At 38.0% G+C, this 121,896-nt stretch overlaps 1 protein-coding gene across 1 annotated transcript; it reads right to left on the reverse strand.

Annotated features, from left to right (window-relative positions):
* Positions 1-56,251: 56,251 nt before the first annotated feature.
* ARSB (arylsulfatase B) lies at positions 56,252-119,313 on the reverse strand (the record flags this gene model as incomplete). Its single annotated transcript, XM_079548152.1, has 8 exons — positions 56,252-56,517; positions 57,011-57,139; positions 76,968-77,038; positions 86,987-87,230; positions 111,301-111,508; positions 112,449-112,639; positions 115,101-115,287; positions 119,065-119,313. 8 exons carry the CDS (start codon positions 119,311-119,313, stop codon positions 56,252-56,254), a joined length of 1,545 nt encoding a protein of 514 aa, XP_079404278.1.
* Between the last annotated feature and the right edge of the window lie 2,583 nt (positions 119,314-121,896).

A 121,896-nucleotide genomic window follows, 5' to 3' on the forward strand; every position in this document is an offset into this window, starting at 1 on the left:
AGTTTCACACATTTAATGTGGTATTTACCTGCTGGACTTTACATAAGCCAGTATACCACTTGCTGACATTCTTCTGGAGAGTAGTTCACCAGCATGTCATATCATCCAAACACAGATTTTAAATCCACATGAACCCAAATGGAAGCCTGCTGTCCACCAGCAAACTCCCTCTGGCAATGTGCTTTGGTGAAGCTTCAGTGATTTGTTTAAAAAAATAAATAAATACAAAAACAAGGGAAAAGAGTTCTCCAGCCTAGGAGGTTCAGACAGTATTTGAGATACCCTTATATTTCTGCTTTCTTTTGCGTTAGAGAAGACCAGTGAAAAGATAGTAAAATTTCTAAAAAGTAAAACAAACAAACTTTCTGAAAACTAAAAGGAAACAACAAGGAAAAAAACAAAGTTCCCACTGCAGCACCTCATGCACATCATTTGTGGTTTCTAGGCCACAAACTCACCAGCAGCCCTCATGGCACACCATGTACCTAGCCGCTCTGACTGCTGGTCTGCCATCCCTCACAGTGAGCTTGGCCAGCTGGCAGAGACTGCAAGCTCCAGTTCACCTTGTACCAGGGGATTGTTCAGACAGAAGAGCCACAGTTTTCATCACAAGTACCAGCACACTTACCAGCTCATACCTGCTGTGCATGCTGGAAGGCGCAGCATAACACCTCAGTGAACACCTCTATTCCAGCTGGTAAATGGAGGGGACCTTCAAACAAAGTTGACTGGAAAGGCCACTTCCTACAGATGTTCTTCTCGCCAATAGCCACAGACAGATGTAGGCAAAGAAAAGAGATACCTGCAGTCACTGAACCAGTAGCTCAGTCACCAAATGCATCTCTGCAAGACACCAAATACTCTGGTGGGCTTCAGGATTAGCTGTGCTTTGCTTCTGTGCTATCACCCATCCCTTGCAGCAGATAACAGTGTCTATTATTTTTCTAGGGTGTAGCCTTGTCCCTGGAAAGGCTCACCTTCACACAGTCATCACCACATCAAGTTACTCCTCAGGGTACTGTACACACAGCGGCTACAGCACTGCGGTGCTCCTTTTTGCACAAAACACTACTTCAGATTTCCAAGAACAGACCAGTGCCTTTTCCCCTTTCCAAAACTAATATTACTGCTACAGTAATCCTGGAAAAAGTGATTCCCAGGGGAGAATCAAATGGTAATGGCAGAAGTTGTGAAAACAAAATGGCTTCCTTCCATCTGCAAAGCATAACCGCTGGGGACGGCAAAGGGGGAATGCTTTGAAGAGAAATCTCTGCATTAAGAATTTATTTGGAAGTGTCAGACAGACAGTATCCTGCTGTGCTTGTCCCCAATTATCTGGAAGAAGAAATAAGATGGGGAGCAGATTGCAAAGCTTTGATCTGAAGTGGAACAAGGATGGTTTCACGATTTCAGTTATGTCGTGGCTATTAAGAGGCAGCCAAGACTGAGATCTGTTCCTAAAGCATCTCATACATCTTACAGTCTCCCATGTCCACTGACCTCCTTTGATCAGAGTGATGAGCAGCCCCTTTTGCGCCCAAAAGGAAAGCATCTGGTAGAAGAGGGCTGGCTTGCAAATAGCCACTGTGCTGTAGTTTCAGGAGCAGCCAAATCAGTTTTGAGGGTCCCTGCTATCCCAAAGCCTCCCTCCCCTCTGCAAAGCCTCCCCTTTCCCCTTCTCTCCCACACCTGGCCACTAAGCCTAATCTCTTCCCCTCCCTAACACCAGCACTCTCTCCATGTGAGTCTTGGGGATCAGGATATGAGGCTGATCTCAGAACTGTTCAGTTCAAGTACCATTGGAAAAGGTTGTTTTATCTACAGGATTTTAAAACACTTCTAACTTGCCTTTATAGTTTTTGCATAATTTGATAGGAATCAAGCACATGCACTGATTTTTTTTATTTTTTCGGATGACTCCTGATATTTTTGCTTCCTATCAAGACTGCAGTAGTGAACAAATACATGTTTTTTGGTAATGTTTCATGCTAAGGCTTTCTTCAGTCATAGCAGAACAGAAACAGAAACTCCTCTGGTAGGAGACTTACCTAAAAATGTTATGAAGTTGCTTGTTTCTTTTAAACTACTGAAGAATACAGCAGCTGAGCATAAACAAAACCAGTCACTCCTTCTTACTGAGTAACACAAATACAATTTTGTTTGTAGCACAGTATTTCATTAAAATAAAACAAATGCAAGCTAAAGCGATAAGGATATCTTAGCACCGCATGTCCCAAATACTTTTCCATAGACACATTCACAGTATGTTGTGTGGTAACCAGCAAATGAATATATTACATGTGTACATAAAATTATCCCATTTCAGGGGCAAATGCATGTTTCACAGTTTTGTTGGAAAACATGGCACTTTCACATAACCCTATACTAATGGCTGCCACTTACCTTCTTTCATTTGAGAAAATAAGTTGAAAGAGTATGGTAATAACAGCTAGTGATTTACCATCCAATTTGTTCTGGAATATGCAAAGCTGCATCCCTCATTTCCACTGTGCAAGCACACAGGATCTCCTAGAATACCATGTGTATTTTAAATAGCAGTTTAGAATTAAAAGCTTAACTAAAGAACAGGAATTTAAATAGCCTAAAACTTATCTACTAGATAACTAATTTGCTTAATCAGATCTGAACCCATATTAGATTACTTGAAATATGCCTACATATATCAAAATTACTTGATATATGTAAGTGATAAAGTACTTCTGTAGTGAAAAGCAGTGTAAATTTTAAATCTGGAGGAGGGGAAAGAAAAAAAAAAAGCAACAACAACAAAAAAGAAAACAAAAAACATTCCACTTACCAGTGTCCCAAAGATTTGCAGATACTGTTCAATAGTAAAATGATCCCTTAATATTACCTGCCTCATACTATCTGAATACTCCTTAAAGGAGACTGTCAAAACAATGTTACGCTAAGCTTAATGCAGAAGCTTCAGAACTGGAAAGGGTATCTTCTTAAGCTACATTCTCGCCTGATAAGAAAAATCAACAGCTGTCCGTTCTGGAAAACAGACCTTTATCCTACTAGCATGATCACAAGTTAAACTATGACACTGGAGGAACCTCTGGTCCCAAACTAGATAAAGAAATTTTTCTTCAGATAAGGTCTCATTTGCATTCTTCTTTGCAAACAAAAGAACTGGCAAGCCCTTCTTTTGAGAGGGTAGAAACCTTATTAACAGCAACCAAAAAAGATAACCAAACAACCTTTTATAACAAACTACCAAGTACTCAAGCAAAGCACCTAGTTATCAGAAATTTACCATAAATTGGTAATATAAATAATTCTTGTTGCAAATGAAACAATGACACAAAGATTCCAGAATTCTAGGAGCAGTAAAAATGTATTAGGTCATACTGCAGAGAAAAACAGGCATGCAACAAAACAGGAAAAGTAGGATCATATCATTCAGTCTAGAAGCACCAACATACCACAAGAGCTCACTAACAAGCAGCTGACTGGCACTCTATCACTTCAAAAATAGGTTTGCCAAAATGTGCCTGCACTGAATCCCACTGGAACCTGAGGTATGCTCTAGTTCACAGCATCACAGGCTGTTCTTCAGTCAAGTTTATTCAAGATGATTGTGCCATATAAAAGGGAAAAACAATCAAGAAAAGGCCATCCTTTGTGTCTTTAGTAGCTCCACTGCTTTGCCCCTAGTCAACCACTGCAGGACCTACCTTCCTAGCAATGTTTCGCTTTTTCTTTTTTGAAGAAAGTACCAGTCCTTTTCTCACAGAAGAGAAAATACTTCTTTTCCCTATAAGATGACACATAAATATAATCCTTTTCTTTCTAGCTCTCCACCATATCAATCTCATATTGCAGTTGTTGCAGAAAAGATCTGACTGGACTTGTAATTATGCCTCACATGACTAGTACACTACTTGCACACTAAATACAGTGAAACTCAGTTCTCATTTAATGCAGGACAAATCCAAACAGCTTCAAAGATGGTCCAGATTTTGAACATGTCCACAGCATGTGCGCTCCATACTTGTGCCTGGGAATATCATGGAACACAAGCTAGCAATGCGCACCTACAGCCTGAGAGGCCAACAGTACCGTGGGCTCCAACAAAAGAGGAGTGGCCAGAAGAAAGCAGGAAGCGATTGTCCTCCTCTGCTCTGCCCGCGTGAAGCCCTGTCTATAGTACCACATCCAGGTCTGGAGCCCCCAACACAAACAGACACTGAGCTGTTGGAGTAGATCCAGGAGAGGCCATTAAGATGATCAGAGCGCTGAAGCACCTCTCCTACAATGAAAGACTGAGGGAGTTGGGATTGTTCGTCTGCAGAAGAGAAGAGGCTGCAGGGAGACATTATCATAGCCTTCTCTTTCTTTAAACAGAGTTACAAACAGCATTTTACACAGGTAAATAGTGACAGAAGAAGGAGAAATGGTTTTAAACTAAAAGAAAGAGGGTGTAGATTAGATGTTACTGGCAAATTTTTTGCTCACAAGGTCCTGGCACAGGTTGCGCAGGGAAATTACAGATGCCCCATCCCTGGAAGTGTTCGAGACTGGGTTGGATAGGACTCAGTGCAGCCTGACATGGTGATGGCAGCCCTGCCCACAGCAGGGGGTTGTAACTGAATGGTCTTTGAGGTCTCTTCCAACCCATGCCACTCTATGATTCTGTGAACTCAGACATTAAATGTTAGCCCGTTACAGCAAATGTAATCTTTAAACAGTCAAGCTCTAACAACTCCCAGTACACACTCCAGAGGGTCAGATAAAAACTATTGCCTCTTAACTGGCAAAATATTTAATCAGTCTGAATAATCACTTAAAGAAATGTAGATCTCTTGGTTCCATGTGTTTAAACATTAACATTTTCAGTTCGGAGAAAGAATAAGCCAGTTAAATATATACACATATACACACACACACTTAAGACTACCTGAAGTCCATTTTCTTTGATGTGGAAAAACACACAGTAGACACCAACAAATGGAAATATTTACATATGATGAAACTTTCTTAAGCCTACTTAATTATCAACTAAGAACCTGATGGTCTGAATGCTGTTTCCGATTTTATGATCCAAGCCAACTTACTCAATTAAAGCCTTTACGACTTGTAGAACAACAAAAAATCTCTGGAAAATGTACCAAGTTATACAGTTTAACTCAATTGCTGATAAACCTCCCCATCTCAAACAGCTAAGATTGCAGTCTTTTCTCATATTTCTTTAGGAGAGAATTAGGAATTTTAGAGAACAAAGCTGACTTTTAAAAACCCATTTATGAAAATCCATTTGAAAACACTAACATATATTAGCATATCCCAAGTGAACACTCTTAAATAAGCACTAAAAGCATAAGACATTCTACAGATTATACAGATTTTAGCTCTAATCCTAGTATGTTTAAGAAAACCAAAATTACTTCCCTTTGATCTATGATAAAAACCAGTCAGGGATAGTGAGCAGCACATCTTCCACTGTCTGCCCTCTGTACACTACTTTTACTGGAGCCAGTGATTTTCAGCTCCTTAGAAAATAACCAAGTCTTAAATACTCAGAAATGATCTACAGTGAGAAACAAAAGATACATCATATCACATACTTCCAGAACATATTAACAAATACAGCATTACTCCTTTTTTTCCCCCCCCCCCCCCCCCCCAGTTTTCTGGTGTATTGTAAGTGAAATTTTCAGCCACAGCTGGTAATTACGAATATCAAGATAACATTACATTGCTTATATTGACACTTCATAGAATGAATCATAGAATGGCCTGGATTGAAAAGGACCGCAGAGATCACCTAGTTTCAACTTTCCTGCTATGCGCAGGGTTGCCAACCACCAGGCTGCCCAGAGCCACATCCAACCTGGCCATGAATGCCCCCAGGGATGGGGCATCCACAACCTCCTTGGGCAACTTGTTCCAGTGCATCACCACCCTGTGTGAATAACTTCCTCCTAATATCTAACCTGAACCTCTCCTGACTTAGTTTAAAACTACTCCCCCTTCTCATATCACTATCCACCCTCGTAAATAGACATACCCCCTCCTGTTTATAAGCTCCTTTCAAATATTAAATGAGGTCTCCCCAGAGCCTTCTCTTTTCTAAGCCCAGTTCCCTCAATCTTTCTTCGTCGAAGTGCTCCAGCCCTCTGATCATCTAAGTGACAAAAATACCAAATACAAGTCTAACAAGACAATGCATCTCTCTGCATCACCACACAGATATGTCATGAATCAGTTTCTTACGGGGCTTTAAAGTTTGTGCCACTAAGGTGAACACAGGGCCATCCTGCACCTGCAGAACTGCACCAAAACCCAACACCTGCCTCTACTACTAACAGCAGATACTAATTCATAATGTCACTTCAATCATGAGATGGAATGTGGTACTTTATGTTCCCCAGGAACATGCAAGCTCCCCAGCTAGCTGCCAAAAGCTAGCTGACAGCACCATCTCTTCAACTGCAACAGCTGATGGACTGCAGTGCATCCAGCATCAGTTCTCCTCCAGAGAGGATCTTACATGGATAGCAATGACCATTATCTCTAAGACTGGTGTCTCCACTCCAACAGGAGGGAACGGACACACAATTTCTTCTTTGGTCTAACTGCAGTGCCTAATTTTTCAGCTATACATGAGATACATACATGGAATTTCCTTGAAATTATATCCAGCATTTTCTTGTCTTAATATATTGTTATATCAATTTCTGGCAGAATTTCAAGGTAAGCTACTCTGAAAACAAATTTATGAAAGAAAAATGAGCCCAGAGAGAGAAAGATTCAGTTTCCTTTTCCACATACAACTCATTTTAATTATCATCCTGAAGGCAGATCAGTTAATTGCCAGGAACAACTGAATATTTTTCTTTTTAGGTAGAAGTCTTTACATACTCAGACTGAAAATCCTAGCATAAACTAAAAACAGACCTCATTTAGTATTTATTTTGCAACATAACTGTTTTCAAGTTATTGTTTCTGCGACGTAATGGTAACTCTACATTGCTTAGGTACATACCTTCATTGTCTTTCAACATCTGAAATCAGTTACACTAGCTAATAAAGGATTGTATTATGTTTTCCAGGCTAAGCATACAGATGTGTCTCTAGGTCTAAATAAATACGAAGGTTTTATTTCACAGAATAACAGGATTTTCTTCAAGGCACTACAGTAGAAATATGATTTGTTTCTATTTTTCTATACTTAAGGGGATGTCAAATAAAGCTAATTTGGCAGGTAGAAACAGCAAAGAAAAGAACTGTAACTTCTTGTTTTGTTTTGTTTTTTTTAAACATAGGTTGTTTCAAAAGTCCTGTTGATTTCCACGGAAACTACAACAGATAGAAAGAGCACAATAACACTATTTGATAAAGCACATATTCAGCTACAAAACGTTCATTTTTAACACAAGTCACACCCGTTAGCTATGCATTTTTGCCAACAATGAACAGAAGTCTGCATGCTGCACTGGTAAAAATCTGCACCTGTGGATGTGACTACCCTCACTGTCACCACTGCTGAAAGACATCACTCAGCCTCACTGTGCTCACATCCACTGTTTGGTCTCCATCAACACTCAGCAAGTGTCGATGAATGTCAATGAGTGACATTCTTTCCACATGGAGGAATTCAATAACACATCTTTGCTTCATATGCACTTCCATGCTAGACACCATTTTGTCAGACTGCCCTTCTGCTGCCATCTGTCACAGGGCAACAAAATTATAATCAATTACATATTTTGATTGTATTATATTTTATTTAATATATTTACATAAAATAAATTTTAATATATACATATATTTAATACATATATATATCCACACACATTCTTTTGGTGAAACAACAGTAATCATACTGAAAAGATTTGAATACCAAACAGAGCAATCTGCAAATGGAAGCATGCCAAAACCAGGACTTGTAGTGGGCACACAACTAAACAACAATGACAAAAGTTCTTGAAAAGTATGTTGCCTTCTGGACTGAAGAAGTGATGTATTTTACCTGGGAAGAACACTGTTCTGTTGGTTTTTTTTGTTGTTGTTGTTTTTTGTTTTGTTTTGTTTGTTTTTTTGATCAAATACACATGTTGGTATTTGAAATTGGAAATAAGACATGGCAGGCATAAATAAAGCAGTCCCCAGCTGCCACAGTTTATTATTAAAAAGTAATATAACTAGAGAAATTATTTGGATTTACAGACGTTCCCCATTAAACGGAGGTCTTTTGGAATGTGCTATTTCATATAAGTGAAGTCTCCAAACCATGTTCAGGCTTGGGAAAAAGGGAAAGAAGCTCCAAACAGCCCACAGGTTGCTTTCAGGGTGAGCACTGATGGTCCAGCACTGGTTAAACATGGCAACAGGCACCTGTATGTAAGTGACTGCACTGCAAAATGGGCTACCCAAAAATCTACCAGCATGGAAAGAACACCCAGAGACAGACAGGTTACCTGGCTGACATGACATCAGTCCAAAATCTGCTCTTCAGAAGCCTGCATTTTGTCCAATGGACCTTGTGAAACAAACACAGCTACAGAGACACCTAATGTGATCTTCTGAACAGCACATGAAACAGAGTTCTACCTTTGGAGCCAGAAGTGCACCTATACACCTCTAGGGATCACATTTGTTTTTTCTGGGCATACTGTTCGTGTTCAGCTCACTGTCTGTGATCCTCCACTCAGAGGTGCCTCATTTCATAGAATCATAGAATGGCTTGGGTGAGAAGGGACCTCAGAGACCCTAACAGTTCCAACCCCCTGCCCTGGGCAGGATTGCAGTCACCAGATTAAGCTGCCCAGAGCCCCGTCCAACCTGGCCTTGAATCCCTAGGGAGATGGGGCATCCACAGAATCTCTGGACAGCCTGTACCAGTATCTCACCTGCTCTCTTATTTCCCATCACTATAACTTTAGCTTCAGAATCAGCTTGCCAACCTACCCACATCACTGTCCTTTTCTGTTATTCATCACACCACATCATTCTTTTCCCAGTCATAAGTGATTTTTAAATTCACATGGGAAGTTCTTTCTATGCTGCAACTTAGACAGAATTAATTCAGAAATGTCTTGATGGCTCCCTTGCCCAAGAAGCAAGGCTGCCTGAACACAGGGTCCCTTCAAGCCTCATCATCTCCAGTCCTGTGACTCTATAAAGACTGACAGGGGTAATGCAATGCTTTGGCTCACGTCACCAATAAGATCATTGAAGAGCCCATAAGCTTATCTGGAAACCCAACCAAACACTGACAACTCCTATTTAGAGTTACATTAAACATCAGTCATTTAGCCAGGTCAAAGCTCATTCTTTGTCTTTGCTCTGTTTTACTCTGTGAACAAAAATGGGTGTTAAAAGGTTAAATACTTGACCTTCATTTATTACATCCTTATCTATCACTTGAACTTGTCTCTTTATGTAAAAACATTACTAAGTTAATTCAAACAGACAAACTTTCCACAATCCCATACTAGTTGGCACTAGTTCAACACATTCCTCTTAGCGCCTATTAATTCAGTCCCATCATGGTCATCACAACATCCTGCCTCAAGACTGACTTTCCTGGCACTTCCACAAAGCTCACCCAGCACCCTTCCCTGGAGAAGATGGAGTGTGCTTTTCAGATAGCACCCTGTTCTGAGAACTTAACAGTGCTGCTATGACAGTCTAAGCAGACAGCCAGGTTGAAGTTACTGGCAGAGGGAGAGGATCTAGTGACCATTTCTGGTGCTTCCCCACTCATCAATGTCCTCTTACCTCCACAGGCAACAATAACAATCTCACTGTGGCTGGCAGCCGGTCCACCATGAATCCATCTGTCTTCTCAACCTCTCCTCCCCAGCATCCCATTAAAAAAAAAAAAAAAAAAAAAAAACCACCAATCCAGCCCCAGTCTGTGTTGTACAACATTAAGTCATCCCATGTAATCTAATAAAATAAAGACATAACACTGATGTCATCTTCTCGTCTCTTAAACCGCTCCAGAAGTAAACCAGAAATTGGAGATACAGGGGTCAGGATAGGGATGCAAGTAGCATAAATACATCAGGGAACTTGCTGTTCAGCTTTTCCAAATTTTCTGCATGTACTTCTTTGTCCCTGAGGATTTTAAAGGATACTGTCTAATGGATGATGTTACTGAACTGAAATCTGTTTTCTTATAAACCTGTAAAAAGAGCTACACTGTCTCTTCCAAATTCTGCACAACACTAACTAATAAAAACCTCTCTGTTTTTTCACTCTCATTTGCAGTTACACTGTTTCTATTGAGTAATGTACCAACTGTAAAGCTGCAGTTTGCTTTGTTCCTGATACAGTAAACTCAATTTCATAGTCCTTAACCCAGGGATTGGGACAATCACACCTCTGGGGCACACTTAGTTTAAACAAGATTTGCAGCTGGCTCCCCTTTGTATAGGTAATGATCTAAAATATATATAGTTCTGGTTCCTTTTTTTCCCCCAATAGTTGGAATGCAATTGTGTACCCTGTACAGAGTATCCCTGTACAGAGCACTTACATACACAATGCAATGACAAATTACCAGCAGTCGGTGCCCAAAGATTTAAGCCACCTGTGAGGTGAAATATTACAAGATTAAGTTCTGAGAACATTGACTATTATCCAACTCCAAATACAAAAGATTAATGTAGGGAGGGAAAAAAAAACAAACACTACCAAAAAACCCAGTTATTCTTGTATAGCAGGAGCTTAATACAGCTATATGGTGCATCTTATGTGGCCACGTAGAATCTAGTGGATGGCACAGGGGAGCATTATGAGTTTTGTGTTACAATGGGCAAGGAGACACTGCAAATATCTGAAACTTTAAATCAGTTACACAGCTGCATTCAACAGCTGGGGACCAGACTTCAGGATCCCGAGGCTCTCTGGCAATTTTGTGCTCTGAAATAATTCGCAAAAAAAAGTGTATGGACACTCCTCTGAGTTCTATGGCAATTGGAAATAGGCATGGACAGTTAATGCTGAAAAATGTTCTGACAATGACAATACCAGCAATGCTGGTTTGTTTTTTTAATTAACATTCCAATTTACACTTTGGATTTCTGTACATGCAGAAGTGATTTATTCTCAAATATATGATCATAAGTACTTGTATAACATACAGTCTTGACGACCAGAAAACAAACAATTAATTAATTTCCTCTTACTGTGCATAATACCCACATAACCTTAAGCCAGATCTCCACCTGTACTGCAACAATACCATTGCCAGATGGGTATTCTATTTCAGTGCTTTTAAGAAAAGTTTTCTTTCTGTTCAGATCAAAAGCTCATATAAACTTAAAATACAAATATTCCCTAGCTAAAGACTGTCCACAGCTGTTTCTAGATTTACTAAAATTTTCATCATTTTCCGCAATAATTTGATGCTGATATTTTCCCATGCAGTTAGTAAGCAGTTACAGAAAGGAATGGAAGATTACCTTTCTTCTGTGCTGGTTAGCTTCTGAGACAACTTCAGGAAGATTCCAAGCTTTTCTTAATATGAACTCAATATCGTAATGGCCTTAAAAAGAAATGCTCCACTTAATACTGATCTGTAAACACTCCCTCCTGCAATTAAGCCAGCGGACATCTAAACACAACACAGCCTTCCACCTTTCCAGTGGGATGGAGGAGAGAATTAGGAGGGGAAAAAAAAAAAAGAAGTGGAACTCAGATATAAAAAAACAGCCAACAAAAAACAAGTGATGCACAGCACAATTGCTCACCACCCAATGACCAACACCCAACCAGACCCTGACAGCATCTGCCCTCCTGCCAACTCCCCCGCGTTTTATAGTTTTTTCATATCACACCATATTTCATATCACGCCAGGAATATCCGTTTAGCCAGCTTAGGTCAGCTGCCCTGGTTCTGTCCTCTCCCAGCTCCTTCTCCTAACAGGCCCTCACTAGCAGGACAGCATGAGGAGCTGAGAAACTGAAATGTCCTTGGTTCTGTGCAGCATTGCTGAGCAACAACTAAAACACTGGTGTGTTATCATCATTGTTTTTTTCCTAAAAGCTCCTAAAGCATAGCATCATACAACACCATGAAGAAAATCAACTCTGTCCCATCTGAAACCAGGACGCTCCTGAACAGAAAGAGAAGTAGATAAAATGCTGAAGACATTATTTAACACATTTATATTCCCTCCAGAATGGAACTGTTTTCCTCTTCCTCAACAACTGCAGCTCTTCTGAAAGCAAATGCAAATTTATCACAGATCATTCACGGCTTAACTACTGCACAGACTTAGCCTTTTTAAGAATTGGAATTTTTGTATTTTATATTCTAATATATATATTTAATTAGATCAATACAAATGACTGAGATATTTTTCAATTCTATTCTATTCCTATTCACCAAATCTAGGGTAATATAGTCAGTTTCACCTTTCCTGAGCAAAATTAAACATTTCTCAAACCAAACTGTACTAGTTTCAGATCCTGAACGGTTGAAAGGCAGGGCAGCTTTACAAAATTGGAAGATATTTTAAGTAACAACAAATGATTAACGTTAGCTTTTCCCTCAGCCATTCTGAGATTAAAAGCAAATTCAACATATGCAATGTGACTCTTTCAGAGAAGTATGGAAACTACCATTACATGCTTGGAGGCCTTTATGCTCTGATCATTTGATACCACACAATGAACCCCCCATATTGTATCGCTTCTCCAAAGAATAGGATGTGCAGACTCAGAATTTTGTTCTTCTATAGAAGCCAAATAATAATTATAATAAAAACAATGCTGCAATGCATATCTACAAGAAATTTTGTTGTAAGCACAAGAATTTCTTGCTCATTGATTCACTCAGAGGCTGGTGACACACTGGAACAGGCTGCCCAGAGATGTTATGGATGCCCCATCCCTGGAGGCATTCAAGGCCAGGCTGGATGTGGCTCTGGGCAGCCTGGTCTGGTGGTTGGTGACCCTGCACATAGCAGGGGGTTAAAATAGATGATCTTTGTGGTCCTTTTCAACCCAGGCCATTCTATGATTTTATGATTGCTTTCTTGAAGGCAGATCTGCATTCAGGATGGAAAAATCATATTTCGTTAAGAGTTTTTTCCTGAGAATAGCAGACTACTGAGCTCAGGGTGTACAGACCTAACAGAAGGCCCCACAAAATGGAAGTCTGTGCATACAGGATTTGAATGTACACAGTGCACACAAACAGCATATGGAAACCATATCAATATACACAGCACATAGCATTTACAGGGGAGTATTTACTTCCCTGATAACAGGGATGAATCTCTTACAGAAATAACAGACTTTGCTGAACTGGTGCTGTAGAAACAGGAACCTTCCACTCCAAAAAAGCTCAAACTTCTTCCACTCTACTCCTTTCAAACCAAAGGAAATTTCATTTTCAAATCCAATTTCACATCTTTATCTGCATATAAAAGGAAAATAATGACAGAATTGGAATCCTATTTTAGATTAAAATCAAATAAAGTGTTTTACAAGTTTACAGGAAGCGTTTCTAATAATCACATTCTTGAAAATACTACTTTTACAAAATGGAGGAGCAACAAGGTCTGCTCAGATGTAAAAGCAGTAGGTGCAGAAAAAGAGAAAGAATCTTCTTACTTTAGGCAGGCCCACACAGTCTTTGAGGAGACAGATCACCGGACAAGATGCTTTCAGCTCCGCTGCCAACCCTTAAGTGAGGTCTGAGAAGGGGTAGATCTAGATCCTAGCTCCACCCCTTCTGGTCACTCAGCTGCACTGCATGCGCCTGAGCTCCCTTGGGTTGGCCCTGCCTTCCTACCAGGTACTCAATCACTGGTTCAAGACAAGACTTGGCATTTCTAATGCAGTTACCCTAGCTATAAATGAAAGATCAACTTATGCTTTCCATATTTTAGAATCTAGCAACAATTATCCTCATTACATTTCAGAATGCTAAAGTTTCTGAAAAGCACTTTTTCCTCAGTATGGATGGTTGAAGATTCAGTTGTTTCTATAAAATCACTCTCATCAAATCACGCATTCATGAAGAAAGCCTACTCAGACAGCAATGAGATGTAAAAATAGTTAACTTTGTCTTTAAGGACCAATTTTTGTGAATTTTAGGATAAAATTTTTTAATTATGAACTGTAAACACACTAACTAAAACTGAAAACAGACAGAATCACAGAAAGCTTTAAAAATGGTTAAGTATGAAAGTGCCTCATATCTTTGAAATAAGTATTTATCATAGACAATTAATTTAATAAGCCTTACTTCATGGTTGTGTGCCACATCGCACCTATTCTGAAAACATTGGAAACACCAAAAGAATGTATGATTAAAAGATGGTTGAGCTTAACTGAAAAGTATGTTGTGAGTGACATTTATGAATTCACAAGAGGGGATGAAGTTATGAGGCTAAGGAGAGAGAACTGAAAGAGCTCACCTGTCCCTTCCATTTAAATCTGCTGCACAGGCTTTATCTTCTGGCTTAATTCATTGTCATTGCATCTGAAACTTTAAATAAAAGAGATGCCTGTATTAACATGCCCCTTATTTCTCACTCATAAGCTCTCCACCTGTAAGCTCTCCATCATTCAGCCCGAGGCAAAGCTCAATACATTTCAATTGCTCTCTCACATAAACAGCAACTCCACCACCTTGCCTCACTGGCCTGTCTTTCCTAAAAAGCACATATTATTCCACTTCTGCAAGTCATCCACCATGTCTCCACGATCACAATGAGATCACAACTCTGCCACCAGACACGGATCTCCAGTTCTTCCTGTTTATTCCCATGCTGCATGCATTGGCATGAAGGCGCATCAGAGAAGAAAAGGCAGCAGAAGATGCAGGTATTTCTAAAGGGATGCAAGAGGGCATAACTACACATATCCTTGAAGTGGCTGGCCTTCTTCTAGTTCATATCATGGGAAGCAGCTAATGAACATCTGTCACTGTTCTGGTTGGCCTAGTGCATTTCCCAGCAGTTGCAGTGGTGAGAGCATCGCTTTTCTGGACCCGGCCCACCAAGTCCTTAGCTTAAAGCTTGCCTCACCAGGTTAGCGAGTCTGCTGCCAAAGGTTCCCCTGCCTCTTCTAGATGGGTGGATCCCATCTCTCCCTAACAGGTTATAATTTTCATAGAAAGTTCCATCATCATAAAAAACAAAATGCTAGCACCAAAATGCCTCATGCCAGCACCAGCCATGTAGCCAGGAGTTGGTATACATTATACAACTACTTCTGGCTTCCTGCCTTCCTCCAGCTTGCAAAACTGAAGAGAAGATAACTCGGGCACCAGTGTTTTTCACTTGCACTCCCACAACATTATAGTCTTCTTAGATTCTGCCCACATTCCAGCTTTCAGCATCATTCATGCCCACATAAAAGAGCAATAGTGGATAGTCTATACTCTTGACAAGCTGTGGCACACTCAGCCACGTCATGGATCTTGGTTCTCAAAAGGCAACAAACCTCTCAAGACTCCCTGTCAGACTGGTAGAGGGGAGCCTCAATGCCTTTTAACAGAGTCACCCACTACAAGCATGCAGCATTTCTTTTCATGATATCTACTGCAGGCTGCCAGTATGGTTTCTTCTTGCAGATCCTGGTCATAGGTATTATGAGTGTCTATAGCTGTAAGAGCTTCTTACCTGTTTTCAGTAGTGAAGCAGAAGGGTAGGGACTAAAGTGGAGCCCCGCTTTTCTGAGTCACCGGAGACCAGTGTCTTCTACTGGAATATGATTATTAAACAATCTGTGTCTGATATTATGAAGCTTTTTTAACTTATTCTTGCAGTTCAGCCTCTTGTCATAGAAGGTCATCCACCTGTGTCCATCTTGTGTGAGAACTTACCTTATCATCAGAAGGTTCAGGACATTTGGTGCAATAACTGCATGAACCAAAGTCTCCTATCTTATCTCGGTGGATGCATCAGACATCTCTGGGGATTTCCCTGAAGGAATGCAAGTACCCATCTCTATACTGGCAGAGATTAAGAACACTTTTCCTGTTTTGAACCTGCAAGCAAGGTGCAGCACCCTCCCTGCATTAACTGCTATAACAGCTCAAGTTCATTTAAAAACAAAACAAAAGCCAAAACTGTTCTCTTAGAAAAGAAATAGAAAACAGACAGTCCAGTCAGTCTAGGTCAGTGTAAGACATTGAGCAGAGTATCCCATTTAATTTTAACGTATCTGACTAATGTAATCTTTGCTATTTGACAGGAAACAGTTTCAGAGAAAATGATTTCAATACACAGAGTAACACTGACACATAACCTATGTTTTCTTCATTTCAACCAAATATCACCTTGTTTCCTTGACCTCATTTCATCATTTAACAAAGCAATTAAAAGAAGTTTTGTTTTGCTCAAAAGTAATCCCACCAACCTTTGATCAGTTTGATACCTTTCTCTTAATGTCTTTGATTTTATCATCATCTTTTCATAATAGGAACCTCAAAGAGCCTGCAGTTCAAATAAATGAAAATGAACTCCAGAAAAGAGAGGTAAATTACAAAACAGGGAAGAGATGTGCTTTCTTTTCATTTTTTCCTAGTCCATAAGTTATTTTCGCATACAGTATTTGGAACTGATTTTTTTTCACCATCTCAAACTCAGATCTCAAGTATTCTCAACATTTCTTAGCATTCTCACTCATTATCAGTTTTTAGAGTTCTCAGTCCCACTTCCTTTTCAGTTTAAACTGCATAGTAGCTAAATAACATTTTTCAAGATACATCTTGATGTAATGGTTTTCCTGCTGTTATTTTTTATTTGGGAAGATAGATGCTGTACAGGGGATGATACTACAGTGTCTGTATCTGCTAGTATTTTCTTGACAGATTTCTGTCCTGCAAAATTATATATTAATATTGCACAAGAGTCAACTCTGAATTAAAAAAAAAAAAAAAAAAAAAAAAAAAAAAGATTATTTAAGAAATCATCTCAATTATGGCCAAATAACCCTTTTGTTACACACCTAATCAAACAAAATTAGGATTTTCTCTCTGTACATTCAACCAGAAATACATTCCAAAAGATAGCCGTATAGCAAGTAATCAGATTTTTTTAAATATTAAATAGTATAAAAATTTAAACCCTTTGCCACTTGCTTTTATATTTTTCAGACAGCATATGTGTTTAAAAATTGAACAGCCTCCATAGTAAAATAGCTTTCTACCATGTTCCAGAATAAACAAATGCATAGGTGGTGAATCTATCAGCTGAGCTAAGCAAGATCATGAGTACACAGACAAGTAAGCGAAAGGGAGGCAAAATAATTTCCCTCTAGAGGCAAAAACTCATTTAGCCATATAAAAACAAACATACAAACAAAAAGAAAAAACATATAATCATTAGAGAAAATTGTTTATCTACTGCTAGTAAACTGATACAATAAAGAACAGATACAGCCACAGTGTGGGCCACATCCAGGAAATCTGTGAGGTCTCCTGGACCACACACTCTCTACAGAAAGTCACACATCGTAATCATGAAGCAACCAGCTCCGTCCTGGCAAACAGAGAATTCACCAAACTGTTTCTGCTACCTCATGAACTGCTCCCTTGGCCGGACAGAACTCCACATATTCCAAGGGCAATTCAGGATGCAAGAATAACTACCAGCCTCAGCTCAGACCTTAACCCCCAAATAATTTCAGTGCAATAGGAGAAATACGTCTGAGTTTGCACAATGTTTTCTATTGACTGCTTCATTTATTTTCTAAAAACTTCAACATGAGAGACCTTCAGAACTGTGCTGACTCTCTGAGATGCAGTCTGCAACTACAGAAGTGGGTGCAGATCAAATCATTTCAGCCTACAAATTAAGAAACAACTAAACATATATGCAAAAGGGAAGAGACAACCCAGGACTTCCCAATTATGTTAAGTCAGAGGAGGAGATGAAGGTTTCCACTCAGTGTTTTCCCTCCAACTGTTGACAGGTAAGGAACACTACTGCAGTAAAGCAGCCCTTATAAATAATGATGCACACACTATCTTCAAAGCAAAGCAGATGAAATAGAAGCCATTCAAAAACTTGGCTCTCAGCACAGCCATGTTGTTGGGGGAGGAACCAACTGCTGAATCATCTACCCCACTCTAAGAGCATGCAAACTTCACACACACACACAAAAAAAAAAATAAATAAAAAAATAAAAAAAAAAAAAATCAAACTTCTGTTGCACAGACAGGCTTAGGCTGTTAGTAAGTACCCATTTAAAGCAATTTTCCGCTTGAAATCTTCATCTCAGTCACACATACAAAAAAAAGTTAATAAAAATTAAGATTCTAGGCTTAAAGTGTGGATTTGCCTCTACATACTAAGGACAATATTGAAGTGCAATTTACATTCCTTTCATTCTTCATAAATGAAGACTACTACAACATTCCTCAACTATTAATGGAGTAACAGGACATACATGTAATGATTAAAAAAAAAAAAAAATAATTGAAACTAACTAAATTCAGATCTACTGTTATGTATAATTCGTCCAGTATCAATTATCACTTACATGGGATCAAGCACTCCTTCAGTGGGTTTGCAGATGACACCAAGTTTTGTGGTGCAGCAACAGCCAGAATGCTACTATACAGCTAAGAAACTTTATAAAGTGACCAGTTGTGAATAGCAGAATACAAATGAATGTCCACCAGTTGGAGGACATGAATTTTTAAACAGGACAGTAGATTACCACAAGAGCAGCAGACAGAGTACTTACTACATGGACACGAAATAAACACAGATAAGGAGATACACATGTGCTTTTCACAGGCAGATTTCAGATTCAGCCCTTGTATTCAACTTCTCACCCTCCCTCAGACCTTCTATCTCTTCCTCTTTTCATGAGGACATTGCCCAGTGAGCAACACTGTTCTAGACAGTGCTTAAAATAGTGGTTTTAGCTGCTCTTATCAATTACCATTTCTTTAAAAACAACAACAAAACACCACAAAACAAACACGCAACCATTCTTCCTTCTCTGAATAAGGAAATACAAAATAGAGTTTCGAGTTTCTGAGACTCTGCAGGAAGCCATGGAATATAAAAATTATAAAACAAAACTCTGCTTTTAAAAAAAAAAAAAAAAGGTGAAATCAGCTTTATATTTTTTATGAAATTGACTGGGGAGGGGCACCTATTGGTCTATGCCACACCACAAAAAGTAAGCTTTAGATAATTTTTTCCCCCTACATTGCAAACTGGTTAACCATGTTACACAATGGAACCATAATTGCCCATTCTTCATTATCAGACCAACATCTGCCTGAAATGAGTCATAATGTCTGAAGAATTCAGAGATTCTGTGGAATATACTATGTGTTTGCAAGACAGACAGGATCTTCTCAAATACTTAGAAATATCTAAAGGACAGGAGTCAAATGAATGAGGCCAGGCTCCTTTTGGTGCTGCCCAGTGACAGAACAAGGGGCAATGGGCACAAACTGGAACATAGGAGGTTTCATATAAACATGAGGAAAAATTACTTTGAGTGTGACAGAGCAATGAAACAAGCTGTCCAGAGAGATTCGGAGGTCTCCTTCTCTGGAGATACTCAAAACCCATGTGGACGTTTTCATGTGCAACCTACTGCAGGGAACCTGTTTTAGAAAGAGGTTGGACTAGATGATCACCAGAGGTCCTTTCCAACCCCTAAGATTCTATGAATCTGTAACAATGAATGATTTTTCCACCCAGACAGACACAGGTTTGAACTTTCACACTATCATGTGCAGAATGTGCAGAAAAATACAAGTGAGCATAACAGCTTATTATTATCTATCTTTGTTCAGTCATTATGGTAAAGTAGATTGGAAAGGGACATGGAACTGTGACATTTTCCCAGTTATCAGGCTAGCTTTTCAAACATTTTCAATGCAAAATGTTTTTAAAGCAGTAAACTAATATATTCTCTGTAGTTGTAAGAGGAAACATTGAATAGAAAGTAAATCAATAAACATCAGATCAATGCCTGCCTACGTAGATTATCCCTTAACGAGAACTCTGACCATAGACAAGGATTCAGAATGAAATAATTTCAAATTGGTTGAGCAAGTTGTTGATATCTTTTAGACTCATATAATAAAGAACAAAATTCCCTGACAACCAATATCTTTCTATTAATATTATTGCCACTGTCTAAATTTTAATTTTGATTATGATCGGAGAAGATAGTAGTAAGGTCTTGTAGGATTGCATTAAATAATGATTTCCCTTTCAAACTTAACCTCTGAAAATAATATTTAACACTTTTCTCTCCCAGATAGCTAGGATAGAAGGCCATTTATCTTTTTTTTTTTTCACCCTTTCTTTCTCAGTGTAACTCAAGTAAAAGATTAAAATGAAAAACAAACAAAAAAAAAAAAAATCAAGATTTTCTTTAGAGTGTTTTCGCAATCAAATCTAACACATGAGCCCTTCAGGTATATTCCCCAATTCTCTGACAAAGAACTTTGTTTTACTGAAGAGCACTTCAGCTATAAGGTATTCAGGCATCCGAAGAGTAGCTTCACATTATCTAGCATACTACTCAGAAGCATAATCAGTTAATGCCATGCCTAAGCCTTCACCTGTCCATGTAGGAGAGGTGTTTTAGTGGAACAGAAAAGCTGGACCACTTTCCAGTCTGAACAGAAGATTTATCTTCCTCTATCAATTCAGGAACACACAGCTGTGATACTGCTGACTATGACTAATTCTGTTTGGCATAGCTTTAATAAACCTTCAGAGAGCAGAACTGTATTTGCTGTGTGCAAATATATAATCAGTTCAAATATTTACAGGTAATAGAAGATGACATTTGAAGATCAGAAGACTTCTGGGGTTTTCAACAGTTTATTCTTAAGGTAGTCATAAAACAGTCCTGAATTAGCATTCACTCAACATGCAGAGATCAAAGGGACTACTATATACAAACACCCCAACAATAACAAAACAGCACTCAGTTATTTACAACAAACTTCAATAGCCTCACCTACACAAACCCAAATGTTCTCTCAGACCTCTGCACACTCCTGCCTTCCCCACCACCAAAGCCACGTACTTCAACCTAGCTCATAACAGATTGTGAAGTGAATGGAGCTCTTGATAAAAACATACTTTAATGGCAGATGTGGAAGCAGACTACAAACACAAGGGACATCCTACTACCTACCATACGACCCGTGCCTCTGTAGCCTGGTCCCTACCCAGTAGCAGGAGATAAGGGGGAATCTAGCTGCTGCTAACACAGAGTGCACAGAATGGGTTAATACTAGCTACAGATTAAAAAACCTCTATAGCAACCCATCACTGAGCATGTTGCCCACATCCAGGCAAAATCGCTTTCCCCCACATCTCAGACTATAAAGAAAAGGAGCATAAAATATTTTAAGAGTACAAAAATATGGGGAAAATTTAAGTGGTCAGACATGAAAACACCTGCAGATACAATCTGGAGCAAAAAGCATTGGCAATTTAACTTTCATAGCCACTTTAGACAAGTCAGTAATGCCCTGTTAAACGTATCAACACGTGACAAAAAAGCCAAGAATGCGTATGCAACATATGGCTCCATGTTAATTAATACCAAATTACCCATCTTGTACGTCATCAGTGGGTACAATCGCCATGCAATAAAGACCCCAGAGCAGGTGCAAATGCAAACACATTTCTGTCCAGTTCGCCAGAGAAAAGGACACTGCCTTCATGAGGACTTCACAACAGCGCAGACGTACAAATGATATCTGACTTAGCACTATTGGTTCTAGGTAGACAAATAGTATCTGACACAGAAGAAAACCTTTTTATGCTAACATAAGCTTAGTAAAATTTAGGCTGAAAGGATATGTTTATGGTAGAACTTTGCACCATGTGACTATGCATATTTGATCTGACTGTGAATGCCTTAAAGATATACCACTGAATCCACACTCCAAATTAATCCACTACATCAGTGTCTGGAGAAAAGTACGTAGCCCAGCATCCTTCTTCCTGTACCTCTCTGTCTCATTCAGTGATATAAGAACTTTCAACCCTTTCTCTAACTCTACAGGCAATCTCACGTATTTTGTGTGCGTGTCAGCATTTAATAAAATTTCAAACAACTGTTGCAGAAAATAAATCAGAAAAACCAAGCTAGGATTACAGACATAGCTGCTTAGATTCCCCAAACAAGACAACATGTATTATCTCATCTGGCATTTTAGTAAGGCAGAAATGAGACATAATTTGTAGTTAACATCAACTGGCAGAAGAAAGACAAGAGTTCATGGTAATGTCTGTGTTTTGTTAAAAAATGTACTTCTGTCTTAAATTATAAAGAAAATGAATAGGAGGTTTTTAGTATAAAAAATACAAGATTTGCAGATGCTACCCTGAGTTGCTAGCTCAGAGAAAAATGTGTCTCAAGTTTATGTGAGTTAAAAAGACAAATCTAAAATTACGCCAGGTCAAATCTTCTACCCAGTACCCCTGTCTCCAAGGGCAGCCAAAAGCATATGTCTGGGGAAGAGGATAAGAATAGTGTAAGCATTTAGTCATACTTTCCCCAAATAATCTCCAGTCTCCAACAATTTGCTGTTCAGCGTCTTTCAAAGTCAGAGGTCATGCTTATGTATTTATTAATGCACTACAGACCTTTTCTTCCATTCATTTTGTCCCGTCTCCCTTTGAATTGCTATAAATTTTCAGTATCCACCACACCACATCCTGTAAAGTTACACAATTTAATGACGTGTGAGTGAAACAATATTTCTTTTTTTTTTTTTTTTGCTATTCTGAATCCAACACTTTCTAGCTTCATTGACATGCCCATTAGTTCTCATACTGAGAGAGACAATGACCTCTATCACTCCTGGCATCCCATGCATGATTTTATGAAACTATCACTGCATCCCTAGGTGTCTATTTTTCTCATCAACTAAACTGTTCTTTGAATAGAAAATATTATACATTTGCAATTGTCCTTGTAAGACTTAACTGGGTGTTTTCCAGTTCTAATGGAACCTTTCTGAGATGGTGGTTCATAAATGCACGTAAGCACTGAAGATGTAAGTACCCTCAGGATACAAATGGCAGACTTGTGTCCCATTCCTTTAAGAAAGAATCCCAATAACCTAGATTCCTAACATTCCACTTGAATTTTTAACTGTGACATAGTCATGGAAACATTTATTGTCCAAGATCTCATATCTAAGAGATAAGCCAGCCAGCACAGAGCCTATCACTTTACAACCATGGTAGGTCTGGTCTCCTTGTCCCAGCATTTCCATCAGTTTTTCTTCAACACTCAGTTGCATATACTGTTTTTTGCCTAGCTTCTTGGTCTTAAAAATACTTTTGCAGGTGTTTGTTACCAGGAATTACACAGCAGCAAATGCATACTGCAAGAAGTTATTATTTCTCCTGAATCATGTAGGAACAGCACTGGCAGTCAAACAAATCCATGTGTGTCTCTACTGGTAACCTTCCTCTCTTGTAATAATAAGCCATTTACATCCACTACTGGTTTTTTGCTTTCTTGCCCATGCAAGAAGATTTGCTTTTCCCCACCATAACTTTTCTGAATACTTAGAAACATAAAAATCACTCCTATCTCCATTATTTATATGCCTCCAGGTTTATAAGCCACTAATGCCCCTTGAAAAACTCATGTTCTCTCTGCCCCACTATCTCATTTTTCCACTAAGTCTATTCCTTGGTACACCCACACGTTGCAGACCATAGTCTGCAAATCACTGGCCTGGGGTCCCTTTCCTGGATTCCCTGTGAAGATGCCACACATTCACCATGTTCAACCCTCCATTACCAAAGTGTTTCAAATGAAACATCACTGCATATTTAACGGTTATTTCCTTTCTCAATCAGTTCTTCTGCACCTCCCAACAACAGTTCAAAACTGACCTTCTAACAAGTTTTCCATGACAAGGATTTCCATTGCAAAAACCTCTATTCATTTCTCCTACTGCAAATAGAAAGGCAAAATATCAACTTAATCTTTCTATTATGGCCTTACCTTATTCCCTGATAACCTGTTGGCCATACAGACCCTCTGGAGAAATTCCCACTCCTCAATTTATTCCTCAGACTCTTCATTAAACTGCCTTCTTACAGTCATTAAATTTTGCCAGAGTTTATCACTACTCTGTTCCTCTTTCAGACACAAATGTATTTTCAGAACTAAAGCCAGTACTCCTGAAAATGCATTTTTCCATGTGCACTGATTATGCAGTGACCTAGTACTCACATTATGAAAACAACTAAGGATGTAGGGCATTCGTTTCTTATGAGAAGTATTATCTCCACCACCTGTAAGCTAACTGAAAGACTTGAGAAAGGAGGTTCTCCCTGAGCATTAACATCTGCACAAATTGCTTTCCCCAACCAACAGGCTCATATGAGGCCCAGTGAATTTTCATTCCCCAGATTCTTCAATACATATGGCTAAAACACTTGCACTACTAGGAAAATATCTTTTAATGGAAGGACATGTCCTTTCATTAAAAGGATCACTACATTTAAGAAAAAAAAAAAAAAAAGAGAGAGAGAGACAGTTAGAAATGTCTTCCTTTCTTTAAGGTAAGGCTCCCAAAAATATCTGTCCACACCGTATAGATGCTGAAAAAGTAACCCATTGTATTAGCAGAAGGTAGTAAGTTTGTTAGAGGAAGAGTTGAGAATTCAAACCTGACAAACCTGAGAAATTACTTGAAAAACTATTATCATCTTTGATAAGAACACGTGCAAAATGTTACAGGCAGGCAGAAAGAATAAGCAGTAAAGCAAAGAGTGAGAAGGATGTCTTACAACCCTTGTGCTCGGACAAGGATCTGCCTGAACATGAAAAAGTTATAGTGCTGCAAGACAAGCATTGAATTAGCAAGCACGAAGAGGATCCTTTTCTATTTTACTCAACAATATTAGTAAATCCTCAAGGTTAATAGAGTCCTAATTTGAATAGAAAACTTCAAAATAGATGTGAGACGATGAAAGATAACTCAAGAAAAGTAACAAGAATAACTGAAGTACAAGAAAAAAGCGCCTCTGAGGTGAAATAACTGAGCTTGAAGAAACAGTAGGCTAGAATAGGTAAGAAGTAAACCTAGTAAAACACACTCTAAGAAGAAAAAACAACTGTTTTCTCTGTCTAATAGAGATGCAGCATGGTGTGAAATTACAATTAAAAATGTATGAATTTGATAATGTGTGAAGCAAATTTCTCATTGCAAGTTGATATAAGGGAGATTGCTGGGATAACAAGTCACATAGGAGATCTAGATGATCATAACTGGAGGCAGATGAATGGACTGGATGAATTCATAAGGTCTCTTCCCATCCTGTTTTTTTAGGATCATTTCATATAATCACAGTACATCCCAAGCTGGAAGGGACCCACAAGGACTGAGTCCAAGCCCTGGCTCCACACAAGACTATCCAAAATTCAAACCATATGTCTGAGAGTGCCATCAAAATGCTCCTTGAATTCCTGCCCTGTGCAGCCCATTCCATGCCCACCGCCCTCTGGTGCAGACCCTGTCCCCAGCCCCCAGCTGCCCTCCCCTGGCACAGCTCCATGCCGTTCCCTCAGGCCCTGTCGCTGTCACACAGAGCAGAGCTCAGCGCTGCCCTCCGCTCCTGTGAGGAGCTGCAGCTGCCTCAACTGCTGCCCTCAGCTCCTCTGCTCTGTGCTGAGCACAGCCAGGGGCCTCAGCCGCTCCTCATAAATTCTGCCCTCTAAACTCTGCCTAGACCTTGTCTAATAGGTTTATGTCCTTACACTGTGGCACCACAAACTGCACCCAGTTTGCACCCAAACTCACCACTCAAAGTGAGACTGCACCACGGCAGTGTAGAGTGGGTTAATCTCTTCCCTCATGACACAGAAAACAGATTTGAAGTAGCCTGTTCATACACAAAATATTATCTAGATCTCTCCCTGACCATATCCAGGAAGCTTTAGAAAGAAAGAAAGTCTAAGAGCAGCTAAGAGCTGCATGATTACACCAAAAGCGAGGACTCCTATTCTCTAACAGTCTCCTCAAATGCAGATTGGAAGCAGATGCATACTCTGCCCAGTATAGCGCATGTAGACGTGCAACATCCTGAGAGGAATTGTCTTATCTATTTACTGTGCAGCATGTAGAACACACAACAGAAAAACTACATAAATTCTGCCAACACAGGCTGGTCAAACATCAGTGAATCAGAATATTCCTAAGGTGCTGTTTTAGTCTGAACTTTCACTCTTTCACATTAACATGTGCCTTCTTGCACTATGCAAACTCAAGACAGGCTGGATATTTCTGTTCTCCAAATCTGCCTGCGATGAAAAGCAAACTCTAATTCAAGCTGTCAGGGCTGTCATGGAATGTGGTCTGGGTCACTTTGGCATAAAGATTGGTTGAAGGTAATTACACTGATTTTATGCAGCCATGATCACAACTAATGTCTGAATAAACAAGCACGCACAACACAAACCTCATGCATATTTCTGCAAACTGGCTACCTCTACTCAATTATAAAGCATCTCAACAGGGCAATCAGCTGGGCAGTCTGCGGAAAATCTTGCACTCCGGCTGTCACATACTATGTCTATTAGTAGCTTAAAGAAAACCTAAAATAGAGAGAAAAATGAGAACTTAGTTAACTCTTGAAAGATAAACCATACCAGAATAGCATTGGCATGAGAAAAATCAATGCACAGATAAAGAAAGCAGGCAGGAGACAACACTGCTTGAAACTTTCTCTTAGGCATAGAACTACATTGGCATTATCATGCTAAACTTGGACCACCAGTTGATGTTGAATTTGTAGGTTAAAATAATTTTTTAAAAGCATAGAAACAAATCCTCAAATATAACTGAATTTTAATATTAACATACAACCTGTCTGTGCAGGACATACCAAAGGAATACACACGTGCTGAAAGACCATAACAAGAGCACACAGCCATTGAAATAGAGCTTCTCTCAAAGTTGTTTAGCAGCATATAAAACTGGTGCATCAGCACCAACACCAACTTTAGTGAGGTGGTCCATTTTTGAGAAAGATGGTTCAGTGCAAACTCTGGAAAAAAACAGCTGTTTACAATGACCATGATGTACACTGCAATTCACTGACCTATGTAAATTTATTTGGCCACAGATACTCTCCTGGCGAATACAGTTATAAAATCTGTAAACACAGATGGCACCAACAGGCACCTTATCTGCAACCTCAGAAGATCAAATACAGCACTTGAATTTGTCCTCCGATATCACAGGTGATTATTTCCAAACCTGTTTAAGGGATTATGACTGGAATCCAAACTAATGCCGCAGCAATCCAAATCCCAGCTACCTTGAGAAATCACACCACTTGAATGAAGCTCCTTGAAAATCTGCATGGCTTTTAACAAACCACTTCAACATTTCAGTCCTGATGACGTTCAAGTTGTAATAGCAAAAATTAAGCTAGACAGATGCTTTGGCAAAATTGCTTCATTAGCTCTTTTGTAGCACTACAAGCTGTTTAGAGATGAAAATGAAAAGATCTGAAGATCAGCTTAATGTACAGTTTTTCCATGTGTTGTTCAGTTACACCTTACAGTTGTCTCAGTTGGCTGCAACATGCTTTTTCTAAGGCAGCTTTTTTTCTCTTTCTATAGTATTTCACTTTCTTAGTTTATCATTTAGTTCCATGCTCTCACCAGGGAGCCTAAAGCCTTAAAAAAATAAATAAATCTAACCAACAATACTTAAATCAATGTAAATAAGTGCTGTTTCCAAGCAAAAATGTTGCTGCAGCGCTCTCATCATGCAGGTAGGTAAACAGTATGGATTCTCCCTTGAAGAATCCACCATCTAACTTGGCCACAGAGTCCCCAAATGCAAAAGTCTGCATGATTATGAGGACCAGGAGACAAGGAAAACTAGAGAAATAGAGAAATTTAGCAACAGAGTGATCTATTTATTATGTTTTACAGTTACTGGGTTCTAGTGATTGTATCAACCACATAGCTGTCTCAAGTTGTCTTCTACTGTGATTTATTGTGCTTGGTCAAGGAAAAGGTAATTGCCCAATTACTAGACTATTCACCAAGTTCAGAATTTCAGATTTGTTCAGATAGATTGGTTATTTTTTTGGTCATTTACTTGACTTTTGTGGCAAATTTATATCTTATTTACTTCTTCACTGTGGGGATATTTTTCTTTGGAATTAACTTTCACAAGACTCTCTTCTAGAAAAATACATTTAGGAAAACTGATTATTCTATTCTATGATTAACTGGTGTTAAAATGCTTATCCGTGATCTCTGTCTGACCTTCTAGAATCTCAACAGAGTGACCAAAAAAAAAGGTAAATAAGAAAAAGATCTCAAATCAGCAGAAAAATATTTTCCGGAATACACCAATTACATTCAACAGCATAAGATGAAAATGACCAAAATTATTTGCTTTAATTAGAAGATTGTTTAAAAATAAAGTACTAGAGCTGCTCTTTACGCAGCTTTCAGAGCGCATGACCACACCTCCCCAGCAAGGTAAGAAGACAAGTAATAATGATTTTTTTTTTCTTTGTTTTGCCAAAGCCCTACGTTCAGTTTAATTCCAGTTCATCTGTAGTTACCAGGCTAATTACAGATCAGCATATCATTTTAGCTCCACATTTGCAGAGAAGACCTTAGGTATTGTGACCTGGGGGAATCCTATCAATTCTTGTGAAAACTGGAAAACCAGAAAGTGGAAAAGGGCCAATCAAAGCTTACCAGACTTGTCAGCTATAATCACATCAGCAAGTGTCTCCACACCAGCAAAAGGGCTCTAAGAGCAGGCAGTGCCTTCCAGTCACTCACCACCTCTGCCCCCTCTCCATGCATTATAAACATTGACAACCCAATGATAGGATCCTCAACAGAAGGAAAAATTGGAAACTGCTCTAGGGTAAGGGAGGCTGGGAAGGACAGGGACACAGAAGTGCTCCCGGCATTGCCAGCTGGCAGCTCAGCAGCTGAGCCCTGTTCCCTGCCCGCAGGCTGGGTGGAGAGAATGAGCAGCCCAGAAGAACAGTATGTGCTAGCACACAGCCGTCTAATGGGGCTGGTCTTACATGAAGGGTTTTCTTCCTCTTTCTCCAGCCCTGGAATCAGTGGACTTGAAGTCAATGAGAAAGGGAATTTCACAGACTTGTTGTTTCTCCTATGGACAACTAGTGCCTGCTGCTTTTAGGGATGAACTGAGCAGCTAGCTGTGTTCCCAGTTGTGACCACCACTTCGCTTCTACTGGAAGCCATCCTACTGGTACAGACTGTGTATTATAGGAGGAAATTCTGGAAATACAGAACTTGGAGAACAGTAGATTCTTCACATCACTCAGAACAATCACTTATCCCTCCTTCCACTTCAAGATTTTTTAAATTTTTTTTTAAAGTGTCTGCACTGCCACAGAACACAAAACAAAATCAGGCCCCTATCCTGGGGCAGCTACCAGACCCCATGCAGCTCAACCAGGCTCTGTCACAGCCTGGCCGCCTGCAGCATGGCACCCACAGTCCCTGCTGGCCAGAGCATACACTGCCATGAGGACTGTGCATAGCTGCAGGCTGCAGCACCACCACAGTCACAGCAATCCTGACCCAGACATAACAACACAGCACAACCGGTTATGAGCAAGTGAGGTGATGCATAGGCAAGCCCTCCAATTAAGTAGGAGGAAAAGAAATATATTTCTGTACAGAAATCCAGAATGCAGCCCCAAAAAATTAAGTTCTTAGAAACAAACAACCCAATACTGTTACTTGCCTAACATGCAGGTACATCATCACCCCAGCATTTTCCTGAATGCTTAATAAAAACAATGATTAACTACAAAAAGATAAAGTGGGTAATTTCCTAACCACTTATTAAAACCACACTATCCCCCAGACAGAGAAAACTTGAGAAGGAAGCAATGATGTGAGTGAATGGTGTTTGCTGCCATCATACACAATGGAAATGGAGTTACAGTGCCACAAAACTGTGCCTGAGATGAAACCTGCTCATCAGGGATGGATGGTCTGTCTGTACTCTGCTTTAATAAGAGGCAAAGAAGGAAAATACTCAATAAGATGCCATAGTTTAACTAGGATTATACTTTTGTGACATGTTTTATTCAGGAGAATATTGACTTGAGTACCACCAATGCTTTCCAACACACCACGCTTTGTGCACAGCAGATATTCAGGCCCCTGTGAGGTTTCACTGACCAAAAAAAACAAGAGGGCTCCCTGCAGGTGTGCACTCACATGGCCAGAACCCAGAGCAGGACTGGGACGGAGCTGGCATTTTCATTAAGGAATCTGTAATCGCGCCTAGGGATGTCTTCCTAACAATGCCGTACCTTTTAATTAACACACATAACATTTCCTTCCAGATGAGGTCAGCCTGAGCTTTTTCTTCTTTCGTTACTTCTCACATCCCGTCTCTCATTGGGACCGGCGCTCCCGCCGATGGCTGGCCGGCTCTCCGGTAGCGCTACCAGAGGTTGTGCACTTGGCACAGCGCTCGGCTGATTGCCTTGGGACCGCAACAGCGCGTTCACGCCTTCCACATGATGGAATCACTCCAACAGACCTCTACCGAAGCGCGCGCCGTGCCCTGCTTTCCCCTTCCAAAAGGCTCCCAAGAAACAAAACCCTTCTCAGACCCTTCAAAAGCAGAGGATAGAAAGATGCGGGGAAGCAAGAGCACGTTCGGAACAGTGCTGAGCGGCCGAGACGAACCTCACCTTTCCCCGCGGCGAGGCTGGGGCTGCCATCGGCCGGCACCTCGTGCGAGATGGGTGCGGGAAGCAGCGCGCTCCACTTTGGCCGCTCCCCCTCTCCGCATCCCGCCCCGCACGGAGCCAAGGGACCCCGCGATCTCAGAGCCCTCCCGCCCTGGCCGAGGCGCCCTGAGTCCCGAGGAAGAGCTTCCGCCGCCACCTCGCGGGAATGGAGGGGACGGGGCGAGCAGGCGCCCTCTGGCCCCACTGCTCGGAGCGATGCGGGCACCGGCTGGCTTCCGCCACGTCCCATCCCGTCCCGTCCCATGGCTGCCGCCCAGCCGGCGCTCGGGCAATGAATGGAGCGCTCCCAGCGCTCCGCTCTCTTTCTTTCTCCTGTTCCTTCCCTCACTCTCTCTAGCACAACTTTCGCGCCGCCGCCTCACCTCCTGCGAGCAGTGCCCGCTCCCCGGCTCCTCCTGCGCGCTGTGGCTCCGCTCCGCTCCCGCCGCCGCCTCCGGCCCGCGCCCCGCCGGGCTCACCCTGCCCCGCTCCCGCCGCCACCATGCACCGAGGGAGGAGGAATGGGAACCCGGCGAGAGCCGACCCGGCCGCCTCCACCCGGAGGGAGGGAGTGCGGCGAGGGGAGGGACGCGGCGCCTCTGCCCTGCCCACGACAGCCGCCTCCCCGCCCCGGGCTGCAGGATGGGACTCGACGCGGGGCGGCGCTGCGGGCGGCCCGGGGTGCGGAGGGTCCGCGGGGCGCCTCGTGTCTGTCCCGGAGCGGCGGCCGAAGGGGAGTGCCGCTGGGGGCGGTCATCGGAAGGCAGCGGACGCCGAAGTCTTGAGGGAGTGAGACGGACTGGCGTTCGCCTCCACTGCGAGAGGAGCAGCGGCGGACCCCCATCAACCGCCCTCTGCTCTTAGCCATAGTAAGAACGACTGTTACAAGAGCTGTAGGTTACAGTAGCTGTATGTTACAACGGCTACATGGTACAATAGTTCTACAACAGCCGTAGGTTACAACAGCCGAGCAGCGCAACAGCCGTACAATACAATAGCTGCTCTAACAGAAACAGCCATTACTCTCAAAACGGCCCTGCTCGACCTTATCTTAGAGGACACATTAGAAAGTGGGAGTGCTGAACTCTTGCTTCCACATGTTCCTCCTTGTCTGGACTGTCTAAAGGAAGGAAAAAAAAAAAAAAAAAGGCAAAAAAAGCAGCAGTTAATTATTATACAGTTTTCACTGCAAGAAAGCACCTCAAATTGTCTGCAAGGCATCTACCTTTGCTTGTTTGTCTGTTTTCCTGGAATCTTTTCCCCCTCAGAACTAATTATTTCCCATCAGTCCCCCTGTGAAATCCCCCATTCATATGCTACCATTTCCAAGGAAGCACTCAATGGTACCAGCTTTCCAAAAATTTTGTAATTTGCAAAGTGTTGCAAGACGCCTAGTTCTGAGTACACTTGTGTCCAGGAGCAGTGATCCATAAACATCTGCAGAGAGAATCTTCTCAGGCTGGGACATGTCCCCGCAAGCCCGTGCTGCTACTGCCCTTGTGCCTGTATGCCTACATTGATTGCTGCGAGCGCATGACAGGTGCCTAACCTCATCCAGTATATCCCAAAAGAAACCCTGACTTGCAAGAATGGAGCTGGCATTTGTAATAGATAGGCCAGCCACTAAATGGGTAAATAAAATAAATCATTCTAGGTATCTCAGGGACACAAATGAGTTGCTGCACCAATGTAAAACTTGATTTGCTGTGGCTCATGACTGTAAGAAAAGCAAGCTTTTTCTCTGCAGCTGTCACAGCCCTGCCAGGAGCACTGTGTTTATGGGAGCCATGCTGGGGAGCTGAATTCCACCTTCCTGCAGCATGCCACCTAGGCATGGTCCTGCCAGCAACCAGGGTTCCCAGGGCTTCTGCAGGAGGTAAAAAACTGGGCCCCTGCTCCTTGGAACAGCGAAACCTAGTGAATATTTTCACAAGTGTGTAGAGTTAGGAGGAAGAAACAAGCATGGATAAATACAAGAAGTATCCTCATGCAGATGAAATATTAAAACATTTACAGGTAAGAAGATAGAGCATGTTTTTGTGCTTTCTCATGTTTATCTTCCAAACTTGTAGCTTTACACTACTTTCACCCTTTCTTTATGAATGAGTCATCAACTGCAACACTCTAACATGCTTTTAATAAAACTATATTTTTTGTTGTTCCTATTAAAGGCTCTGAAGATTCACTTTTAACAAAATAAGGGAGTCTTTGTAAAGCTGAACTCTCTGTGACCTCCAGTAGCTGCTTTAACATACAATAAGAGACAACTCAATAGGCCCGTCCAAAAATAAACATCTGTTTAAATAATATTTTTACCCTAGAGACTTCAAGCAAACAGAGCAGTCGCAATGTAACTTGATAATACAAAATGAAGGTAATAGATGCATTAATTTGCAAAAGTTCCAAGACATTTTGCATTCCAGGGTCTGAGTGCACTTTGAGCTGCTCTTTGGAAGGGATGCCTCTACCACTATCAAGCTGGAGCACTCTCCCAAATAGATAGATGCCCCATGGCTTTCTGAAAGGACATGTGGGAACAATGAGAATCCATCCATAACATGAACTGGGAAGATAAAAGCAGCACTGCAAATGTTCTTGTAGCAAAGATCAGGTCTCTTTTATTTTGGATCATCGATTAACTCCTAAAAAGATAAAGTGTCTGTTAATTTAATACAGATTACCTATACAGTACTGAAATAATCATTCAGCCCCTGTTGTATTCATTTATGAAGTTCCCTGGGTTTCCCTGCCATGTACAGATGGGATAAGGAAGGCTGTTGTCATGGTTGTGGCCGTGGGCCCAGTGCTGGCAGCAACATGTTTCTCCTTCTCTATTGCCTTTAGAATAGAATTGAGTGTTTGAATAGGAGAGGGAAGAGAGACTCCACTGACCAGGCCTCACAGAAGGCAGAGTGCAGGCAGTGTCCTTTCTAGGCTGAATGGAGACAGCTTCCCTGTCAGGGGCTGCTAGAGCAGCCTACAAAGGCCCACCAGGCCTGAAACCTCACAACTCTGCAGCTGGAGTGATGGAGTCTGAAAGCACAGACACTAAAGCAAGCAGCACCTTGCAGCATCATGAGGGTGGGGGGGGGGAGAGGGGCAGGAGCAGAGGAAGTGTCCAAACATGCTATTTAACGTACACCTGAGTAGTAAAGAAGCTCTGCAATCAGCTAGCACCTGCATTGGATAAATAAGGATAAATAATTACTAACAAAATCATAGAATCACAGAGCATCCTAGGTTGGAAGGAACCCATAGGGACCATCAAGTCCAGTTCCTATCTCCACACAAGACTACCCAAATTTCAAACCCTGTGTCTGAGAGTGGTATCCAAATTCTGCTTTACCTCTGGCAGCCTGGGGCCATGACCACAGCATTCCAATACAAGTGGAGACACTCAATATTCAGAAAATGTTAATTCATACAAAGGGCAGCCATGTCTCTGAACATTTTAATTTGTGTTGGCAGACAGTCCAGCACAAACTGCATGCTGTCTGGTCATCAGAACCAACAGCTACACTTAGATATACCACACTGTCCTGGATGGAGAATCTTTTGCAGCCAGCAGGGCGTTTGGCTGTGGAGCTGAACAAGTCTGGGGTTCAGAAAAACTGCCACACACAGTTAGGTTTCATGGGGAGGTGAGGAGCAGCACTCCAACATCACTGTCGGGTCATTCTATCACATTAATGCATCCCACCATGGTTTGGGGCTCAGACAGATCTCAGGGCAGCATTCTGTTTCAATTTGAAAAGATTATTTATTGGAAGTGGTGTGAGGAACTTGTTAATTCCTCCTACTGAAGTACCAGGGTTTTAACGCTATCAACAATGTTGTCTTTGATGTGCAGATCTAAACATTTCTATTTTGATTATCTGAAATGCAGCAGTACAAACAAATTATTCATCTCCAGAACTTTGCACATATGCATTACACAAACAGGAAACTGAGATGTCAAACAAGCACACTGGATTAACTAATATATTGGATGGAAAAGATGATATAATGTTTTTTCCTCTCACTCATAGATCTTCCCAAGTATTAACTTCACAGGCATGCGTTTGTTTGGACAGTTTTCCTCCCTAAACACTGGTTTACTGACAACCCCAGATAGTAATACCTGACATCATTCCGACTGATCTATTTAAATTCTCCACAGACTATTAGAATGAAGGATTATTTCTCCCTGAAATTTCCTGAAGTTCACCTGAACAAATACAGCCTTGGATGAGGCCCAAAAACGTTTTCTGAAGGTTATAAGAATAGAATATATTCAGTACAGACAAAACAGGATAGCAGAAAATATGACCAAGGAGGCTGCTACATCCAAACAGCCAGGAAACAGCACATAGGTTGGAAAGCAGACGAACACTCTTTGGCTCAGAATGAAGCTCTAACTTAGCTCTGTGAACAGACCCTGGAAACTATTAAAAATACTGGAGAAGATACAAAAATGTCTATATGGTGCCTACAGAAAGCTAAAAATGAACAAAGGGAATATCATGTCTACATACTGCAATTAGAAGTAGTTATGGTAAATAGCAAATCAATCCTAACATTATAAGCTTCAGGTGCATGCATATTACAAATGTACCCTGGTTTTATTTACTTACCTGTTTCTTCTGTAGGTTTGTTTTGGTTTGTTTTGGTTTGTCTATGATGTTTGTTCATTTACTTGTTTCCAGCTTCCAATAGCTGGAGTTCTAAAACCATATCATTACAGGAGAGTGGAATAAATTGTAATTCTGCTGAAATAAGAGGTCTGAGTTTAGATACATACAGCAAATAATTTTGTCAGAGGGACATAACAATCAATGCTTGGAGGAGCTATGTTACACACTGAACTAGTCCTGAGAAATCTCTTGTGAGTGGTGGAAGATGAAGAGACAAAAGCTGAAGAGACAAAAAGTTGAAGAGAAAAAAAGTGGTGGGAAATTCACAGAAGAAATGACCCAACTCTATTAGAGCTGAGAAATCAGAAGAAATACACTGAGGGCATGGATGTTACTCTGCTATGGTTTGTTTATACTTTGCCCCCTGAAGAAAAGTAAGACGTAAAACATTCACTTGTTATCTTTCTCATGTAACACTTACTTTTGTTTACAGCCCCAGAAATCTTGTTTCCTGGAAGCACTTATTTTTGACATCATTCTTCTAGAGTCAACTAGCATATGGTGTTACAGAAAATAATCCCATCACTCTGCTCAGTAACTAGTGAGAGTCGAGCCAAAAAAAAAAAAAAAAAAAAAAAAAAGAATCTGAGACTCAGAAACCCATCTGTTAAAACTTGTTTTACCATAGCTTGCAGGAATCTTGGTCAGGATCTTACACTGTATTACAAACTGAAATGATGGTCTGCTGGCCAGAAATATCTTTATTACAGTCTAAGCAAATCAGACAAGAAAGCCAATGCCTAGATACAGACAAACAGAAGGACACTGAGAACTAAATAACAGTAACAACTACTGATCAGCATTTTTTGGCAAAACTGTTGTTTAAAAAATAATAATTGTGGAGGGGCTGACTGTATCATCACAGATTTTTTGTAATGCAATGGACATTTTGGTAGAGATGAGAAGAGCCTGTGGTTAAGCTGGAAAGGACATTCAAAATTAGCACCTTATGTTGAAGTTAATTAAAAAAGGGTGCAGCATAATGAGTGGGTAACAGCAGTATCATATGGAATCTATCTATCAAGTGACAGAGACACGGAATTTTTAGTTACGTGCAAAATAAAATCAAGAATTTTATCCAGGGACAGATAGAAAATTATCAGAAAGATATTACAGAGAATTACTGTGCAATATTTAGCATATCTGCATGTGAGGACTGAGGAAAAGATCCATGTCGAGTGGCAGAAAGCATAGAGATATTGTGTGCAGTGAGAGAAGTAATTAGAGGAAGGCTATGAAGGAAAGCCTGGAGCTGTCTTCAACTGAACTGATCTTGAGTTGATGGCTTACCTCAAACATATCCTGAGAAATTATGTGAAATTTTTGTCTTTGAAAGAAGTCTGGGGCAACTCTGTATACCCTCACATTAAGAAAATTCATTTAATTGTACTGACAGTATTTTGATTCCAGGAGCAAGAAAAAGGAAAGAACAGCCAGAGCTGCTTAGAGATTCCCTGGGAGAGTGATTAGGATATTCCTACAGACATGCAAAGCATGCAAGGCACTGCTGTGCACTGATTAAAATAAAAAAAACAAATTGAAGAACAAGGTCAGTTAAAATTGAGTATCTTGAAGACTGAGACAGACAAAAAGAACGAAACATCAGAAGAAATGAAGGCCTTTGGTGGGTGAAAAGAGATATCTTTGGCCCTGGTTGGGTATTCTGGTCTCACATTCCAACTCTGAACCAAGCTCAGAGTATTGGGGACAGGAACTGTTGAACTAATTTGGGACTCAGACAGCTTTTTACAAGCAAGAATCCACCACTGTTTCTTAAGGGGGCTGTAATTGATTGCAGATACATTCACTGAAGGGATTCAGATTTATCACTATGTCTACTCTGTATTTTTGAAACACATATTATTGCAAGAAGTATGAGCAAAACCATCTAGCGAAATAAGTGCTGCCTGACACAACAGCGGTAACAGCTGCTTTATCTCCTTAGCCATAATTTGGGGCGTTAGGTCAAAGAATATTTTTAAGAGCACTGTGAGGCTCTAATTCATGGGAATTTAAATTATCAGTATTTTTCTACTGAACAAACTGCAGCATCCATTAGGCATAAATAATTAAAAAGGCTGAGTTTTAAATATGACATTCATCTATTAGAATTCCCACATTAATACCCAGTGACGCTGATCTGTTTTTCTTCTGTCTTAAATTCTCTTTTCATGTCCTAAGGAACACTAAGAGAAAACATACAAAGTCAAGTAGACTTAATAATCTTGAGCAAGATACTATGCATACATTATTTGAAATTACCCTATCAACTCATATGTCCAGTTGAAAAAAGCAACTTCAATACGTTCTTCAACTACTAGATTATTTATCACAAGTGGGGCATTTTCTAGGACTTTTTCCAAAATATCCTACAGTTCTACTGGCTGTGTTACAAATTATGAAAGGATACAGCCTAGTGCTATTTGTAATTACATATCTTAAAATTATGTTAATATTTTTCACTTATCACTGGTAATATCATTGGAAATAGGGAAATCTCAAAGATTATAACACTGTCAAGTTTTTCAAAATAATTCACAATTTCAAGAAAAAGAACAAGAATTGGATGGAAAAGTCATCCAGACCTGATAAGAAAATTCAACAAAAGAGGCTTCTTGCTGCACAACTCCAGATTGAGAATAACTGAAACATTTTTTTTTTAATAAAAATGAATTTCAGTGAGCAGCCTTGCCTACAGAAGAACTCAACCGTAAGTCCCCCAATGAGCCTTTCTATGCTACATTCAAATGGAGTGTCAGTGAGACCCAGACCTGTGCAAACCCAGTTATAGCGACTGACTCTCTCACAAGTGGTTTGTGCTCCTTTCAAACTAATCTCCAGCCTCACATTCACAGACCAACAGTGCCTGGGACCTCAGGATTATACACACTGACCATAACACTGCCAGAATGGAAAGGCAGAAAAAAAAAAATGCTTATTGCTTCTTGTTGGATTCCCTTTCTTTGTTTTGTTTGTACTCTACCTCAATTTCCACACCTCACAGTCTAATAACACTGTTCTCACAGAAGACATAGCCCTTTGAAAGAGTAGATAATGGCAGGACAAGGGGAAATGGTTTTAAGTTGAAGGAGAGAAGATTTAGGTTGGATGTCAGGGAGAAGTTCTTTACTATGAGAGTGGTGAGGTGCTGGAACAGCTGCCCAGAGAGGCTGTGGATGCTCCGTCCCTGGAGGTGTTCAAGGTCAGGTTGGATGGGGCCCTGGGCAGCCTGGTCTAATGTTAGATATGGAGTTGGTGGCCCTACATGTGGCAGTAGGGTTGGAGATTCATGATTCTTGAGGTCCCTTCCAACCTGGGCCATTGTGTGATTCTGTGATAATGATGTTTTCCAGCCTAGAAGTCTGAATGTGTATTTCATCCTCAGCTTCTTTACTTGTCAACTATCTGTAACAGAGTACCTTATGATGTTTTTGTAATCTTTCCTCTTGCTTGTCCCATATGGCTCTAATTTTATTCTATTTCCTTTTCCTGCTCTAGAGACAAGTGTATTGAAACCCTTGTTTCATCCAAATATTAATAATATGAAATGATTACATCCATCTCCTAAATGAAACTACATAGCAGACTCTGTTAGCTCATTTATTCTGTCTTGAATCATACTTTCATCTTTATCTTCCTTTTTTTTTTTTTTCCTCAGAAATTTTCTTTATGTTTTGAATCTTACTGACAGTAAAGTTAAATTAGTAAGCATGCATTCTAGGGCTTTTGCCAAGACTTTTTTGTTTTGGTTAAACCAGAACTCTGAAAATAAACAGAAAAAAAAAAAATGCAGAAAGGGCTGTTCTGTGTTTAAACTTGAGTTTCCTGAGGAGGAAAAAGAAAAAAAAAGTGTTTTTCCACACGCTCAGACTTTGCTATAAATTAAGAAAATACTCAGGATTTAAAAAATGAACTTTCTGAGGATATACCATCCAAACCATATTCACTGAAATGAAGAGAATGTACTTCATTTTTCCAGAAAGCAGTTAGTATTGAATGTATAATTAAAAGAAAATAACATGGAGACAGTTTCAGTTCTTAAGTACCTGCAACAAACATCAGGTAATAATTGAAAGTTAAGCTGTTACAGGTCAGAGCAACTTTCTCGAGGGAAAGTATGGGGCTAGATCACGTTCATGTTCATGGCCTCAGTCAAGTAATAATCTGGCATGTCACATTAAAGAGATTCATATGTCCCATGTAGGCTGGAGGCAAATGACAGCATATCTGAGCACAGCATCATTTTGAGACAATATTTCAAAGTAGAGGATCAAGTCTATATGACTTGGGAGAAACTGATCTTGCTAGAAGAAACAATTTGTAAACTAATTAGGAGAATGCCTTTTAAACTTGCATCCTATTTTTTCTGTGGTCTGTTTTTTTCACTCCAGCACTGACTCATGCCAGCAGGCTTTTCTTCTGTCAATCTTTGGTAACAGTCATGAAGATATAGAAATTTCATTGAAACTGTGCAAACTACGAACTATTACCTATTAGCTCCCTTTTGATATTGCCATTCTGACTTTTAACAGAGATCATAAGAGAAGATGTACAAAGAGGTCTGTATATGATAATTCATAATGCAAAATATTCTGAAATAAGCAGATTTCATTGGCCAGTGTAGTACAAAATGCTAAAGACGGTAGGCAAAACATTAGACCTTTTTGTAAATAGCACATACTGAATAAACTTGAGAAAGTGAACAACTATTTGCTTAAAAGATATTTACCAACTATATATTATTTTGAAGAAAACATTTAAACATAGAAGTTGCTCACAGAGCTCAAAGATGTCTAGGAAAAAAAGAATGTTGTGTCATCACAATTATAATTGTTTGGCACTTGAAATTAATGACAAAGTGATGGAATTCCATTGTGGATAGTACTGTAAAGCAAAGCTAATGCAAAACCTCTATATTTTAACATCAGACATTAAAGTGTTAATTGAGTTTCACATAGAGCATAGCACTACATGAAGCTCCTTTGAAAGTATTGTTCCTTTCCATTAAAGCATTCCATTACTGTAAAGGAACACTATAACTGTTTCCGCTTAACAGTAGCCTATATTTGTTACTAAGCCACAAAATGTTCATTAGTCTTTCATTTTTAAATTCCAGCTAATTGAGGTTACTGTGCCTTAGTAATGAAGTGTTGTGCTGACCAGAACGCTGGCTATAACAAACTTCCAAAACAATTTTAATGACTAATAAAGCCCTGTTGAAGTAACCTGATAATTAGGATTTATGACCTTTCCCTGTACAGAGAATTGCCTTTCTCCAGTTATTCACTGAAAGCTGAATCCATCACTTTGTTTGATATAGTATCTCTACATGAAATTTATAGAATGTGAAAATCAGCCCCAGTATAAATAACTGAGACCTAAATAGCTAGACTAGCCTTTTCTGGTCTAGACACTGAGGACTCTGGACTGCTGGCTGCTAAACTTTTCAAGAGATCCAGCCCTGTGCTAAAATACATACTTTGCACTACATTTGTCTTTCTTTTAACTAGACAACTGGCATTTTCCTAACAATTCATTTCATCTTATCTATTACTTACCTTTCAAGCACATATCTGTGTATGTTAGCATGGGAGATCTATTGGGAACTTTTGCTCAGGATTCTCATTACTATGTTATAAAATCACAACTTTTGCATCTTTGTCTCTGAAATGTGTTGATCACTGTCTTAGAAAAAGATTTCTTGTAATGACTTGGATAGTAAATAGTACTGCACCATGTCTCTACAAGTGGTTTAAATTTGTCTTATAGGCCATTAGTGTGAATCTGTGCATGCTCAGTAGCTGTGAAGTTTTCTGATGAGTTAATGGAAATCTCTATGAAATAATCAAATAAGCACATTGCAATCTTACACTCAGTTCTGACTGCTGGACACATTTCAACAATACATAACTTCATTAAAGACATTCAATTAAAGATCAGCCTTCTTCTCAAAGATCCTCACGTGTGCTTCTAAGGGAGTGCTGGCTAGTCACACTTCATCTTTAATTATTTTGTGCACAATCAGAAAAGTTTAAATAGCATTGTTATGTTTTTCATCTCTTTAGGAATTAAATTAGCTTTTCAAGAAGTGATAGATGATCCACATTAAAGCACAAATGAGAAGTCTTAGCTGTAGATAACATTAATGAAATACTGTGCTGATTAATGCTAGGAATTCGTGCTTCCTTTGTTTGAACAGATAAGATGGAATCAAAGAAAGCAACTTGGGAACCCAGTATTTGCTTTTATCTGCAGATGGCACTGATCTTGCGAGGACACAGCAATTGTTGAGAGTAATATGGAAAGAAGAAATAAGAAGTGAAAATGTAATTACCACAAGTGATCAAAAAATACGTTGCTAATGATTATAATCACAGGGCTTATAGGCTCAAGAGGAAATGGAAAGGAAGAAATTAATTACAGAGAAAAAAGGGCATATATTGACCAAGAGTGGGTTGCAAAGCCATTAGAGCATGTTTTTCCTTCAGCACCAGAACACTCCTAAAGAGCTGCAGTGAGTGAAGAAAATTCTGATATGCAATACCACGTTAGCCAAATTAAAAGAAAGAGTAGTTTTATCATATAATGATTTTACTTAGCTATTGCCTACACTTTATGGCTTGGCATCGTAGCCAAATTCAATACTTAAACAGTACATCAGCTGTAGATCACAAAATAGTATTCTGCAGATCACTGCACAATAATAAATCTGTTAACTATCCCACTGAAATCTTTAAGATACACAATTTTATTATGTAAGCTAGCTTTAACAAAACTGCAAATTTCAGTTAGTTCTATTTTTCTATTTATTACTTGGTTTCTGTGCAAAATCAAAGTAAATTAGAAAACTCTGGAGAGAGAAAAGTAATCACAGCAGGAAAAGGCATGCAGGGATGGTTGTATATGGAAGTGGCCGGCACTTAGCATGCAAACTACTGTCAATTTGCAGTCACTGAATGACAGGTAAGCAAAAGTCATACCTTAACTTCAAAACTAATTCAGTTTATAATCTTTCCTGGGAGTCACATTTGGCTACAAATCATTGAGGTGACACTGGGAGAAATTCCTAAAGAAGAATGATAGAGTGAACAGGGAAAAATAACAGAGCTCTTTGTTCTCAGAAAGGGAGCATTGATCTTGGCAGGGAATTCACAGCGTAGTGGTGACGCACTCAATAAGAATGGCCATTCTGATCAGTCCACAAAGAAAAGAGATGATAGCACAAGGTCATTAAGAAATACTTCCATACAGCAGTTTCAGATCATGCACTACACAGAAAAAAATTAGGATTAAAGCCACCATTAATACAGAGCCCCTAGCTTTGGAACAGCAAACAAAGAAAACCAGTCTTTCATGGCAAAGTGCACATGGTTTTGCAGTGATGCAACACTGGCAAAAATTAACAAAACTCTACACTATTTCTTTGGTACAGCACAAGCTTTTATTATGCTCTCTGCTTATTGTGTATATGCCAGCCTTGTGGATTAGTATTTTTGGAATAGTTGCCGTTTATAACAAATTAGATTTTTGTGGTTTTGACTATCTGATTTCAATTGAGACATCTGGCTCAGAGGCAAATAATGATCTTTCCAGAACTGATTGTAGGCCAAGTGGACTCAGTGAGCCCAGATATAGCATATGCAGTAAATCAAACAGGGATCCTATTTTTCTCATCTTTCAAATTAACTAAAAGTCCATAAGGGACCTGACCTTCATTAGTTTTATTCCAACTAAAATAAATAAAGCTCTCCCTCTTTTTTAAAAAAACAGCATGATTTATTTCTTGACAGTCTGTTCCTTCAGAGTACAGTGAATAATTATTTTGCAACTCAAAGATCCAGTAGGTTTTTTGAATGGCAGCTACCTTCCATATTTATATTATATAAACATATGCATAAATACAGAATGGTAGATAAGAATATTTCTCTGTTCTTGGGGAAACCTTGTTAAAATTACCCTAAAATGGATGCTCCATTCCTCAATTCAAACCAATGGCAATCATGGATTAAGGCAGAGATCCAAAAACTGAATAAATGATTTTCTTTCATTTACACAGAGAACGTATCAGCAGTAATGTCGTTTATCCACTCGTTCCATCCTACCCTCTTCTCCACCAACCCCACCCCTCACAAAAAAAAAAAAAAAAAAAAGGCTTTACAATGGAATTGCTCAGCTCTTGAAGACTGTAAAATGAAAACTAGCAAACATGTTGAAGTGTTCAGCTAGAACAGTTGTAAGCAATTCAATTAGTAAATCAAAGACTTGGGGTCACATGGCTGTATGTAAGTGGTACCACACTCAGCATCCTTATACTGCTTTATTTTTATCTCTAATGTTCAGAGCAATTGGATGAAAGTTGTCTTTGTTACCCTATTAGCACATCCATTAAAATTCAGCTTCATTGAATTTTATAGTTGTATATATATATTTTTTTTTCCTCTATCAATTTAACAGTATAATTAGGATTTCCTTCTGGCACTTCCTTTTAGTTTTTCAGATTACATTCCTTTTTTGTTTAAATGCAGCATGCTTTACATCTTTAACATCTTCCAGAACAGTAACCAAAAAAAAAAAAAAAAAAAAACTTACAAAAAACAAAACACCACCACCAGAGATGGTGAAGAATGCACAAATGAATGAACCTTAGACAAATAAGTTCATAGAGAAAGTTGATATAATCCACTCTCAACACCAATAGCATGTTCTGCCAACTCATCTGAAACTGACAGTATCATCACATTTGAGATAGGGGTGCAATTAAGGCTGGAAGATTCCCACAGCCCTGCCAGATTCCTCGAGGGGATTAGCACTTGTCTGACTGCAGAACACAACAAAGACATTGTTAAAATATCAGTGCCCCAATCAGGAGGCATTTGGAGACTTTGAAGTTTAAAAAAATAAAACAACACTGTGGGAAAAAGAAGTAGCTGCAACAGCTAAGTGCAGTTCTGTTCACCTGATTTCGTTTGATGATCTGCAGTTTGACCAGTGGTATGTTCTTAACAATTTTGTCAGTAAAAAATTAAAATTTAGAAATTACTTTTTACTTTATCAGATACTTGATAGCCATCGATAGCTATTTGAAGGTATCATAGAATCAAAGAATCAAAGCATGTTTTAGGTTGAAATGGACCTTAAAGTTCATCTAGTTCCAATCCCCTGCTGCTGGCAGGGCTGCCAGCCACCAGCTCAGGCTGCCCTCTCACTAAAGAATTTCCCCCTAAAATACACCTAAAGTATACATTCACGTGCTTTCTCTACAAGAAAAAAAACTAACAAAATATAAAAACATTACCTATGAGTTTCAGACTCATAATTATAGACACAGAGACTGAGACTACAATTTCCTACACTACTGCCAGTTTCCCTACCTTCTAGCTGCTGATGTCATAAGATAGTGCTGAAAGTCTAAGGAGGTGGGTCTCTTAAGAGCAGGGTGCAGTAATTACACTCTCTGCAAAATCTCTCTCTGCTCTGTAAGTAGTGAATAAATATCATCTGTAAGCCATTCACTCTTAAGAATGACAATGAACGATACCCACATAATTTCCAATAAGCATAAACTCATTGTGCTGGAATTCACAGTTGTGGCCTCCTTATCGTAAACACACAGAAATGTGCAGGCTTTTATTCTGCTAATATACATGAATAGTTTCTACATGATGTTATGGTATTGATCTGAACTAAACGTGTACACCAGACACATTTACATCAATGATAGGGGTGTACTCCAGCTCAAGGTGAAAGGTTTCACCAAATCCTTGCTGTGATTTCCCAAGAAAACTGAACTAGCTGCAGCAATGGACCTCTCAGATACTACCTTGAAGAAGCATTTCAAAGTTCATATCTCTTCAAAAGCATCTAACAGGTTAGCCACAGAAGTGACTAAGGTTGCACAAAGGCAGCACGCATAGGTAATGGAAAGCATACATATTGAAAGCAAAAGAACAATCAGAGATCTCCTAACACCACTCTCCTTACTATATTTGTTCCTACCACAAACAGGTCTTACAGAAATTTACTCAGTTCCAACTGAGTCTGCAGCTCATATTGAACTTGATAAGACTTCCACTGCAAATAATCTGATTTTTTTTCAGTTAGCAGTGATATTTTCTGATGAAATCAGGGGGTATATTTTCACCAGGATGAATTTGAACAAGTCCTACATGAGACCACACAGCCAAATGAACTGGATAACTTCCTTAGTCCAGAGTCCACAGACTTTGTAACAGCCTTTATGAAAAATAAATCTGTCACTTACAACACACAAAAAGACAAATAAGCAGAAATGGCAGCAGCTAGAAAACCTGCAAGGGAATGTGTTTGCTCTGTACAGTAAATTGAAACCATGTTTAACAACCAGTGTAGCCAGTGGTCATGGGATGAGCTGGGACAGAAGTACGGTAGGACAGACATACTGTGCTCACAAAAAAACTGTCAGTTTTTCAGATATGTATCTGGCTTTAACTGTCATATCACTGACTGAGAAATAATGAGCTTGTCAGAAAGAAATTATAGCCTGACTATTGTTCGGTTACCCTGAGCATGAGAAGTTTCAATTGTTACTGCTACATAAATATGCATCACCACTTGCTCGCAGGAGACCAGAAATTAAAAATTGAGAAAAGGGACAAATATCTTGACAACATTTGCATAAAACTTGCTATTGATATAAGCCAGAGTAGCTCAGCTGGCCACAGTAGTGCTGTGTATCAGCGTTCTAACATGAAGATCTTGGCTCTTCTTTGATTCCCACTATTGTTCTGAAGTTTGGAACAACAGAGTTGAAATCAGAGAAACTCTCCAGCATGAATTCTCAGTGAAATGTGCATAACTAGAAAGTACAACAAGAGCAGGAACTGACAAGAAAAAGGCCAAAAAGTTCTGAAGATTTCAGTCTGTATATGCCAGCAGATCATAAAAGGTGCATGATTATTTGCAAATGCTGCATTATTTGAAAACCTATTCTGCCATTAATTTTTTTTTTGTTCTACTGCCTTTGAGAGAAAAGGAATTAAGGGTGTCAAATTACAAAGCGGAATTCTTACTGCTGACCAGAAAACATTGGATTCCCTTGTTCAGACCTCACGGGAAAGAACAGTAGCTGCTGTTACGGGTTTTTGAAACTTGATTTCTAAGTAGTAACATAAAGCTAAATACAGGCCCACTTTAAAACTATAGAAATCTAACTGATTAACTAGACACTATGTCTATACAGGCTTTATTATAGGTTTACTGGAAGAAAATTGTATCTAAAACATATTTTTCCTTTGTAAGCTTTGTAAGGAAAGGAAATGAAGATTAAAATATTTTCAAAAAGGAAATTGAGACTGTAATATTTTCAAGACAGTAAATTTTATTCATGATTGTTTCAAATGCCAGCAGAATTGTTTTGAAACTAAAATTCCATGACTAAATCTGTTTGTTGTCTTCCTCTGGAGTTGTAACTAGCAAAAATTTATTTAAATGTAAACACACACACACAAAAAAATAACCCTAAAACAAAAAAAGAGTAGAATGTTTTTAATACATATTCATACAATAATTTCAGATTATTAGCTGAGAGAGTAAGTAAGTTTCTCTTCTTCCACTATGGACATCGCATGGCAGATGAATGTTCAAAATAAGCCTATCATCTCAAAACAAGGAGATATTAACCAGTGAACAAAACACAAAGAATGAGTGGAGAACATGATTCCAGTTTACAGTATGAACTGGAATCTTTAATTCAGCTCACTGAAAATAAACTATGGATAAAAACAGTACTTACATATAAAAAGAGGCCATTACTTTATTTGGATGTGCCATCAAACAAATGTTATTAAATCTCACTAAGTAAACGTTTGGCTAGTGGCTGCTTTTGTGTAGTCTGCTTCTGCTATCAACTGATGCTTAGAAATACATTTCAGTAGGAATGAGAAAGGCTGTTAAACAATGTCTTATCACCAGGACTGCTTCTAAAGAAACAAATGCTGATGCCCTGAGTAATTTCATCGTTGTATTTAGAAACAGAGATCCAAAATGTGAAACTTAGAAGTACACCAAAGGAGAAAAGGAGAAGCGAAGCTTGTTTTGTTTGGATTTGCATTTTGGATCAGATTTATCCATATTTTGAGTTTCAAGCTAAACGTAAAACGCAAAATTCTCTGAATAGTATAAATATCCTCAATAATATCTGTAGGTTAATAATTAGACTTCCTTCCCAGCACCACATTCAGTCTTCATTGCCAAAAAGTGAAACAAGATGAGTTCTTGTAATTTTACTCCTTACTGTAAATAGAATTAAAATTTATATTGAAAATCTTCAATTTGTAGGAAAATTCATTTTCTAGATAGAGAAAAATAATTAAAGATTACATTAAGCCATGTACTTACTATACCTTGGGCTTATTTTCTTTATTTTAAGGTAAATAGAGAAAAAGGCTGGGTTCTAAGAAGTTTTCCACATAAAGCAATGTCCTTTAGATCCCCATGCATTGTAAACAGAAGTAACTACAAAAAATCCTGTTGTCATTAGCAAGCTATTGTAACTAACTAAGCAGAATTTTAGACACCTTATACTTGTTGCCTCAGAGACAATTTCCCAACTGCTCATTTCTGTAAATGTTTCTTCACAGAGATCTATTTTCTAAAGCAGATAAAAGCAGAAATGCAATTGTCCCACTCCATCTCCATTCTCTCCTACATTTTTCAAAATCCAGTCGTACTTTTTGTAAGTCTTCTTTGAATTAAAAATGTGCCTACTTTTCACTGAGCCAAAAGTTTTACCATTTCACTTGTTTGCTCTTTATTATTTTTTTAAGGTGGAATTTATGGGAAAAGTATCAGTAAATCCCAGTAAATCAGGCTTCTTCACTGCATTAGACTTAGAGCTTTAGCTAGAGGCAGAATAATTAATGTTAATGTATATGCTGCACTTGTCCATTTGTTTAATATATCACAGTCATGCTCTCTTCATTGTAAAGGCGAAAACAGAACCAAAAGGCAGGTGAAATACTTGGTTTCTACAACACATCGCTGCTGGGGTGGAAGTGTGTGACTACAGAGACTAATAGCCACTTTGAGACTACTTAAGGCAATACTTCATCAGTTAAGCATGACTTATAAATTGGAATAGTCAAAAGCAAAGCAAAGGGGACAGGAACTAGAGTGAAAATTCAGTACATCAATAAGGGCTACCTACATGGCAACAGTGCTTGTGTTTCTCGGGATGGCAGTAACCATTTTCACAACCTTTTAAGAAGGTTCCCATAGCCACTACTACACAGGGAGAGTGAAAAAAAAAATGGTGATCCTCCAGAAATTGTGCTTTCATGGATAAACCCACACTGGTGAGAAATTTCAAGAAACAGTTTGGAGTCACAGAATCGCTGTAACTCGAATCCATAGAAAGAAAAAATGAAGAAAAAAATAAGATATTTTCTGTACATCAAGCTAGGCAGAGTCAAGCTGAGACTGAAATGAAGTCCTGCTAGAGGTGAAGACAAGCCCTAACTTAATGCTCTCAATGCTTACTTTTACATCTTTCAGACACCTATTAAACTGATTTTGCTAGTGAAGCAGGATAAATACAAGGCTAGTGTAAAGTCTCAGATATCCCTGAACAAGTGAATAAAAATGGCAACTCCTACATCATGTGAGTGCTGTGAGAATGTACACAATGAAGAAAGTACCCAGCACTGCCTGTCAGCTATCAAGTGATCACCACCAAGTGATGTTCCAAGTAGAAATTTAGATCCCATGAAATAATTTGGGTAGGCCACAGATGTCCTGATTAAAGTTTTCTATTCATTACTGTAGGCTTTATGCCCAAAACTGCTCAACAGAATTCTTTATTTTTATCACTGCCTTCAGTGACAGAATCTGGCAGCACAAAACTGTGGCTTTGGTGTAGTACCTTGTTGTGGCTTTTGAAGACTCGTCCAAATAAGCACTGCATTCCTTAGATCCAAATCTACTTATTGTGACCATACTTTTTCTAACTATAGTCCAGCAGGAAAAATATAGCTGCCTGTGTTGCTTTTGAGTTTTAGCTAGAATTAGGGGATAAACATCCGGTAGCTGCTTTGATGATGGCAACTGATAGTCACTTTTTAGAAACTTGGCAGCAGATATATCGCCAGCCTTTCCAATCTCTTTCCACTCCACCCCAGAAAAATAACACTCTCAGGAGGGAACACTAACGTAACAAGAACTTAATGCATCATCCTCTTTACCTCAGCTAACCATGGTACGTAATTATCACAAGGGCTGTCACTGAGCACATCCATGGTTGGATGACTGACTCACTCCACTTGCCTCGTGCCAAGATGTTTTTACTACTCACTGTAGCAGTTCTGCTCTCTGTAAATGAGCTCATGTGCATGTTGTACAGCTCCAGAACACACCTGAGAACACTGGAGTCAGACTACTCAAAGCAGCTTTGGTCCTCAGGTAATTTTCTACACTTATATATTTAACCAGAATCTTCCCAGGCAATAAAATCTGAAAATCTGAAACTTAAAGATCTGAAGCTTAAAAATCTCTCCCAAACTTAGAATTGGTGGTTGGGGTTTTTTTTTTCTTTTTTTTTTTTTTTTTTTTCTCTTCTCTTAGGAAAAACACTACTTTCCTATTACAAAGCTCAGCTAATTTATAGCTGAGATACACAAAACCTAGGGGTGCAGTTAGGGTGGGGCTGCAATGGGCTGCCAAGGGAAGGGCTCTACTGTACTGTACTGCACTGTACTATATTGTAGAAAGGATTGTCCAGGCTCATCTCATGGCTATAGTCAGGATTAGGGATACAATTGTCATAGCTCCAAGAGTGTTAAGAGGATTTATTGATGCTGAGCATCCTCATCTGGGAACTTTCAGCCTCTAAACTTAGGGCCAAGAGAGCCATTTCAGCTCAGCACTGGGCTTTCAGTCCTTCCCTGAGCTGTCTTTAGGCCCTGTGTTGGAGACTTGTTTCCAGACCTAACTCCATATTCCCTAAGCTGGATCTCCAGAGCGGACCCTGAAGATGGTCCCTGCTTGGTATTTTCAATAGACCTCGTTACTAGCCCAGCAAAGGACTGACCTTATGCTGAAGACTCTACAAGTCCAGCTGTGTGGGTAATGCCCCAGGGAGTTCTAGGATGAGAAGACAGACAGTGTCTAGAGATGCTGTTGAGGTAGGGGCTGCCAAGGGCAGCTGAAGGCTTATCTCCTTCTCACAATGCTTGTCTGAGAAGCTTTTTCCTCTGGCCATGACTTTGGGTCTTGAGCTGAGGCTTAGCACATGGCTAAAGTTAAGGTTAACCTTCAAGTTTGGACAGCAGCAAATCTTAGGGTTAGGAGCAAATTAAAAATGTAGCTGCCCATTTATGTTGAGTGGAATGGTGCTGGCAGATGGGGTGAGGTCCAAAAAGAATTATTTTTTGGCATCTTAGCTATCTCAACTACAACCTGAGTCATAGGTTAAGAATCACGTGAAGTTTTAGAGCTAAAGCTAGCATTAGTGTCATGGTTAGTAGAGAGATAAAGTCTGGGGTCCACTGAGGTTTGTGTCTGCAATAGTGATGTTAGAAGGGCAGGCTTCAGAAAGAAGTGTCTCAGGGTTCCTTCACGAGATAAGAATGCTGATCAAAGGCTCAGCCCACCTCTCCATCATGTCAGAGCTATGGTTAGTGCTATGAGACCTCAGGGTACAGCTGGAGAAATGTCTGCAGGTGGGCTGCCAAATGGAAAAGAAATATCTCTTGCCAGCTTCAATCTGGAAACGGCTTGGTCTTCCTAGACTAAGCACAACCCATGGATAGATTTTGGGTCACCACAGATTGCATGACATCCTACATTTTTCTTTACCAAGTTTTCATTATTTAGACTGTTTTTCTTATTTACCATCCAGGTTTCCCAGGTCTTGGGATTTCAAGCATGACTACCGACACAGAATACATGTCCTGGGTGCATGACTCTATCACACATCTTGTATCAGTAATTCTGTCACTGTCATTCCCTACACCAGGACTCTTTAATAAGTCTGCAATAGGGTGGCACAGGTATAATAGGATTCTCCATGTAATCTCAAGCTCATTCATAATTTTCTAAAGAAAACATGTAAGAGCTTTGGAAATCCCTATTAGTGTTACTACTGTTAAACCACTGTGCCACAAGAGACAAACTTCCAGAGGCCAACAGAAACAGCCTCTGGATCTTCAAATCCATCCAGACCACAAGGTTTTAAATTCTGGGTTCTACTGTTTAGAGATTATAAAAAGGATTGAACATAAGTGTTTTATTCAAGCCCCCAAGTATCAACTTTAGGAAAATAGAACAAATGATTTTTAGGCTGAATTTAAGGCCTTAGACTTAAGAACTGGCCAAGATTTTGCTTATAAAATTACTAATTCCTTATTTGTGTGCATCCTTTTGTGAATAAGCAATGCAGAATGTACATCCTTCCTAAACACGGTTACTTTTCCAAAGGTTAAATAATTTTTACAATATACAAATGGGCACATTCAAATTCAAAATCCTTGGTGTTTGCTACATTAAGAATGAATCTTAAATTAGGAAGAATGCAATAAAATTTCCTTTGGAATTCAAAATGCATTTTTGAACTCATCTCATGTCTTTGAGTCTCCACAAAACATATAAAGGATTCTGTACTTCCCAGTTTGAAATAATTGTAGAGTACATGGCTCTTTTCTGATGTCAACCTGAACATGTCAGCCAGCTGTTTGTCTGTTTTACTGACTCAGTTCAGTTAAAATATTTTACGCAGGACCACCCATGTAAAATAATTAGGAATTTAAATATACAATGAATTGTTGGAGAAAATAATGAATTCTTGGATGTCAAAATATATCATCTCTTTGTAAGGAAAAAAGGGAAATAGAGAGTGAATTTGATATTTAAAGAAGACAGTAATAGGCCACAGTTTCCTCCTAGCAGATGAACTCCTAGCAGCAAGGTACTAAAATGCACACTGCAGTACACAGATAAAAGAAAACATATAAAAGCTCTACTTACCTCTGAAATTAATATTTGTTGTTGCTTTAGCCAAGGAGCTGACATAGATGGGATACTCAAATATGCAAATTACTTTGTAAAGTTATCTCATGCTTCTTTCGTTTCCATAAAAATGGGCTTCACAGTAATAAAAACAGAATCTGTTTTAAAAACATCACTGTCCAAAGTTTCCGCTCTTGTGGGTAAGCCAGTGCTGAAAATCATGCAATGTAATTGCAGGATGCTGAATGACACACACGAATGCAAGGCAGAAGTTCTACTTTCCCTCCACCCTCATGTCCTGTCCCTTTTATTGTGACAGCCACATCATGTAATTGCTTTACAGACAAAAAGGTCTTACGTGGATACTGACTGAGAACCTTTCCAGTCCTACGTATCTATGAGTGCAGACACAGTACTAAATGCACTAAAAAACCCAACCAACTCTTTCAAAAGTGACAGTAATATAAATGCATTGGATCTACTTGCCTTGCCTTATAAACAAGGGAATGGTTGTCAATTTCTCCATCTGAAATTTGGTAGAAAGAATAAATTAACCATGTTTTGAATGAATAAAGTATAGAGGACTAAACAGATAGAACTTCTAATTTGGACGATTTATTTCAAAAAGCTATTTGAAGGCCAAGCTGCATCAGTAATGCATAAAGTAGAGAAGCAGTAACTCCCAAGGTTGCTGTATTGATGTTTTCCATATTCCCATATTCCTAATCTCATATTCCATATTTTACTAAATACATATTACAGAAAATTAGATAATGAAAGTTAGAATTGCAATATTAACATCTACGTTATAAACGGGGATAAATAATGGAATTGGTGTAAAATAAATATATCATCACAGTGAGGAAAGGGAAGTGCAATAAAATATTTTTAGAGCTGTAAGATGGAAGCTTTATCAAGCCACCATGACTTAGGTTTCATTGGTAATGTTTTCCATTCCTTGCTGCAGACAGCAAATAAGAGAGTTTGAGTCTCAGTTATCATAAACAATCTTCAAAAGCTCAAAAATTAAATGCTGCTGTGTGTGAAGCATTTAAATGGGTTTTAGAAAACAGGGGGAGATATGGTCACATGCCAGTTTGGAGACCACATCTTCATAAAATAATTATTTTTTTAATATATTTTACATATACTGATTAATATGAAAGTTGGTAAATGTGGAATATAAGAGATTCTGTCACAGTATATGTATTTTACCAGTGCAAATTAAATTACCTGAAAGTAGGCTATAAACAAACAGAAATGTTTGCTCAGCATGTAGTGAAGCTGTGGAAATGTGGAAGAGGACTGTATAGTTTCCCCAGCGTAGAATAATTATTTTCTCCTTAACTAGTCTTCCTCCTTCTCCTGCTTCAAGGTTGAGGAGAAACAAAGACAGATACTGAGACACTGGAGTGTGTCCAAACAAGGGCAGCAAAGCTGTGAAGGATTATGGGGAACAACCGAGGGAAATGGGATTGACTGGAGAGGAAGAAGCTCAGGAGGCCTTATTGCTCTCTACAACTCTTCAAAAAGAGGCTGTGGCAAGTTGGCAGTCAGCCTCTTCTCTCAGGCAGTGACAGGACAAAAGGTAATGGTCTCAAGTTGCATCGGGAGAGGTTCAAGTTGGATACTAGGAAAAAATTCTTCTTAGAAAGAGTGGTGAGACATTGGAATATGCTGCCGAGGTAGGTGATGGAGTCACCATCCCTGGAAGTGATCAAGAAATGTGGAGATGTGATACTCAGGACATGGTTTAGTAGGCATGGTGGGGATGGGCTTACGGTTGGACTAGGTGATCTCAGAGGCTTCTTCCAACCTTCTATTTTTTCTACATACAATAGAAAAAATACTGACATGGATAAGTAAAAGTGACAAGGACATAAGACTGGGAAAAAAGCTGTACTGATAAACAGCCTTTTGGAGAGCTTTGGCTTCATTTCTGCTTTTAGGTGCAAAAGGTGTACAGATTTAAGACAGTGTAACATTCTGTTTATTTTCACATACATCTGCGTTTTCCTAAATTTTACCTTTTCACTGGCTTATCTTTTTTATTTTTAAACGTGCAAATTCTGTTAATTCTCATCCTTTGTGAATATGTTTGCCAATAATTAGCACACTTCCTGAGGGAAAATGTCAAAAACGTCTGCAGAACTTACTGGACTTCATCCTAGACCCTGAAAATAGGCCATTAGATCTTTACTTTCTTGATAGGGTGACAGATGAAGCTCTGCAGCTTGAGAACTTGGCTAGGGACAGTGAGAAGTAATACCAGAACTCTGGCCAGACTCCAGAGACTTGATACATTAAGAGAGCTGGTAGAGAGCTGATTTCACATCAATTTGATGAGTAACTGAGAAATGTTGGTTGGTCTGGTTTCTTCATGGCTTAGAGCCCACTTCAAGATGAAAACAGTTTCTTCTACAACGATAAAGAAGTAAAATTTGAGTAGGGTTACTCATCACAATGGCAGGAAGTAAGAGTAAGGCTTTTTTAATAGCAGAATGATTGAATAATGCATGCTGAAAGACCCTTCGGAAATCATCTGTTTTTTCCCCACAAAAGTAGGCCCAACTTCAAGTTAGCCCAACATCAGAGTTAGATAACGTTGTCCATGGTTTCCTTCAACCCAGGTTTCAACATATCTGACGATGAGAATACCAATGCTTCATAGTTCCAATATTTGAGTACCTTATCAGTGTGATTTTTTTTTCTTGTATTGAATTAGAACTCTCTGTGGGCCTTTTATCTTCATGCAACTCTGATGGAAGTCTCCATATCCTTCATCTTCTCTATGCCCTCATATTAGCTAAAGATAGAAGTCCCCCCTTACCTTCCTCTTCAGTCTAAGGTAACCCATTCCTTTAACCCCTCCTTATTTGTTCTTCTCCAAATGATCGTGTTGTTCTCCTCCAAATGATCATGTTCCTGGCCTGTAAGTATGGCACTATATCCCACGCACAGGGAGACCCAAAATACTCTGCTGAGCAGAGAAGAATAAACACTTCTCTTCATGTGCTGGGTACGTTCATGCCCATATAGACAAACAACTGATTGGTCTTCTTGACCAAGAATGTGGCAACTCCTTTTCAGTTTATTGTCCAGTAGAACACCCAGGTTCATTTCCATAAAAATGCCTTCTGTCAACTCAGAGACAAGCAAACCGGCATGGGGTTATTCCACCTCAAGTGTTATACTTTCTAACTTTTTTGGTTCAGCATTTCCTTCAGCCTGTCAAGGCCTTTCTGCCTGCCAGCTCTGCCTTCTAGCTGAACACTACTCTCAGTGTTAACAGTGGACAGGAATTCATGATTTTGCTTTTGTATTATAAAAGAGTTTGAAGGTTTTTTCCTTACTCTCAGAATTCTTCCTTTAGTCTTTTCTAGATAGATGTGTATGCATGTAAAGGCAAAGATTGTAATCTCAACTGATGTATTTTTTATTTATTTATTTTGAACAGCTTTCAATAAAATTTGTCTCCTGCGTAAACACGAAACAAAAAAATCTGTTTATTCCACAGGAGAATTCTGAAAATTTCTGCTGCCATGACTCCCTGCAGCTTTTTAACAAAAGTAATCCCTTCCAGAGAAGGAAGCAACATTTTACTTTCTGCTTTAAGGGCATAATGTTAAAAAAGAATACTCGAACAACAGATTTATATTTTTATCAATATTTCACAAACAATAACTGGGAAGGAGAGAGTGGGAAGGACTGAAAAAGGATTCTGATCATATTTTAAGAGTTCTCATTCTTTAAGAGAATGAGTTCACACTTAGCAACAGTGTAACAAGGTAAGACAGATGTGACTAGGATTTTGAAGTCCACAAATCAAACATGACTGCAGGTATGTTTTACAGGATACAGTGCCGTGCACTACGCCCAAGGGCCCCAGACCCCAGTTGCTGCTGGATCGCACTGGGGATCCTCATCAGGATAGAACACAGGCACTGAACGTTTATAATAGTACTGAAGACGTGAGAGCAGCTTTTTCACCACATGAGGATGTTTTTCAGACAACTCATATTTCTCTTCAGGGTCACGAACAATATCAAACAGCCAAAGTCTCTTCGTTGGTGGATCATATGACTGAATCTGTGACTCAGTGAACAAAGATGGTGGAGGAAACCAATGACCGCAGCCTACAGAAACAGGAACAGATAGTTAATTCTCAGATACAGAGCAGCAGTGGAGAGGCAGAGTTATACTGTAAATGAGGAAATCTCCAGGTCCCCTTGATAAGTCACTGGCCGGTGACTGTAGCTGCACTGCTAGCCCAGCACCAGAACCTCTCTATTCCAAGCTACTTATATATAAGTTCTATTTGTACAAAAAAAGCCCTGCACCATTGAGATTCAAAAACTTGCATGTTGCTGAATTTCAAATCAAACAATTTCATGGACTTTCTTGTTGATAGTTTTTCCAGACCTGAGGAGGTCAAATGCATAAAACTTACTTGCAAAACGAAAGAGTATGACTGGATTTTAGAATGCCCCTTCTAGATTTGTGCATCTGACCAAAATCCTGAAAAGCTAGCAGAATAAGTAAAAGAAATGGTAATATATTAAACAGAAAAAAACTGTTTGGGATGGGGGGTAGATACAACACTAGGTACAAGAATGAGTTACTTGTTACCTGGGTATCCAGTTAGTAACTTCCATTTTCCATGACGGATTGCTGCATGCATGGAGATATTGAAAAGTGTACTACCCAACGGAAAAGAATTGATCTGTGGTAAAGATGTCCTGTTGTCAATGCCAAAACCTTAATGAAATAGTAAATTAAGTTATGTACATAGCATATAAATGAAGTCATGTTTAGAATTCTAATGGAAAGCAAAGCAGTATGATTCATTTATTTCTACATATTGAATACAGAATTTGTCATATGTACGTACAAAGATCCATGCTAAAAATTCACTGGAGATATTTAACTCTTGGAACTTAAACTGCAGTCCAGAAAGTGCTTTGATTTCTATAGAGAAAGTAACTTCTGAGTCCAGACAACAGGACTCATCTCATACATAGATATCATATGTTTATCTTATATGAACGCTTACTCTAAGAGTTGTAGATGCTAAATTTGTTCATAGGACTTAGAAGACTCCAGGATAAGTGCTATTACTGCTAATTCTGTTGGATCATTCCAGAAAGCAAGCTAGATCTCAACCTGTATCCACACACAAGAGAGCAGACTCTGTGGAATGACTGGCTACATTCAGACAGATGTACATCTGTCAACATCTTTGGCTGAACACTGAGCGTCTGTGAAGCATGTCTTCATGGAGTCTTTGGTAGAAAAATTAGCTTATGACATGACCCCATAATCCAGAACTGCAGCAAACTTTCAAATTTTATCTATGCACTCATTCCCTCTCAAGATGCATATTTATATGTTCTTTACATGTAGCTCAGAACAAAAAATGTACACGTATACACTAAGGATAAGGAGACAAGTTCCATACTGGAACAAGGAGAGATTCAGACACTCCAGGCGGACCCAAATCTTCAGCCATCTTGCATATCGGCTTTCACAAGAAAGCCATGTTTACAAAAAATCTAAGAATTTTACAACAATTCTACCAGCCGATACCTGCTTACAAAAGAACTATTATACAGCAAGACTGTAATTGGAATAGAAACAAGACATGAGGAGAGGACGGAAACGATTTTGGATTTCTAGCATTTTTCAAGAGATACTTTCAACCAATTTGGGGAATTCAAAGGACTCGACAGATTTCTGTCTCTGTAATAAAAAGAGCAATTTATGAGGGGTGTAGTGGCCATGTGCAATCCAATCAGAAGTAATGCTAGAGGATTCTAAAAACATTTGAAAAGGAAATGACTGGATATAATAATTTCTCTTTTTTTATTTTTGTGAAGGTCCTGCTATGTTTCTGTTTTACTACTGGGCATCATACCATTACTTAGTTTTCTCTTAATAAACATTTCTTGTAAGTACCCAAATTCTCTGTTTACATCAGATTTGTATAATGTTCCTGGATAAATAAGGCCATAAAACATGTTTAGAATTTGCACACACAGATTAAGGAGGGCTGAGCTTAGCTTACATCATGAAATACTGAAGTTGATGGAAACAAAAAAGCACCATGCCTCCTTTCAAAAAAAAAAAATACTATATAAGCAATAGAAAAAATTGTAAAAATAACCTAAAGAATCTCTTCTGGAACATAAATCTAATGCAGTCATGTGATGCCCCTATCAGACAAAAACAGTCTGACGATTTATATTGGCTGCTTTTCCACATCATTACACTACATATTATTCTGTCATACCCATTTGCTAATGGGAAAACTCATCTTCGCCTTTCACTTATTTAAAGAGTGCAACAAAGGACATCTAGCAGATCAAAAAACACAGCTATGTTTTTTAAACATTACATCTCAAAAGTACATGGTCTAACAGAAAGATTATTAAAGTCTACATTTCTCATCTAAAGGTTTAGCATCCAGAATATGCTTCTGACTGTTACAGTGCATGAAGCAACAGCAGTGCACAATATAAATGATTTAAAATATTTCAAATAAACAGTATGAAAGATTGCAGCATTTTAAATATACCTTGCAAAAATATAGGTGACGAAACCAAACTAATCCTGAACTAAGAAATGCTTTTACCACAGCTCAGAGTTGAATTTGTTTGATGTAGTATTATCTTTGAGCAAAATTTACTGATGAGGAAAAGATAAATGCATTCATGTTGAGCTATTATAAATAGAACCCTGTCAGTCACATTGACACTCCCATTTTTATACGCTTATCTTGTGCCAAAGAGATGTGCAGTCTATTATTCAACTAAGCAAATTACTTCATAGGCAATAATAGTCAACTTCTGTCAGATATACTGGCAACAGAGAACAGACTGGTGATGGTTTGAATGAGCTCTACACAGAATATTTATAAAACTGCCAGTTTATTACATTATATAAGCACCAGATAAAGTACTTAGAAAACACTGCTTGATATCAGTAGTGTTTCCACCACATGATTTTCACCTTAAGCAAGAACGTTCCCCCCCTGTTGCATTTGACTGAATTTCTCATCCCAGCTGTTAAATTTCCAGCTCTGCCCTCATTCTCCAGCTTTTGCAACTGCAGCTGAAATGCAAAATTAGGCAGTCTTTTGCTGCCATATAAATTTTACAGACACTCCTTTTCTAAGTCAATAGACTAAATAAGTCACATTCTTTTTGATTTGTTTGAAAGATAAACCATTTGTTCCTTAAGCATCCAAGAAGCTATTCTCTGCGCTTGCTCTAGATTGGTTTTGATGTCTGATTTTTTTTCTTTTCTTCTTTCTTTTAGCATGGTCGACTTGGCAGTAGCTACAGGCCCATGGACTAATTCAGCATACAGAGGGCAGATGCTTTTTATGGATCCGAGTCTACCCTTACATGCCCACTTCCTTCACAGGCTTATATATCTAACATATGATGCTTTTCTTGTGCAGAGGCTAAACATTTTATTTTTTGCCATTTGCTCACCACTGTATCAATAGCTAATGGAATACTAAAGCTTAGCTTTCACTTAAAACAAATCCTACAGCTTTCACTATCATTTTTCTTATTTACAAGCTTAAGCCTCTCTTTCCTGAAGCCCAATTTGTGACTTTATACCACCTGCTATATTTAAGGGCACTGATAGAAATGATAAAAACTTTTATTATTTAAGAAAGCAGTGGTATTCTGTTCATTTTTAAACATTTAATATTACCACAAATTGATCTAACTGTTATATTATTCTGTTTGAAGTCATAGGTAACCAAAAAAAGTATTCAAAACTCAAGTAGCATTTATATCTCTGAAGAAAAAAAAAACAACAACAACTACTTCAGAAAATGCTGCCCTTGGATAAGTGACTTTGGAGTTCATGTCATATTTCAAAACCATACTTAGTCTCAACAGCCTGAAAACTGATTTCAAGTCAGATTCTAAAATGAATTGAGGTGGCCAATCCCCACTGTCCACAAAAGCAGTTCATGACCTAAAATCATGGTTCTGTGCCAGACTAAACCTATGATGGAATAACTATATGAATGACTACAAAAATAGGGCTTTCATCCCCAAAGAGAAACAGCACAGAAATATGACACAAGGTAGTAATCACAGATTGAGTAAGGAAGGAATACTGTTCTCTCATAACATAGGGCACCAAACAAATTATGAGGCAGCTTATTCAAAATGAACAATAGGATGTACTTCCTCATCACAAACACAACTCAACACTGGAACTCCTTTCCAAGGGATGTTATGGATGCCAAAAATTTACTTGTGTTGAGGGATAAAAAAATGTTCAAAAACTGCAGATCAGTCTATCAAGGATTATTAAAGACCAAAACACAATGTAAAAATCAGGAGCTCCATTCGCTTGCTGCAGGTTGTGAGGATATGCAGTAGAAATATATTCATGTACTTGCTCTCATACACTCTTTCCTACACACTCGCATTTAAAAACGAATGATTGATTCAGTTTTACTAACTTTTACAACTTCAAGTGTCTTATCAGAAGCTCTCTACAGAGTCTATAAATTTGTATATTTTCTAAGTCTCATGATGCTCCTGATAAGTTTAGTTGATATCACTGGCATTTCATTGAACACTTAATATTCAGTCAAGAATAGCCACTAAAAAAAAAAAAAATTATTAAAAGTTTAAAAAAAAAGTGTCCAATGTAAGCCATGTCAAGAAAGCAATAATAAGAAAATGCCACTGCAACACAGTACTTGACAGCTACGTTGGAAAATTCAGGCCAGTCAGCAACTTTGCTCTAAACCCACAACATTTCAGTCTTTTTATTTCTACTTTACAATGGAAATATTTCAGATACTCAATTGATATAATCTGTTTAAAAAAAAAAAAAAAAAAAAAAAAAAGATTTCACAATAGTCAACACTGGTACCACATTAATTTGCAAGAAAAAAACAATGAAGTCTGAACTTTCTACTTCTTTAACTTTGTCTAGTATGTGTATTAGTTGAAAACATTTCACTACATTTAATAAATATATAGAAGAGTAAATTAATTTAGAATGTCCTCTCTATTTATTAGTCATAAAAAGGAATAAGATAGTTTGTAAATTTCCATCTGAAATTTTAAAAAGTGAATATATAGATGGAGTTATATTGTATACATATACAGAGGTATGATACTTGTAGAAATTCAATAAGCATTCCCATAGCTCTCCTTTTTCCCTCTTGCAAGGATATTAACTCAACTGGTAGAATTCTAAAATGCAGAGATAGAAATAGTACATATAAAAATAGAATATTCTGTCTTCAATCTGTGATTAAGACGATGAAAATTACCCATGTGGAGAATAAGAAGTTCCCTTGGTTGGTAAAAGACCAAAGAGCAGAGAATTCTAACATACCATTTAGCAAGAGACCAACCACAAAATTTGGAGGTCTAAATAATATTCTATGCGGCATTTCTGTACGCTATGGTCTATGATACTAGAATGTAAGGAGGAAATACAGGGTATTGGATACAGACAGATAAATGTTAACTTCTTAATTACTTGGGAAACAGAACTCTGCTGAAAGATGTAATTTAAACAACCTACACGAGTGCCAGACTGCAGAGCACACGTCCCTACAATTTTTCAATATACTACACAGTAAAAGAAGCTTTCATCTATAAGCAGCTACATACAATCAGGGCCCTTTACGGATAACAGAAGCAAAAGAAACTCATATATTCAATTATTCATCAGTAAAGCAAAAACTAAAGCAGTTACCTATATTGTGCCAAGGAATTGAAAAACAGAGAAATAACAGCATTCTATCAAATTTTTGTATACAGTAAGAAATTCAACCACAAGCAGGAAATATATGATCATAGAAAAATCATCAACATTTCTTGTCACACAAGTGTTTGCGTGCATTATACTACATGGGTATCTATAAAGTTGAGAATTTGCATCTACAGAAACCTTCACAGTTTACAGTGTATAATGCTTCCAGTCATGTATGTTATATAATATTAGTATTATTATATGTTATTACAATATTATATAAACAGTTATATAATGTTAGTAACTAAAAAAATTTATCTGTAGTTCTCAAAACTTATTTCAGTAGAACATTTTTTGGCTGTGCAACTCCTTCTACCATTAATTTGTTTATTCCATTTCAAGACTTAAATGTTATTAACACAGATTAAGTGATGCATGTGTGAAACAGCAATCCTAAATTCACATAAAATTTTCTAAAGAACTCCAAGGACAAGACCCTTCCATCCCCTGCATGTGCAAAATAAGGTTTTTTTCTATCTTGTGTGATGCTGAGCCAAATGCAGTCATGTTAACCAAATTCCTAATTGACAAAGGATATACCAAGGTAACACATAGGCTGAATAGTTTTGTCTGTCAGTATATTCAGTGCAATATTCAGTCTGGACCTGGACCCAACCTCTTCAACAACTGACTAGATGTCATTTACAACACCAAATGGCAATACTACACAGAACACACCCACAATAAGAAAAACTCAAACATTCTGAAACATGGGTGAGCTACAAAATTATAAAATTATTTGCCTGAGTAATACTTTCCTGTTTCCAGTAACATCCATGTCCCAACTAGACTAGACTACATTCTCTTAACAATCTTGTTTACACCCTCAAATGCAATTACTTTTTTTTTTTTTTTTTCAGTCACCAAAATCTTCGGGGAATATTTCCATGATTTTGTATCACTTCCCTTAGTTGTATTTCAGCTTATTGCTACCAGAATGGCTACAGCACCTCTCCGACCTTTTAGTCCTCTGTTGTTGCACAATAAAAGAGATTTCATTTTGTTTGTAAGTACAAACAAGCAACATTTGTAATTAGGACAGCACTGCAAGAGAGTCTTGTGTATCTCTTTCAGGAGGATTACACACGCTGGATGGTTCTGCTCATGATTGTAGACATAGAATTAAACTCAGGATCCCAATTTGAAAAGGACCCACAAAGATCACAGAATCACAGAATTACAGGGGTTGAAGGGACCTCTGGGGATCATCAAGTCCAACCCTCCTGCTAAAGCACGTTCCCTAAAGTCATATCAGATGTATTTCTGCCAGTGCAACCTGGAGAGATACATACTGACCTGTAACTGTGACACACACAGTAAGATTCTACCAATTATGCCTTTAGAGCAAGGATCACACATATAACATAGCCTCATCATACAGCCAGAAGAGGAGAAACTACTGTACTGAAGAAACTAGCACTAGCAGTATTGCCCTTTCTCAGCTTTTGGGAACAGCGGTACTTCCGCATATGACTAAAATAGATACTGCATTTAAAACAGTACAATCCTGTCCATACAGTTTGTGAAGTGACTGAAGTCAGTCACTCCAGGAAAATGAGATTTCAAAAAGTACTCTTATCTTGCAACACCAAATTTCAACATATCTTTTTCCTTTCTAGTATTATGTTAAGATTATACTCTAAAATACCGAGTGACTAAAAAAAAAAACAGTTTATTTGGTAAAAATGTTTCTGCTAGAGAGAAGTGAACATGTCTGTGCATTACTGAGTAGAAATATGCTTAACAGTTATGCAAAATACTGGGGAAAAACACACAGGCTATTACCACTAAAATTTAAAACCAACAAACAATAACTCATACTATTTTCACAGTAAGGCAATGCATATGCCTTCTTGCCTTTTGTGATCTGATTAGTAGCCTGTAAAAACCACAGAGGAGATCCCCAGACAGAAGTCTGAGACTCACAGACCAAAAACCACTTATATGTGAAACTCAAACAGAGAGAGGATATTTTCCAGTATGTTCACTACTATGTTTAAAATCAACATACTGTTTTAATGATGCAATAAATCTGTATTGTATTCAATAGCCCCTATATATTGCTATGTAAACAGCTATAGTACCATTCTCTGCTCTCTCCATCAAAATAAATTCAAAGTTTTGCACTTCACACCTTCTTTTCTAATGTAAATCATTTTAATCTTTTATCAGGATTTGAAACATTTACTTACATGATGCCCTTTAAATAGAGAGCACTTCACCCAAAACAACAGAAGAAAATCAGTCTTCAGTTAGCAGGCACCCAAACAATTCACTATTTATAGGAGTGTGCCATCAGTAAGAGAAATAAAAAGTGGAGAAATGAACTGTAACTTCACTGCAGTACAACTCAGGAAGCCACATATTATAATTCTTCTTTGTGGTCAGAACTGCTTCCCATGATCACATCTTAGGACTTTTATTGGATAATATTTTTCCAACTGTCCAATAGCTTCCTCCCTAAGGGAGAAAATTCTTAGCTCACACTGAAAGCTTCACACAAGTACAGGCTATATACATTATCTTTGTCCACTAGGGCAATGAGAAAACTATGTCCATTTAACGATGAACTAGTTTATTTTTTCAGTAAACTGTAAATAAAGAGAAGACTCAGGTCAATTTAATATCTAATTTTAATAAAGGGAATCTGGAAGCAAAGGGTTAAATTCACTTGGGGATGCACCTGACAGAATGAGAGACTGTCTCTCACTTCCAAAAAATCCAGTCCAACATTGGGGTTTTTAGGGACCCAAGATCCAGCCCCAAATATTTCTGGTTAATAAAAAAAGGTTTTGAACCTTGTGACCTTCCTCTCAGCATGAGTTACTCCCCAACAGACTGCATGAAATTTCAAGATGTGAAAGAGAAAACATGTAGAAGTTTCATACATCATATAATACATGCAAATACTTAGTTTGACAAAAGAGAAAGTAAGCATTTAAGGCAGTAATGGGGTATTCAGATGGGTTTGAGTAATTTTGATTTCACTCATAACAAATTCATATATAAAGCTTTGAATTTATATATGAATTTATGCAAATTCAGTGCATACACCATGTGAATCAGATTCTTAACTTTTTACTGTCTCCTAAATTTCAACTTAATGATCAACATGTTTTTCTAGCACTTACAGATCCAAAATATTCTCTGAGAATAGCATGGTCTTGATTTGCAGGCAACTTGGTTTGCTGCTTAAACAAATTATTCTACAGATCAATCCAATGCAGAAACAGAAACTCTATCTGACGTCATAAAAACAGAATGGTAACTGGAAATAAAATCAAGACCTCTTTCAGCACTTTCCGGTAAGGAAGTAGCCAGATCTAGGAAAAACAGACAGAAGGCGACAAGAAGTCTTCTTATGGGAGCATAAGAACATCATCAGTATGTAGTGAAGGTCTTTTTGGCAATTGGAAAGCTGTACTCTTCACACTGTACAGCCGCACACATAACAGAAGAAGTGCAAATCCATGGACTGATTCAAAAATATAAGCTGGGATTTCCATTCTATTTGAATTCATTTTATACTTTTGGATTAAGCACCAACTTGCTTAAACAAGTTGGTGCTTAATCCAAGCACAAGTTGCATTACATTTTTTCTGCTCCTAAATTTCAGGAGATAATACGCCAAATGTGAGTCAAGCTTTTATCTAATTATCTAATATACACAATAGACCATGGTCATGGTACTGAGAGAAGCAAGAGTACTACATATTTCACTTCTATCAATAAGTAGTAAATCAATTTCCTTCCAACTGTCTGAAAAACCTGGCTGTTTCTAATGTAGTAATTTCAATAATTATTTAAACTAATTAGATGAATTAACCACTCACCTGCAAGAAAAGAGTAATTAAGTTTTCAAATAAAACATTATTGAGAAATTTAAAAACTTAAATAAGAAAGGCATAGTTGATATTTTTCCAGTTGACAGACACATTTAGAACTTACATATTCTTATACATATATATACTATATATATATATATATATATATCAACAGTATGCAAACGCACAGGTGTTCTTTATGTATTTATAAAAGGAATTGGAGGGGAAGAGGTTAATTCTCTCCTCTTTTCACATTACAGAAGCATGAAAGTTTTGCATAAAAATAGGTAAGGATTATCTAGGCAAAATCTGTTTTAAATACAATGCATTTTACCATTCTGCAGATGTGCAACAAGGTCTGGAAGAAACGTTTCTCAGGAGAAGGACTCACCTTCTGCTGGCCTACCTTGCACTGCAAAGCAGTACGAGAATATCAGAGCCTTGTATTAAGTGATAGCGGTTGATGAAGGACATGCAAGTCCCTCTACAGTACACAGAATTTTAAAAAATATTTGAATTACAGGAACAATTCTCATTTGTTTGGGTACGAAGAACATTTGCAGCTATTTCAACTCCTATTTGTCCCCAAACAGAAAACTTTGTGATGTGTTTCCCACAGATGCATTAGGAGCTTTCTAGGTGGCAATACATTGAAAAATTTAAAGCATTGTACTAAAAATATCAGATGAAAACTTAGTGACAAAAATTACTTCTTCCTAGACTGGATTCTCTGAAGTTGATGTTGCTTAGTTTTCACAGTAAAATGCAAGCAAAAGCAAACAGCAGGCAGAATTTTAAGAAATCCTCTAACTTCCTCTGACAAAATGCACATTGCTGTCTTGGGATGAAGAGAACACATGTTGCTCCTACTACTGATTCAGCCCTGGGATCCAGTGCACACTGGATGGTCAAGTGGGATACGATCAACCCTGGCTATAAGTGCAGATCTCACCAGTTTGATTCTCTGCAAAGGTCTTGGTTGATCTCTTTAGCAAATTTTAGTGTCTGAAGTATCTTCCACAAAATGCAGGGAACTTTTAAAGCCTCCTGGTTAGAATTCAGCTTTTGAGAAGAATGTTTTTAGACTAATTTTTAAAATACTGCAAATTTTGGGACCTAACTAAGGAATAAGAGTTAATGCCATAAATGTTAATAAATAAATTAACATTTATTAATTTATTAATAAATAAATTAACATTAACACAAATAAAAACTGTTCTTTCATAAGATATATGATTTTAAGAAACTTAACTATTTATTTTCTCTGAATTTACTGAATATAAAACTCTCTATGACAGGAATTTTCTGAAGAGATGAAGAAATAAGAAAGGGAAAATGGAGGAAACAGAAAAAAAAACATTATGGATACTCACTGTGATACCACAGTCATCACCATCCACAATAAATACATATATATTAAAGTCCTGATCAACACTTGATCTATTATACTTGTAATTTTTTATGCCAATATAAGTTCAGTCTTTTTGAGAAAAAAAAATCTACAGGGAAAAATAAAAACCAAAAAAATAACTATGGCAAAAATTAAATGCAGAAGTACAGGTCTGAATTTATTGAAGAATAATTTGCCCAAGCAAATTATATAGACTATTTTAATGAAAGTATATATAGGAGCATCTTGTTTGTGATTAGACTGCTTTTGCATATGCATTGTTTTTGTATATTAACAAGCCTATGGTGAGTAGGTCAGAGTGCATAACTCCTGATGTCTTATGAAGCACCTAAAAATAAATCTCAGAGGAATCAAAACTTAAAAGTTTAACAGCTGCAAAGATAACTTTGAATAATACTACTTACTTAAGTAGTATTTTCCCTCTTCATGAAAAGAAACAGACACCATAAATTTGTGAGCAGAGCAAAATCTTCATGGTCATTTCCAAGTCTATTACAACATTATGGACATGTTTGTAGGCAAGATGCCTTAATTAACAGGCTACTTGTGAGAGTCCATGAGAAAGATGAGAATGTGTAAAAAGGGATAACAAGTCTGCTATGGTCATCTTGAAATTCAGATGGGCCTGTGGGCTAACAAGGCCTTTGCAACATATACTTTTAACAGATTACTGTTTTTTTGAACTGTGATATATGGATCAATTATTTCTCCTCAATAAGGAAACTGCAAATGTCAAGAGCTCCTCCAACCTACACTGTGACAATGAATTACTAAAAAAATAATGGCTTTTGCTACTTCACTAAGGAAAGACATTTGGTGACCTTTTGCTGTTTTATAGCAATAATGAGTTTCCTACAAAACTCTGAGTCTTTCTGTTACACTATTAAAATAAAAACATTTGAGTAATATCCTAGGCCTCAGACACTGTAAACCCGTAATGTCATGCTCATGAGGCATACGTTTGTGCCACAGACAAACTCACACAGTGAAGTTGCCTGCCTTAGTCCACTTAGTTGAATTTGTGAAAAAAGTTTCAAACTAACCTGTTAACTCTTCTAATTTCAGTTTTCTCATGGCAATTTTTAATTTTATTTATTTATTTAATTAATTATAATAAAAGATCTATATGAGAATACCAAGCTCAGACTCCTTAGTTGTAAGCTGTATACACTTCTAAAATTAATTTCAACAATAGTAAGCATATTAAAATATTCTTGTTCTTGTTTCAAAGTACTCTTCACCTCCATTTTTACAACAGATTAAGATTGTATCTTAAAAAACATACAATTAAAATTTCAGATTTCCAGCTCAGAAATATGTAACATATATGTCAAGAGCAACAAAAATATAAAAAAATAATGCTATGTTCAAGTAGGGATTGGATATAATGAAGGATAAAAAAGCAGCAGTAACAAATTCCTGAATCCCAGCCGAGATATTGGCATTTCTACCAATTCTGAATTCTAGAAGTGTTCACCTGCATCTCAAAGGAAACATGGAATAAGTAGTTTCGAGACTCACCAAAAGTGCAATAGCCACATGCTTAGCGTAGAATACTACAGTGATGGATGGTTTACATTCAGATGAAGAAAAGTTAAGAGCCAAGGCAATGTACAACCAAAGGCCAAACTTCCCAAGCTACAGCTCCAAAAGAGCTACACCACAGAAACTGCATATGAACAGCAGACAAAGAGAAAACACTACTCATATCTGATCTGAATAGCAGTGAGTTGGCTGGAAGTATGGCCTCCTATCAGTAAATAAGGTTAGTTCTACCCAAAACTATCAGATCAGCATGAAAGCACCAAGCAAAGTTGTTGAACACCATGCACAGTTTCAGGGTCACGTGTTGGCAATTCCTGCTTTATGCAAACACACGAAGTCATTTGAATGTATGATTTACTTGTAATGAAAAGATGACAGATTCCAGATGGTCAGCATATGGACTGTTTAATTTTGCAGAGAGATGGAAATTCAGAGAAGCAGTGCATCTTTTCCCCATTCTGGATCACTTTCCCATTCCAGCTGTCACAATGTAAGCCTAGTCATCTGAAGATATTGGTTGCTTCTTCATCTCCTGATTCTCCAAGAATGATTTCTGGGTCTTAGCCTAGTAGAGATTTGGTAATACATTTCTCCAACTCAAAGCCCAAAGAGTATATACATCCATGCATACCTACACCTGTTGTACACTTCTGTTGCTGAATAACTAACTCAATTACCAGAGATTGTTTTTCTTTTCTTTTCTTTTCATAGTTCTAAGGAAGCTAGATCATCAGTAATAAATTTGGAGAAGAAGTCATTTCTGACCAGCAAAGTCTTAGGAATTATCTTTCACCTGCACATTATAAGTAATAAATTGGGCCTGAAGAAGCCTGGAATGTCTATTTCTTAATGAAGATTAATCATTTTGGTATATGTATAGATACAATATATAATGCTGTAGCCATTATAATCTAATTTTTATGCTGATGAAAGATACATCAGTCCCAGAAACAAAATGGTTTCTCTATTGTAATATATCATATATTCATTCTGCACAGAGTAGATTTAGCTCTTTATAAGCAACCATTTATTTTGGCAATTAATAGTGCACTATATGAGGTAATGCCTTTCTTCAAACGTCAAGGCAAGCAATGTAAAGTTTTATTTGCATTGAGAAATTGAATCAAAGCTTAGAGGAAAGTCACAGAATGTTTTTACAAGTTTTCTGTCTTGGATGTTTGCCTCTATGAATAGATATCTTCAAAATAAATTGTCTACAATTAGTAGCCTACAGTTTTATTATGCCTTTGATGTTCTACTTTATGGTTAGGTCTGGAATTTGAAAGGAAGGTAAAAGTTTTTTCAGCCTAAAACTGCCCCACCCAACAACACATTTCTTTTGAATACACCATTGTTACTTAAAGATTTAAATTATTTTTTAAAGAGAAATTGATTCTACATATGTAGCCCACAAGAGTTTGTAAAATCCATTGAATTCACTAATAAGTTAGCAATCAGATTAAAAAATAATACAGTATGTACTGACAGACTCTTATTAACAGCTCTGAAATAAAGAGTGCATTTTCTTTCACTATGTCATTTAGTTCTCATTCTCAAAATAAAACTGCTTTCTGTGGGATATAAGGTTTCAATACTGCTTCAAGACAGACCTACTAGCAACGATGGTGTGGTCAGGAGTATGTTTGGTTTAGCAGTTAGGGGAATTTAGATTTAAATCCAGTTGGTTTTTAATTCAGCTGAATCACCAGAACTTGATGAAATGCCGTAAGACCATCTAAAAGAAAGCAGATATTTCACAATGGAAGAGCTGACGTCACCCTTACAGCTGCCAAATCATCAACAACTTGGCTTTTTTTTAAGAAAAAAGAAAGCCAACATTACAAAAATGTGGTAAAACAATTTTGTTTCTGACTTCCAACAAATGCAAATCAGATTTTGATTTATGCAACTTTTCAGTTACTTACATATTTTATTTGAGATTTCTTAACCTATTTATTACGGAGAAAATGATACTGTTTGAACATAATTTTAGCTTTCTGGTTTTAATTTTCTTAATTTCCTACCATAGTCGTAACAGAAAATGTGACTGTTTCAGACAGAAACCTGGAAGACTGTAAGTCTCTCATACCAATGTCCTGCCTTTACGGAATTGCAAACTCTCTAGTAAATTACCATGTGATTGAGGTTGTTTTTTTTTTTTTTTTTTTTAAATAGAATGAACTGGATGATGAAGGAGAAACAAAAATGATGGTTTTTAGCAAGGAGTGAAAAGACCAACTGCTCCAAACAGACAAGGTCCAACTCATATGCAGAGCTCAGCAGACTGGTTTAGCACAGCAAAACCCAACAAAAGGGTGCAGCCCACAGAGTTTTCCCTGAGGCTCTGGCACCAGGAACAGCCAGCTGGCACTAGGAGGACTGGCTCTAGCTCCTCACTTTCCATTGCACAGCTCTCCTCACCCCACCTTCCTCTGGCAATCCATCAGGACCTTCAATGAACCAGCTGGTTCAACCCAAGTGAAGAGGAAAACAACATTTCCCACTCAAGGTATATGCAGGTTCAATCAGTCAGTGGAGGCACTTGACTAGTACTAGAACAGACGCAAAACAAGCATCACCATGATGTGGCTGTGAATGGGGAAGAGCTCAAGTGAAGAATTTCTCCAACAGAAACCTGCTGGATCACTTTTTCCCCATATTATGAAATAGAAACCTCAAGGTTGATAGCTCTGAAGCTAAACAAGAACCAGTCTCATCTTTTCCAGGCAATTTATTTCTCTCCTTTCCTTTGTGCCAAAATGAGTGTTAGGTTAACTATCCAAAATGTATCCCAAGAAAAAAAAGCAGCAATTAAAGTTTGAATCAACATCTGATATTCTTCATAGCTTGGCTATATGAGTAATATTGGTAACTCAAAAGAGAGGGCAACTTGATTTGATCTAGTGTCTACGTTCTGTGGCCATTCCTTCTGTCTGTCACTAACCACACAACCCGATCTGCTCCTAGTCATACAGTTACAAGGTACATTCATTCAGATGGCTGCTTTAGTGGAAATTTGCTCCTTTTCCACCCCACCCATGCCTCAGGTTGAAGGCTGGTCCAGCAGAAGACTCACCCTGTTGCCATGTGATTTCCAGATTCCCCTTGGGGGAAGAAGAAAGAAAAGGAGAAAAAGAAAGACAGGCTGGTCATTTTGTCAATAAAACACCACACACTGGCCTCGCTACGAAGTCCTCAAAAACCCCATCCCCTATCAATACTACTTTCTGGGGATTTCGCTCCCAGTTTTTCACTCTGTTAAAACATCACAATTTTTGTGATCTGTAAACCAAATCAGTTCAGAGAGAACTGATTATTTTTAACCTGACCATTCCATTGCGCTCCCACAGGTAAGACATAGCCTGAGAGAAAATGCGCAGTCAAGAATAGGAACTTCTTTTCAACAATGATAAAGACAAATGAGAAATTACAGTTTAAAACACTGCAGTATGTTTTAGAACACTCCAAAGTTCTACATTTGAATTAAGAAGGTAACAACGTGAAACATAAGGCCGGCCAGCATTGCTTTGTAAAATGAAACTGCAGATGAAATAGTTCACAGTGTTTTGCTTCTTATATTGCTTAGTATTAATAGGAGTGGAGTACAGTACTTTGATGCAATACCATAGGGCTATCATATTTGCCTCTAGATACAAGTTCCAGAACAGACAAGTAGTTGCTGATCAGAAGATTCACTAACCTGTTGCAGTAGCAATGGCTGATGCCCAGGTGCTAGGTAACAGTGCCCAGCCTAAGAACTTAAGAAGCTGTATGATCTTACCCCCCAAGTAGAAAACTCACAGGTCAAAGTTAGTTCTAATAGACCACAGCAGCAAAGACTTAGTTACCTCTGTAATCAAATTAGTATATTCAGCCTTAAATTTAATATTGTTGAAAACCCTGTTGTAACCATTAATACTAATTTGTCTCCTATGCAAATTCTTCCCTGAAAAAAAGTCTGTCATTAAAAATTTGAATAGAGCAAAATTCAGTTTTCCTATTTCTGTCAAAAAATCTGTGAATTACATGGGACATACCATGTAATGGGATTCACTCAATCAAAAATATATACTATCAGTTTATTTAGAGATGAAAACAGATGCACTCATTAAACAACATATATATACTGTATGCACATATTGTATGCAAAAACACTCAAGAATTCAACGAACACACAATGAGCACCCGTAGAACAGTAACTTAATTCCCTGTGTGTGCATAACTACAGTGATCAGAATTCTCTTGCTTATCCTCCACCTCCTGTAAGTTTTCTTTGATTATGTCTAATAGTATCTTGAATTTAGTTCCCTATTTACCCTTTTAAAGTACCCTACAAGCCCAAAGGTTTAGCTAAACTTAATCTTCTAGTCATTTTTTTTTCTACTTCTACTATTATTACTAAAATAAATGAATAAATGTTAGCAAGATATAAATACTTCTTTTAATGCAAGAACCAGGATCATGATTTAGGTGAAGTGATTTGAAGTGGACTTGAGCAAGGGCAAACACTACTGTCATAATAATTACACAGGAGGCAAGAAAGAAGAAAAAACAACCTGCATATATTTTAGCACTGCAGGAAAAAGAATACTTCAATCACCAAAAAGTTAGGACAAGAAAATACTAAACAGTTAAGGAAAGAACAAGACTTAATAATGACACGCATTTTATCACCTCAATGATAAGAAGACTGTGCATGGACATTTTAAAATGTTTTTTTAAAACAAGAAGAGTCATACTGCCAAAGCTATGAAAGAGCTACACATTCCAATCTTCGTATCTCCTTAATTTACCCCTAATACAAATGCCAGTAACATTATCATAGATCTTGATTCTAAACTTGTCATTCGACAATAAATAAAAACTCAGAAAGAATAAATTGGCTGAGTTAATTACATATTGTTGCTTCTAGTAACACAGACTTATACACCACAGCAAAATTTCACTATACTAGTGAAAAATAAAACCACAGATACTGTGATTGGTCCTACAAAATACAGAACTATTTCAGCTTCCAGTTAAGAAACTAACTACATTCTAGCAGTTCAAGTACAAGGAAGGATTCTTGTCCCCAGCAGTAGACTATTAATTAATTTAACTTCTGTTGCAATAGAAATGGTATGTTAATAAAAAGAATGGTGATTTGAAAAAAAGTACAGTCTTATGTATGTTCTATCATGTATAATAGGGAAATATCCTGTCAAACCTTTCAGTAACACAACTACTTACAAGCAAATCTTTTAGGAAGGTATTGTAAAATCAGAATTAGGAAGAATGTAATATATTCGAATTTAGAGGTCACTGCCTGTTCTTGACCAAAAGTTTTATTAAGAGAGAAAGTGAAATGGGTGGCACAAAGCAGCTTGCTGAGGTTAAAGACCTTGCCTCAGAAGAGACAGGGAAAACATACATCAGGCATGTCCAATCTGCATCTCACCCCCTGCACCACACTACAGAGATGAAGAATACACAGCCATGCTTTCCATTTTAATAAAAAAGTTTGAGAACAGCTTTAAAGACTGAAACAAAACAAAACAAAACATCAACTTATGTTTGCAAAACTGCTTTCAGTTGATATAAATACATTATCTGCAAATTTTCAAATGGAATGCATAGAACTGCAGTTAGATATTCAACTCAAAAATCTGATTTTCTCTTTACCAAAGTTTCATAAGACTTCTATTACCAGAGAAAAATATCTTTGCTTCATAATCACACTTTACTCACATTTGTCGAAAATGAAGTACAGGAAGAGTAAAATTTCATCAACAATCTCTGATGAACACCTTGAGAGCTAAATAAGAATTGTAACTGCTGCCATCGAACCAGAGTGATTCACTTGTTTCACAAAAACAAGGCCAAATATCCCACTGGTCTTACGTTTATTATTGCTCTCTTTTTTAATATTTTAAGAAAAATACTAAAAATTAATTTCTTATATTACTTATATATTAATAACACTGTATATTTTATGAGAGCTGCTCTGAAATTACTTCCTCCTATGTTAATATGTTGGCCCATGACGTCACAGGCAGATGTTGATACGGCAGTAGAGGTTGAACCTTCCCAGAATACTCCATTATGTTTTGTTGCCATGTGATGGACGGCAGCAGAAGGGCAGTCTAACAAAAAGGTTTCTAACATGGAAGCACATATGAAGCAAAGGTTTGTACTGAATTCCTCCATGCACAAAAATGGCATCCGCTGATATTCATCAATGCTTGCTGAATGTTTATGGAGACTCAACAGTGGATGTGAGCAACACTGAGTCGTGAGCACTGGTGCAGATTTTTATGGTGCAGCATGCAGGCTCCTGTTCATCGCTGATGAAAATGCATAGCTAATAGTGGTAACTACATTGAAATACAGTGTTTTGCAGGTGAGAATTTGCTCTATCAAACAGCTTTATTGTGCTCTTCATATAAGTTCTGTTTTCCATGGAAATAAAGAGGAGGCATTACTTTCAGAGCAAGTCATATATATGCAGGCAAAGACAATTCCTCTTTACTCAGTGAGGCCCAGGCAAGTCAAAAGATAGGACATCCACACCATACAGAGTGCATAAGGACTTGCAGGTGAAGATTTGCATTTTGTTTCTCATTACTCCACTTTTTAAATGGCACATTAAAATATTATGGATTTACGGGTACATACCCCTCCCTCCATTCATGATAGTTGAAAGTCACATCTCAGTCAGAATGAAGTACATTTTACTAAGCCTTCTGCACAACTGCCTTGTTCTCTGCACACATTTCACACAACAAATACACACGTAAAGATACGCCTGATGTTGTGTAAAGAATCAACACAGTATGGCTTCATGGAAACAATCTGTGGGAGTATTTCCTGAGCTTAGGCTTCTGAAAACTTCCTCTTCTCATTCCCTTTATATTTAAACCAGGAAGCTGGCTATTTAAACACCTCCGCTGTGCTCAATAACAGCAGCTCCCACATGGAAATGATGGTCTCTGAAGTATACCTCAAAACACATCGTGGCATAGCATTTTACAGGAATGCTACAACTGACTGAGGACTCTTTGAAGGGAAATTGGAGTAACTACGCCTTAATTTCATCAGTATGTAGGAATTATCTACAGGCAGTATTGTATAGCCAACATTAGATGTGCACAATGTTTCTCCATCTCAGAAAAGCATCACAGAACCAGATGTGCATTGCAGGCCACCTTGCCACTTTCCTTCCTGTTAACACAGCAAAACTTGTATCTCTCATGCAAGTAACAGATCACAGGTCCCACTGGACTACTATTCCTATGGCTGGATTTATTTCTTCACTTAATGAAATACAGAAATGCTATAAAAACCCTGGGAAGGACTTGTTCCAATGTTCTGTTTGAAAAAATCTCTGCTTGAAAAGTCTGTAGTCCTTAGTAAACCAATAGTGTTAAATCATAAAACAGACAGTGTCCAAAGAGCTATGGAACTGGCAAAGCTAAGTTCCAATTTATGCAACCATAGCATTAAATATTCAACTCATGTGATCATGGAACAAAAGCAATCACAAAACTTGGAACTTCTAAGCTTCTCATGAACTTGGGTTTTCCATTTGCAAGGTCAATGATACGATCACATTAAATGTGATCAACACATCAAGCTATGTCTGGCTGAGCATTTCAATGGGAACTACCTGCCAGTCTGCAGCACTGAAGACAGGATTTGTTGGTTTGTTTTGGCTGTCTGCCTTGCTGTGCACCTCAGGCACATGGCTGCTCCTGAACAACTCCATGTCACAAAGTACTGCATTCATTACTCAGCAGTGTTTCAGAGCTCTGCAAAACGGGAAGTGTGCATTGGTCATGGTTCAGTAAGGATTTACCTCAGGTCTGATGTTTCTGTATTTTAAAACTAAATGCTTTATTGAAAAGCAAATGGCAAACTACATTGTATTGTTTCACCTAGAAGGAAATACTTTACTTAAGGAAGACCAGGAATAGTGTGAAGATAATCTTTATGTTTTATGAGTCTATACCAGTGGCATACTCACATGGGTAATCATCCACAAACATGGGATCTATATTATGAAGCAGTTCCACTCTGGGAGAAGGTCTTCCTTCACTAGAAGAGAAAGAAAATATTAACTTCCACCCACAGATCATTAGGATTCTGCATATTTTATTTCAGTTCTCTTCATCATCCTAATACAGAATTAACTCATACTGTTAAAACTAATGTGAATGTTCTCTTCCAGCCCAGTAACAGTAGCTTTTGCTCCATCTATCTTCCTCGACTTCAATGGCACATACTGGCTTTATTGTCAAGATTAAAAAGTATAAAACTAGCCTTACCAAAGAAGGATTTTCACTATTACCAACTTTAAAAATCAAGTTTAGCAGCATAAACTGGTAACCTAGACTTGCTCTGTTCCCTGTGTACCTGAACAGGAATCATCACCCTAGAGTGCTGAAAGCATTTTGGTTGTCTGCTTCAACAAAAACCACCAGAGGCATTGGCTAAGCCTTAAAAAAATTCAACCTCTTTCTTTTGTAGAGAGATCACAAATATTATTTAGGTCCTCTGAACCTTCCCCTGCAATAAACAAACAAACAAATAATCTGTCTTTCTCCAGCTCTTGGCTCCATAGTATGAAATTCTAAGTTGTCAAGAAACTCTCTGAATTAAAGAAAACCCAGTCCTGAAAGAAACTCAATAAATGAAATTCACTCCTTATAAAGGGCAACATGGCATAGAAATTAATAATTATGAAGAACCTTGTCTACATCATTATAAAACATTATCGTATTATCTGACTGAGAATATAAACAAGTTTTTAGAAACTTCCAAATAACTAAAACTGTTCTCCTTTATTGTAAGTCTCAAAATAGTGAGTGTAGGCCACTAAAGTTTGACATTAAAAATAAAAACGGGGGTAATAAATTTAGTGGAAATCTAGTAGAAGCAAAAAATGGCTGTTACTTTAACATATATTTCTGTGAGAAGTACTTTATAATTGAATAATATTTACACAACTTAAACCTTTCAATATCAAGTAATTATAATCAATATTGTTCCAATTCAGTCCTAAAATCCATTCTGGATTTTAGAATGCTGGATGCTACACATTTTGAGTAAAAAAAAAAAACAAACAACAAATAAACAAGAGGACTAGATGAAAGACTAAGTTATTCAGATAATACAACAACCTTGCAATTAATACAGAGGAAGTACAATAATTAATCTATAGGCTGTTGGTCACATACTGAGTGACCTGGAAGTCATTACTAAGTGTCTGTCTATACATAACAAAATTTGATCTTAGATTTAAGAGAACTTTATTGCCTCTGGATGCTCCATTTACAGCTGTTGTCAATTGTGCCTTTTCCCAGAAGTTGTTAACAACTGTGAGCCAATTAGTGCAAGTTAAATTAAGATGTGAATTTAGAGTTTGTAAGTGATTTTATAGAAGCTGCTTGGGAGATATTGTCGTTTTCATATGTGAATCTTTAGTATTCTTTCAAAAATGGAGGTTTATAACCACTATAACAGGACATCAGGAAGGAGTAAATAACATCCTTGTGAAAATAAGTGCAGAACTCGAACTCACAGCAGACTTCCCTTTCCCTTTGGCTAAACTCATCTCTTTCCAATTTGCAGAGGTCTTCCCTCCAGATGCTCTGCATTAGAAATATACACAGCTAAATAAGAAAGCTGTAAGATTCTCTATGATATTTTTCTTTTGTAATTTAGCAAGTTTCATTGTAACCACATCTTCAAATTCTCTTCTTTCAGAATATTTATTTTTAGAGTATAGTCTAATACTTTGCTTCCTCGCCCTAAAAATAAGGAAGATTTCCCTCTGTCTGGAAGTTATTCTGCCATGTCAACTAAGAATTTAATTAAGTAGTTAAAAGACATTTTTTCCAAAAATAAAAAAATAGTCTAAGAACATCTGGTTTGAAACATATTCAAACTTCAAAGTTAGCAGAAGAATTAGCAAATTTATACTAAGAATATCAGTCTATCTTCTCCTTTTTAAAAACATATAGAGGATGTATTGCTCTCTAGTGAGTTTTAACAAATATCAACATGTGATCATTCACTTTAATTGCCATAAAATAGGCAGAAGGTGTCCTTTGAAGAAAATCAAGATTTTTCAGAGTAAATATGTTTATCTTTCATGAAAACATCCTGCATATCACTCAGCAAAAGTATTTGCATTATCTTGCACTTCTCTGGGTCATATCTGTGTACACTTTTCTGACATAATTTTATTCCACTTGTTTTGGAAATAAACGTTACTCTCAGCTTTCAACTGCTCTGTTTGTATTTGTATTATTTATACCACAGATAGCTGTGAATTAGCTTTTTCCAAACACTTCCTCAAGTTAATGTCACTATTTAATATGAAATAATTTAAGTTGATCTTGCTTCCTATTTCACCCAATCAAATCCGATCTATCTAACGTCACAAAAATAGAAAACTGCAACATGCCAGGCAAAAGTGTCAGAATAAAACCTGAAAAACTGCTAAGAAGCTTTGGAGAAACGGTAGTCATTCTAACCATATTTCATTTAGAATCTCTTAGTGCCTACCGTAATGCTGCATGTACTTTACTACAGTCCTACAATCAGCACTATAGTTCTCCCCCTTTTTTTTTTTTTTTTTTTTTTTTTTGTTAATGTAAAACAAAATCCTTCTGAGCATAGACATATTAGATATTCAGTATTGAAACACAAAATATATCAAAACAATGCATCAACCAGGACAGACTTCTACATGACTATTTTGCCTCACGTCTCTGTTTCAATAAATTAGAAAGCATGTGGAAAACAGATGTTTCTTAGAAATGCAACTGTCTTTTGAGAAACATGCTGTACAGTTCAGATTACTTGATTAGTTGTATTTTAGCACTGCTTTCCATTAAATGTTTTTGTTATGTTTTTGTTTTGTTATTATTAATGGTTTTGTTATCAATTAATATTTTTGTAAAACAGTAAACGATATTTCTACAGGATTTTAGATATAATTTCTAGTATGTACATGTACATTTTAAAAGTTCCAGCTACAGTGCAGTATTACTTAACACTGTTAAGTAGTTTACTTGTTAAGGTACAAGATAAGTGGAATCTGCCGTGATTTATGCAGAATGTCTATGGCCTGTGTTAATGACACCCAGTTTAGAATGTGAACAAGATCCCAACATGCAGGTCAATTTGACAGGATGTAGTTATCTGGAAATAAAGAACAGTAAAGACTTCTAATGCCTTAACAGAGGCAGAACAGGAAAAATAGCACCAGTAAGGCTACAAAAAGGCATAACAAAAAACAGTGCATGGTCACCAGTCTAAGAAGAACACAGATGTGTCCCTTGAACTCTGCACCTCCACAGCTGGGCAAAAAGCCTCAGAACTGGACTGTATCAGAACACCTGCACTGGTGCCTGGGAGGTGGGGCAGACTTCTTAAGATACCCACCTTTTGGCAACTGTGTGTCAGACTGACTGTGTGGGTGAAACCTGTTTTACTTCAGTTTCTGTTTAAACAAAACTACATTTTACTGCCATTAGATATCCCATTGGTACAGTGCTGCAATGCTATTTCCTACAGTAGATGATTTGGAAAGAGCAAATAAGGTTTGAACTCAAAGGCTCTGTCCAACAGCTTCTAAGTAGCGTAAAAATTTTAATTTAAGAAAATAAGTTTGAACAAGGAGAATGAAAATATTATATTTCTACTTTCACTCATTGTATGAAGGGAACTGTAACTTGGAACTCAACTATAACTTGGTAAAAAGCAATGCAAAAAAAGAATATATATGTCCACAAGAACCATGTGCTTATGAACTTTAGTTTTTCATGTCCCATTTGTTCCCAATCATTAACTTTTCTTCTGGTTCTTCAATCAAAATTCAGCAGAGGAAGTGTAAAATGAACAGCTGTGGACACATGTGGTTTTCAGCTCTATTTACCACAAGAATTTAATATTAATCAATGTCATATTAATACAATTCCTAATTTGGACAACCGATCATCCAAAAATAATTTGTTTTAGGATTTCAGAATTTATATTTATTCACTATATTTTTATATCATTATCTAAGTAAATATGCCATATATTGCTGAATAATTGTTTTCATAATTGTATTTACTCTTAAGTATCATATTAAGAAAATGCCCTTTAAAAAACTATCAATTAACCGTAGACAAAGATCAAACAGCTTTGGGAATGGATCTAATACTGTTGTGACTTGTGAGATTATCTGTGTTGTTTCATGCAACCCCTTGAAAGGATGCTAAATAAATATTCCAAATTTAAAAACTTTTCCCCTTTGATTACGCATTAAATAGTAGACTTAGGTACAAAGTTCAACAAAAGAATCCTCAAAGAAAACAAAAGCTCACAGAAGCATATGCAGCTACTTGCATCAAGCAAGAAAAAAATACAGATGTAAAATGGTGATAGGTTATTAATTTTCCATTTTTCAAATGAGGCAGAATCTTAGCAAATTTCACTCATTAAGAGCTACCTCATCCTAGAAAAGCAACAAATTTGAACTTTCCATCAGATGTCATCAAAAGGGCATTATTCCTGCATTGTTTACCATCCAACTGTCAAGCGACCTTTTGAGTTATGATCATGAAATTTAATATACTCATTTCTCCTGATTATATGGGAAAATCATGTGAAATTGACATTTATGCTGCAAGTCAGACAGACAGCAGCCTGGCAATTCACAAAAAGAATAATTTTTTCTCTCCTCTGGACAAAGGCCCTCCATCTGTCACAACTGCAAGCATATGATGTCAACTATTCCTTGGCAGTGGTAGTAAACATAACGTTCAGTAAGAGACGAGATTGAAGTGATACAGGGGATGCACAGTTCTACCTGTTATTCCTCACATAATTTTAATACTGAAGTAAACTGATCTAAGAAGATCAGACCATAACAGGGAATGCTTGTTTGAAAGGGAATCCAGAGTAGATAGGAATCCTGCTGCTGTTGGAAGAAAGGTCAGCCCATGATTCATCAGTACCCCGGGATCTTACTGATGCTGTTTTTCTCACATTAATGTCAGCAGGTGAAACATTTAGCTGTGTCTGGCTCAACAAAAGTTTCAATTTCTTGAGGAATTTAATGGCCCCATGTCCTCAGGTACACACATGCTTGTCTTCTTCCACTTGGAAGAGAGCTATGTACCTCTGCACAAGACCACGAGCTCTCTGAAAAATCCATTTGGGATAGAACACTACCATGGAGTCCACACCAGTGGAAATAACCCACTGTTTCACAGGTATTATGGTGGCATAATCAGCCCAAAAAGATGGAAGTCAGAAGGCATCAAATCTGAAATACACAGCAGGTGTCATAGGACAGTCCAGGCAGGATTAGCAATGTGCTCCACGTTCTTCAAAGTGCTATGGGGCCTAACATTACTGTGTTGCAAGAGAAAGGCTGTCTTTCTCTGACATAACTCAGGAAGTTTGAGCGTTTACCTTAGTCAGTATAGCGGGCTAGTGGTCAGCACTGATGGTTTGTCCAGATTTCTGGAGATTCAGAAGGATGACTTTTCCTATCCCAAAAGCCAGTGCACATCACCTTGCCTGCTGAAGGCTCAGACTTGAACTTTTTCCTTGATGATTTCCTTGATGGAATTCACATGTCGCCACTCCATGAACTGCTGCTCTAGCTAGTTGTGGTGACAGCATGTCTTGTCACCACAGCATGCAACCCAGGAAAAATGTCACCTTCATCCTTGTATTGGTTGATAATTATGACAAACTTGCATATGATGTTCCTTCTGTTCCTGCGAGTGCATTTGTAAGACCTATCTGGTGCCAATTTTGAGATATTCCAATGTTTCCACCACCATTTCCAATGCACTGAAGCCAATATTCATCTCCATATACAGCTCACTGGTTGCAATCTGCTGATTCATATGGATGAGCTGATTGAGACACTCTTCATTTTGTGCTGTGACAGCTGTGAACAGCTGTCCAGAACATGGTTTGTCATTCGTCTCAGTGTTACCACTGCTGAAACACACCACCCACCACCTCACTGCTCACTTCCACTGTCTGAATGTCAGTGGGTGCCATTTTTTCTGCATGAAGTAATTCAGTGACACACCTTCGATTCATATACATTTTCATGTCAGATGGCATTTTTCCAGGATGTTCTGGAAACATCTGTCATCTGTCACACAGCAGCGAAATCCGCCGAAATAGGCTCCAGTGAGGCCATTCTCCCCAGCTACATTGTAAAGCACATTTTTTATGTCCAACCTGTCCAGATTGGCCCAAGGGCTACTGCATGAACTCTCTCTTGTTTAATTTGTTCAAAGGCTGCTGTTGCTCAGGACCTCACGTGACAGTTTTCTTCCAGGTCACTTGATAGAGAGGATTTATAATCAGATTGTAATCCAGAATATGCATTTTCCAGAAACCCACAACACCTAAGAAAGCTTGTGTTTCCTATTTGCTAGTTGGTGGAGACATTGCAGCTATTATATTGATCACATCTATGGGGATCTGACAATGTCCATCTTCCCATTTTAGTCCTAAAGACCAGATCTCCTGTACAGGTCCCTTGACCTTACTTTGCTTTTTGGCAAAACTGGCTTTCAGAAGGGCTGAGAGTGTAGTCTCTAAAAAACTTCCTCTGCTGTGTTGTCCCACACAATGATGTTATCAATGTACTACAAGTGTTCAGATCTTCCCCCTATTCCAGTGCAGTCTGGATCAGCCCATGGAAAATGGCAGGTTCTAAGAGCACTTTCCAAGTGAAAGCAAACTGGAGTGTAGCTGACCCTCTGTTGCTGAAACAACTGAGAAAAACACACTGGTGATATCAACTGTGGCATACTACTTTGCTGTCTTTGATTCCAGTTTGTACTGAAATTCTAGTATGTCTGGCACAGCAGCACTCAACAGTGGTATGACTTCATTCAGGCCAAGATAGTCCACTGTTCACCTCCACACTCCATTGGACTTCCAAACTAGCCATATGAGACTATCATTATATACTCTTACTGGAAACTGGAGCAGCCACTTACCTAAAGACCTGCCTTTAACATACCTGTGCCTCTAGGGTCAAAGTACATTTTCCATCCCATTTCCTCACATCCTCTCCATAGTCATGCAAGTAAGAACACAGGGAGGGCACATGGCGTGTTCCCACTATGTCCCCTCTTAAGCAGAAGAGCACTTACTCCTAATAGTTGAGGTGTTGGTCTATATGGGTGGGGGAGAAAACTCTTTTTCTCTCATTAAGCTGCTGAATCAGTTTCTCCATAGCAGAGGTTCGGGCCCATAAGGAAGAAGAGACTTTCTTCATATTAATGGAGTTGGCCAGCAAATTTATCCACCATTTTTCCCTCTCAATCTTTCCAATTCAATACTGCCAGAGAGTTAACACACACTACTGTAACATGGATCATATGCCCTTGACTTCATTTGGATCTTTGGATAACTAATCATAGCCCAGGTCAAGATAAATTGTCTTGAGGATGGCTAATTCCCACAAGTACTAGATGCATCTTCTCCATGGTGATTCACCTGCAGGGATTACATACATCTTCCTTGAAGAGAAACTTTTCCTTCACACACAACAAGGGTTGCCTTCAGAGGGTGAGGGGTTGCCCTCTCTTTTCCAATTGCTTTGTCAACACACCTTTCCCTAAAGAGGGATCCCAGATGCTTGACTCCTCTGGTTGATTTTCTGGTTCAAAAGCAGGGCCTGACATAAGGCTGGATCAAATCCAGAGGCATTTTCTTCTTCTTGAGGGTGCTGAATAGTGTTGACTACTGCTTGATAGGCACAGGATATAATCCAGCATAGTGAAGAGAACTGTAATCTCTGGCATTATCAGAATCAGGGCATACCTTTTTAAAATGTATTAGATTTTTAGTGTTTCACACATGTTCAGGGATGATATCTGAAACCATCAGAGGCAATTGTGACAGACACCTGACTATATCCTCCCACACACTCTGCCACCCGTAAGAATCTTGCCTCAGGGCAGATCTTTGGCTGATATTTTTAGGTAATAATTTAACCTTAGACAAAATTGAATACATAGCAATAAGATCTTCCCAGCTTGAATATGTCAAGAATGTTCAGAATTAAAAAAAAATGTTTTAAGTCATTCTGCAGTGAAGAGTGTACTTGTTAACAGTTTCCACAGTTAGATTCCTGAAATGCAAAAATGATGGCAGTTCTGAGTACAAATACCAGATTAAGTTTATGGTTCATGTAATTTGTATATACTATATACAAATCGGCAAAAAGATTAACAAACTTAAGCCAGACCCCAGGGACAATAAACAATTAGAAAAGAATTAAGAAAAACAACCTTGAAAGCAAATAAAGAAATATTATGAATAAATAAATCGACACTGTGACCAGCAGCTATCAATCTAATATAATAGTTATAAAAAATTCATGTGTTATCTCAACCTTTTGAGCCCCATGTTGGGTGCCAAAAGGACTTTTGTGGTTTAACCCAGCAGACAACTCAGCCATCCAATCACCCCCACCCTTCTTTAGAGGGACAGGGAGAGAATATGAAAAAGGTAAAGCTTGTGGGTTGAGATAAATACAGTTTAATAGGAAAGAAAAAGAAGGGAAAGAAACGTTTCAGATAAAAATGTACAAACAAGTGATGCACAGCGCAATTGCTTACCAGCTCCTAACTGATGCTCAGCTAGTCACCAAGAAGTGGCAGCACCCAAAGTCAACACCATCATTTTTATTACTCAGTTTATGGAATGAAATAGCCTTCTGGTTAGTTTAAATCAGTTTCCTGGTCCCCTCCCTGCTCCTTATGTGTCTCCAACCTCCTCTCTGGCAAGGCAGTGTGAGAAGCTGAGAATTCACTTGTTACACAACAACTCAAACACTGTTGTGTTATCAACAGTGTTCTTTTCCTAAACTCAAAATACAGTATCATACTAATCACTGTGAAGAAAATAATCTGTTTTTTAGCCAAAACCAGGACAGGGCTCTAGAGTCCATTTCAGTAGGATAGAAGAGAACATTATAATACAAGAATAGCTTTGAAAGATGAAGGACTAACTGAATCTAAGTTTTAGCTGAAAATACCACTAGAGACATCACTAGAGTTCCTTTTGATAGTTTGTTCCAGTGATTAATCACCTTTATCAGTTAATGCCTTTTCCATTTATTCTTTTACATTCAACTTATTCTGCTGAGCCCAGTGCACCAGTAACAAGCACATATTCAGATGTACCCAGTGCCTCAAGTCCAATATCCAATATTTGTGATACCATTTTTATTATGATACTCTTGAGGAAAAATGTATGGGACTTCACTCATTTTTCTTTTAATGCACAGAAGACTTCATTATCTGAAGTAATGGTGTCTAGGATGTCCCATTTAATACACACAGCATGAGAAGTACACAGAATCGGTGAGAGACCAGTAAAATTTATTAGGTATTCACGGTCTCAGTGCCAATCCAGCTGGAGCTAAGCTGCCTTCTCTACAGTCATGTAAGCACTGCACTTGCGTAAATTAGATTCAACATCACAAACTCAGGAACTAAGTCAGGTTTATCATTGCATCCAACCTCGCAGGCTTTCTGAGACACTGCACAGTGTAATAGAGACTCATCCAAATTCACGTTCAATTAGTTTAATGTATGATTAGATTTCCCACATGTCCAATTCCAGAAGCATACTGCAGAGATGTCCAGCTTGGCTCTGTAGAGGCAGAGCTGGGTCCATGTAATTTACTAACTTGTACTCCACATTGTACAAATCCACTTCTGTAAGACAGAAAGTTCTTAAAAAGCATACTATGTTTGTGCAGCATTGTGCATGCACTGATAAATTCAGCACACCTAAGTTAACACATTACAAAGGCCTCACATCTGAGCAAAAGGATTAACCTGCAACTTTGATAACTTTCTCATGAGCGAGCACCTGTACCTTCCTTTCAACTAGGGAAACAAGTAACATTTTTAATTGGATTCAGCTCTGTTCTCAAGGTTGGATAAATTCTTCCCATACCAGAATTCTGACTCAGTGATTTGACATGCAGGTTACCTGATGGTTTTCCAAACATCAAAGCCATCCAAAGGCTTTGTGCCATTGGTATGTCCTCCAGCAAGGTGCACCAGTGTTGGCAGCCAGTCAGAGATATGGATAAGTTCATGACTTTCTACCCCTTTTTGCTTCAGTAAAGGACTTGCAACGAAGCCTACTCCTCTAACTCCTCCTTCCCAGAGGGTCCATTTTCTTCCTCTAAGTGGCCAGTTATTTCCACCTGCCATAGTCTGTCCTCCATTATCTGAAAAAAAGTAATTAAACAGAATCAGTTGTAAGAAAGGAACAGAACAATCCTCCCTACAATAGCTATCCATCCATTTGAAATATATATATATATATATATATATATATATATATATATATTACAATCTAGGCATGACATGGAAGTTCATAGAATGTACTGAATATATTCAGAGCATATTAAAAGCTAAATTAATTATTGCAGAAGTCTTAGAAATTACTACAATATAAAGTTCTTACTGGGCACAAATAATACCATATTGCAAGGTGATGATTTAGAAAGTAATGTTTAAATACATCCTCTGACATTAGACAGCTAAAGTTTCTGGGGTCGAGGACTTAATTTTAATTCCAGTTATATTCAAGGCCACAGGAAGAGCTGCTATCAAAAACATCACTAGTACTTAGACTACACTATCATTCCATTTTCCAAAGGAGTTGTATTTTAAATAGAAAACTGTTATTCCAGTGACAGGACACCATACTCCTCATTCACAAATATTTTCTTCAGTTTTTTGTCAGCTGCCAAAGTGACTGATTTGTTATATCAAACAAAACAAATGGCTTCTCAGTCAAAAGCAAAAAGCTTGAATTGAAACTACTTGAAGTAGATGTACAGCTTGGAAATATGCTCAATCAATTCTGGTTGGTAAGACTATGCAAAATGGTTACAGAAAAAGCTGAACTTTTGATTACAGTAACACAGAAATACCTGCACGAATCAAGGATAGCTCATGCAACTTTTTAACCAGTTTTCTACATTAAGAAAAAAGACTTGGGTTTCTAAAATTGGCAGGATTAATGATTTGAGGTGACTGTATTTACTATTTTATATTTTTTCTTGCTTATACCTGTTTTAATGATTTCAGAACAGTAACTGATGATAATCTTTTTAAGCATGACTTTTCTGTATTTTAGTATGCTTAAAATTACTTTCAAAGCAGTCATTGGACTAATCTTCATTAAAGATTGTCAAGTTTCTGTTTTAAGTACTTCCCAAGTAAAATACTGAAATTTGAGGTAAGAAACAGGAAATTAATGTTCAATCCACTACAGAAGGACTCTACTGTAACTGCCAAATGATCTCCCTTCAGTTTCACTAATTAAGGAGCGGTGTAAAACACTACTACGAATATTTTTCTACTGAAAGACTTTTTTTGTTCTACTAAGGTATAATCTAGTATAGGACTTTCAAAGATGGAAGCCTTAACTAAACACTTGAAAAAAACATGATCTGAAAAGTACAAAGTGTTCTGTGGACCAATTAGCTTCCAGGAAGTCTGCAGTGGTTAAAAAAAAGTAATAAAATCAAGAGCTTCACCATTTTCAGTACAAAAATACAGGCAATCAAATACTAGTTACCAATATTTCTCACACAAAGATCTTGAGTATGGAGACCTAAGAATTCACACAGTTGTTGGAGAAAAAAAATAAAAAGACTTTGGTTCTACAGTTCCTCCTGAATACAGTGTGAACAGGAATTCTGTCAGGAATAATGATGGGACAGAGTTCTCAGTAGCTTTGGAGAATTATAGTATAGATGAGATGCCTTTTACTGTTAGTTAAGATTTGATTTTACAATTTGTCCTCACTATGTTTTTTCTTCATATGACAAGCTACTTACTTTCTGTATCAGTTTAAACACTGCTATTCAAGACTCCAGAAACTAACATATCAGCGAACAGCAAGGAATTAGAGAAGTAGAGTGAGCTTTAGAAGGATGAAGTGTATGTTTCCTGGATTACAGCCAGATCTTTACTATATATATATATTTTTTTTTTTTCTGAGACTTTACTATCTGTAGTTTAGTTAATACACTCAACACTGTTCCAGATTCATTATGCAATAAACTCCCTGAGACAAGGCCTCTATCCAACATAAACCTACAAGTAAGGACTTGTGTGCAATGCCATATGTAGTATATGATTAAAAGAAATGGAAGGAGGGAAACAATATTTTCTTGTTTTGCTAACTTACCTGATATGTAAACGAAAAAACCCAACATACGGAACAAGTTTCATCCCACTGATTCTCAGATTGCTAATTTGCAATTTCCTTCTCTCTAAGGAATGTATATGCAAGGGTTGCTTTCTGCTTCAGTTCTTTACTGAACAACCAGTAAAGTATGGAAAATCATGGCTTCTGTTCTGATTCTTGAAATTTTCATTCTAGTGAATCAGAACAGAGTTGATGATGCCAGAATAAACTGGCAGTTTATACTTTTTAAAAAGTTATACCCACATATTTGTGAATGACTTGAAGTATTATCTGCGACTTCAACTATCAATAATAAATTAATGAGGAGAAAGTTTCGTAACATTAAAAGATCATATAATGGTGCCTATCTTGATCAAATATTAAGGAATAAACAAGAACTCATTGACTGTATGAGAGGCAGACTTGGGAGAAAGAAAGGCATGGAAAACCACTAGAGAACTGTAACTGATTTCTTGGGGGGTCTATTGTATGTCTAGACAACAGGACATAAAGCAGACATTTCCTGTGTACGCATGCACCTTTGCCCTAAGATCATAGCTGTGGATGTTATTGATATTTCATCTATAGATGCTAAAAATTTGCATGGATTCAGAAAGCCAATGAAGAAGTTCAAAGTTAAAATACCATTTACAGTTCTTAGGTGAAAAACAGCTACTCTCTCTCTCAGGAATTTCTTCAGCTACATCTGCTGAACACTTGAAAATTTTCACAAAATTTTCAGTGAGAAGGCACCAGTGATGAGTTCTAACATCATTTCCCAATCACATGCTGCCAGATACTGCTATAGTGAGAGGATACATATTCAGAGGGATCCTCTGTCTACGGGAGTACAGCCATTCTCAAATTCTCCCAAACAAGCTAAGTCTTCATGCTATTTCTCAATAAAACTTCACATTATTTTAGCAAAGTGTCTTGAATGTGGAATGCACTCCATGGCACATATGGAAAATTCCAGTAGCTTAAAACACATACTTAACATCCACTTAGGTAAGAGATAAATAGGATCATGGTTTCTTCATGTTCTATGCCAACTTCATACCCAATCCTGAACCCACTTCAAAACAATACTTCCTCAATGATTTACCACCCATTTGTGCAACTGTTTCTCTGACTCACACTAATACATTATATCTCAGTAGACAGACTCCAGAGCAAAGCTTTTATAATCAAGGTACCTACAGCTAGAGGCTCTGATTAATAACGCTTCTTACAAAAGCTTCAGCCTTGCTACTTCAGCTGAAAGCAGAAGCCCCGCCACTTCAAGAATGATACTTCAATTGTCTATGCTGAAGACAAACATCAAGTATGATTTTCATTAAAAATAATGGCAAAATAGTCTGGAAAAGGAAGTAAGCATTTTTTTCTTACCGGTAAGAATAATTTTTGCAATTACTTCTGTAAAATTCAGGCTTCAATAATACCCACAACATATCGTGTGCATTAGAAAAATTATAAAACCAACCAGCTTTTGTTCATAAAGAAAGGATGAAAGTGAAGAGAGTAAGTCTGTAATTAGAAATGATGGTATTTGGCATAAATATAACCCAGCTAATTTATTCAGCATTGTCTGTTTTCTCAAATGGAAGAATTATGCATTTGTAATGAGCTTTGTTGTTGCCTTGGTTTGCTCTGATTGATATTTAGCTATCTCTGTCCTCCCTCAGTATTCTTATCAAACCCATCATTTTGTGCTATTTTAAGACAAGAGCACCTGAAATGTTCTTTATCATTCTGACAGGATTTTCTTCTGTAAGACGATATTTGAGGCATATGTAAGGTACACAGCAAAATAAGGACTGAATAAACAAAGAGGCAGAGAAACAGAAGTGTCCCAGTAACTCTGAAAGTTTAGTTTGAGCAAAGTAGTGTACATTTGAATTAGCTTCATTTTTGTTGACTATAGAGAAATCAGTATAACACAGCAATAACAAAAAAAACAATTACATGCTTGCACTGACTTGGGAAGAGAAGTTATTCTTGCTATGTAAGAAAGTAAAAATTCTAAAAGGAAAATTGAACATACTGACAGTTCTAAGCACTGTGGAGAGATCCTGTAACTGTTAGATTTGAGCAAAGTGAGTAGCAACAGGTAGAATTGTCTTTAAAGGGCAGTAAATGCTCCTGAGAATCAGGAATTGGACAAAAATCTGCAGGTATAAAAGATAGATTCATTTCTGATATTATCATCCCCTGCCTATTTATATCTTCTGTGAGTATCATAATTGTGTTGTAATTTTCTGTTGGCCCTCAGTAATCAAAATATAAGAATCCTCTTCTAAAAGAATTGCCACACTGAGCAACTTCAATGGAACTGATGCTAACAAAATAAGTAGATCTAAAATCCCTAAACCAATATAATGCTTCCAATCTGTAAACAGCAATGCATTTCATTTCATGTTTTCCATATGAATGTATTTGTGGGAAACACATCCTTGATAAAATCCCAAATGAAATATTCTTTCCTTTAATGTACTGGAGAAATTTTGCCATACGTTTTGATGATAACTTCTGCCAGTAAACCAAAAAACATATGTATACATAGTTCTCCTAACCCTAACAACTATTTGAGTATGCCTTCAAGAGCAAAATCATTTCACATAAGACAATTTTTACATTCTCTCAGTCACTGTTCTGTTTATATTCAATCACTTTCTCCCCCTTTTAAAGTCAGTACAACACTGTCCACACTGAAACACTTCAGTGGTCTGAACTAAAACAACAAAAATAGCACTTTCCTACCACAATATTCTGGATGAAATTCAGATAATAAAAACTGTATTCCGAAAAATATTCATGTAACAGGATGTTTGTCTTTCAAAATATTGTGGGGTTTGGTAAAGGTAATTAAATTTTTAATTTTAAACTTTCAACTTAAGCACAACAAAGCTTGTGCATCTTTTCTGTACTTTTAAAAATGAAGGAAGATGTTTTTTTCCTCACAAACATCTGTTTTTGTAATTAATATTCACTATCATACAAATGAGAAAGAATTCAGTTTGCTATATCTGTAATCTGTAAACTGTCAAAGATGTTTTACAGGAGTTCTTAAAGGAATCAATAAACAAAACTAAACAGATATGCCATTCTGTGTCTCCCAAACTCTTCCCTGAGGAGTTGCCAGCTGCCTAACAGTCTGATGAGTGCACTGCATCTATGCAGTGGCATGAGACACATGCAAGTAGTAAACAGTTTAATGAATAGAGCTTCTTTGAAGAACAGTTTGATAATAAAGAACAGGAATGAAGCAATTCTGAGAGCAACAACTAATGAAGCGTGTATCAATTCCAACCTGACAAACTTCAGTTTGACAAACTTTTTAACTGAATAACATTGCAACAGAAGCAGCAGCCTACTTCATATAATAAAGACAAACCACATAGGCAACAGATAGTAAAAGCTATGAGAAAATCTTCCTAGCAATTCCACTGCAACAACCTACTTTTTCTCCAAAAGGCTGGAAGGCTAGATCTTGTTTCTACTATAGCAAAGTAACTTTTTTTTTTTTTTTTTTTTTTTTTAATAGAGCACTTTTTTCTGTCTCATGATTGTGTTCTTCTTATGACCACAACAAAGCTAAGCCTCACCTCACAGTCTTGTTGACACGCCTAGCAAACTGCTTTAGATGAGCTCATTGCAGAAGGTTTCCTGAAAATTCCCCACAGACCCATCCAGGATTGTATTAGATGCTGTTAGTAAGCAGTTTTAATTCCAGTATTTCTTTTCAAGATTTTCTGTTTTCCTACTCGAGGTAAGGAGCTAATCACAAGCCTCCTCACTGAAAGCATCTTTAATTTCTATATGTTCTAAACCTTCCACTCTCATAAAATGATAAAATCAGAGGCTTTAAATTTGTAATATATATTATACAACCTTGCAATGGCAGAACTGTAAAGCTGGGTTTGTATGTTAGTAACCCAATTATTATGACAAGTTTAAAAACTGTTTTTGGCGTTTGTGAAATAAAAAATGCTTCAAAAATGTGGAACATTTAATATAACTCTAAAAAAAGAATACAGCATATAATGAAGTATTTCCTTTAAGAAAAGTAACAGACTCCTCTCCTCTTCTCACCTCCCTCCCCTCCCCCCCCCAAAAATATCAACCTAAATCAAACAAATAAACAATAACAACACCACCAAAAAACAACCCACTTTCAGTGCAACAGTTCTGGACATTTGGATATCTCAGTGGAACAAAGTCTGCATAATTAAATTTTAGCTGTAAGTAATAAAAGAATAAAACAGTTTATATCTAAAAGCATCAATAAGCATCATACTTCATCATAAGAATGTTGAATTTAAATAAACAAATCCACTTAGACACCTACATTCATTTACTAACGTAGCCATCCAAAAGTTTAACAGATCTGTATGCATATATGCTCATACATAAACAGAGCAAGAAATAACCAACTAACACTTAAATGAAGTATTCAATAAGGAGTTGATCAAAAAATAAAATAAATAAATCAAGTGATGTGTGCAAAGAAATTTTTTTACTATGTAGCCACTTCATTATCCCATTCAGAACCCAGCAAAGGAAAAACATTTTAAGTATTATATATAGAAGTGCAAAGCAAGAGAAAATTCAAGCACTGAGAATATAATAAATGCATTTAGATATCACGTATCTATTCACCTCCAATTGTTTATCATGTACAGGTGCCACTACAGTCTTAAGGCCGTGCTGCCATTCAGCAAGACCTGGACAGGCTGGAGAGCTGGGCAGAAAAAAAACGGATGAGGTTTAACAAAAGCAAGTGTAGAGTCTTGCATCTGGGGAGGAATAATTGCATGCAGCAGTACAGGTTGGGGGATGACCTGCTGGAGGGGAGCTCTGCAGAGAGACCTGGGTGTCCTGGTGGATGACAGGTTGGCCATGAGCCAGCAGTGTGCCCTTGTGGCCAAGAGGGCCAATGGCTTACTGGGGTGCATTAAAAAGAGCGTGGCCAGCAGGTCAAAGGAGGTGATCCTCCCCCTCTACTCTGCCCTGGTGAGGCCTCATCTGCAGTACTGCGTCCAGTTCTGGGCTCCCCAGTACAAAAAAGACAGGAATCTCTTGGAAAGAGTCCAGCGGAGGGCCACAAAGATGGTGAAGGGCCTGGAGCATCTCTCCTATGAGGAAAGGCTGAGTGAACTGGGTCTGTTCAGCCTTGAGAAAAGGAGACTGAGAGGGGACCTGATCCAGGTCTATAAATATCTGAGGTGTGGGGGGCAGAATGGCGAGGCCGGACTGTTTTCAGTGGTGAATGAAGACAGGACAAGGGGAAACGGCTGGAAACCGCAGCATAGGAAGTTCTGCACAAATGTGCGCAAGAACTTCTTTACAGTGAGGTGACGGAGCACTGGAACAGGCTGCCCAGGGAGGTGGTGGAGTCTCCTTCTCTGGAGATGTTCAAGACCTGCCTGGATGCCTACCTGTGCGACCTGCTGTAGGGAACCTGCTTTGGCAGGGGGGTTGGACTCAATGATCTCTGGAGGTCCCTTCCAACCCCTACAATTCTGTGATTCTGTGATTCTGTAAAGAGCAGATTCAGTCTAATAATCCTGACTCTGTGCAAAAGATACCTTATTTCCTGAGAAAAGTTACAAAATATTTGCCAAATACTCTTGCTGTACCAACAGTGCTTTTCAAAGTCAGCATTTCCATGCTGCAGCTTTTTTTCTATTTTTCACCTGTGCTTAACCTCCTACATTTTTCAACTCCTGAATTTTTCTGAAGCTGTAAGAGAAAACTCCCAAGCTCCAAAATTTCTCCTCATGGGCCCCTGAAGTAAGCTGATCTAGCATACATCTGTCTGATATATAAACCACGCTAAGCTCTGTTTGAAAGGTTTGTCTAAAGCTATGCAGTATTTTAAAAGTGAGGACAAGAAAAAAAAAACAAAACCTAAACAATAATTGTTTAATTTAAAATGCAGATCTGGACACTTCAAAATATTTAATCAAATTGAAGCATCATCAAAATAAAGGGGAAAAGGATTCTTTCAAGCTCCTTATACTCCTGCAGCTAAATGCTACATCAACTACATATACTCTAGCATGAAACGTTTACAAAATGTTTAAAGGGCAAATATGGTCAATAATTAGAGTACTTATTCCAGTTTGCTTATTCCAGTTGCTTCTGAGTAACTGATTAAGCACTTTGTCAAGATGAGAGGAGAAGCAAATCTACTTCTTTGATAAAGGGAACATATGGAATCCCTTCCATATGCTCCCTCTTTTCATTTACAATCATGGTTATATATTTAATTTAAAAGACTGTTAAAATTCTCATTTCATTTTAAAATACACTCCCCTCTCCTCCTACCAGCAGAAGAGGTAGGTTTATGTGGTAGACAGACACTCCTCCATAAGCAGAGGAGTGAATAGGACTGATAAATGACTGTGAGTATGGTAGGAAGCACCAAATTTCAAGCGTAAAGCTTGCAAGAGCCAGAAAGTGTCCAATAGTTGGCAGTGTCTAGGTGTTTTCATTCAGTAAAAGCATTTGGAAGTTTATTTTGAATATATTTTGGTTGCTTCCTCTGCTTCTGGAAGCAGTGTGAATTCACTTAGAACAAGTGTAGTGCTGTTATAAAAAAAAAAAAAAAAAAAAAAAAGGATCTGATTAGGACATTTTTATAGCAACTTTTTGAGGAAAAAAGCAGAAAATCAGGCAACTGATGCTGTACTTACAGTCTGTATAAGCACCAATCAGCCAAAACTAACGTATCTATATTTCCAAATGTATGGAAAATGCCTGACCCGAGGCCTGCTGATTTTGTGCTCAAGTTGCAGCTATAAGGTAAGAGAAGACAAACAAATTCTAACACGTGAGAACATGATCCAGGCTAAAAATAGCTTTGTATCTACTGCTGATCAGTTCTGTACAACAGAGTTCCCTGCATTCAGATGCAGCAAAAGTTTTAAGATGTGTATCTTAAGGCTGCAGAGAAGACTACAAACGTTAGAGGATCATTGGTTCAGGAAGAATATTTTGACAACACTTTTTTTTTCCTTTAAAAAGGAAAAAAAAAAACCCTATAACTTCCAGGCTTGTGAAGCTGCCAAATTTTAGAATCACATGCAAACAGGAGAGACAAATGATCCAATTTACATGCATTAAAGCCTCATGCTTATGTCTAGAATCTGCATCTTCCATCATAATATCCAGTACCCCCTTTTCCTCTGTGTTTATTTGAGGAGGACTGTTAGGATTGCACTTTGTCACTTACCTTACCCAAAATAAACAGAGCAATCTGGAGCTAATTTAAGTGGTTTAGCATATCAGGATACAGCTGGGAAAGATTTTAAGAGAAAGGCTCCAGATGAACAATAGCAGTGTGCAGCCGAGCAGCAGCGAGCACAGGAAGGCTGTGCAGACAGGCTGGCAGACAGCTGTCAGCCATTCCAATAACAATTCCTGCAGCCAGTGTTAACTAGTCAGCATTGAAACTCTCCAGCCAGCTCAGAACAGCCACAAACAAAAAGAGAATTAAAAAGTTCACTCGAAATGACAGAAGTGTCAGGGCCACAATTTAGTGTCATGAGCATTTCAGTTGTTCTTTGTTCATCTAGCAACAGCACAACTCCTGTCTGTCTACGATTTTTACAGCTCATCTGCAGGCCCAGATGTCTTTTTTTCCCCTGTTAATATTAAGTGGGCATATGCATTGCCTTAACACTATGAGTTGATTCAGGCAATTGGACGAATTTATACATCTGTTTTTCACATCACTTTTCCTTGAGAGGAAATCCTGGCACAGTTCATAATCAGAAAGAAGCACACATCTATTGGCATAAAACATTAAAATGAAATGGAACTCTTTCATTATTACTTGCAATACTGGACATTCAAAAAAGGGTAGCAAGTACCTTAACCAATGTATCTTTCCTAAGCCAATTCTCAAAAAAAGCATATAAACCACAAAAATTGAAATTCCACCTGACAATTCTCCCAGCCAAATGAAGAAAAGTAGAAAGAAAAATCTTCATAATACTAGTCCTAAACTTCAAAGGAGGCAAAAAAAAAAAAAAAAAAAAAAAAAAAGTGATTAATTACTTTGCAATCTGTTGTAATCATTCTGTCTACCATAGTCTATTTCATTTTCGTCAATATGACAATGAAATGAAACAGGTAAGTTTATTAAGTATACATTGACAAGATGGAAAATGCATCAGTCTTGTACCCACACATTCACTACTGTCCAAGTCTGTGGTATCCCTAAAGCTAACTTGGCTTTGTCTAAATGCAATGAAGTTTATAGAGGAGAAAGGGATTATGTGATAAGATAATATGGTGGCAAACAAACATAGATAATGAAGAGAAAATGAAGTTTAAATAAAAAGTGTTCTTTCCCTTCAATGATCTAAGTAGCATTTTTAATCAGTTCCCATAAATTTAAGATTTTCAGCACTACATTATGTCTTTTGGGTGGGGAAACAGTAGAGAACAGTCTTGCTGTATTAATATTTCAACATCATTTTTTACCTGATATTTACTCCTTTAATGTCTGAACAGACAGCTGGAGTACCTCCTCTACAAAGATAAGCTGACGGAGTTGCGCTTGTTCAGTATGGAGAAGGGAAGGCTGCGAGGGGATCTAATTGCAGCCTTACAGTATTTAAAATGAGATTATAAACAGGAGGAGAATCAACTTTTTACAAGAGTAGACAGTGACAGAACAAGGGGGAATGGTTTTAAGCTCAAGAAGGGAAGATTTAGATTATATGTAGGGGGAAGTTCTTCACAGAGAGAGTGGTGAAGTGTTGGAACAGGTTGACCAGAGAGGCTGTGGATGCTCTGTCCCTGGATGTGTTCAAGATCAGGTTGGATGGGGCCCTGGGAAATTTGATCGTGTACCAGATCTGGAGGTTGCTGGCTCTGCCTGTGGCACATGGGGTCGGAACTTAATGATACTTGGTTGATTACAACACAAGCCATTCTATAATTCCATGCTGACATCAAAAATGCCTGAGTAATAGATTGCCAAATCTAAGACATAAGACATTAAGCTGGCTATAACTGAACACATTTCCTTGAAATAGTAATAATAAAAATACTAGGGTGTTTTCCAGAAGTACATGTAATGTTCTTCTTCTCCTTTTTAATGTTGCCTCATTAATGCAGCTTCCAAAGGGGTAACAAGAAGCAGCACTTAAAATTTGTTGTTTAACAGAGATTATTTTATTCAAAATTTATGACTTCCTTTCCCAATCACATGCCAAAATAATCTCTTTTCTAATTGATCTCATTATCTTAATCACTGCAGTGTATATTTGAGACACCATGGCAGTTCAGTAAGGTCACCAGCAATTTCCTCTTGGAAAGATTCAACCTTTCTCCAACATTATCATCCTTATCCTTGAACTTTCTGACACTTTTGAACATGTTTCCTGAATTCTGAAGTCATGAAATCTCTCTGCTTGCAACGCTCTGCCATTTCTGACCACACTCAGTTCTCAAATACATATTTTCAGCAATTTCAAGAGGTAGCTTGTCCATATTCACATGGAAAAAACTTAAAACTTCAAGGTAACACTCAAGCTGCATATCTTGCTCGTAGTAGGCATTGTAGTCTGATGTTTTCATGCCTATCTATACTTAATGATCATCCCTTAGAAATTTTATACTAGAAAATTTATCCTTTTCAGGTCAACTAGTTTCCAATTCCACTGCTGACAGCGGTAGAGAAGAAAAATTCATAAAACACTGACAAGTTCCTTGGCTCAAATTCACCATAAACAGAGCTTTAGCCTTAGATTGCCCAATGCGTCCCAGTACAGGCACACTGAGGGGATGCTGAGCTCTTCTGAGCTACCACTACCCAACCCACACACGTGAGCTGAGAACTCCCATCTTTTCTTTACCTTCAGTTTGACAAGGACAAGTTAGTAATTTTTCAAAAATCTAACTTGAAGTCTTTCTCAGCACTATAGAATAACTGACTCACTAAATTACTGAAGGTTTTCAGGTCTTTGGTCAGCAAGGGGCCCCCTTCTCATTTGCCATTAGTTACAGTAAGATGTCCTCTTTTGGTTCTGACCAAATTAATTTAAAGAGTTAAGCTCTCAGTTTGTGCAAGAGGCCAAAAGTCTTTCAACAAAGGCTGGTACAACTGCATGTGAGCTTACTCTCAACATAATTCTGTCAAAATTATCTTGATTAATAAACCAAATCCATTATAACTACTAAGAATGTTCAAGCTACTCAAGGTCACTTGAAGAGAATCACAGGAAACCACACACAGCTGAGTGACCCCAGGGGCAATCACCTGTGAAGTGAAGTACAGAGGGCAGAAAAACACCTGTGGGCAGAAAAAACATTGATAGAAAAAAGCCCCTGACCTCACAGTTCCACCCATCAGCACCACTGTCCACACAGACATTGTTGAGACAAGCATTTTCTCTTTTTCTTCTCTTTATTGTGTTTTTTTTTTCTTTCTGTTGTCTCTGTCCTGTAACTGTAGCTGTTGTTTAGCAGTAGTTTACACCTCCTAGTCAATGTGAATCACTTGTGGTCAGTAACCTGTAATTATTAAACTCTCTTAAACATAGGTTTGCTTTTTCAGTCAATCAGAAGCACTAGTATAAAGCCTGAAGGCAGATTTACACAGCATAACGTGAAGTAATTGCAAGAAGAAAGATATGTTTTTGTGTATTTGAAACCTCAGCTTTCTACATATAACTTTCGGAGAACAATAATGGAAGCAACTTTTTCTTTTTTTTTCTTCCATGTGAACAGTAATAAAAGAAAGCAATTATAAGAATTTGGACAGAAAAGCATGTGTAGGACGTCATTCTTAAGATCCACTTATAACAAATGCTTATTTGATTTCAAAATGTGTTACGGTGTTGCAGTGCAAACAAAAGCAGACTGAACAATTATTACAACTGTCCTTAAATTCTGCAGATGTCAATACATGCAGTACTCTGTGTATGATCAGTAATAATCTTTTGCATAGCTTAAAAATGTAGATTGCATCTAATATAAGAGGTTTATAATGAAAAGCACATACTGCAGTTGCTTCATTATCACTTTTGTTTGAAGCCATTTGCTGTAAAACAAGTGAAATTGCTGCTCCTGCTTCTTCTCAACTAAGTTCAAGCAACTCTAGAATGTTAATGAGAATTCAGGGTCAGTTCACTTCAGTGTACACAAAGCACTGCCTATATATATTAACATGAGCAAATGCAATTAGAGGTCACATCTCAAAACAAGCACAGGCAACATTCTACATGGCTGCAGTGCTAAAAGTTCATATAGTCAGTGTGGGTGTTTCTTCCTGCTTAGAGAGAGACTTTAAGATGAAGAAATACTATAATACTAGTAAGAGACATATTCCAGTCATATGAGACATATCAAGACACCCAGAGATGCAAAAAATTGCAAATAGTATGAAGAACATTAGTAGGAATGTGTATCAAAAGCAGAACAAAGATTAAGATTGAGCTGAAAAAAAAAAAAAAGAAATACAAAGAAAAGTCCTCATGAAAGGAGGGAAAAATGAGCTTATTACTTCAAACTTCAGTGTGAAGAGCTAAGAACATACAACAAACATGGCAGTAAGTGGTCCCCAAGCCAGTTTTGCATCAGATGTTTACACTGTCTGATACATGTAACCGTGGCCAAATCTTAACACCCAGGACTAATGTTCAGAGGTACTTCAAAACTCTCTCCTAGTTTATTAGCAATGAAGGACAGATACTTTCCATGTGCTAGCCTTCACTATCTTACAAATTTTATTTCCCAACGTTAAACATGCCCCTTATGTTTCCAACACTGTTTCATGAAAAACAAGCAAACAAACAAATAAACAGAAAAAGAACATTCTCTTCTGCATGCACAGGAGATGAACAACACAATGACCTACCCATACAACCTCTTGCGATAATCTGTTTTCATCTGTCTAAATCCTATAGATTGCCAGGAGATGCCAGAAGCACTGTTTTTCATTCAGCAATTGTTTATCTACTTTTGCTTACCTTTTTTCCATGAAAATAGACACTACAAGATTTCCTTAGTGTTTTGTAGGGCTTTTTTCTGCATAACCTCAGAGTCCACTTACGCTTCATCTCTATCCTACAGTTGGGAAGGTTAATGTTCTGCTTTTGACACTCATCTTTCATCATTTCACAGTCACAAAAATTTTGCTTCCTTATACCAGATTATTTCATCATGGTCCAAATTGACCTCCTAATCTGTGCTACAGCATCCTCTCTGCACAGCTGTATTCACTGCCATCCTGTCAGTAATACAGATGAGTATCAAGAGTGATGTCTTTAGTCTTTGCTATTTCTCCTTGAGCACCCAGGTATCTTCTAAAGCTTGCTTCCACCAGCATTTTGAAGAGGTGATAGAAAGAGTGAGTCAGTAAGTGAGTGGGGAGTGTATGTTTCCTACCTTATTTTTTCCATTATTTTATCATCCTTAGGAACTCCTACTATTACTTAGTTTCTCTTATTGTTCTTCACTTCAGGGTGTATTCACTAGATCACATTTTCATAAATATATCCGTGGTCTCTTTTCCAGCTTTTAAAATTAAAGCTCATATTTCCTGCACATTAATGGTTTTTTTTTTTTGCTATCTAAATCCAATTTCTCTCATTTAGTTTCAAGACAGAGGACTTAAAAGTAACAGCTGTTCTTCCACAGCCTACTGCGCATTTTACCTATGCAATGATTCTAATTCTTGCAACAATGCTCCCAGCCTGCAAAAGCCACAGTCTTGAATTACGAAAATTACTTATTCTAGGCAACCAAAGACACAAAACAGAATAGAGATTTGTACACTTTAAACTTTTTTATCCTGTCCTGCTAGATAAACTTGATAATTTATTTCACAGTGCATATTTTTTTGATGGGACAGAAGCCATACTTTTACTGTATTACCAGAATCAAACCTTCTCTTTCACCCAGTTGAGTAATCAATCTGAAATGTCATTCAGGTGAAACCACATAGTCCAGAAAAAAAATTTCCAGCAGCAACAAGTACTTCAAAGAAAAGTGCAAATTCTTGCACTCACCAAGAGGAGAGTCTTTACAAAGTCCCCTAAGAAAGCGATTTGTATTTCATGGCATCAAAAGCTTAATTCCTTCTAAACATCTATTAGAGAAATGAATGATGAGGAAAATCGAAAGGAAAGAGCACAGAACTAGAATACTAAACTTTTTATCCATTTTTTAAGTCAATTTTAGCTGATATGATATCTGATTACAGAACAGGAGTGATTTGGAAAAACTACTATTTATGTCCTTTATTTTTTTTAAACATGACATCTGTAAAATGTACAAATTCCCAGGCACTCAACATCTCTATATTCAAATATTCTAAGTAAATTCTGCTGGTTACACTTACTTATGAATTAAAGCAGAGAGAAAAAATCTTACTGCTTTAACACACGCTAAAGTGAAATCTTCCCCAGGTACAGATCTATTATGTTAAATACACAGAAATAACACAGAATCATAGAATCCTTACAGTTGGAAGGGGCCTTTAAAGGTCATCTACACCAAATCCCCTACAATGAACAGGGACAAAACAGAATGATGGAAAGTGAAAAAAAAAAAAAGATACTTGCGCTGAGCTTTTGATCCTGAGATCCTGCATCTCAAGGATCTAATGTGATCCTACCACTTTGCTGCCATCAGCCAGGAACACAATCATCTTAACAGAGCATGAACTACATAACAAAGTGGACTGGGGACACAGCATCAACTATCCAAAACAACCACCACATAGGATTACTGAAGATGTTGCTTTGTCATCCCTTTTGCTTAATTCTATATTTTTTGCAATACTAAATTGTTGGTTTTTCTATCTGACATTATTGTATTTTAAAAGTCCAATGCAATTCAACCGTGAACAGTTTAGGTTCTTTTAATCCACAACAATTCAATTAATGGAAGCAAGCAGTATATAAAAAGATGGCGGGAATAGTATGGCATATCTCATTCATCCCGTTTGGTTCTGTAAGCATTTGTTACAAGCTATATATTGAGTGCTCCTCTGTAGGACTGGGGCTTTATGTGCAATCATGCTCTTACACCTAATCACTACCATATGGAGGCCAGTGTAAGGGTCCATCCACAACGAAGCAGAACTGGAAAGTCTATTAAAAGTTAACTGTGAAGTTATTTTATACCGAGCTTATAAACTTTAAGAAGCCAGTCTAACAATGGTAGTCTCAATACCACTGAAAACAGAGTATGTCAGTGGAGTGCTTCACACTACACACAACGTTTCTACAAAGCAACTTTCTGAAGTTTACAAATATTTCAAAAATAAGTAAAATGAGTAACATACAGTGTGCACACAAGCTTAGACAAAGATAAACAAAACACAGACACTGAGATAAAAGCAAAGGATGGAAAAAAGTCAACTTCCCCATAACTTTCTTGCTTTTGTCCATTTGTGTACAGCATTACTGTACACAAATTTTGGATTAACACTTCCATCAGCCGCCAGTATCAAGAATATAAGCAGACACTTTGTTGTTGTTGGGTTTTGGTCTGTGTTTTTTTTTTTTCTTTTCTTTTCTTCCCAGTTCTGAGGGTGAATTCTGTATAGGCAAAGGGGAATTAAATAGCATTTACTAGTGCCAAACACTTGTCTAGAGCAAGCAGTAGACAGCTTCAATGCATAGCTCTGTGAATGCATATTATTTTTGACCTCCCACATTCTTACTGCAAGTCTAGGTCACAGAACAGGACTTCAGAGCCCTTCCTTTGTATGATTGAAGCCTATGATTGTGACTCAGAGTTAAACAGAGAGGACTGTCAATAGCAGTGGTAAAAGATCACATTTGGAGAGAATTTCTCCCCTCTGATCTTCACAGCATGAATGCTGCTTATTCTGTACATGTTCCAAGAATGGAACTCCCATTGAGGTTTTGTTTAAAAAAAGAGAGAGAGTGAGAGAGAGAGAGAGAGAGAGAGAGAGAGACAGTACAGCATGCAGAGCAGGGATCTACACTGTGGATAAGCTACTCACAGCATGAATTAGAGAATAACTTTGCCCTTAATTTGAACTCAAGTTCTTTCCTATTTCTCCATGTTGCATTTGAAAGACCCATTTGTTGCTTCATTTTTGAGTTGTGCTGAAAGTGTGACAAACACTCTCCTCTGATGGCTAGCAGGAAGCATGCATTTTCAGTGAAAAAAACAACTTTCATTTAGTTAAGGTTTGTGGACAAAAAGACACCCGTTGTATACTTCATTATGATGCTGTAGATGCTCAATGGAAAGAGCAGCCTTGAAGGTTCAACACAAGCAAGAGAAAAGCTACTTAAAGTCTTCAAACAGCTGATCCACTATTATATCTGTAGTATTTAATACAGATTTTTGAGCATGTATCATAGAAGAACTACTGAAAGCTGTTTCTGTTAGAGGCACAGAGGAAAGAGAAAACCACACCTTCTCCTAAAAAATTCTGCTCATGTAATTTTCATCAAGATTTAAGTGCACCCATCGGGCTTTCATTTTCCATCAAGAGAACATAATACTCCTTCTGCATCAGAGCACCATGTTTTTACAGAGTAGTATTCAGATAAATCAACACTTTTTTTTTTTTTTAGCTTAACAGAGTTGTCTGTTTATTCTCCTGACTGTTCTAACACAGGAAAAGAAAAAAAAAAAAAAAAAAAAAAGAAAGGAAAAAAAGAAAAATTGATCTCATGGAAAAAATGAATTTTATACAAAGATTCCAACAGTTACAAACACGGTGTTTCAACAGCTGCACATACAATGTCCTTTTTCATTCTGTTTTTTTTTTAATCCCTCTCTACTGCCTAGTACTGGTTTAGCAATGGAAACAATACTAGTGGAGACAGTTTCAGGCAATCATTTTACTATAAGCAGCTTCAGTAACTAAACAGTCTCAGTTACAGATTCTGCACTGTCAGGTCAATACTAACATACATCATTATTAAACACAAGAGAAATACAAAGGCAAATTTTAACCTAAAACCAATGTGAATAATTGAAAAACTTCTCATATGTCTGCAGTAAGCAACTTAAATAAAACATAATTAAGAAAAAAATGGACTTCTCCCAGTGACAGCGCACTGAATGAGGTCATCAAACTGAGTGCAGAAGATTTTGATACACAGTATAATGCATTATTTAACACTGTCATGGAGAGTAAACCAGTACAGTTGTATAGGAATTATACTCTAATGTAAATTTTCAACAGAGGTGTGAAATCATTAAATGCCTTTAACATGTAAAATCAGCTGTTTTCAGCATTCATCACTAATCTGAGCCTGAGAAAAAAAAAATTGCTAGGATAACTATTACCATGGTTAAGTTAAAGCTTTAACCAAAAATGGACAGCTAGCAACACTGATAATCAATGATTTCTGAGTTTATTTACAAGTGAACTTCACTTTAAGTACTGGCATTTCTTTCAAGCAGGAAGAAAAATACCAGGTTCTGGCTATGCAGGAATTTTAAAGCCTAATAAGAAGTAAGTATTTCTGCCATAAGATTACCCTCTGCTCAGGAATTCAATTTCAGAATGCTCAGTTTTGCAAGAGAAAAAGTAGGGAGGGGTGATGGGACTTAATGCTATAAGAAATCAAAGACAAATATTTCCTACAAAACATTTCAGGTTTTCACAAGATTTTAGAATAGGAAAAAAAAAGAAAGACACTATATTTCTCGAGTACCATTATTTTCTCAGCTTTCATTTTGAAATTAACTTCCTCCATAAGATAGCATTTCTGCTTTTCATAACATAATTACAATGTAGTCTAGATGTTTCATTACAACTACATGTATCTTTTGGCATTAGATGTTCCCCCTACTTTATTGGGGAAAATTAGAAAAAAAAAATAAAAATAGAAAGCCAGTACTGGACTATGAAACAAAAAACATATGCCAGCAACTTGTGCTTGCAGCCCAGAAGGCCAACTATATCCTGATTTACATTGAGAGAAGCGTGACCAGCAGGTCAAGGAAGGTGATTCTGTCCATCTACTCTGCTCTCATGAGATCCCACCTAGAGGACTGCATCCAGTTCTGGAGCCCCCAACACAAGGAGGACATGACCTGTTGTCAGTCCAGAGAAGGGCCACAAAGATGACCAGTAGTCTGAAGTACCTCCACTATGGGGACAGGATGAGAGAGCTGGGGCTCTTCATCCTGGAGAAGAGAAAGCTCTGAGGTGACCTTATAGTGGCCTTCCAGTACCTGAAGAAAGAACCTACAGGAAATCTGGGGAGGGACTTTTTGTATGGACATGTAGTGAGAGGATGAGGGGAAATGGTTTTAAACTGGAAGAGGGTAGATTCAGACTAGATATTAGGAAGAAATTATTTACTGTGAGGGTGGTTGCCCAGGCAGGTTGAGAATGACCCCTCCCTGGAGGTGCTCAAGGTCAGGCTGGATGGGGCTTTGAGCAGCTTGGTCTAGAGGAACTGTCCCTCCCTGTAACAGGGGGTTGGAACTAGGTGATCTTAAAGGTCCATTCCAACCGAAACTATTCTTCACCTTCTGTTATTTCTCACTCACCAGCAATACCTGCAATTACTGCAAGTGCAGTGGTATGATGCACCTTTTGCTTGTAGAATAACAAACAGTCAAGACAAAAGTAGAAATTTCAAATACAAAAACTCAAATGTTTTCATTGAACGTGCTTACAACTTAGATATGTATGTAAATAATGTAGATGCTCTGGCACTTTCTTTGATAACAGTACACTGAACTTCTCAGAGTTTCCTGACAGGACTGATTAAACCTGTTATTCAATAAAGTTGCTATAACTGAGGAGGTACACTAAAAATTCTTGTTGATAGTACATCTAACAATACAGTCAGATAGTAACTTTTCCAATCAATTTGTCCTCTGGCTGCTTTAGACAACTTAAAACTAAAAGCCTCCCTGAAGTTCCTTACCTACAAAAGAGAATAAATGAAGTTCACTCAAGACCAAAGACATAAGGAAGATATAAAAAAGATTTTAAAAGTCCAGTAAAAGTCAGATCCCTGTTTTGTAACAAAGAAGAAGGAAAATACACAACATTACACATACAACACCACACAGACAAAAGCCAAAATATGCTTAAAACAAAATAAAATGAAGTGATATGCTTAAGATAAAATAAAACAAAAAGGAGTAAGAAGAATTCTTTAATAGAGAAAGATAATATAAATTTCTAGGGAAAAATACATGAGTGTGTAAGAGAGGCTGTATAAACATTAGTAAGTATGTCCAAGAGAGTTTGTGCTTCTATTAATCATAATTCTAAAATGATAAAAAAGAAAACATATTCTGGAATGAAAACAGTCATCACTGTCACATCCTTCATCATTAAGAGGATTTATGTAGTTTTCTCTTAGCAATGTAAGCCCTGGATTGAAGAGGAATGCTCTACATATTTTACTGTTCAAAGCCCTCAAATGGCAACAAAGAGACACTACAGTGCTAATCCACTTTTAAGAACCGTCAGGCATACAGGAAGAGAGAGTGTTACAGGGTGTTGCTTTCAAAATAGTTTAGAATACTAAGAAGCTGAAAGTTAAATAAGACAATGGATATAACTTCTAATACAGAACTGAAAACAGAAGTCTGATTTGTGTTTTCTAATGTTGGCAAGTGTCCACTCAAATAACTTGTTGCATTTTGCAAGAACTTTAAACACATGCGGTAGACAGCAAATCTCCACCTCTTACCTCAAATATAGGTCTACATTTGAAGCAAAACGTGGGCTTCTAAACCAGTGCTAATAGTACTGAGCTAAATTTATACAACCAGAATGCTTATTATGACCTTCGGGTATTTTAAATCAAGGTCCTCATCAGGAAAGCAGTAGTTACACTCTCTTATGTTTTCTAAAAAGAAAAATAAATTGTATGTTGATTTTTTGTGTTTCAAATGGATAAAAATCCATGTACACTCAAGATATTGCAGCACTCATTTTTATCTCTTTTGCTTAAATAAAGAAGGACTTTACTTTCACCACTGATTTTATCAGTGTAAATCATTTGCATCTGCAGTACAAAATGTGCAAAGCAAATTCTATTTTACTTTGAAGCAGTCAAGAAGTTGTCTCTGCTACTGGATACATAAATGTAATACCACTTAGTATCCCTTTTTTTCCTTATTTACCTCCCAGAACTGCTAGTGTATCTGTAGAAAAAGAACTGCATTGTTTATGTACATGAAATATTGAGAGGTGGTGAGACCTTACTGATCATCAGATGACTTCATTCTTGGCCCAGTACATCCATCAGGCCTTTTATTTCCTCTAAAGAGAAACTGGAGTTCTATACAATTTGCAAAGCCTTGTAAAATGTGCAGTAGTTCCACTTGCCAGCTGGCATGTTTTCAAGTGAATCTTGATTGAGCCATTACATTATACAAACAGGAAAAAACACTAAAGATTTTAACAAAAGGAAATCCACTATGAGAGCAAAAATCATACCATGTTTTAGATGACTTGAATATTCACTAAAAAGAGATCTTTTGGTTTGATAGTGAACAGTGAAAGAATCAGTAGGAAGACCCGTTTGTTTCAGTGCTAAGTGGCGAAGCAAACAGCAGCAAATGATCACTGCAGTTTCTACATTGTTTGTGTAAATTTCAAAATAGTGAGGCATAAACATAAAATTGTCAATTTTGGCTGTAAGTAAAGAAAGGAACAGTAAATAGTAAAGTAAAACCTACCGCAAAACTAGAGGCTTCACTTCTTTTTTCTCTATTGTTTTCCAAAACTACACTTACTGAACTACATGAGTTTTTAAGAAAACTGAGGGTGTCTTTATGGTCCTGTATCTTTAACTACTTTGCTGAGAAGAAATGCAACCACAGCCCAATAAAATTATGAATACTGTTTATCATTCCCTAGACTCCTCCTTGTAGTCTCATTTAAATTTCTAAATTAACCTTACTGATTCTTAACTTCACAACATAGGAAGAATTATCTTGAAGATAACTCCTAGTTATATATGAAAACGTATCTCTTTAGTCATATGGAACAAGGCTTACATGTTCAGAGCACTTATCAGGCCCTACCGAGCTGAAGAAAATGTTTACGCTAGAATAAAACTAGGTAGGAAAAAAGGTTGAAGAGAAATCTAAACACAGCACGAAGTCAGCAGCAGAAGGCACAGAGTAAAACAACTAAGACGTGAGGGAAGATATACTTTCATTACAAGGAAAGTACCAAACAAGTCTAGAAAGATCGAAATCCCAAACATACAAGAGCACTGATTTTACAACAGAAACAACAAAAAAACATAAATCCTCTCAAGCCACGCTGCAGACCAAACTTTCATGCTCATTAATTTAGTTAATACCATTTAGGTGTATACCTATATTGTAACTATCAGTGCACACTAATATAATAGAGAACAAGAACTTGCAAAGAGATCTCACACAGCACAGTTCTCTGCATAAGACACCCAGCTGCAGACCCTCTTAGGTTTCATTTCAACCACTTTCTAGTGATCATTTTAAAAGATACCAGCTGCAAAAGTGATAGACAGAATATGAAAAAGTTGAATGGATTTCTCACTTTTTAAAAAGCAGTTAATGGCTTCAACATTTGATTTTTTGAAAACTGAGTCTTTAATGTATGCAACATTTTATGCCTGTAAGGAACAGTTGTGTGAACTAAAGAGAGAACACTGGAAAAAATGCACCACTGCCCTGTGATCTCCTTGATCTAGGCCCAATTTCCTTGCATTTGAATCATTAAATTCCACTCCTGGCAGTTTAAAACTTCACTGAAGTCAAGACAAGTTCCATTAGATAAGAGATAATAGATTCTCCTGTCTGAGTTTGTTTGAAAAGCACATGGTACTGATTGTAAAATAGCTACTGTTAAAAGCAGGGTATGCTGTGATTATTTGGAAAAAAAGCATCTCATAAACAAAAAATAAATTTGTCCCTTTAATTCCAAAATACTCTGGACTTCCAGCTCAGATGTTGTTAGCTTTATTCCACAATGTACTGAAAAAACATTGCTGAAAAAATTCTACCAGGACCCCATGAACAAAGATTGGATTTTTTCCACATGGAAAAAGTATTGGTATCATTTTCCATATGGCTTTGCTTACTTTCAGTTCTAAATATGAGAACATTGTAAACGGAAACAGGCACAGAAAAGTTATCAAATCCTGTTAGAGACAAAACCTGGATGCAAATGCAACATCATAAGGGAAGAAGGCTTGGACTTAAATTGAAATTCCAAAGCACTTGATAAACTCAAAATAAATCATTGCATTTTTATCAAAATTTGAGTTCTGCTTTTCAAGTTTGCTTTTTGGGGCTGTTTGATTGTTTTGGTTTTGTTTTTTTTTCTCCTCAACCTGTCCATAAAATGCATTTTGAGAGCCCTGATGTGTGAAGCATGGGCAAATGACTGATTTTTAACAGGCAGCTTCCCACTGCCAACCAAACAAGAACATCTATTTCCCTGAAATCCAGCCAAGCAGCTGTATTTCAGAGAGGTTCCATTTCACTCCTAGTTTGGAAACAAAGAAAACTGTCTTATTATCTATTATTTGCATTTGCCTAAATTAACAGACCTCTGCTTCTCAGGTGCAACATGCCAGTGGAATATTTTAAGCTAGAAATGTGCAAAAAATCATGTTACATGAAAGCAAGAGGAAAAATGAATTCTGGTTTCAACGTGCTTGCCAACTGACAGTTTGTGCCTTCTGCAACCTATAACAATTTATAGACTGACCAGAAAGCCACCTACTGCTCAGGACATATGAATTCGGTAGATTACTCACAGTAAGGATTCTGTTCTGATAGATACCCAGTGACCTCAGTGGCAAGTAAAATGCCTCCAGTTTTACTGCACCACTCTGTATTTGTAACACTGTTTTTACTCCAATAGGAGCATCCTCCATTTCTACTGATAATTCTTGAGAATTGTTTTAGTCATATATAAAAAAGGCATAAAAGGACAGCTTTCCTTACAGTTTGAGTTTCCTCCTTCATCCATCTTCTGTAATTACAAATGACACCGAGGAACAACACAAAGGCCAGATGTCTCTGCGCTCAGCTTGTTAGACATTGTATCAGCACTGTATCGACTGTATCGAAGATATTACTGAAACTATATAATCAAATGAACTTACCAGTAGAGAAAACAAGAACAGTGTTATTCCAAAGACCATATCTTTTCAGAGCATCAGTAAGATTTCCTACAGCTTCATCCAAAAGAGACACCATTCCTGCATAATGGCGCCTCTTTTCATCTTTAATGGAGGAATACGGTTTCATGTACTCTTCAGAAACCTCAAGGGGTTCATGGACAGACTGAAAAGCAAGGTAGAGAAAGAGGGGCTGGGGTGGAAGGGAGAGAATGTGAATTAGTTTAACACAAAGCACTACATGCAAAAAAAAGTGCTTTAATTCATTAACATGCACAGGAATTTATTCTAGACTTCTAATTGTAGTGTTTGGTAAAATCACAGAGAACACTATTCTTGGAGCTACTGAAATAACCTTGAAAGACAATACAGCTTTAGTTATAGCCAGCACAGGTTCACAAGAGGATGGACTTGTGTAACTCATTTAATTTCCTTTTATGACAAGGTTATCAATCTTTTTGACCAGTGGAAGTCAGTAGACCTGGTCATTCTGGAGTTCAGCAAAGCTTTCAATACTGTTTCTCACAGTACCCTTCTGGACAAAATGTCCAGCATGCAGCCAGCCAAAAACAGAATATGATAGATGAACAATGGCTGATGGGTCACACTCAAGGATTGCAGAAAGTGAGGTTACATCAGGCTAGCAGCCCGTCACTAAGGAGGTACTGCAGAGTTCCATTTTTGGGGCCAGTTCTCTTCAGTGTTTTTATAAATGATTTGAATGCAGGATTTGAATTCATGCTAAGTAAATTAAGAGGACCTTTGGTAAAGACCTACCTAAAGGCGTGAGAAAACATCAACTGTACCTTCTCTTCATAACACAGTTACGAGTTTTTTCTCTGAAAATTCTTTCACTAAGATACCCAACACGCAAGAACATTTTTATAAATTCACTGCTCCTATTATTAAAAATAAAATGGAGAAGGCTAGTAGGCTAGGGTTGTGCAAACCAAATTCATTTGGACAGGGAGAAAAGATGAGTTTTATCAGTGCTACTTCTCACATTTAGCATTTAGTTCTCTGTGTAACCTTCTAAAAAGGCTAGATAAACCTCTGCATTAATATATATATATATATATATATATATATTTTAATAAATATTCGTTAGTGCGAGTAAGAACTGCTGACTGTACCTTCTCAGTTTTATGATTGGCTATAAGGTCTATAGCTCTTTCTGTAAATAAATTCGTGGAGTACATGTTTTTAAAGCCAGTTGCGACTTCTTCTCCATCACGGAAGTCCAGAGCACAGCGTGTTACATTTTTTGCTTTGATGAGCACACAGTGATCATGAGAATAATAATCCTCACTCCCCAGAAGATAACCTAGAAAGGATGACAAATAAAGAGGCCCATATAACATCACAGAAGCAGATACATGGGAAAAAGAGCCAAATAAAAATGTCAAAACTTTAGAGCCTTAGGGATGAGAAACTCATCCAACTTTTAATAATCTGCAGTGACAGCCCGTGATAGGGCTAAATAGCTCAACACTTAACAGACAGACTTTTTATCACTACTACAGACAGTAATTTCACTGCACAGAAAATCGTCTGAATGCAGTTCAGTAACATTTATGTTCAAATCTTTGATACATGTTATAAACCAATACACTGTTAGTGAAATAAGTGACTTATCCCAGTAATAGCATGGATTTATATCTGGAACAATACTTTTTCATGTAAGACTTTTCTCTCTATTACAAAGTTTGGACTACTTTATCTTAGCGCTTGTTTTTTTGTAGGCTTTTTGTTTGTTTGTTTGCCTTTTCGGTTGTTATTTGGTAATTTTTTTTTCTTAAATTTATTTAAAAAAAAAAAAACAACAAAAATGAAGTATTTCTTCAACTATAAAGACATTTTTTATCCACTGCTGCCCCCAACTGGTAAAAAGAAGACATTACAATAACCAAAAGAAAAAAATCGAGAGGTACACATTTGCTCCCACCAAGAACTATACTGTTAAGCACTGAGTGCCTTACTTTCTATAGATCAGAAACAAAATTCTTTAAAATCATTCAAATCTTGTAACTATTGCTTCTAGAATTATATTTCAGATGTATATTTCAATATCCTAGGAAAAAAAAAAAGGCCGAATCTGCAAAATTATATTCTGAAATTCTGCAAAACCAAACTAAAGCTGAGGATAAAACTTCAAAATGGAAGAACTTTCCTTGGAAAGTCCTTCTTCTCTTGGAAGAACTTTACTTGAATCTTATTCAGCAGCTTCAAGTATTATTAGTCATGCAAAAAAGATAAGTACAGAAAGAAGAAAGAGATATTAAAGTACAAAACACTCCCTACATTTTTAGGTCAAAAAAGGGCTTTTCTTTTAAAGCATAAATAGTAATTTTGTGTGCCTCCCTCAATTTATTCAAACTAAAAATTTTATTTTTCTATTTTGAGTGTCCACTGGGGGAGACACTATCAAGACTCTTGCTGCAGAATGAAAAGCCTCTAACTGCAATCAAAACCTAATGGAATTAAATGAACATAGTTTGGTATCAAACTGCCACATTCTCTGAAAAAGAATTCCCTTAGTGTCATGCTGGGCACTCAGTGAGCATACTTACAGGCAACACTGGCCCAGTATTAAATCCTGCTCATTCCTATGGTGAGATTTCACAATGAGTGTAAGCCTATATCTACATCTGTGCTGTCAAAAAGAACACAAGCTCATAGAAAAGATGGGAGGAGAAGGCCAACATAGGAAAAGGCATAAACATTTAAGCAATGATCCATCATACTGTGATCTCTATTTATTAGCTTCATTCAGTTGTGAAGCCATAGTCTCAAACTCTCCTGAGAGTCAAGAGACAAAACTGTTCTGTGTGAAGATCACGGACTTCAGAAAGCATAGATGAAGTTTATCTTAATTTCCCAACTGTAAAACTGGGCAGCAGCAATTAATAGTGACAAAGTTATTTTCAAGATGATGTGATGTGATGGATTTTTCCATTCAATGAAAGTTTTTAAAATCCAACCTCGTGGATGTTAACAACTTTGTATTCAGTCTCAGGTGACACGGGCTGCATTAGTGATAGCCCAATCCAAATAATACCAAGAATATTTGTGCAAAGCTATGGAACATCCTGTCAATACTTGGAAAAACTTTCTGAGAGGAAAAATATGTAGTACATAGTTAAAAATTGTTTGTAACATAAACATATTTGGACAATCCAATTCTGGCATTTTGCTTGTTTGTTTTTTTAAATCTAGGTGGCTGACTTCCTATCTTTTAAATTCCTGTAACATTTTGACTGTTGTTTCATAAACGTTCTTGCACTACATTCCTTTCCAGAGGAAATGGAAAATCAGTGATATTCTATTCACAAAGCATGAAGTATGGTATGATGCCTACTTATTTCCCTTTCAAATGTATCAGCTTACTGTAAATTTAATATTATTTTCAGAACAAAATATGTCTATTGTTTATCCCCAAATTTAACCCCAAATGTTCAGTTTAGAGACACTTCTAGAAAATGAAACCAGTCACTACACCTTAAGTCTTCTAACCATCACATTTAAATGCAGTTCTTTAAAAATAGACACTTCCTTTAGAGGTACTCAATAATTATGGCATTTTCTTCAATAAACAGTGAGGTTTGGACATACATTTAATACACCAATGCATTTCAAACAGTTACACTTTGCAAATAAGCTTACACAAACATTCATTTACTTATGCACTAACAACTTACAACAGTAAATCTGTCCTTAGAAGAATCAAACACTCTTGCATCATTTTTAACACCATATTTACTGCACAGATTAAATCTACCCATTACCAAAGTAAGTATCAAATCCTCTGCGGGTTGGAAGGCATTCCTTCCTGTACATCCCTAAATGCCACTTCCCCACCATGTGAGTAACATATCCTGCATCTTTAAGCAGCTCTGGGAGGAGTTTCTCATCAAGTGGTAGACAGCTGGGCTGGCACGGCCAAATTATTTGGTGTTGTAAACCCGTGTGGATCTAGCAAGGAAAGGAAAGAAGAAAGATTACTTACAGTGCAATGACACATGTATGTAGGCTATATATCGGGCCCCAAAATAATAAATACTATGCAGCAGGCTAGCATCAGTTTTTATGGCCTGTTTTGAGGGAGTTCAGGAACCCAAAGATGGAGGATATGGAGGAAGACAATGAAATAGCATTGTTGGTGTTAAGAAGAGGATCTTTTCAAGGGGAAATCAAGTACAAAAATGCAATTTAAAAAAAAAAAAAAACGCCTTTTGGGCTTCCACTGGAAAACCTAGCAATTAACAACTACCCAACTACCACTACAGTCTTTTGTTAGACCTCTAACTATCTATGTTTTTAAACTTAACAAGTGGTGAATCGTGTATCTCTTCACAAAAGTATGACCAGTAATGATAGTCTGATTAGTACATCATGTTCAAGGCAAGAAACCTCTTCCATTACTACATACTATAAGCTAAATTTTGTTAATTCCCTTATCTTTGACAACATAGACAGTGGGATCAAGTTTACCTTCAGCCAGTTTGCTGATGACGTCAAACTGAATGTTCCAGGTGAAATGAGGAAGGGATGCCATACAGATTGACCTGGACAAGCTTGAACAGTGGACCCATGAGAACCTAATGAGTTTCAATTGCGCCAAGCACAAGGCGTTGCTCTTGGGTTGAGGAAATCCTAGATGTGTATACAGACTGAGAGAAAAACTCACTGGGAGCAGTCCTGCAGAGAAGGAGTTGGGGGCTCTGGTGCACAAAAAGCTGGACATGAGCCAGCACTGCACTTGCAGCCCAGATGTCCAATAATACCCTGAGCTGCATTAAAAGAGAGTTGGCCAACAGGGAGAGAAAGGTGATTTTTTACACTGCCCTCATCAGGCCCCATCTGAAATAAATGGGTCCAGATCTTGAGCCCCTAGTAGAGAAGTGACGCAGAGCTGTTGGAGCAGGTCTAGAAGAGGGCCACAAAGATGATCAGAGGGCTGGAGCACCTCTCCTATGAAGAAAGGTTGAGGGAGTTGGGCTTATTTAGCTTGGAGAAGAAAATGCTCTAGGGAGACCTCACTGCAGCCTTCCAGTACTCTAGAGAAGCTGATAAACAGGAGCTGGACCGACTTTTTACACAGACCAACAGCGACAGGACAGGTGGCTTTAAACTAGAAAAGTAAAAGTTGCATTAGGGAGAAATTTTTCACGGAGAGGGTGGTAGTTGATGGAACAGACTGCCCAAAAAAGCTGTGGCTGCCCCATCCCTGGAGTTGTCCAAGGCCAGGCTGGTGGGGCATTGGGGAGCCTGATCTAGTGGGTTTCATCTCTGTCCACAACAAGTGGGTTGGAACTGGGTGGACTTTAAGGTCCCTTTCAAATCAAGCTATTCTGTGATTTCCCACCAAAACCAAAACCAAACCAAACCAAAACAAAACATAAAAAAACTTAAACCTAGGATAGAAAACACACTGTGCATGCTTCTTTCTGGCTCAGACTCTGTGACAACACCATACCCAACCGTAACACTCTGAATTCTTACTATTTTTGTGATTGGTTAAGAGAGGACTTGCAGCAAACTGGTAACTATTGAAACACGACTGTAAGAATCTTGTGAAGGCCCCACAACAAAAGCCTACACTGTAACACCCTTCTGAAAAGTTGCATAACAAACACATGTGCGCAAGCTGTGGAGAAATCAAGAGTTAGCTGCCTTGCTTAAGGAGGTCTTGAGTCCCCCCTCCAACCATGAACATGATCATCATGCAGAGGGAGAAGCATAGCTGGTACAGCATGCACATGGCACATGATACCAGACACCTTCTGCCTGGCAACAGCTCCTCGCCCAACTGGAAGGGGCCATCATATGGCATAAGAGGCACTGCCAACCCGAAAGCCAGTGGCATATGCCCCACCACATCCTCCACCAGTCCAGAAGAACAAGGAGGAGAACACTCAAGGACATCATGGGATCTGCAGTGGTGGCTTGCTTTCTTTCCTTTCCTCTTTTTTTTTTTTTTTTTTTCCTCTCTCTCCTTTTCTTGTCTTTTTCCTCTCTTGCTTGCCTGTCTTTTAATAAATAAAGGCACATTCTTGTTTGATCAACACACTCTTTTGAGTGTTAATTTGAATAGGTTGGGTTCAACATAATGAACCATAAGCCTCTCTGGCTTGCAACACACACACATACAACTTTAAATATCTTATTTATATTTCTAGTAATAGCCACTGTCAAAGCACAAAATCAAGACTGAATTCCAAGTATTTCCAATTTCTACTTTTAAGATCAGAAACAGTGATTTCCCACTGATGCTGACCCATATCTAAATAAGCATATTAAGAATAAAATGGGCTCCAGAAATGGTCAATATGATGAAAATGGGAAATTTACATTGAAAAATATAGAGTTGATTTAAAAAAAAAAAAAAAGAAGAAGAAGAAGAAGAAGAATATATTACATCTTCTTATGCCTTATTACTCACTTTTAATGTTTGGAAATACAGCAAATGTTGCTTGCAAAGGGTAAGTCCCATCTAGTGCAGTTGCTCTGAGACAACAAGAGACAACATCCAGAATGACAAAGAGACATTTATTTTCATTCTGAATGGTTTCCTCTGGTAAATCACTATGATTAACATTAGAGGACTTCTTTAGAGAAGGAAGATGTTCTGCATAAGCACTTAACCCTCTATCACTTCCTCCATTTTGACCTTCCTAAATTCTTCTTTCTCCTGTCTTTGCCAAAGTTGCAATAAAAAATAAGAGGAAAAGGGAAAAGAAAAAGAAAAAGAAAAAGAAAAAGAAAGTACAGTAGAGCATGAAGACCAACTCTTACACTCATGCAACAGAAAAAACAAAAGTAGATCATGATCATAGTACAAAGAAGTGAGACAGCCAGGTTAAGGCTAAATCAAAGGACACACAAATGCATGTGCCGAGGACATCACATGAAGGAGGATGTGTAGGTAAGACAGCATTTAAACACTGTGTTAGAAAAATAAATTACACACACAATCACAGAATTGCAGGGGTTGGAAGCGTCTTCTGCAGATCATGGAGTCTGACCTGCTGCTAAAGCAGGTTCCCTAGGGTAGGTGGCACAGGAAAGCGTCCAGGTGTGTTCTGATTATCTCCAAAGGAGATTCACAACCAATCTGGGCAGCTGGTTCCAGTGCTCTGTCACCCTCAAGTAAAGGAGTTTTCCTCTCATTCGCATGGAACTTCCTGTGTTTCAGTTTGTGCCCCTTGTCCTGTCTGTGGGCATCATGAAAAAGAGCCTGACCCCATATTCTCGACTGTCAGACTTTAGATATTTATAAGCATTGATAAGATCCCTTCTCAGACTACCTTCTGCAGAACAGAAGGCAGAACAGTCCCACATCTCTCAGCCTTCCTTCATTCTGCCCCAGGCCCTTCATCATCACTGCAGCACTCGCTGGCCTGTCTAAAAGTTTCCATCCCGTCTTCACCTGGTAGACCAGAGCTGGGCACAGACCTCACGAACGAAGCACATGACGCTGATGCGGCTGGATGTCGAACCACATGCCCCCCCAGTTCTGCAGTTCATAGCAAGACAGGGGTCTGCGACAGGGACCTTTTTCACCACACGCTGCCCACCACTTCGGCTTTTCCGAAGCACGGCTTTCTCACCCCGTTTGGTTTTACAATCAAAAAGCGAAACGGTGACGGGTTTGTTTCCACCAAGCGGCACGAAGCAGCCCCGCTCCCACGCGGGCAGGCTGCTCGCGTTACAAACAGCGGCGCACCAGCCGTCCCCGCCGCTCCCTACCTGGTAGCGGCCGCTGAGCAGCTGGCTGCGGGACGGCGTGCACAGCGGCTGCGTGTAGTAGCGCTCCAGCCGCACGCCGCCCGCCCCCAGCGCGTCCAGCCGCGGCGTCCGGATGGCCGAGCCGTGCCAGCCCACGTCGCCCCAGCCCAGGTCGTCGGCCAGCACCAGCACCAGGTGCGGGGGGGACCGCGCCGCCGCCGGCCGCGGCAGGCACCACAGCAGGCACCACAGCACGCACAACCGCTCCATCCCCGGCCGGCAACCAGGAACTGAGCCGCCGGCGAGCCGCCCCGTTCGTACCCGGGGCCCGCCTCGGGGATGGGCCACGGCCGGGGGTGGGAGCGCCCGCTACGGGGAGCGCTGTGCGGGCGGGGGGGGTTCTGTCGCTTCTGCCTGCGGACGCCAGGCAGGCCGAGGCAGGTGACTGGGTTGTCCCAACACGGTGTGCCGTGCGAGTTACGAAGGTTGGGCCCCGCCACCCCGTGCGACAGCCCTGGGGGTGACGGTGCCTGAGCCGGGGGTCGGCTGGCTGTGTGCGATGGCAAGCGCCAGCAGGACAAAGTGCGCGGCCTGCCTGCAGCTCTGCTCTGCTGCCGCTGGCATCCCTTCCCCTGCCCATTCCTGCTCCGAAGCCGTGAGCGGCAATGGGTTTTGTGCTTCGTTTGGCTCATGTGGCCGAGAGGCCTGGTTCTGGCTCTGCTTCTGAAATTTCCCTTGTGGCAGTTACAGTGTAGGAAGGAAGTGAAGCAACCCAGAAGCAGAACTAACAGCTGTGTCAGCTGAGCTGTTTCTTCAAACTACTCTATCTTCTAAGGCAATATTGTAAATGACCACTAGCCTAACACTCAGACTGGGAAAGAACAGCAGGAGCTGTCAGCTGAATTTCGTACATCCATGGTCCACAAAAATATCTCTGTATTGAGTTAAAAAGCAAACAACCATATGTTTCATATTTACCTGGAATGGTACGTACGTACATTCCCAAAATTATGCAGCCGTTTGGTTTCTGTCAGTTTATGAAAGGCCAATGAGTACACCAAACTCCTATCTACTTTCTTTTTTCTTCATAAATCTCTGTGGAAAGCAGGTTCCTGTTCCTCTGAATGAAGTCTAGTGGATAAGCCTATGAAATTAGCAGATATTATAGAAATCCCAAAGGATGCCCTGCTAACTTGAAAACAACTGCACTGACAGGCGTGTTTTTCTACAATGATCAATAATAAACTGATTTATATTCCAAAGAGAAGTTCATTTAGCCTTAATTTTTTAACTCTTAAACATACACAGTATCATCTCAGTGATTCCCAGATGTGTTTTTCAGACCATTAGTAGTTCTGATACCCGTCTAAACAAGTGATACTCTTTTCCCAGCTTCTAGGTATTTCTCCAGACTTTCTGATGGAAACAGTGGTATGCCTCACAGAGGCATTCCAAAGAAAATGATAGGAGACTGGAACTTCACTCAGTACACAAGAGATGAAAATCCATAGTGAAAGAAAGCAGAGAAGCAGGTAAGGACAGTACTAGTAAGAAGATTATGACAGGTAATGCAAAGTGCCCAGGAAATCCAAGCAAGAAGAATCTGATATGAAGAAACAGAAAGAAAACAGAATATGAGAGGAAAGAAATGCATTAAAAGAAAAATATGATTTTGCTGTTAATTTTTTCTCTCATAAAAGATAGTGACAAATAAATGAATATCATTAGGTAACTTGACATTAGTTCTGTTATACCTGGATCTGTAAGTTCCATTTCTTTACAGTTATTATTGCTGTCTTTATATAATTTTATTCTGCATATCATACCATGTTTATTTTTTCCCTGGGTGAATTTCTGGAACTGAACTCTGATGTATGGAAGGTTCTGGAAGAGGGGTGTCTGTATGTTTTGCTTTATCTCAGCTTTAGGACTAGGGTGAAAAGTAAGGACATTGCAGAATTAAGATAACAAAATTTTTTGTTGCTGTTGGAAAGAGGCTTATTAGCCCCAATTCAAAATACGACACTGATACTGGAACAAGAAGCAGTAAGACTTTCCTAGAGTAACTTTTCCCTGAAGTAAATTCCAGGATTCCTGACAAAGCTGATATGTGACTATGAGTTATATTTCATTCGTTCAGATTTTATTCATACTGTTTCTAAGTCTGGAATGTCTAACTTGCCTTATTTTTAGTCCAGATCCTATTAGTAGTCACAGTTGTCTCACCAAAAAAAAATTGTGTTTTTTGCTAATTCATATGTCTCCATTCTAGTTAAAATCCCATTCAAATGTCATCACATTCTTACGGAAATTATTCTTGATCATTCAAAATAACTTTGAAAACCCACAGTGTTTGTGAAACAGAGATATGTTTTCAGAGGTAAGATGTTGTTCAAGCTGAATTCATCTCCCCTTGTAGAGAGTTGTCAAGATTTTTTTTCTGTTGTCCTGCTAAACCAGGATGATATGTAAACTGATTGCCTCATCTGCCAGAGCTGAAGTATTTTAAACTACCTAAAACACACACAGCAGGTACTGTGCAGTCACAGTCTGAACGTTGCTATCTTTTTTTTTTCCCCGTTTGTCTTGGTGCTAAGCTTATTACTATCTTGAGAACTAGGACCATGTGCACCTAATGAAGTTCAACAAAACAAAGTGCAAGATGTGTACAGACTGAGAGAACTCACTGAGCGCAGTCCTGCTAAGCAAGACTTGAAGATCCTGACTGATAAAAAACTGTATGAAATAATTCTGCTGCAAGAGTGCCCTTGCAGCCCGGAAGGCTGGGTTGCGTCAAAACAGGGTGGCCAGCAGGGAGAGAGAGGGGATTGTTCCTCTGTCCTCTGCCCTTGT

This window comes from Tetrao urogallus, assembly GCF_951394365.1.
Source record: "Tetrao urogallus genome assembly, chromosome: Z".
NCBI classification, from domain to species: domain Eukaryota; kingdom Metazoa; phylum Chordata; class Aves; order Galliformes; family Phasianidae; genus Tetrao; species Tetrao urogallus.